The following is a 144,179-nucleotide window of genomic DNA, read 5'->3' on the forward strand; positions in this document are numbered from 1 at the left end:
GAAATGCTCCAATTGAGCTAATTAGCTTGTTGTGAGAATATTGCAATTGTCTGACAAAAGTGAGAAATGTAAATTTCCAATTTCAACCAAACATGCTAGAAATGCTCCAATTGAGCTACTTAGCTTATTGTGAGAATACTACAAACGTCTGACAAAACTGAAAAATGTAAATTTCCAATTTCAACCAAACATGCTAGAAATGCTCCAATTGAGCTAATTAGCTTATTGTGAGAATATTACAAACGTCTGACAACACTGAAAAATGTAAATTTCCAATTTCAACCAAACATGCTAGAAATGCTCCAATTGAGCTAATTAGCTTATTGTGAGAATATTGCAATTGTCTGACAAAAGTGAGAAATGTAAATTTCCAATTTCAACCAAACATGCTAGAAATGCTCCAATTGAGCTAATTAGCTTATTGTGAGAATACTACAAACGTCTGACAAAACTGAAAAATGTAAATTTCCAATTTCAACCAAACATGCTAGAAATGCTCCAATTGAGCTAATTAGCTTGTTGTGAGAATATTGCAATTGTCTGACAAAAGTGAGACATGTAAATTTCCAATTTCAACCAAACATGCTAGAAATGCTCCAATTGAGCTAATTAGCTTATTGTGAGAATACTACAAACGTCTGACAAAACTGAAAAATGTAAATTTCCAATTTCAACCAAACATGCTAGAAATGCTCCAATTGAGCTAATTAGCTTATTGTGAAAATATTACAAACGTCTAACAAAATTGAAAATGTAAATTTCCAATTTCAACCAAACATGCTAGAAATGCTCCAATTGAGCTAATTAGCTTATTGTGAGAATATTGCAATTGTCTCACAAAAGTGAAAAATGTAAATTTCCAATTTAAACCAAACATGCTAGAAATGCTCCAATTGAGCTAATTAGCTTATTGTGAGAATATTACAAACGTCTGACAACACTGAAAAATGTAAATTTCCAATTTCAACCAAACATGCTAGAAATGCTCCAATTGAGCTAATTAGCTTATTGTGAGAATATTGCAATTGTCTGACAAAAGTGAAAAATGTAAATTTCCAATTTCAACCAAACATGCTAGAAATGCTCCAATTGAGCTAATTAGCTTATTGTGAGAATATTGCAATTGTCTCACAAAAGTGAAAAATGTAAATTTCCAATCTAAACCAAACATGCTAGAAATGCTCCAATTGAGCTAATTAGCTTATTGTGAGAATATTACAAACGTCTGACAACACTGAAAAATGTAAATTTCCAATTTCAACCAAACATGCTAGAAATGCTCCAATTGAGCTAATTAGCTTATTGTGAGAATATTGCAATTGTCTGACAAAAGTGAAAAATGTAAATTTCCAATTTCAACCAAACATGCTAGAAATGCTCCAATTGAGCTAATTAGCTTAATGTGAGAATATTACAAACGTCTGACAACACTGAAAAATGTAAATTTCCAATTTCAACCGAAGATGCTAGAAATGCTCCAATTGAGCTAATTAGCTTATTGTGAGAATATTGCAATTGTCTGACAAAACTGAAAAATGTAAATTTCCAATTTCAACCAAACATGCTAGAAATGCTCCAATTGAGCTAATTAGCTTATTGTGAGAATATTGCAATTGTCTCACAAAAGTGAAAAATGTAAATTTCCAATCTAAACCAAACATGCTAGAAATGCTCCAATTGAGCTAATTAGTTTATTGTGAGAATATTACAAACGTCTGACAACACTGAAAAATGTAAATTTCCAATTTCAACCAAACATGCTAGGATTGCTCCAATTGAGCTAATTAGCTTACTGTGAGATTATTGCAATTGTCTGACAAAAGTGAAAAATGTAAACTTCCAATTTCAACCAAACATGCTAGAAATGCTCCAATTGAGCTAATTAGCTTATTGTGAGAATATTACAAACGTCTGACAACACTGAAAAATGTAAATTTCCAACTTCAACCGAAGATGCTAGAAATGCTCCAATTGAGCTAATTAGCTTATTGTGAGAATATTGCAATTGTCTGACAAAAGTGAAAAATGTAAATTTCCAATTTCAACCAAACATGCTAGAAATGCTCAACTTGCGCAAATAAGCCTACTGTAAGATTTTTACAAACGTCTGACAAAACTGAAAAATGTAAATTTCCAATTTCAACCAAACATGCTAGAAATGCTCCAATTGAGCTAATTAGCTTATTGTGAGAATATTACAAACGTCTAACAAAATTGAAAAATGTAAATTTCCAATTTCAACCAAACATGCTAGAAATGCTCCAATTGAGCTAATTAGCTTATTGTGAGAATATTGCAATTGTCTCACAAAAGTGAAAAATGTAAATTTCCAATTTAAACCAAACATGCTAGAAATGCTCCAATTGAGCTAATTAGCTTATTGTGAGAATATTACAAACGTCTGACAACACTGAAAAATGTAAATTTCCAATTTCAACCAAACATGCTAGAAATGCTCCAATTGAGCTAATTAGCTTATTGTGAGAATATTGCAATTGTCTGACAAAAGTGAAAAATATAAATTTCCAATTTCAACCAAACATGCTAGAAATGCTCAAATTGCGCAAATAAGCCTACTGTAAGAATTTTACAAACGTCTGACGAAACTGAAAAATGTAAATTTCCAATTTCAACCAAACATGCTAGAAATGCTCCAATTGAGCTAATTAGCTTATTGTGAGAATATTGCAATTGTCTGACAAAAGTGAAAAATGTAAATTTCCAATTTCAACCAAACATGCTAGAAATGCTCCAATTGAGCTAATTAGCTTATTGTGAGAATATTGCAATTGTCTGACAAAAGTGAAAAATGTAAATTTCCAATCTAAACCAAACATGCTAGAAATGCTCCAATTGAGCTAATTAGCTTATTGTGAGAATATTACAAACGTCTGACAACACTGAAAAATGTAAATTTCTAATTTCAACCAAACATGCTAGAAATGCTCCAATTGAGCTAATTAGCTTGTTGTGAGAATATTGCAATTGTCTGACAAAAGTGAGAAATGTAAATTTCCAATTTCAACCAAACATGCTAGAAATGCTCCAATTGAGCTACTTAGCTTATTGTGAGAATACTACAAACGTCTGACAAAACTGAAAAATGTAAATTTCCAATTTCAACCAAACATGCTAGAAATGCTCCAATTGAGCTAATTAGCTTATTGTGAGAATATTACAAACGTCTGACAACACTGAAAAATGTAAATTTCCAATTTCAACCAAACATGCTAGAAATGCTCCAATTGAGCTAATTAGCTTATTGTGAGAATATTGCAATTGTCTGACAAAAGTGAGAAATGTAAATTTCCAATTTCAACCAAACATGCTAGAAATGCTCCAATTGAGCTAATTAGCTTATTGTGAGAATACTACAAACGTCTGACAAAACTGAAAAATGTAAATTTCCAATTTCAACCAAACATGCTAGAAATGCTCCAATTGAGCTAATTAGCTTGTTGTGAGAATATTGCAATTGTCTGACAAAAGTGAGACATGTAAATTTCCAATTTCAACCAAACATGCTAGAAATGCTCCAATTGAGCTAATTAGCTTATTGTGAGAATACTACAAACGTCTGACAAAACTGAAAAATGTAAATTTCCAATTTCAACCAAACATGCTAGAAATGCTCCAATTGAGCTAATTAGCTTATTGTGAAAATATTACAAACGTCTAACAAAATTGAAAATGTAAATTTCCAATTTCAACCAAACATGCTAGAAATGCTCCAATTGAGCTAATTAGCTTATTGTGAGAATATTGCAATTGTCTCACAAAAGTGAAAAATGTAAATTTCAAATTTAAACCAAACATGCTAGAAATGCTCCAATTGAGCTAATTAGCTTATTGTGAGAATATTACAAACGTCTGACAACACTGAAAAATGTAAATTTCCAATTTCAACCAAACATGCTAGAAATGCTCCAATTGAGCTAATTAGCTTATTGTGAGAATATTGCAATTGTCTGACAAAAGTGAAAAATGTAAATTTCCAATTTCAACCAAACATGCTAGAAATGCTCAAATTGCGCAAATAAGCCTACTGTAAGAATTTTACAAACGTCTGACGAAACTGAAAAATGTAAATTTCCAATTTAAACCAAACATGCTAGAAATGCTCCAATTGAGCTAATTAGCTTATTGTGAGAATATTACAAACGTCTGACAACACTGAAAAATGTAAATTTCCAATTTCAACCAAACATGCTAGAAATGCTCCAATTGAGCTAATTAGCTTATTGTGAGAATATTGCAATTGTCTGACAAAAGTGAAAAATGTAAATTTCCAATTTCAACCAAACATGCTAGAAATGCTCCAATTGAGCTAATTAGCTTATTGTGAGAATATTGCAATTGTCTCACAAAAGTGAAAAATGTAAATTTCCAATCTAAACCAAACATGCTAGAAATGCTCCAATTGAGCTAATTAGCTTGTTGTGAGAATATTGCAATTGTCTGACAACACTGAAAAATGTAAATTTCCAATTTCAACCAAACATGCTAGAAATGCTCCAATTGAGCTAATTAGCTTGTTGTGAGAATATTGCAATTGTCTGACAAAAGTGAGAAATGTAAATTTCCAATTTCAACCAAACATGCTAGAAATGCTCCAATTGAGCTAATTAGCTTATTGTGAGAATACTACAAACGTCTGACAAAACTGAAAAATGTAAATTTCCAATTTCAACCAAACATGCTAGAAATGCTCCAATTGAGCTAATTAGCTTATTGTGAGAATATTACAATTGTCTGACAAAAGTGAGAAATGTAAATTTCCAATTTCAACCAAACATGCTAGAAATGCTCCAATTGAGCTAATTAGCTTATTGTGAGAATGCTACAAACGTCTGACAAAACTGAAAAATGTAAATTTCCAATTTCAACCAAACATGCTAGAAATGCTCCAATTGAGCTAATTAGCTTGTTGTGAGAATATTGCAATTCTCTGACAAAAGTGAGAAATGTAAATTTCCAATTTCAACCAAACATGCTAGAAATGCTCCAATTGAGCTAATTAGCTTATTGTGAGAATACTACAAACGTCTGACAAAACTGAAAAATGTAAATTTCCAATTTCAACCAAACATGCTAGAAATGCTCCAATTGAGCTAATTAGCTTATTGTGAGAATATTACAAACGTCTGACGAAACTGAAAAATGTAAAATTCCAATTTCAACAAAACATGCTAGAAATGCTCCAATTGAGCTAATTAGCTTATTGTGAGAATACTACAAACGTCTGACAAAACTGAAAAATGTAAATTTCCAATTTCAACCAAACATGCTAGAAATGCTCCAATTGAGCTAATTAGCTTATTGTGAGAATATTACAAACGTCTGACGAAACTGAAAAATGTAAATTTCCAATTTCAACCAAACATGCTAGAAATGCTCCAATTGAGCTAATTAGCTTATTGTGAGAATATTACAAACGTCTGACAACACTGAAAAATGTAAATTTCCAATTTCAACCAAACATGCTAGAAATGCTCCAATTGAGCTAATTAGCTTATTGTGAGAATATTACAAACGTCTGACAACACTGAAAAATGTAAATTTCCAATTTCAACCGAAGATGCTAGAAATGCTCCAATTGAGCTAATTAGCTTATTGTGAGAATATTGCAATTGTCTCACAAAAGTGAAAAATGTAAATTTCCAATTTCAACCAAACATGCTAGAAATGCTCCAATTGAGCTAATTAGCTTATTGTGAGAATATTACAAACGTCTGACAACACTGAAAAATGTAAATTTCCAACTTCAACCGAAGATGCTAGAAATGCTCCAATTGAGCTAATTAGCTTATTGTGAGAATATTGCAATTGTCTGACAAAAGTGAAAAATGTAAATTTCCAATTTCAACCAAACATGCTAGAAATGCTAAACTTGCGCAAATAAGCCTACTGTAAGATTTTTACAAACGTCTGACAAAACTGAAAAATGTAAATTTCCAATTTCAACCAAACATGCTAGAAATGCTCCAATTGAGCTAATTAGCTTATTGTGAGAATATTACAAACGTCTAACAAAATTGAAAAATGTAAATTTCCAATTTCAACCAAACATGCTAGAAATGCTCCAATTGAGCTAATTAGCTTATTGTGAGAATATTGCAATTGTCTCACAAAAGTGAAAAATGTAAATTTCCAATTTAAACTAAACATGCTAGAAATGCTCCAATTGAGCTAATTAGCTTATTGTGAGAATATTACAAACGTCTGACAACACTGAAAAATGTAAATTTCCAATTTCAACCAAACATGCTAGAAATGCTCCAATTGAGCTAATTAGCTTATTGTGAGAATATTGCAATTGTCTGACAAAAGTGAAAAATGTAAATTTCCAATTTCAACCAAACATGCTAGAAATGCTCAAATTGCGCAAATAAGCCTACTGTAAGAATTTTACAAACGTCTGACGAAACTGAAAAATGTAAATTTCCAATTTAAACCAAACATGCTAGAAATGCTCCAATTGAGCTAATTAGCTTATTGTGAGAATATTACAAACGTCTGACAACACTGAAAAATGTAAATTTCCAATTTCAACCAAACATGCTAGAAATGCTCCAATTGAGCTAATTAGCTCATTGTGAGAATATTGCAATTGTCTGACAAAAGTGAAAAATGTAAATTTCCAATTTCAACCAAACATGCTAGAAATGCTCCAATTGAGCTAATTAGCTTATTGTGAGAATATTGCAATTGTCTGACAAAAGTGAAAAATGTAAATTTCCAATCTAAACCAAACATGCTAGAAATGCTCCAATTGAGCTAATTAGCTTATTGTGAGAATATTACAAACGTCTGACAACACTGAAAAATGTAAATTTCTAATTTCAACCAAACATGCTAGAAATGCTCCAATTGAGCTAATTAGCTTGTTGTGAGAATATTGCAATTGTCTGACAAAAGTGAGAAATGTAAATTTCCAATTTCAACCAAACATGCTAGAAATGCTCCAATTGAGCTAATTAGCTTATTGTGAGAATACTACAAACGTCTGACAAAACTGAAAAATGTAAATGTCCAATTTCAACCAAACATGCTAGAAATGCTCCAATTGAGCTAATTAGCTTATTGTGAGAATATTACAAACGTCTGACAACACTGAAAAATGTAAATTTCCAAATTCAACCAAACATGCTAGAAATGCTCCAATTGAGCTAATTAGCTTATTGTGAGAATATTGCAATTGTCTGACAAAAGTGAGAAATGTAAATTTCCAATTTCAACCAAACATGCTAGAAATGCTCCAATTGAGCTAATTAGCTTATTGTGAGAATACTACAAACGTCTGACAAAACTGAAAAATGTAAATTTCCAATTTCAACCAAACATGCTAGAAATGCTCCAATTGAGCTAATTAGCTTGTTGTGAGAATATTGCAATTGTCTGACAAAAGTGAGAAATGTAAATTTCCAATTTCAACCAAACATGCTAGAAATGCTCCAATTGAGCTAATTAGCTTATTGTGAGAATACTACAAACGTCTGACAAAACTGAAAAATGTAAATTTCCAATTTCAACCAAACATGCTAGAAATGCTCCAATTGAGCTAATTAGCTTATTGTGAGAATATTACAAACGTCTAACAAAATTGAAAAATGTAAATTTCCAATTTCAACCAAACATGCTAGAAATGCTCCAATTGAGCTAATTAGCTCATTGTGAGAATATTGCAATTGTCTCACAAAAGTGAAAAATGTAAATTTCCAATTTAAACCAAACATGCTAGAAATGCTCCAATTGAGCTAATTAGCTTATTGTGAGAATATTACAAACGTCTGACAACACTGAAAAATGTAAATTTCCAATTTCAACCGAACATGCTAGAAATGCTCCAATTGAGCTAATTAGCTTATTGTGAGAATATTGCAATTGTCTGACAAAAGTGAAAAATGTAAATTTCCAATTTCAACCAAACATGCTAGAAATGCTCAAATTGCGCAAATAAGCCTACTGTAAGAATTTTACAAACGTCTGACGAAACTGAAAAATGTAAATTTCCAATTTAAACCAAACATGCTAGAAATGCTCCAATTGAGCTAATTAGCTTATTGTGAGAATATTACAAACGTCTGACAACACTGAAAAATGTAAATTTCCAATTTCAACCAAACATGCTAGAAATGCTCCAATTGAGCTAATTGGCTTATTGTGAAAATATTGCAATTGTCTGACAAAAGTGAAAAATGTAAATTTCCAATTTCAACCAAACATGCTAGAAATGCTCCAATTGAGCTAATTAGCTTATTGTGAGAATATTTCAATTGTCTCACAAAAGTGAAAAATGTAAATTTCCAATCTAAACCAAACATGCTAGAAATGCTCCAATTGAGCTAATTAGCTTATTGTGAGAATATTACAAACGTCTGACAACACTGAAAAATGTAAATTTCCAATTTCAACCAAACATGCTAGAAATGCTCCAATTGAGCTAATTAGCTTATTGTGAGAATATTGCAATTGTCTGACAAAAGTGAGAAATGTAAATTTCCAATTTCAACCAAACATGCTAGAAATGCTCCAATTGAGCTAATTAGCTTATTGTGAGAATACTACAAACGTCTGACAAAACTGAAAAATGTAAATTTCCAATTTCAACCAAACATGCTAGAAATGCTCCAATTGGGCTAATTAGCTTGTTGTGAGAATATTGCAATTCTCTGACAAAAGTGAGAAATGTAAATTTCCAATTTCAACCAAACATGCTAGAAATGCTCCAATTGAGCTAATTAGCTTATTGTGAGAATACTACAAACGTCTGACAAAACTGAAAAATGTAAATTTCCAATTTCAACCAAACATGCTAGAAATGCTCCAATTGAGCTAATTAGCTTATTGTGAGAATATTACAAACGTCTGACGAAACTGAAAAATGTAAATTTCCAATTTCAACAAAACATGCTAGAAATGCTCCAATTGAGCTAATTAGCTTATTGTGAGAATACTACAAACGTCTGACAAAACTGAAAAATGTAAATTTCCAATTTCAACCAAACATGCTAGAAATGCTCCAATTGAGCTAATTAGCTTATTGTGAGAATATTACAAACGTCTGACGAAACTGAAAAATGTAAATTTCCAATTTCAACGAAACATGCTAGAAATGCTCCAATTGAGCTAATTAGCTTATTGTGAGAATATTGCAATTGTCTGACAAAAGTGAAAAATGTAAATTTCCAATCTAAACCAAACATGCTAGAATTGCTCCAATTGAGCTAATTAGCTTATTGTGAGAATATTACAAACGTCTGACAACACTGAAAAATGTAAATTTCCAAATTCAACCAAACATGCTAGAAATGCTCCAATTGAGCTAATTAGCTTATTGTGAGAATATTGCAATTGTCTGACAAAAGTGAGAAATGTAAATTTCCAATTTCAACCAAACATGCTAGAAATGCTCCAATTGAGCTAATTAGCTTATTGTGAGAATACTACAAACGTCTGACAAAACTGAAAAATGTAAATTTCCAATTTCAACCAAACATGCTAGAAATGCTCCAATTGAGCTAATTAGCTTGTTGTGAGAATATTGCAATTGTCTGACAAAAGTGAGAAATGTAAATTTCCAATTTCAACCAAACATGCTAGAAATGCTCCAATTGAGCTAATTAGCTTATTGTGAGAATACTACAAACGTCTGACAAAACTGAAAAATGTAAATTTCCAATTTCAACCAAACATGCTAGAAATGCTCCAATTGAGCTAATTAGCTTATTGTGAGAATATTACAAACGTCTAACAAAATTGAAAAATGTAAATTTCCAATTTCAACCAAACATGCTAGAAATGCTCCAATTGAGCTAATTAGCTCATTGTGAGAATATTGCAATTGTCTCACAAAAGTGAAAAATGTAAATTTCCAATTTAAACCAAACATGCTAGAAATGCTCCAATTGAGCTAATTAGCTTATTGTGAGAATATTACAAACGTCTGACAACACTGAAAAATGTAAATTTCCAATTTCAACCGAACATGCTAGAAATGCTCCAATTGAGCTAATTAGCTTATTGTGAGAATATTGCAATTGTCTGACAAAAGTGAAAAATGTAAACTTCCAATTTCAACCAAACATGCTAGAAATGCTCAAATTGCGCAAATAAGCCTACTGTAAGAATTTTACAAACGTCTGACGAAACTGAAAAATGTAAATTTCCAATTTAAACCAAACATGCTAGAAATGCTCCAATTGAGCTAATTAGCTTATTGTGAGAATATTACAAACGTCTGACAACACTGAAAAATGTAAATTTCCAATTTCAACCAAACATGCTAGAAATGCTCCAATTGAGCTAATTAGCTTATTGTGAAAATATTGCAATTGTCTGACAAAAGTGAGAAATGTAAATTTCCAATTTCAACCAAACATGCTAGAAATGCTCCAATTGAGCTAATTAGCTTATTGTGAGAATACTACAAACGTCTGACAAAACTGAAAAATGTAAATGTCCAATTTCAACCAAACATGCTAGAAATGCTCCAATTGAGCTAATTAGCTTATTGTGAGAATATTACAAACGTCTGACAACACTGAAAAATGTAAATTTCCAAATTCAACCAAACATGCTAGAAATGCTCCAATTGAGCTAATTAGCTTATTGTGAGAATATTGCAATTGTCTGACAAAAGTGAGAAATGTAAATTTCCAATTTCAACCAAACATGCTAGAAATGCTCCAATTGAGCTAATTAGCTTATTGTGAGAATACTACAAACGTCTGACAAAACTGAAAAATGTAAATTTCCAATTTCAACCAAACATGCTAGAAATGCTCCAATTGAGCTAATTAGCTTGTTGTGAGAATATTGCAATTGTCTGACAAAAGTGAGAAATGTAAATTTCCAATTTCAACCAAACATGCTAGAAATGCTCCAATTGAGCTAATTAGCTTATTGTGAGAATACTACAAACGTCTGACAAAACTGAAAAATGTAAATTTCCAATTTCAACCAAACATGCTAGAAATGCTCCAATTGAGCTAATTAGCTTATTGTGAGAATATTACAAACGTCTAACAAAATTGAAAAATGTAAATTTCCAATTTCAACCAAACATGCTAGAAATGCTCCAATTGAGCTAATTAGCTCATTGTGAGAATATTGCAATTGTCTCACAAAAGTGAAAAATGTAAATTTCCAATTTAAACCAAACATGCTAGAAATGCTCCAATTGAGCTAATTAGCTTATTGTGAGAATATTACAAACGTCTGACAACACTGAAAAATGTAAATTTCCAATTTCAACCGAACATGCTAGAAATGCTCCAATTGAGCTAATTAGCTTATTGTGAGAATATTGCAATTGTCTGACAAAAGTGAAAAATGTAAATTTCCAATTTCAACCAAACATGCTAGAAATGCTCAAATTGCGCAAATAAGCCTACTGTAAGAATTTTACAAACGTCTGACGAAACTGAAAAATGTAAATTTCCAATTTAAACCAAACATGCTAGAAATGCTCCAATTGAGCTAATTAGCTTATTGTGAGAATATTACAAACGTCTGACAACACTGAAAAATGTAAATTTCCAATTTCAACCAAACATGCTAGAAATGCTCCAATTGAGCTAATTGGCTTATTGTGAAAATATTGCAATTGTCTGACAAAAGTGAAAAATGTAAATTTCCAATTTCAACCAAACATGCTAGAAATGCTCCAATTGAGCTAATTAGCTTATTGTGAGAATATTTCAATTGTCTCACAAAAGTGAAAAATGTAAATTTCCAATCTAAACCAAACATGCTAGAAATGCTCCAATTGAGCTAATTAGCTTATTGTGAGAATATTACAAACGTCTGACAACACTGAAAAATGTAAATTTCCAATTTCAACCAAACATGCTAGAAATGCTCCAATTGAGCTAATTAGCTTATTGTGAGAATATTGCAATTGTCTGACAAAAGTGAGAAATGTAAATTTCCAATTTCAACCAAACATGCTAGAAATGCTCCAATTGAGCTAATTAGCTTATTGTGAGAATACTACAAACGTCTGACAAAACTGAAAAATGTAAATTTCCAATTTCAACCAAACATGCTAGAAATGCTCCAATTGGGCTAATTAGCTTGTTGTGAGAATATTGCAATTCTCTGACAAAAGTGAGAAATGTAAATTTCCAATTTCAACCAAACATGCTAGAAATGCTCCAATTGAGCTAATTAGCTTATTGTGAGAATACTACAAACGTCTGACAAAACTGAAAAATGTAAATTTCCAATTTCAACCAAACATGCTAGAAATGCTCCAATTGAGCTAATTAGCTTATTGTGAGAATATTACAAACGTCTGACGAAACTGAAAAATGTAAATTTCCAATTTCAACAAAACATGCTAGAAATGCTCCAATTGAGCTAATTAGCTTATTGTGAGAATACTACAAACGTCTGACAAAACTGAAAAATGTAAATTTCCAATTTCAACCAAACATGCTAGAAATGCTCCAATTGAGCTAATTAGCTTATTGTGAGAATATTACAAACGTCTGACGAAACTGAAAAATGTAAATTTCCAATTTCAACGAAACATGCTAGAAATGCTCTAATTGAGCTAATTAGCTTATTGTGAGAATATTGCAATTGTCTGACAAAAGTGAAAAATGTAAATTTCCAATCTAAACCAAACATGCTAGAAATGCTCCAATTGAGCTAATTAGCTTATTGTGAGAATATTACAAACGTCTGACAACACTGAAAAATGTAAATTTCCAAATTCAACCAAACATGCTAGAAATGCTCCAATTGAGCTAATTAGCTTATTGTGAGAATATTGCAATTGTCTGACAAAAGTGAGAAATGTAAATTTCCAATTTCAACCAAACATGCTAGAAATGCTCCAATTGAGCTAATTAGCTTATTGTGAGAATACTACAAACGTCTGACAAAACTGAAAAATGTAAATTTCCAATTTCAACCAAACATGCTAGAAATGCTCCAATTGAGCTAATTAGCTTGTTGTGAGAATATTGCAATTGTCTGACAAAAGTGAGAAATGTAAATTTCCAATTTCAACCAAACATGCTAGAAATGCTCCAATTGAGCTAATTAGCTTATTGTGAGAATACTACAAACGTCTGACAAAACTGAAAAATGTAAATTTCCAATTTCAACCAAACATGCTAGAAATGCTCCAATTGAGCTAATTAGCTTATTGTGAGAATATTACAAACGTCTAACAAAATTGAAAAATGTAAATTTCCAATTTCAACCAAACATGCTAGAAATGCTCCAATTGAGCTAATTAGCTCATTGTGAGAATATTGCAATTGTCTCACAAAAGTGAAAAATGTAAATTTCCAATTTAAACCAAACATGCTAGAAATGCTCCAATTGAGCTAATTAGCTTATTGTGAGAATATTACAAACGTCTGACAACACTGAAAAATGTAAATTTCCAATTTCAACCGAACATGCTAGAAATGCTCCAATTGAGCTAATTAGCTTATTGTGAGAATATTGCAATTGTCTGACAAAAGTGAAAAATGTAAACTTCCAATTTCAACCAAACATGCTAGAAATGCTCAAATTGCGCAAATAAGCCTACTGTAAGAATTTTACAAACGTCTGACGAAACTGAAAAATGTAAATTTCCAATTTAAACCAAACATGCTAGAAATGCTCCAATTGAGCTAATTAGCTTATTGTGAGAATATTACAAACGTCTGACAACACTGAAAAATGTAAATTTCCAATTTCAACCAAACATGCTAGAAATGCTCCAATTGAGCTAATTAGCTTATTGTGAAAATATTGCAATTGTCTGACAAAAGTGAAAAATGTAAATTTCCAATTTCAACTAAACATGCTAGAAATGCTCCAATTGAGCTAATTAGCTTATTGTGAGAATATTTCAATTGTCTCACAAAAGTGAAAAATGTAAATTTCCAATCTAAACCAAACATGCTAGAAATGCTCCAATTGAGCTAATTAGCTTATTGTGAGAATATTACAAACGTCTGACAACACTGAAAAATGTAAATTTCCAATTTCAACCAAACATGCTAGAAATGCTCCAATTGAGCTAATTAGCTTATTGTGAGAATATTGCAATTGTCTGACAAAAGTGAGAAATGTAAATTTCCAATTTCAACCAAACATGCTAGAAATGCTCCAATTGAGCTAATTAGCTTATTGTGAGAATACTACAAACGTCTGACAAAACTGAAAAATGTAAATTTCCAATTTCAACCAAACATGCTAGAAATGCTCCAATTGGGCTAATTAGCTTGTTGTGAGAATATTGCAATTCTCTGACAAAAGTGAGAAATGTAAATTTCCAATTTCAACCAAACATGCTAGAAATGCTCCAATTGAGCTAATTAGCTTATTGTGAGAATACTACAAACGTCTGACAAAACTGAAAAATGTAAATTTCCAATTTCAACCAAACATGCTAGAAATGCTCCAATTGAGCTAATTAGCTTATTGTGAGAATATTACAAACGTCTGACGAAACTGAAAAATGTAAATTTCCAATTTCAACAAAACATGCTAGAAATGCTCCAATTGAGCTAATTAGCTTATTGTGAGAATACTACAAACGTCTGACAAAACTGAAAAATGTAAATTTCCAATTTCAACCAAACATGCTAGAAATGCTCCAATTGAGCTAATTAGCTTATTGTGAGAATATTACAAACGTCTGACGAAACTGAAAAATGTAAATTTCCAATTTCAACCAAACATGCTAGAAATGCTCCAATTGAGCTAATTAGCTTATTGTGAGAATATTACAAACGTCTGACAACACTGAAAAATGTAAATTTCCAATTTCAACCAAACATGCTAGAAATGCTCCAATTGAGCTAATTAGCTTATTGTGAGAATATTACAAACGTCTGACAACACTGAAAAATGTAAATTTCCAATTTCAACCGAAGATGCTAGAAATGCTCCAATTGAGCTAATTAGCTTATTGTGAGAATATTGCAATTGTCTGACAAAAGTGAAAAATGTAAATTTCCAATTTCAACCAAACATGCTAGAAATGCTCAACTTGCGCAAATAAGCCTACTGTAAGATTTTTACAAACGTCTGACAAAACTGAAAAATGTAAATTTCCAATTTCAACCAAACATGCTAGAAATGCTCCAATTGAGCTAATTAGCTTATTGTGAGAATATTACAAACGTCTAACAAAATTGAAAAATGTAAATTTCCAATTTCAACCAAACATGCTAGAAATGCTCCAATTGAGCTAATTAGCTTATTGTGAGAATATTACAAACGTCTGACAAAACTGAAAAATGTAAATTTCCAATTTCAACCAAACATGCTAGAAATGCTCCAATTGAGCTAATTAGCTTATTGTGAGAATATTGCAATTGTCTCACAAAAGTGAAAAATGTAAATTTCCAATTTCAACCAAACATGCTAGAAATGCTCCAATTGAGCTAATTAGCTTATTGTGAGAATACTACAAACGTCTGACAAAACTGAAAAATGTAAATTTCCAATTTCAACCAAACATGCTAGAAATGCTCCAATTGAGCTAATTAGCTTATTGTGAGAATATTACAAACGTCTGACAAAACTGAAAAATGTAAATTTCCAATTTCAACCAAACATGCTAGAAATGCTCCAATTGAGCTAATTAGCTTATTGTGAGAATATTACAAACGTATGACGAAACTGAAAAATGTAAATTTCCAATTTCAACCAAACATGCTAGAAATGCTCCAATTGAGCTAATTAGCTTATTGTGAGAATATTACAAACGTCTGACAACACTGAAAAATGTAAATTTCCAATTTCAACCAAACATGCTAGAAATGCTCCAATTGAGCTAATTAGCTTATTGTGAGAATATTACAAACGTCTGACAACACTGAAAAATGTAAATTTCCAATTTCAACCGAAGATGCTAGAAATGCTCCAATTGAGCTAATTAGCTTATTGTGAGAATATTGCAATTGTCTCACAAAAGTGAAAAATGTAAATTTCCAATTTCAACCAAACATGCTAGAAATGCTCCAATTGAGCTAATTAGCTTATTGTGAGAATATTACAAACGTCTGACAACACTGAAAAATGTAAATTTCCAATTTCAACCAAACATGCTAGAAATGCTCCAATTGAGCTAATTAGCTTATTGTGAGAATATTGCAATTGTCTGACAAAAGTGAAAAATGTAAATTTCCAATTTCAACCAAACATGCTAGAAATGCTCAAATTGCGCAAATAAGCCTACCGTAAGAATTTTACAAACGTCTGACGAAACTGAAAAATGTAAATTTCCAATTTCAACCAAACATGCTAGAAATGCTCCAATTGAGCTAATTAGCTTATTGTGAGAATATTACAAACGTCTGACAACACTGAAAAATGTAAATTTCCAATTTCAACCAAACATGCTAGAATTGCTCCAATTGAGCTAATTAGCTTACTGTGAGATTATTGCAAGTGTCTGACAAAAGTGAAAAATGTAAATTTCCAATTTCAACCAAACATGCTAGAAATGCTCCAATTGAGCTAATTAGCTTATTGTGAGAATATTGCAATTGTCTCACAAAAGTGAAAAATGTAAATTTCCAATCTAAACCAAACATGCAAGAAATGCTCCAATTGAGCTAATTAGCTTATTGTGAGAATATTACAAACGTCTGACAACACTGAAAAATGTAAATTTCCAATTTCAACCAAACATGCTAGAATTGCTCCAATTGAGCTAATTAGCTTACTGTGAGATTATTGCAATTGTCTGACAAAAGTGAAAAATGTAAATTTCCAATTTCAACCAAACATGCTAGAAATGCTCCAATTGAGCTAATTAGCTTATTGTGAGAATATTACAAACGTCTGACAACACTGAAAAATGTAAATTTCCAATTTCAACCGAAGATGCTAGAAATGCTCCAATTGAGCTAATTAGCTTATTGTGAGAATATTGCAATTGTCTCACAAAAGTGAAAAATGTAAATTTCCAATTTCAACCAAACATGCTAGAAATGCTCAACTTGCGCAAATAAGCCTACTGTAAGATTTTTACAAACGTCTGACAAAACTGAAAAATGTAAATTTCCAATTTCAACCAAACATGCTAGAAATGCTCCAATTGAGCTAATTAGCTTATTGTGAGAATATTGCAATTGTCTCACAAAAGTGAAAAATGTAAATTTCCAATTTCAACCAAACATGCTAGAAATGCTCCAATTGAGCTAATTAGCTTATTGTGAGAATATTGCAATTGTCTGACAAAAGTGAAAAATGTAAATTTCCAATTTCAACCAAACATGCTAGAAATGCTCAAATTGCGCAAATAAGCCTACTGTAAGAATTTTACAAACGTCTGACGAAACTGAAAAATGTAAATTTCCAATTTAAACCAAACATGCTAGAAATGCTCCAATTGAGCTAATTAGCTTATTGTGAGAATATTACAAACGTCTGACAACACTGAAAAATGTAAATTTCCAATTTCAACCAAACATGCTAGAAATGCTCCAATTGAGCTAATTAGCTTATTGTGAGAATATTGCAATTCTCTGACAAAAGTGAGAAATGTAAATTTCCAATTTCAACCAAACATGCTAGAAATGCTCCAATTGAGCTAATTAGCTTATTGTGAGAATATTACAAACGTCTGACGAAACTGAAAAATGTAAATTTCCAATTTCAACCAAACATGCTAGAAATGCTCCAATTGAGCTAATTAGCTTATTGTGAGAATATTACAAACGTCTGACAACACTGAAAAATGTAAATTTCCAATTTCAACCAAACATGCTAGAAATGCTCCAATTGAGCTAATTAGCTTATTGTGAGAATATTACAAACGTCTGACAACACTGAAAAATGTAAATTTCCAATTTCAACCGAAGATGCTAGAAATGCTCCAATTGAGCTAATTAGCTTATTGTGAGAATATTGCAATTGTCTCACAAAAGTGAAAAATGTAAATTTCCAATTTCAACCAAACATGCTAGAAATGCTCAACTTGCGCAAATAAGCCTACTGTAAGATTTTTACAAACATCTGACAAAACTGAAAAATGTAAATTTCCAATTTCAACAAAACATGCTAGAAATGCTCCAATTGAGCTAATTAGCTTATTGTGAGAATATTACAAACGTCTGACAACACTGAAAAATGTAAATTTCCAATTTCAACCAAACATGCTAGAAATGCTCCAATTGAGCTAATTAGCTTATTGTGAGAATATTACAAACGTCTGACAACACTGAAAAATGTAAATTTCCAATTTCAACCAAACATGCTAGAAATGCTCCAATTGAGCTAATTAGCTTATTGTGAGAATATTGCAATTGTCTGACAAAAGTGAAAAATGTAAATTTCCAATTTCAACCAAACATGCTAGAAATGCTCAACTTGCGCAAATAAGCCTACTGTAAGATTTTTACAAACGTCTGACAAAACTGAAAAATGTAAATTTCCAATTTCAACCAAACATGCTAGAAATGCTCCAATTGAGCTAATTAGCTTATTGTGAGAATATTACAAACGTCTAACAAAATTGAAAAATGTAAATTTCCAATTTCAACCAAACATGCTAGAAATGCTCCAATTGAGCTAATTAGCTTATTGTGAGAATATTACAAACGTCTGACAACACTGAAAAATGTAAATTTCCAATTTCAACCAAACATGCTAGAAATGCTCCAATTGAGCTAATTAGCTTATTGTGAGAATATTGCAATTGTCTGACAAAAGTGAAAAATGTAAATTTCCAATTTCAACCAAACATGCTAGAAATGCTCAAATTGCGCAAATAAGCCTACTGTAAGAATTTTAAAAACGTCTGACGAAACTGAAAAATGTAAATTTCCAATTTAAACCAAACATGCTAGAAATGCTCCAATTGAGCTAATTAGCTTATTGTGAGAATATTACAAACGTCTGACAACACTGAAAAATGTAAATTTCCAATTTCAACCAAACATGCTAGAAATGCTCCAATTGAGCTAATTAGCTTATTGTGAGAATATTGCAATTGTCTGACAAAAGTGAAAAATGTAAATTTCCAATTTCAACCAAACATGCTAGAAATGCTCCAATTGAGCTAATTAGCTTATTGTGAGAATATTGCAATTGTCTCACAAAAGTGAAAAATGTAAATTTCCAATCTAAACCAAACATGCTAGAAATGCTCCAATTGAGCTAATTAGCTTATTGTGAGAATATTACAAACGTCTGACAACACTGAAAAATGTAAATTTCCAATTTCAACCAAACATGCTAGAAATGCTCCAATTGAGCTAATTAGCTTGTTGTGAGAATATTGCAATTGTCTGACAAAAGTGAAAAATGTAAATTTCCAATTTCAACCAAACATGCTAGAAATGCTCCAATTGAGCTAATTAGCTTATTGTGAGAATACTACAAACGTCTGACAAAACTGAAAAATGTAAATTTCCAATTTCAACCAAACATGCTAGAAATGCTCCAATTGAGCTAATTAGCTTATTGTGAGAATATTACAAACGTCTGACAACACTGAAAAATGTAAATTTCCAATTTCAACCAAACATGCTAGAAATGCTCCAATTGAGCTAATTAGCTTATTGTGAGAATATTGCAATTGTCTGACAAAAGTGAGAAATGTAAATTTCCAATTTCAACCAAACATGCTAGAAATGCTCCAATTGAGCTAATTAGCTTATTGTGAAAATACTACAAACGTCTGACAAAACTGAAAAATGTAAATTTCCAATTTCAACCAAACATGCTAGAAATGCTCCAATTGAGCTAATTAGCTTGTTGTGAGAATATTGCAATTGTCTGACAAAAGTGAGAAATGTAAATTTCCAATTTCAACCAAACATGCTAGAAATGCTCCAATTGAGCTAATTAGCTTATTGTGAGAATACTACAAACGTCTGACAAAACTGAAAAATGTAAATTTCAAATTTCAACCAAACATGCTAGAAATGCTCCAATTGAGCTAATTAGCTTATTGTGAGAATATTACAAACGTCTAACAAAATTGAAAAATGTAAATTTCCAATTTCAACCAAACATGCTAGAAATGCTCCAATTGAGCTAATTAGCTTAGTGTGCGAATATTGCAATTGTCTGACAAAAGTGAAAAATGTAATTTTCCAATTTCAATTAAACATGCTAGAAATGCTCAAATTGCGCAATTGAGCCTACTGTAAGAATTTTACAAACGTCTGACGAAACTGAAAAATGTAAATTTCCAATTTCAACCAAACATGCTAGAAATGCTCAAATTGCGCAAATAAGCCTACTGTAAGAATTTTACAAACGTCTGACAAAACTGAAAAATGTAAATTTCCAATTTCAACCAAACATGCTAAAAATGCTCCAATTGAGCTAATTAGCTTATTGTGAGAATATTACAAACGTCTGACAACACTGAAAAATGTAAATTTCCAATTTCAACCAAACATGCTAGAAATGCTCCAATTGAGCTAATTAGCTTATTGTGAGAATATTGCAATTGTCTGACAAAAGTGAAAAATGTAAATTTCTAATTTCAACCAAACATGCTAGAAATGCTCAAATTGCGCAAATAAGCCTACTGTAAGAATTTTACAAACGTCTGACAAAACTGAAAAATGTAAATTTCCAATTTCAACCAAACATGCTAGAAATGCTCCAATTGAGCTAATTAGCTTATTGTGTGAATATTGCAATTGTCTGACAAAAGTGAAAAATGTAAGTTTCCAATTTCAACCAAACATGCTAGAAATGCTCAAATTGCGCAAATAAGCCTAATGTAAGAATTTTACAAACGTCTGACAAAACTGAAAAATGTAAATTTCCAATTTCAACCAAACATGCTAGAAATGCTCCAATTGAGCTAATTAGCTTATTGTGAGAATATTGCAATTGTCTGACAGAAGTGAAAAATGTAAATTTGCAATTTTAACCAAACATGCGAGAAATGCTCCAATTTAGCTAATTAGCTTATTGTGAGAATATTACAAACGTCTGACAACGCTGAAAAATGTAAATTTCTAATTTCAACCAAACATGCTAGAAATGCTCCAAATGAGCTAATTAGCTTATTGAGAGAATATTGCAATTGTCTGACAAAAGTGAAAAATGTAAATTTCCAATTTCAACCAAACATGCTAGAAATGCTCCAATTGAGCTAATTAGCTTATTGTGAGAATATTGCAATTGTCTGACAAAAGTGAAAAATGTAAATTTCCAATTTCAACCAAACATGCTAGAATTGCTCCAATTGAGCTAATTAGCTTACTGTGAGATTATTGCAATTGTCTGACAAAAGTGAAAAATGTAAATTTCCAATTTCAACCAAACATGCTAGAAATGCTCCAATTGAGCTAATTAGCTTATTGTGAGAATATTACAAACGTCTGACAACACTGAAAAATGTAAATTTCCAATTTCAACCAAACATGCTAGAAATGCTCCAATTGAGCTAATTAGCTTATTGTGAGAATATTGCAATCGTCTGACAAAAGTGAAAAATGTAAATTTCCAATTTCAACCAAACATGCTAGAAATGCTCAAATTGCGCAAATAAGCCTACTGTAAGAATTTTACAAACGTCTGACGAAAGTGAAAAATGTAAATTTCCAATTTCAACAAAACATGCTAGAAATGCTCCAATTGAGCTAATTAGCTTATTGTGAGAATATTACAAACGTCTGACAACACTGAAAAATGTAAACTTCTAATTTCAACCAAACATGCTAGAAATGCTCCAAATGAGCTAATTAGCTTATTGAGAGAATGTTGCAAATGTCTGACAAAAGTGAAAAATGTAAATTTCCAATTTCAACCAAACATGCTAGAAATGCTCCAATTGAGCTAATTAGCTTGTTGTGAGAATATTGCAATTGTGTGACAAAAGTGAGAAATGTAAATTTCCAATTTCAACCAAACATGCTAGAAATGCTCCAATTGAGCTAATTAACTTATTGTGAGAATACTACAAACGTCTGACAAAACTGAAAAATGTAAATTTCCAATTTCAACCAAACATGCTAGAAATGCTTTAATTGAGCTAATTAGCTTATTGAGAGAATATTGCAATTGTCTGACAAAACTGAAAAATGTAAATTTCCAATTTCAACCAAACATGCTAGAAATGCTCCAATTGAGCTAATTAGCTTATTGTGAGAATATTGCAATTGTCTGACAAAAGTGAAAAATGTAAATTTCCAATTTCAATTAAACATGCTAGAAATGCTCCAATTGAGCTAATTAGCTTATTGTGAGAATATTACAAACGTCTGACAACACTGAAAAATGTAAATTTCCAATTTCAACGAAACATGCTAGAAATGCTCCAATTGAGCTAATTAGCTTATTGTGAGAATATTGCAATTGTCTGACAAAAGTGAAAAATGTAAATTTCCAATTTCAATTAAACATGCTAGAAATGCTCAAATTGAGCTAATTAGCTTATTGTGAGAATATTGCAATTGTCTGACAGAAGTGAAAAATGTAAATTTGCAATTTCAACCAAACATGCTAGAAATGCTCCAATTTAGCTAATTAGCTTATTGTGAGAATATTACAAACGTCTGACAACACTGAAAAATGTAAATTTCTAATTTCAACCAAACATGCTAGAAATGCTCCAAATGAGCTAATTAGCTTATTGAGAGAATATTGCAATTGTCTGACAAAAGTGAAAAATGTAAATTTCCAATTTCAACCAAACATGCTAGAAATGCTCCAATTGAGCTAATTAGCTTATTGTGAGAATATTGCAATTGTCTGACAAAAGTGAAAAATGTAAATTTCCAATTTCAACCAAACATGCTAGAATTGCTCCAATTGAGCTAATTAGCTTACTGTGAGATTATTGCAATTGTCTGACAAAAGTGAAAAATGTAAATTTCCAATTTCAACCAAACATGCTAGAAATGCTCCAATTGAGCTAATTAGCTTATTGTGAGAATATTACAAACGTCTGACAACACTGAAAAATGTAAATTTCCAATTTCAACCGAATATGCTAGAAATGCTCCAATTGAGCTAATTAGCTTATTGTGAGAATATTGCAATTGTCTGACAAAAGTGAAAAATGTAAATTTCCAATTTCAACCAAACATGCTAGAAATGCTCAACTTGCGCAAATAAGCCTACTGTAAGATTTTTACAAACGTCTGACAAAACTGAAAAATGTAAATTTCCAATTTCAACCAAACATGCTAGAAATGCTCCAATTGAGCTAATTAGCTTATTGTGAGAATACTACAAACGTCTGACAAAACTGAAAAATGTAAATTTCCAATTTCAACCAAACATGCTAGAAATGCTCCAATTGAGCTAATTAGCTTGTTGTGAGAATATTGCAATTGTCTGACAAAAGTGAGAAATGTAAATTTCCAATTTCAACCAAACATGCTAGAAATGCTCCAATTGAGCTAATTAGCTTATTGTGAGAATACTACAAACGTCTGACAAAACTGAAAAATGTAAATTTCAAATTTCAACCAAACATGCTAGAAATGCTCCAATTGAGCTAATTAGCTTATTGTGAGAATATTACAAACGTCTAACAAAATTGAAAAATGTAAATTTCCAATTTCAACCAAACATGCTAGAAATGCTCCAATTGAGCTAATTAGCTTAGTGTGCGAATATTGCAATTGTCTGACAAAAGTGAAAAATGTAATTTTCCAATTTCAATTAAACATGCTAGAAATGCTCAAATTGCGCAATTGAGCCTACTGTAAGAATTTTACAAACGTCTGACGAAACTGAAAAATGTAAATTTCCAATTTCAACCAAACATGCTAGAAATGCTCAAATTGCGCAAATAAGCCTACTGTAAGAATTTTACAAACGTCTGACAAAACTGAAAAATGTAAATTTCCAATTTCAACCAAACATGCTAAAAATGCTCCAATTGAGCTAATTAGCTTATTGTGAGAATATTACAAACGTCTGACAACACTGAAAAATGTAAATTTCCAATTTCAACCAAACATGCTAGAAATGCTCCAATTGCGCAAATAAGCCTAATGTAAGAATTTTACAAACGTCTGACAAAACTGAAAAATGTAAATTTCCAATTTCAACCAAACATGCTAGAAATGCTCCAATTGAGCTAATTAGCTTATTGTGAGAATATTGCAATTGTCTGACAAAAGTGAAAAATGTAAATTTCTAATTTCAACCAAACATGCTAGAAATGCTCAAATTGCGCAAATAAGCCTACTGTAAGAATTTTACAAACGTCTGACAAAACTGAAAAATGTAAATTTCCAATTTCAACCAAACATGCTAGAAATGCTCCAATTGAGCTAATTAGCTTATTGTGAGAATATTGCAATTGTCTGACAAAAGTGAAAAATGTAAGTTTCCAATTTCAACCAAACATGCTAGAAATGCTCAAATTGCGCAAATAAGCCTAATGTAAGAATTTTACAAACGTCTGACAAAACTGAAAAATGTAAATTTCCAATTTCAACCAAACATGCTAGAAATGCTCCAATTGAGCTAATTAGCTTATTGTGAGAATATTGCAATTGTCTGACAGAAGTGAAAAATGTAAATTTGCAATTTTAACCAAACATGCTAGAAATGCTCCAATTTAGCTAATTAGCTTATTGTGAGAATATTACAAACGTCTGACAACGCTGAAAAATGTAAATTTCTAATTTCAACCAAACATGCTAGAAATGCTCCAAATGAGCTAATTAGCTTATTGAGAGAATATTGCAATTGTCTGACAAAAGTGAAAAATGTAAATTTCCAATTTCAACCAAACATGCTAGAAATGCTCCAATTGAGCTAATTAGCTTATTGTGAGAATATTGCAATTGTCTGACAAAAGTGAAAAATGTAAATTTCCAATTTCAACCAAACATGCTAGAATTGCTCCAATTGAGCTAATTAGCTTACTGTGAGATTATTGCAATTGTCTGACAAAAGTGAAAAATGTAAATTTCCAATTTCAACCAAACATGCTAGAAATGCTCCAATTGAGCTAATTAGCTTATTGTGAGAATATTACAAACGTCTGACAACACTGAAAAATGTAAATTTCCAATTTCAACCAAACATGCTAGAAATGCTCCAATTGAGCTAATTAGCTTATTGTGAGAATATTGCAATCGTCTGACAAAAGTGAAAAATGTAAATTTCCAATTTCAACCAAACATGCTAGAAATGCTCAAATTGCGCAAATAAGCCTACTGTAAGAATTTTACAAACGTCTGACGAAAGTGAAAAATGTAAATTTCCAATTTCAACAAAACATGCTAGAAATGCTCCAATTGAGCTAATTAGCTTATTGTGAGAATATTACAAACGTCTGACAACACTGAAAAATGTAAACTTCTAATTTCAACCAAACATGCTAGAAATGCTCCAAATGAGCTAATTAGCTTATTGAGAGAATGTTGCAAATGTCTGACAAAAGTGAAAAATGTAAATTTCCAATTTCAACCAAACATGCTAGAAATGCTCCAATTGAGCTAATTAGCTTGTTGTGAGAATATTGCAATTGTGTGACAAAAGTGAGAAATGTAAATTTCCAATTTCAACCAAACATGCTAGAAATGCTCCAATTGAGCTAATTAACTTATTGTGAGAATACTACAAACGTCTGACAAAACTGAAAAATGTAAATTTCCAATTTCAACCAAACATGCTAGAAATGCTTTAATTGAGCTAATTAGCTTATTGAGAGAATATTGCAATTGTCTGACAAAACTGAAAAATGTAAATTTCCAATTTCAACCAAACATGCTAGAAATGCTCCAATTGAGCTAATTAGCTTATTGTGAGAATATTGCAATTGTCTGACAAAAGTGAAAAATGTAAATTTCCAATTTCAATTAAACATGCTAGAAATGCTCCAATTGAGCTAATTAGCTTATTGTGAGAATATTACAAACGTCTGACAACACTGAAAAATGTAAATTTCCAATTTCAACGAAACATGCTAGAAATGCTCCAATTGAGCTAATTAGCTTATTGTGAGAATATTGCAATTGTCTGACAAAAGTGAAAAATGTAAATTTCCAATTTCAATTAAACATGCTAGAAATGCTCAAATTGAGCTAATTAGCTTATTGTGAGAATATTGCAATTGTCTGACAGAAGTGAAAAATGTAAATTTGCAATTTCAACCAAACATGCTAGAAATGCTCCAATTTAGCTAATTAGCTTATTGTGAGAATATTACAAACGTCTGACAACACTGAAAAATGTAAATTTCTAATTTCAACCAAACATGCTAGAAATGCTCCAAATGAGCTAATTAGCTTATTGAGAGAATATTGCAATTGTCTGACAAAAGTGAAAAATGTAAATTTCCAATTTCAACCAAACATGCTAGAAATGCTCCAATTGAGCTAATTAGCTTATTGTGAGAATATTGCAATTGTCTGACAAAAGTGAAAAATGTAAATTTCCAATTTCAACCAAACATGCTAGAATTGCTCCAATTGAGCTAATTAGCTTACTGTGAGATTATTGCAATTGTCTGACAAAAGTGAAAAATGTTAATTTCCAATTTCAACCAAACATGCTAGAAATGCTCCAATTGAGCTAATTAGCTTATTGTGAGAATATTACAAACGTCTGACAACACTGAAAAATGTAAATTTCCAATTTCAACCGAATATGCTAGAAATGCTCCAATTGAGCTAATTAGCTTATTGTGAGAATATTGCAATTGTCTGACAAAAGTGAAAAATGTAAATTTCCAATTTCAACCAAACATGCTAGAAATGCTCAACTTGCGCAAATAAGCCTACTGTAAGATTTTTACAAACGTCTGACAAAACTGAAAAATGTAAATTTCCAATTTCAACCAAACATGCTAGAAATGCTCCAATTGAGCTAATTAGCTTATTGTGAGAATATTACAAACGTCTAACAAAATTGAAAAATGTAAATTTCCAATTTCAATCAAACATGCTAGAAATGCTCCAATTGAGCTAATTAGCTTATTGTGAGAATATTGCAATTGTCTCACAAAAGTGAAAAATGTAAATTTCCAATTTAAACCAAACATGCTAGAAATGCTCCAATTGAGCTAATTAGCTTACTGTGAGAATATTACAAACGTCTGACAACACTGAAAAATGTAAATTTCCAATTTCAACCAAACATGCTAGAAATGCTCCAATTGAGCTAATTAGCTTATTGTGAGAATATTGCAATCGTCTGACAAAAGTGAAAATTGTAAATTTCCAATTTCAACCAAACATGCTAGAAATGCTCAAATTGCGCAAATAAGCCTACTGTAAGAATTTTACAAACGTCTGACGAAAGTGAAAAATGTAAATTTCCAATTTCAACAAAACATGCTAGAAATGCTCCAATTGAGCTAATTAGCTTATTGTGAGAATATTACAAACGTCTGACAACACTGAAAAATGTAAACTTCTAATTTCAACCAAACATGCTAGAAATGCTCCAAATGAGCTAATTAGCTTATTGAGAGAATGTTGCAAATGTCTGACAAAAGTGAAAAATGTAAATTTCCAATTTCAACCAAACATGCTAGAAATGCTCCAATTGAGCTAATTAGCTTGTTGTGAGAATATTGCATTTGTCTGACAAAAGTGAGAAATGTAAATTTCCAATTTCAACCAAACATGCTAGAAATGCTCCAATTGAGTTAATTAACTTATTGTGAGAATACTACAAACGTCTGACAAAACTGAAAAATGTAAATTTCCAATTTCAACCAAACATGCTAGAAATGCTTTAATTGAGCTAATTAGCTTATTGAGAGAATATTGCAATTGTCTGACAAAACTGAAAAATGTAAATTTCCAATTTCAACCAAACATGCTAGAAATGCTCCAATTGAGCTAATTAGCTTATTGTGAGAATATTGCAATTGTCTGACAAAAGTGAAAAATGTAAATTTCCAATTTCAATTAAACATGCTAGAAATGCTCCAATTGAGCTAATTAGCTTATTGTGAGAATATTACAAACGTCTGACAACACTGAAAAATGTAAATTTCCAATTTCAACGAAACATGCTAGAAATGCTCCAATTGAGCTAATTAGCTTATTGTGAGAATATTGCAATTGTCTGACAAAAGTGAAAAATGTAAATTTCCAATTTCAATTAAACATGCTAGAAATGCTCAAATTGCGCAAATAAGCCTACTGTAAGAATTTTACAAACGTCTGACAAAACTGAAAAATGTAAATTTGCAATTTCAACCAAACATGCTAGAAATGCTCCAATTGAGCTAATTAGCTTATTGTGAGAATATTGCAACTGTCTGACAGAAGTGAAAAATGTAAATTTGCAATTTCAACCAAACATGCTAGAAATGCTCAAATTGCGCAAATAAGCCTACTGTAAGAATTTTACAAACGTCTGACAAAACTGAAAAATGTAAATTTCCAATTTCAACCAAACATGCTAGAAATGCTCCAATTGAGCTAATTAGCTTATTGTGAGAATATTGCAATTGTCTGACAAAAGTGAAAAATGTAAGTTTCCAATTTCAACCAAACATGCTAGAAATGCTCAAATTGCGCAAATAAGCCTAATGTAAGAATTTTACAAACGTCTGACAAAACTGAAAAATGTAAATTTCCAATTTCAACCAAACATGCTAGAAATGCTCCAATTGAGCTAATTAGCTTATTGTGAGAATATTGCAATTGTCTGACAGAAGTGAAAAATGTAAATTTGCAATTTCAACCAAACATGCTAGAAATGCTCCAATTTAGCTAATTAGCTTATTGTGAGAATATTACAAACGTCTGACAACACTGAAAAATGTAAATTTCTAATTTCAACCAAACATGCTAGAAATGCTCCAAATGAGCTAATTAGCTTATTGAGAGAATATTGCAATTGTCTGACAAAAGTGAAAAATGTAAATTTCCAATTTCAACCAAACATGCTAGAAATGCTCCAATTGAGCTAATTAGCTTATTGTGAGAATATTGCAATTGTCTGACAAAAGTGAAAAATGTAAATTTCCAATTTCAACCAAACATGCTAGAATTGCTCCAATTGAGCTAATTAGCTTACTGTGAGATTATTGCAATTGTCTGACAAAAGTGAAAAATGTAAATTTCCAATTTCAACCAAACATGCTAGAAATGCTCCAATTGAGCTAATTAGCTTATTGTGAGAATATTACAAACGTCTGACAACACTGAAAAATGTAAATTTCCAATTTCAACCGAAGATGCTAGAAATGCTCCAATTGAGCTAATTAGCTTATTGTGAGAATATTGCAATTGTCTGACAAAAGTGAAAAATGTAAATTTGCAATTTCAACCAAACATGCTAGAAATGCTCAACTTGCGCAAATAAGCCTACTGTAAGATTTTTACAGACGTCTGACAAAACTGAAAAATGTAAATTTCCAATTTCAACCAAACATGCTAGAAATGCTCCAATTGAGCTAATTAGCTTATTGTGAGAATATTACAAACGTCTAACAAAATTGAAAAATGTAAATTTCCAATTTCAATCAAACATGCTAGAAATGCTCCAATTGAGCTAATTAGCTTATTGTGAGAATATTGCAATTGTCTCACAAAAGTGAAAAATGTAAATTTCCAATTTAAACCAAACATGCTAGAAATGCTCCAATTGAGCTAATTAGCTTACTGTGAGAATATTACAAACGTCTGACAACACTGAAAAATGTAAATTTCCAATTTCAACCAAACATGCTAGAAATGCTCCAATTGAGCTAATTAGCTTATTGTGAGAATATTGCAATCGTCTGACAAAAGTGAAAAATGTAAATTTCCAATTTCAACCAAACATGCTAGAAATGCTCAAATTGCGCAAATAAGCCTACTGTAAGAATTTTACAAACGTCTGACGAAAGTGAAAAATGTAAATTTCCAATTTCAACAAAACATGCTAGAAATGCTCCAATTGAGCTAATTAGCTTATTGTGAGAATATTACAAACGTCTGACAACACTGAAAAATGTAAACTTCTAATTTCAACCAAACATGCTAGAAATGCTCCAAATGAGCTAATTAGCTTATTGAGAGAATGTTGCAAATGTCTGACAAAAGTGAAAAATGTAAATTTCCAATTTCAACCAAACATGCTAGAAATGCTCCAATTGAGCTAATTAGCTTGTTGTGAGAATATTGCAATTGTCTGACAAAAGTGAGAAATGTAAATTTCCAATTTCAACCAAACATGCTAGAAATGCTCCAATTGAGCTAATTAACTTATTGTGAGAATACTACAAACGTCTGACAAAACTGAAAAATGTAAATTTCCAATTTCACCCAAACATGCTAGAAATGCTTTAATTGAGCTAATTAGCTTATTGAGAGAATATTGCAATTGTCTGACAAAACTGAAAAATGTAAATTTCCAATTTCAACCAAACATGCTAGAAATGCTCCAATTGAGCTAATTAGCTTATTGTGAGAATATTGCAATTGTCTGACAAAAGTGAAAAATGTAAATTTCCAATTTCAATTAAACATGCTAGAAATGCTCCAATTGAGCTAATTAGCTTATTGTGAGAATATTACAAACGTCTGACAACACTGAAAAATGTAAATTTCCAATTTCAACGAAACATGCTAGAAATGCTCCAATTGAGCTAATTAGCTTATTGTGAGAATATTGCAATTGTCTGACAAAAGTGAAAAATGTAAATTTCCAATTTCAATTAAACATGCTAGAAATGCTCAAATTGCGCAAATAAGCCTACTGTAAGAATTTTACAAACGTCTGACAAAACTGAAAAATGTAAATTTGCAATTTCAACCAAACATGCTAGAAATGCTCCAATTGAGCTAATTAGCTTATTGTGAGAATATTGCAATTGTCTGACAGAAGTGAAAAATGTAAATTTGCAATTTCAACCAAACATGCTAGAAATGCTCCAATTGAGCTAATTAGCTTATTGTGAGAATATTACAAACGTCTGACAAAAGTGAAAAAAGTAAGTTTCCAATTTCAACCAAACATGCTAGAAATGCTCAAATTGCGCAAATAAGCCTACTGTAAGAATTTTACAAACGTCTGACAAAACTGAAAAATGTAAATTTCCAATTTCAACCAAACATGCTAAAAATGCTCCAATTGAGCTAATTAGCTTATTGTGAGAATATTACAAACGTCTGACAACACTGAAAAATGTAAATTTCTAATTTCAACCAAACATGCTAGAAATGCTCCAAATGAGCTAATTAGCTTATTGAGAGAATATTGCAAATGTCTGACAAAAGTGAAAAATGTAAATTTCCAACTTCAACCAAACATGCTAGAAATGCTCCAATTGAGCTAATTAGCTTATTGTGAGAATATTGCAATTGTCTGACAAAAGTGAAAAATGTAAATTTCCAATTTCAACCAAACATGCTAGAAATGCTCAAATTGCGCAAATAAGCCTACTGTAAGAATTTTACAAACGTCTGACGAAACTGAAAAATGTAAATTTCCAATTTCAACAAAACATGGTAGAAATGCTCCAATTGAGCTAATTAGCTTATTGTGAGAATATTACAAACGTCTGACAACACTGAAAAATGTAAATTTCTAATTTCAACCAGACATGCTAGAAATGCTCCAAATGAGCTAATTAGCTTATTGAGAGAATATTGCAAATGTCTGACAAAAGTGAAAAATGTAAATTTCCAATTTCAACCAAACATGCTAGAAATGCTCCAATTGAGCTAATTAGCTTGTTGTGAGAATATTGCAATTGTCTGACAAAAGTGAAAAATTTAAATTTCCAATTTCAACCAAACATGCTAGAAATGCTCCAATTGAGCTAATTAGCTTATTGTGAGAATACTACAAACGTCTGACAAAACTGAAAAATGTAAATTTCCAATTTCAACCAAACATGCTAGAAATGCTCCAATTGAGCTAATTAGCTTATTGAGAGAATATTGCAATTGTCTGATAAAACTGAAAAATGTAAATTTCCAATTTCAACCAAACATGCTAGAAATGCTCCAATTGAGCTAATTAGCTTATTGTGAGAATATTACAAACGTCTAACAAAATTGAATAATGTAAATTTCCAATTTCAACCAAACATGCTAGAAATGCTCCAATTGAGCTAATTAGCTTATTGTGAGAATATTGCAATTGTCTGACAAAAGTGAAAAATGTAAATTTCCAATTTCAATTAAACATGCTAGAAATGCTCCAATTGAGCTAATTAGCTTATTGTGAGAATATTACAAACGTCTGACAACACTGAAAAATGTAAATTTCCATTTTCAACCAAACATGCTAGAAATGCTCCAATTGAGCTAATTAGCTTATTGAGAGAATATTGCAATTGTCTGACAAAAGTGAAAAATGTAAATTTCCCATTTCAATTAAACATGCTAGAAATGCTCAAATTGCGCAAATAAGCCTACTGTAAGAATTTTACAAACGTCTGACAAAACTGAAAAATGTAAATTTCCAATTTCAACCAAACATGCTAGAAATGCTCCAATTGAGCTAATTAGCTTATTGAGAGAATATTGCAATTGTCTGACAGAAGTGAAAAATGTAAATTTGCAATTTCAACCAAACATGCTAGAAATGCTCCAATTTAGCTAATTAGCTTATTGTGAGAATATTACAAACGTCTGACAACACTGAAAAATCTTAATTTCCAATTTCAACCAAACATGCTAGAAATGCTCCAATTGAGCTAATTAGCTTATTGTGAGAATATTGCAATTGTCTGACAAAAGTGAAAAAAGTAAATTTCCAATTTCAACCAAACATGCTAGAAATGCTCAAATTGCGCAAATAAGCCTACTGTAAGAATTTTACAAACGTCTGACAAAACTGAAAAATGTAAATTTCCAATTTCAACCAAACATGCTAGAAATGCTCCAATTGAGCTAATTAGCTTATTGTGAGAATATTACAAACGTCTAACAAAATTGAAAAATGTAAATTTCCAATTTCAACCAAACATGCTAGAAATGCTCCAATTGAGCTAATTAGCTTATTGTGAGAATATTGCAATTGTCTGACAAAAGTGAAAAATGTAAATTTCCAATTTAAACCAAACATGCTAGAAATGCTCCAATTGAGCTAATTAGCTTATTGTGAGAATATTACAAACGTCTGACAACACTGAAAAATGTAAATTTCCAATTTCAACCAAACATGCTAGAAATGCTCCAATTGAGCTAATTAGCTTATTGTGAGAATATTGCAATTGTCTGACAAAAGTGAAAAATGTAAATTTCCAATTTCAACCAAACATGCTAGAAATGCTCAAATTGTGCAAATAAGCCTACTGTAAGAATTTTACAAACGTCTGACGAAACTGAAAAATGTAAATTTCCAATTTCAACCAAACATGCTAGAAATGCTCCAATTGAGCTAATTAGCTTATTGTCAGAATATTACAAACGCCTGACAACACTGAAAAATGTAAATTTCTAATTTCAACCAAACATGCTAGAAATGCTCCAAATGAGCTAATTAGCTTATTGAGAGAATATTGCAAATGTCTGACAAAAGTGAAAAATGTAAATTTCCAATTTCAACCAAACATGCTAGAAATGCTCCAATTGAGCTAATTAGCTTGTTGTGAGAATATTGCAATTGTCTGACAAAAGTGAGAAATGTAAATTTCCAATTTCAACCAAACATGCTAGAAATGTTTCAAATGAGCTAATTAGCTTATTGTGAGAATACTACAAACGTCTGACAAAACTGGAAAATGTAAATTTCCAATTTCAACCAAACATGCTAGAAATGCTCCAATTGAGCTAATTAGCTTATTGAGAGAATATTGCAATTGTCTGACAAAACTGAAAAATGTAAATTTCCAATTTCAACCAAACATGCTAGAAATGCTCCAATTGAGCTAATTAGCTTATTGTGAGAATATTACAAACGTCTAACAAAATTGAAAAATGTAAATTTCCAATTTCAACCAAACATGCTAGAAATGCTCCAATTGAGCTAATTAGCTTATTGTGAGAATATTGCAATTGTCTGACAAAAGTGAAAAATGTAAATTTCCAATTTCAACCAAACATGCTAGAAATGCTCCAATTGAGCTAATTAGCTTATTGTGAGAATATTACAAACGTCTAACAACACTGAAAAATGTAAATTTCTAATTTCAACCAAACATGCTAGAAATGCTCCAAATGAGCTAATTAGCTTATGGAGAGAATATTGCAAATGTCTGACAAAAGTGAAAAATATAAATTTCCAATTTCAACCAAACATGCTAGAAATGCTCCAATTGAGCTAATTAGCTTGTTGTGAGAATATTGCAATTGTCTGACAAAAGTGAGAAATGTAAATTTCCAATTTCAACCAAACATGCTAGAATTGCTCCAATTGAGCTAATTAGCTTATTGAGAGAATATTGCAATTGTCTGACAAAACTGAAAAATGTAAATTTCCAATTTCAACCAAACATGCTAGAAATGCTCCAATTGAGCTAATTAGCTTATTGTGAGAATATTACAAACGTCTAACAAAATTGAAAATGTAAACTTCCAATTTCAACCAAACATGCTAGAAATGCTCCAATTGAGCTAATTAGCTTATTGAGAGAATATTGCAATTGTCTGACAAAACTGAAAAATGTAAATTTCCAATTTCAACCAAACATGCTAGAAATGCTCCAATTGAGCTAATTAGCTTATTGTGAGAATATTGCAATTGTCTGACAAAAGTGATAAATGTAAATTTCCAATTTCAATTAAACATGCTAGAAATGCTCCAATTGAGCTAATTAGCTTATTGTGAGAATATTACAAACGTCTGACAACACTGAAAAATGTAAATTTCCAATTTCAACCAAACATGCTAGAAATGCTCCAATTGAGCTAATTAGCTTATTGAGAGAATATTGCAACTGTCTGACAAAAGTGAAAAATGTAAATTTCCAATTTTAACCAAACATGCTAGAAATGCTCCAATTGAGCTAATTAGCTTATTGTGAGAATATTGCAATTGTCTGACAAAAGTGAAAAATGTAAATTTCCAATTTCAACCAAACATGCTAGAAATGCTCCAATTGAGCTAATTAGCTTATTGTGAGAATATTACAAACGTCTAACAAAATTGAAAAATGTAAATTTCCAATTTCAACCAAACATGCTAGAAATGCTCAAATTGAGCTAATTAGCTTATAGTGAGAATATTGCAATTGTCTGACAGAAGTGAAAAATGTAAATTTGCAATTTCAACCAAACATGCTAGAAATGCTCCAATTTAGCTAATTAGCTTATTGTGAGAATATTACAAACGTCTGACAACACTGAAAAATGTAAATTTCCAATTTCAACCAAACATGCTAGAAATGCTCCAATTGAGCTAATTAGCTTATTGTGATAATATTGCAATTGTCTGACAAAAGTGAAAAATGTAAATTTCCAATTTCAACCAAACATGCTAGAAATGCTCCAATTGAGCTAATTAGCTTGTTGTGAGAATATTGCAATTGTCTGACAAAGGTGAGAAATGTAAATTTCCAATTTCAACCAAACATGCTAGAAATGCTCCAAATGAGCTAATTAGCTTATTGTGAGAATACTACAAACGTCTGACAAAACTGAAAAATGTAAATTTCCAATTTCAACCAAACATGCTAGAAATGCTCCAATTGAGCTAATTAGCTTATTGTGAGAATACTACAAACGTCTGACAACACTGAAAAATGTAAATTTGCAATTTCAACCAAACATGCTAGAAATGCTCCAATTGAGCTAATTAGCTTATTGAGAGAATATTGCAATTGTCTGACAAAACTGAAAAATGTAAATTTCCAATTTCAACCAAACATGCTAGAAATGCTCCAATTGAGCTAATTAGCTTATTGTGAGAATATTGCAATTGTCTCACAAAAGTGAAAAATGTAAATTTCCAATTTCAACCAAACATGCTAGAAATGCTCCAATTGAGCTAATTAGCTTATTGTGAGAATATTGCAATTGTCTGACAAAAGTGAAAAATGTAAATTTCCAATTTCAACCAAACATGCTAGAAATGCTCCAATTGAGCTAATTAGCTTATTGTGAGAATATTACAAACGTCTAACAACACTGAAAAATGTAAATTTCTAATTTCAACCAAACATGCTAGAAATGCTCCAAATGAGCTAATTAGCTTATTGAGAGAATATTGCAATTGTCTGACAAAAGTGAGAAATGTAAATTTCCAATTTCAACCAAACATGCTAGAAATGCTCCAATTGAGCTAATTAGCTTAGTGTGAGAATATTGCAATTGTCTGACAAAAGTGAAAAATGTAAATTTCCCATTTCAATTAAACATGCTAGAAATGCTCAAATTGCGCAAAAAAGCCTACTGTAAGAATTTTACAAACGTCTGACAAAACTGAAAAATGTAAATTTCTAATTTCAACCAAACATGCTAGAAATGCTCCAAATGAGCTAATTAGCTTATTGAGAGAATATTGCAATTGTCTGACAAAAGTGAGAAATGTAAATTTCCAATTTCAACCAAACATGCTAGAAATGCTCCAATTGAGCTAATTAGCTTATTGTGAGAATATTACAAACGTCTAACAACACTGAAAAATGTAAATTTCTAATTTCAACCAAACATGCTAGAAATGCTCCAAATGAGCTAATTAGCTTATTGAGAGAATATTGCAAATGTCTGACAAAAGTGAAAAATATAAATTTCCAATTTCAACCAAACATGCTAGAAATGCTCCAATTGAGCTAATTATCTTGTGTTGAGAATATTGCAATTGTCTGACAAAAGTGAGAAATGTAAATTTCCAATTTCAACCAAACATGCTAGAAATGCTCCAATTGAGCTAATTAGCTTATTGAGAGAATATTGCAATTGTCTGACAAAACTGAAAAATGTAAATTTCCAATTTCAACCAAACATGCTAGAAATGCTCCAATTGAGCTAATTAGCTTATTGTGAGAATATTGCAATTGTCTGACAAAAGTGAAAAATGTAAATTTCCAATTTCAATTAAACATGCTAGAAATGCTCCAATTGAGCTAATTAGCTTATTGTGAGAATATTACAAACGTCTGACAACACTGAAAAATGTAAATTTCCAATTTCAACCAAACATGCTAGAAATGCTCCAATTGAGCTAATTAGCTTATTGAGAGAATATTGCAACTGTCTGACAAAAGTGAAAAATGTAAATTTCCAATTTCAACAAAACATGGTAGAAATGCTCCAATTGAGCTAATTAGCTTATTGTGAGAATATTACAAACGTCTGACAACACTGAAAAATGTAAATTTCTAATTTCAACCAGACATGCTAGAAATGCTCCAAATGAGCTAATTAGCTTATTGAGAGAATATTGCAAATATCTGACAAAAGTGAAAAATGTAAATTTCCAATTTCAACCAAACATGCTAGAAATGCTCCAATTGAGCTAATTAGCTTGTTGTGAGAATATTGCAATTGTCTGACAAAAGTGAAAAATGTAAATTTCCAATTTCAACCAAACATGCTAGAAATGCTCCAATTGAGCTAATTAGCTTATTGTGAGAATACTACAAACGTCTGACAAAACTGAAAAATGTAAATTTCCAATTTCAACCAAACATGCTAGAAATGCTCCAATTGAGCTAATTAGCTTATTGAGAGAATATTGCAATTGTCTGATAAAACTGAAAAATGTAAATTTGCAATTTCAACCAAACATGCTAGAAATGCTCCAATTTAGCTAATTAGCTTATTGTGAGAATATTACAAACGTCTGACAACACTGAAAAATCTTAATTTCCAATTTCAACCAAACATGCTAGAAATGCTCCAATTGAGCTAATTCGCTTATTGTGAGAATATTGCAATTGTCTGACAAAAGTGAAAAAAGTAAATTTCCAATTTCAACCAAACATGCTAGAAATGCTCAAATTGCGCAAATAAGCCTACTGTAAGAATTTTACAAACGTCTGACAAAAGTGAAAAATGTAAATTTCCAATTTCAACCAAACATGCTAAAAATGCTCCAATTGAGCTAATTAGCTTATTGTGAGAATATTACAAACGTCTAACAAAATTGAAAAATGTAAATTTCCAATTTCAACCAAACATGCTAGAAATGCTCCAATTGAGCTAATTAGCTTATTGTGAGAATATTGCAATTGTCTGACAAAAGTGAAAAATGTAAATTTCCAATTTAAACCAAACATGCTAGAAATGCTCCAATTGAGCTAATTAGCTTATTGTGAGAATATTACAAACGTCTGACAACACTGAAAAATGTAAATTTCCAATTTCAACCAAACATGCTAGAAATGCTCCAATTGAGCTAATTAGCTTATTGTGAGAATATTGCAATTGTCTGACAAAAGTGAAAAATGTAAATTTCCAATTTCAACCAAACATGCTAGAAATGCTCAAATTGTGCAAATAAGCCTACTGTAAGAATTTTACAAACGTCTGACGAAACTGAAAAATGTAAATTTCCAATTTCAACCAAACATGCTAGAAATGCTCCAATTGAGCTAATTAGCTTATTGTGAGAATATTACAAACGTCTGACAACACTGAAAAATGTAAATTTCTAATTTCAACCAAACATGCTAGAAATGCTCCAAATGAGCTAATTAGCTTATTGAGAGAATATTGCAAATGTCTGACAAAAGTGAAAAATGTAAATTTCCAATTTCAACCAAACATGCTAGAAATGCTCCAATTGAGCTAATTAGCTTGTTGTGAGAATATTGCAATTGTCTGACAAAAGTGAGAAATGTAAATTTCCAATTTCAACCAAACATGCTAGAAATGCTTCAAATGAGCTAATTAGCTTATTGTGAGAATACTACAAACGTCTGACAAAACTGAAAAATGTAAATTTCCAATTTCAACCAAACATGCTAGAAATGCTCCAATTGAGCTAATTAGCTTATTGAGAGAATATTGCAATTGTCTGACAAAACTGAAAAATGTAAATTTCCAATTTCAACCAAACATGCTAGAAATGCTCCAATTGAGCTAATTAGCTTATTGTGAGAATATTACAAACGTCTAACAAAATTGAAAAATGTAAATTTCCAATTTCAACCAAACATGCTAGAAATGCTCCAATTGAGCTAATTAGCTTATTGTGAGAATACTACAAACGTCTGACAAAACTGAAAAATGTAAATTTCCAATTTCAACCAAACATGCTAGAAATGCTCCAATTGAGCTAATTAGCTTATTGAGAGAATATTGCAATTGTCTGACAAAACTGAAAAATGTAAATTTCCAATTTCAACGAAACATGCTAGAAATGCTCCAATTGAGCTAATTAGCTTATTGTGAGAATATTACAAACGTCTAACAAAATTGAAAAATGTAAATTTCCAATTTCAACCAAACATGCTAGAAATGCTCCAATTGAGCTAATTAGCTTATTGTGAGAATATTGCAATTGTCTGACAAAAGTGAAAAATGTAAATTTCCAATTTCAACCAAACATGCTAGAAATGCTCCAATTGAGCTAATTAGCTTATTGTGAGAATATTACAAACGTCTAACAACACTGAAAAATGTAAATTTCTAATTTCAACCAAACATGCTAGAAATGCTCCAAATGAGCTAATTAGCTTATTGAGAGAATATTGCAAATGTCTGACAAAAGTGAAAAATATAAATTTCCAATTTCAACCAAACATGCTAGAAATGCTCCAATTGAGCTAATTAGCTTGTTGTGAGAATATTGCAATTGTCTGACAAAAGTGAAAAATGTAAATTTCCAATTTCAACCAAACATGCTAGAAATGCTCCAATTGAGCTAATTAGCTTATTGTGAGAATATTACAAACGTCTAACAACACTGAAAAATGTAAATTTCTAATTTCAACCAAACATGCTAGAAATGCTCCAAATGAGCTAATTAGCTTATTGAGAGAATATTGCAAATGTCTGACAAAAGTGAAAAATATAAATTTCCAATTTTAACCAAACATGCTAGAAATGCTCCAATTGAGCTAATTATCTTGTGTTGAGAATATTGCAATTGTCTGACAAAAGTGAGAAATGTAAATTTCCAATTTCAACCAAACATGCTAGAATTGCTCCAATTGAGCTAATTAGCTTATTGAGAGAATATTGCAATTGTCTGACAAAACTGAAAAATGTAAATTTCCAATTTCAACCAAACATGCTAGAAATGCTCCAATTGAGCTAATTAGCTTATTGTGAGAATATTACAAACGTCTAACAAAATTGAAAAATGTAAATTTCCAATTTCAACCAAACATGCTAGAAATGCTCCAATTGAGCTAATTAGCTTATTGAGAGAATATTGCAATTGTCTGACAAAACTGAAAAATGTAAATTTCCAATTTCAACCAAACATGCTAGAAATGCTCCAATTGAGCTAATTAGCTTATTGTGAGAATATTGCAATTGTCTGACAAAAGTGAAAAATGTAAATTTCCAATTTCAATTAAACATGCTAGAAATGCTCCAATTGAGCTAATTAGCTTATTGTGAGAATATTACAAACGTCTGACAACACTGAAAAATGTAAATTTCCAATTTCAACCAAACATGCTAGAAATGCTCCAATTGAGCTAATTAGCTTATTGTGAGAATATTGCAACTGTCTGACAAAAGTGAAAAATGTAAATTTCCAATTTCAACAAAACATGGTAGAAATGCTCCAATTGAGCTAATTAGCTTATTGTGAGAATATTACAAACGTCTGACAACACTGAAAAATGTAAATTTCTAATTTCAACCAGACATGCTAGAAATGCTCCAAATGAGCTAATTAGCTTATTGAGAGAATATTGCAAATGTCTGACAAAAGTGAAAAATGTAAATTTCCAATTTCAACCAAACATGCTAGAAATGCTCCAATTGAGCTAATTAGCTTGTTGTGAGAATATTGCAATTGTCTGACAAAAGTGAAAAATGTAAATTTCCAATTTCAACCAAACATGCTAGAAATGCTCCAATTGAGCTAATTAGCTTATTGTGAGAATACTACAAACGTCTGACAAAACTGAAAAATGTAAATTTCCAATTTCAACCAAACATGCTAGAAATGCTCCAATTGAGCTAATTAGCTTATTGAGAGAATATTGCAATTGTCTGATAAAACTGAAAAATGTAAATTTCCAATTTCAACCAAACATGCTAGAAATGCTCCAATTGAGCTAATTAGCTTATTGTGAGAATATTACAAACGTCTAACAAAATTGAATAATGTAAATTTCCAATTTCAACCAAACATGCTAGAAATGCTCCAATTGAGCTAATTAGCTTATTGTGAGAATATTGCAATTGTCTGACAAAAGTGAAAAATGTAAATTTCCAATTTCAATTAAACATGCTAGAAATGCTCCAATTGAGCTAATTAGCTTATTGTGAGAATATTACAAACGTCTGACAACACTGAAAAATGTAAATTTCCATTTTCAACCAAACATGCTAGAAATGCTCCAATTGAGCTAATTAGCTTATTATGAGAATATTGCAATTGTCTGACAAAAGTGAAAAATGTAAATTTCCCATTTCAATTAAACATGCTAGAAATGCTCAAATTGCGCAAATAAGCCTACTGTAAGAATTTTACAAACGTCTGACAAAACTGAAAAATGTAAATTTCCAATTTCAACCAAACATGCTAGAAATGCTCCAATTGAGCTAATTAGCTTATTGTGATAATATTGCAATTGTCTGACAAAAGTGAAAAATGTAAATTTCCAATTTCAACCAAACATGCTAGAAATGCTTCAATTGAGCTAATTAGCTTGTTGTGAGAATATTGCAATTGTCTGACAAAGGTGAGAAATGTAAATTTCCAATTTCAACCAAACATGCTAGAAATGCTCCAAATGAGCTAATTAGCTTATTGTGAGAATACTACAAACGTCTGACAAAACTGAAAAATGTAAATTTCCAATTTCAACCAAACATGCTAGAAATGCTCCAATTGAGCTAATTAGCTTATTGTGAGAATACTACAAACGTCTGACAACACTGAAAAATGTAAATTTCCAATTTCAACCAAACATGCTAGAAATGCTCCAATTGAGCTAATTAGCTTATTGAGAGAATATTGCAATTGTCTGACAAAACTGAAAAATGTAAATTTCCAATTTCAACCAAACATGCTAGAAATGCTCCAATTGAGCTAATTAGCTTATTGTGAGAATATTGCAATTGTCTCACAAAAGTGAAAAATGTAAATTTCCAATTTCAACCAAACATGCTAGAAATGCTCCAATTGAGCTAATTAGCTTATTGTGAGAATATTGCAATTGTCTGACAAAAGTGAAAAATGTAAATTTCCAATTTCAACCAAACATGCTAGAAATGCTCCAATTGAGCTAATTAGCTTATTGTGAGAATATTACAAACGTCTAACAACACTGAAAAATGTAAATTTCTAATTTCAACCAAACATGCTAGAAATGCTCCAAATGAGCTAATTAGCTTATTGAGAGAATATTGCAATTGTCTGACAAAAGTGAGAAATGTAAATTTCCAATTTCAACCAAACATGCTAGAAATGCTCCAATTGAGCTAATTAGCTTAGTGTGAGAATATTGCAATTGTCTGACAAAAGTGAAAAATGTAAATTTCCCATTTCAATTAAACATGCTAGAAATGCTCAAATTGCGCAAAAAAGCCTACTGTAAGAATTTTACAAACGTCTGACAAAACTGAAAAATGTAAATTTCTAATTTCAACCAAACATGCTAGAAATGCTCCAAATGAGCTAATTAGCTTATTGAGAGAATATTGCAATTGTCTGACAAAAGTGAGAAATGTAAATTTCCAATTTCAACCAAACATGCTAGAAATGCTCCAATTGAGCTAATTAGCTTATTGTGAGAATATTACAAACGTCTAACAACACTGAAAAATGTAAATTTCTAATTTCAACCAAACATGCTAGAAATGCTCCAAATGAGCTAATTAGCTTATTGAGAGAATATTGCAAATGTCTGACAAAAGTGAAAAATATAAATTTCCAATTTCAACCAAACATGCTAGAAATGCTCCAATTGAGCTAATTATCTTGTGTTGAGAATATTGCAATTGTCTGACAAAAGTGAGAAATGTAAATTTCCAATTTCAACCAAACATGCTAGAAATGCTCCAATTGAGCTAATTAGCTTATTGAGAGAATATTGCAATTGTCTGACAAAACTGAAAAATGTAAATTTCCAATTTCAACCAAACATGCTAGAAATGCTCCAATTGAGCTAATTAGCTTATTGTGAGAATATTGCAATTGTCTGACAAAAGTGAAAAATGTAAATTTCCAATTTCAATTAAACATGCTAGAAATGCTCCAATTGAGCTAATTAGCTTATTGTGAGAATATTACAAACGTCTGACAACACTGAAAAATGTAAATTTCCAATTTCAACCAAACATGCTAGAAATGCTCCAATTGAGCTAATTAGCTTATTGAGAGAATATTGCAACTGTCTGACAAAAGTGAAAAATGTAAATTTCCAATTTCAACAAAACATGGTAGAAATGCTCCAATTGAGCTAATTAGCTTATTGTGAGAATATTACAAACGTCTGACAACACTGAAAAATGTAAATTTCTAATTTCAACCAGACATGCTAGAAATGCTCCAAATGAGCTAATTAGCTTATTGAGAGAATATTGCAAATATCTGACAAAAGTGAAAAATGTAAATTTCCAATTTCAACCAAACATGCTAGAAATGCTCCAATTGAGCTAATTAGCTTGTTGTGAGAATATTGCAATTGTCTGACAAAAGTGAAAAATGTAAATTTCCAATTTCAACCAAACATGCTAGAAATGCTCCAATTGAGCTAATTAGCTTATTGTGAGAATACTACAAACGTCTGACAAAACTGAAAAATGTAAATTTCCAATTTCAACCAAACATGCTAGAAATGCTCCAATTGAGCTAATTAGCTTATTGAGAGAATATTGCAATTGTCTGATAAAACTGAAAAATGTAAATTTGCAATTTCAACCAAACATGCTAGAAATGCTCCAATTTAGCTAATTAGCTTATTGTGAGAATATTACAAACGTCTGACAACACTGAAAAATCTTAATTTCCAATTTCAACCAAACATGCTAGAAATGCTCCAATTGAGCTAATTCGCTTATTGTGAGAATATTGCAATTGTCTGACAAAAGTGAAAAAAGTAAATTTCCAATTTCAACCAAACATGCTAGAAATGCTCAAATTGCGCAAATAAGCCTACTGTAAGAATTTTACAAACGTCTGACAAAAGTGAAAAATGTAAATTTCCAATTTCAACCAAACATGCTAAAAATGCTCCAATTGAGCTAATTAGCTTATTGTGAGAATATTACAAACGTCTAACAAAATTGAAAAATGTAAATTTCCAATTTCAACCAAACATGCTAGAAATGCTCCAATTGAGCTAATTAGCTTATTGTGAGAATATTGCAATTGTCTGACAAAAGTGAAAAATGTAAATTTCCAATTTAAACCAAACATGCTAGAAATGCTCCAATTGAGCTAATTAGCTTATTGTGAGAATATTACAAACGTCTGACAACACTGAAAAATGTAAATTTCCAATTTCAACCAAACATGCTAGAAATGCTCCAATTGAGCTAATTAGCTTATTGTGAGAATATTGCAATTGTCTGACAAAAGTGAAAAATGTAAATTTCCAATTTCAACCAAACATGCTAGAAATGCTCAAATTGTGCAAATAAGCCTACTGTAAGAATTTTACAAACGTCTGACGAAACTGAAAAATGTAAATTTCCAATTTCAACCAAACATGCTAGAAATGCTCCAATTGAGCTAATTAGCTTATTGTGAGAATATTACAAACGTCTGACAACACTGAAAAATGTAAATTTCTAATTTCAACCAAACATGCTAGAAATGCTCCAAATGAGCTAATTAGCTTATTGAGAGAATATTGCAAATGTCTGACAAAAGTGAAAAATGTAAATTTCCAATTTCAACCAAACATGCTAGAAATGCTCCAATTGAGCTAATTAGCTTGTTGTGAGAATATTGCAATTGTCTGACAAAAGTGAGAAATGTAAATTTCCAATTTCAACCAAACATGCTAGAAATGCTTCAAATGAGCTAATTAGCTTATTGTGAGAATACTACAAACGTCTGACAAAACTGAAAAATGTAAATTTCCAATTTCAACCAAACATGCTAGAAATGCTCCAATTGAGCTAATTAGCTTATTGAGAGAATATTGCAATTGTCTGACAAAACTGAAAAATGTAAATTTCCAATTTCAACCAAACATGCTAGAAATGCTCCAATTGAGCTAATTAGCTTATTGTGAGAATATTACAAACGTCTAACAAAATTGAAAAATGTAAATTTCCAATTTCAACCAAACATGCTAGAAATGCTCCAATTGAGCTAATTAGCTTATTGTGAGAATACTACAAACGTCTGACAAAACTGAAAAATGTAAATTTCCAATTTCAACCAAACATGCTAGAAATGCTCCAATTGAGCTAATTAGCTTATTGAGAGAATATTGCAATTGTCTGACAAAACTGAAAAATGTAAATTTCCAATTTCAACGAAACATGCTAGAAATGCTCCAATTGAGCTAATTAGCTTATTGTGAGAATATTACAAACGTCTAACAAAATTGAAAAATGTAAATTTCCAATTTCAACCAAACATGCTAGAAATGCTCCAATTGAGCTAATTAGCTTATTGTGAGAATATTGCAATTGTCTGACAAAAGTGAAAAATGTAAATTTCCAATTTCAACCAAACATGCTAGAAATGCTCCAATTGAGCTAATTAGCTTATTGTGAGAATATTACAAACGTCTAACAACACTGAAAAATGTAAATTTCTAATTTCAACCAAACATGCTAGAAATGCTCCAAATGAGCTAATTAGCTTATTGAGAGAATATTGCAAATGTCTGACAAAAGTGAAAAATATAAATTTCCAATTTCAACCAAACATGCTAGAAATGCTCCAATTGAGCTAATTAGCTTGTTGTGAGAATATTGCAATTGTCTGACAAAAGTGAAAAATGTAAATTTCCAATTTCAACCAAACATGCTAGAAATGCTCCAATTGAGCTAATTAGCTTATTGTGAGAATATTACAAACGTCTAACAACACTGAAAAATGTAAATTTCTAATTTCAACCAAACATGCTAGAAATGCTCCAAATGAGCTAATTAGCTTATTGAGAGAATATTGCAAATGTCTGACAAAAGTGAAAAATATAAATTTCCAATTTTAACCAAACATGCTAGAAATGCTCCAATTGAGCTAATTATCTTGTGTTGAGAATATTGCAATTGTCTGACAAAAGTGAGAAATGTAAATTTCCAATTTCAACCAAACATGCTAGAATTGCTCCAATTGAGCTAATTAGCTTATTGAGAGAATATTGCAATTGTCTGACAAAACTGAAAAATGTAAATTTCCAATTTCAACCAAACATGCTAGAAATGCTCCAATTGAGCTAATTAGCTTATTGTGAGAATATTACAAACGTCTAACAAAATTGAAAAATGTAAATTTCCAATTTCAACCAAACATGCTAGAAATGCTCCAATTGAGCTAATTAGCTTATTGAGAGAATATTGCAATTGTCTGACAAAACTGAAAAATGTAAATTTCCAATTTCAACCAAACATGCTAGAAATGCTCCAATTGAGCTAATTAGCTTATTGTGAGAATATTGCAATTGTCTGACAAAAGTGAAAAATGTAAATTTCCAATTTCAATTAAACATGCTAGAAATGCTCCAATTGAGCTAATTAGCTTATTGTGAGAATATTACAAACGTCTGACAACACTGAAAAATGTAAATTTCCAATTTCAACCAAACATGCTAGAAATGCTCCAATTGAGCTAATTAGCTTATTGAGAGAATATTGCAACTGTCTGACAAAAGTGAAAAATGTAAATTTCCAATTTCAACAAAACATGGTAGAAATGCTCCAATTGAGCTAATTAGCTTATTGTGAGAATATTACAAACGTCTGACAACACTGAAAAATGTAAATTTCTAATTTCAACCAGACATGCTAGAAATGCTCCAAATGAGCTAATTAGCTTATTGAGAGAATATTGCAAATGTCTGACAAAAGTGAAAAATGTAAATTTCCAATTTCAACCAAACATGCTAGAAATGCTCCAATTGAGCTAATTAGCTTGTTGTGAGAATATTGCAATTGTCTGACAAAAGTGAAAAATGTAAATTTCCAATTTCAACCAAACATGCTAGAAATGCTCCAATTGAGCTAATTAGCTTATTGTGAGAATACTACAAACGTCTGACAAAACTGAAAAATGTAAATTTCCAATTTCAACCAAACATGCTAGAAATGCTCCAATTGAGCTAATTAGCTTATTGAGAGAATATTGCAATTGTCTGATAAAACTGAAAAATGTAAATTTCCAATTTCAACCAAACATGCTAGAAATGCTCCAATTGAGCTAATTAGCTTATTGTGAGAATATTACAAACGTCTAACAAAATTGAATAATGTAAATTTCCAATTTCAACCAAACATGCTAGAAATGCTCCAATTGAGCTAATTAGCTTATTGTGAGAATATTGCAATTGTCTGACAAAAGTGAAAAATGTAAATTTCCAATTTCAATTAAACATGCTAGAAATGCTCCAATTGAGCTAATTAGCTTATTGTGAGAATATTACAAACGTCTGACAACACTGAAAAATGTAAATTTCCATTTTCAACCAAACATGCTAGAAATGCTCCAATTGAGCTAATTAGCTTATTATGAGAATATTGCAATTGTCTGACAAAAGTGAAAAATGTAAATTTCCCATTTCAATTAAACATGCTAGAAATGCTCAAATTGCGCAAATAAGCCTACTGTAAGAATTTTACAAACGTCTGACAAAACTGAAAAATGTAAATTTCCAATTTCAACCAAACATGCTAGAAATGCTCCAATTGAGCTAATTAGCTTATTGTGAGAATATTGCAATTGTCTGACAGAAGTGAAAAATGTAAATTTGCAATTTCAACCAAACATGCTAGAAATGCTCCAATTTAGCTAATTAGCTTATATTGAGAATATTACAAACGTCTGACAACACTGAAAAATCTTAATTTCCAATTTCAACCAAACATGCTAGAAATGCTCCAATTGAGCTAATTAGCTTATTGTGAGAATATTGCAATTGTCTGACAAAAGTGAAAAAAGTAAATTTCCAATTTCAACCAAACATGCTAGAAATGCTCAAATTGCGCAAATAAGCCTACTGTAAGAATTTTACAAACGTCTGACAAAACTGAAAAAATTTAAATTTCCAATTTCAACCAAACATGCTAGAAATGCTCCAATTTAGCTAATTAGCTTATTGTGAGAATATTACAAACGTCTGACAACACTGAAAAATCTTAATTTCCAATTTCAACCAAACATGCTAGAAATGCTCCAATTGAGCTAATTAGCTTATTGTGAGAATATTGCAATTGTCTGACAAAAGTGAAAAAAGTAAATTTCCAATTTCAACCAAACATGCTAGAAATGCTCAAATTGCGCAAATAAGCCTACTGTAAGAATTTTACAAACGTCTGACAAAACTGAAAAATGTAAATTTCCAATTTCAACCAAACATGCTAGAAATGCTCCAATTGAGCTAATTAGCTTATTGTGAGAATATTACAAACGTCTAACAAAATTGAAAAATGTAAATTTCCAATTTCAACCAAACATGCTAGAAATGCTCCAATTGAGCTAATTAGCTTATTGTGAGAATATTGCAATTGTCTGACAAAAGTGAAAAATGTAAATTTCCAATTTAAACCAAACATGCTAGAAATGCTCCAATTGAGCTAATTAGCTTATTGTGAGAATATTACAAACGTCTGACAACACTGAAAAATGTAAATTTCCAATTTCAACCAAACATGCTAGAAATGCTCCAATTGAGCTAATTAGCTTATTGTGAGAATATTGCAATTGTCTGACAAAAGTGAAAAATGTAAATTTCCAATTTCAACCAAACATGCTAGAAATGCTCAAATTGTGCAAATAAGCCTACTGTAAGAATTTTACAAACGTCTGACGAAACTGAAAAATGTAAATTTCCAATTTCAACCAAACATGCTAGAAATGCTCCAATTGAGCTAATTAGCTTATTGTCAGAATATTACAAACGCCTGACAACACTGAAAAATGTAAATTTCTAATTTCAACCAAACATGCTAGAAATGCTCCAAATGAGCTAATTAGCTTATTGAGAGAATATTGCAAATGTCTGACAAAAGTGAAAAATGTAAATTTCCAATTTCAACCAAACATGCTAGAAATGCTCCAATTGAGCTAATTAGCTTGTTGTGAGAATATTGCAATTGTCTGACAAAAGTGAGAAATGTAAATTTCCAATTTCAACCAAACATGCTAGAAATGTTTCAAATGAGCTAATTAGCTTATTGTGAGAATACTACAAACGTCTGACAAAACTGGAAAATGTAAATTTCCAATTTCAACCAAACATGCTAGAAATGCTCCAATTGAGCTAATTAGCTTATTGAGAGAATATTGCAATTGTCTGACAAAACTGAAAAATGTAAATTTCCAATTTCAACCAAACATGCTAGAAATGCTCCAATTGAGCTAATTAGCTTATTGTGAGAATATTACAAACGTCTAACAAAATTGAAAAATGTAAATTTCCAATTTCAACCAAACATGCTAGAAATGCTCCAATTGAGCTAATTAGCTTATTGTGAGAATATTGCAATTGTCTGACAAAAGTGAAAAATGTAAATTTCCAATTTCAACCAAACATGCTAGAAATGCTCCAATTGAGCTAATTAGCTTATTGTGAGAATATTACAAACGTCTAACAACACTGAAAAATGTAAATTTCTAATTTCAACCAAACATGCTAGAAATGCTCCAAATGAGCTAATTAGCTTATGGAGAGAATATTGCAAATGTCTGACAAAAGTGAAAAATATAAATTTCCAATTTCAACCAAACATGCTAGAAATGCTCCAATTGAGCTAATTAGCTTGTTGTGAGAATATTGCAATTGTCTGACAAAAGTGAGAAATGTAAATTTCCAATTTCAACCAAACATGCTAGAATTGCTCCAATTGAGCTAATTAGCTTATTGAGAGAATATTGCAATTGTCTGACAAAACTGAAAAATGTAAATTTCCAATTTCAACCAAACATGCTAGAAATGCTCCAATTGAGCTAATTAGCTTATTGTGAGAATATTACAAACGTCTAACAAAATTGAAAATGTAAACTTCCAATTTCAACCAAACATGCTAGAAATGCTCCAATTGAGCTAATTAGCTTATTGAGAGAATATTGCAATTGTCTGACAAAACTGAAAAATGTAAATTTCCAATTTCAACCAAACATGCTAGAAATGCTCCAATTGAGCTAATTAGCTTATTGTGAGAATATTGCAATTGTCTGACAAAAGTGATAAATGTAAATTTCCAATTTCAATTAAACATGCTAGAAATGCTCCAATTGAGCTAATTAGCTTATTGTGAGAATATTACAAACGTCTGACAACACTGAAAAATGTAAATTTCCAATTTCAACCAAACATGCTAGAAATGCTCCAATTGAGCTAATTAGCTTATTGAGAGAATATTGCAACTGTCTGACAAAAGTGAAAAATGTAAATTTCCAATTTTAACCAAACATGCTAGAAATGCTCCAATTGAGCTAATTAGCTTATTGTGAGAATATTGCAATTGTCTGACAAAAGTGAAAAATGTAAATTTCCAATTTCAACCAAACATGCTAGAAATGCTCCAATTGAGCTAATTAGCTTATTGTGAGAATATTACAAACGTCTAACAAAATTGAAAAATGTAAATTTCCAATTTCAACCAAACATGCTAGAAATGCTCAAATTGAGCTAATTAGCTTATAGTGAGAATATTGCAATTGTCTGACAGAAGTGAAAAATGTAAATTTGCAATTTCAACCAAACATGCTAGAAATGCTCCAATTGAGCTAATTAGCTTATTGTGAGAATATTACAAACGTCTGACAACACTGAAAAATGTAAATTTCCAATTTCAACCAAACATGCTAGAAATGCTCCAATTGAGCTAATTAGCTTATTGTGATAATATTGCAATTGTCTGACAAAAGTGAAAAATGTAAATTTCCAATTTCAACCAAACATGCTAGAAATGCTCCAATTGAGCTAATTAGCTTGTTGTGAGAATATTGCAATTGTCTGACAAAGGTGAGAAATGTAAATTTCCAATTTCAACCAAACATGCTAGAAATGCTCCAAATGAGCTAATTAGCTTATTGTGAGAATACTACAAACGTCTGACAAAACTGAAAAATGTAAATTTCCAATTTCAACCAAACATGCTAGAAATGCTCCAATTGAGCTAATTAGCTTATTGTGAGAATACTACAAACGTCTGACAACACTGAAAAATGTAAATTTCCAATTTCAACCAAACATGCTAGAAATGCTCCAATTGAGCTAATTAGCTTATTGAGAGAATATTGCAATTGTCTGACAAAACTGAAAAATGTAAATTTCCAATTTCAACCAAACATGCTAGAAATGCTCCAATTGAGCTAATTAGCTTATTGTGAGAATATTGCAATTGTCTCACAAAAGTGAAAAATGTAAATTTCCAATTTCAACCAAACATGCTAGAAATGCTCCAATTGAGCTAATTAGCTTATTGTGAGAATATTGCAATTGTCTGACAAAAGTGAAAAATGTAAATTTCCAATTTCAACCAAACATGCTAGAAATGCTCCAATTGAGCTAATTAGCTTATTGTGAGAATATTACAAACGTCTAACAACACTGAAAAATGTAAATTTCTAATTTCAACCAAACATGCTAGAAATGCTCCAAATGAGCTAATTAGCTTATTGAGAGAATATTGCAATTGTCTGACAAAAGTGAGAAATGTAAATTTCCAATTTCAACCAAACATGCTAGAAATGCTCCAATTGAGCTAATTAGCTTAGTGTGAGAATATTGCAATTGTCTGACAAAAGTGAAAAATGTAAATTTCCCATTTCAATTAAACATGCTAGAAATGCTCAAATTGCGCAAAAAAGCCTACTGTAAGAATTTTACAAACGTCTGACAAAACTGAAAAATGTAAATTTCTAATTTCAACCAAACATGCTAGAAATGCTCCAAATGAGCTAATTAGCTTATTGAGAGAATATTGCAATTGTCTGACAAAAGTGAGAAATGTAAATTTCCAATTTCAACCAAACATGCTAGAAATGCTCCAATTGAGCTAATTAGCTTATTGTGAGAATATTACAAACGTCTAACAACACTGAAAAATGTAAATTTCTAATTTCAACCAAACATGCTAGAAATGCTCCAAATGAGCTAATTAGCTTATTGAGAGAATATTGCAAATGTCTGACAAAAGTGAAAAATATAAATTTCCAATTTCAACCAAACATGCTAGAAATGCTCCAATTGAGCTAATTATCTTGTGTTGAGAATATTGCAATTGTCTGACAAAAGTGAGAAATGTAAATTTCCAATTTCAACCAAACATGCTAGAAATGCTCCAATTGAGCTAATTAGCTTATTGAGAGAATATTGCAATTGTCTGACAAAACTGAAAAATGTAAATTTCCAATTTCAACCAAACATGCTAGAAATGCTCCAATTGAGCTAATTAGCTTATTGTGAGAATATTGCAATTGTCTGACAAAAGTGAAAAATGTAAATTTCCAATTTCAATTAAACATGCTAGAAATGCTCCAATTGAGCTAATTAGCTTATTGTGAGAATATTACAAACGTCTGACAACACTGAAAAATGTAAATTTCCAATTTCAACCAAACATGCTAGAAATGCTCCAATTGAGCTAATTAGCTTATTGAGAGAATATTGCAACTGTCTGACAAAAGTGAAAAATGTAAATTTCCAATTTCAACAAAACATGGTAGAAATGCTCCAATTGAGCTAATTAGCTTATTGTGAGAATATTACAAACGTCTGACAACACTGAAAAATGTAAATTTCTAATTTCAACCAGACATGCTAGAAATGCTCCAAATGAGCTAATTAGCTTATTGAGAGAATATTGCAAATATCTGACAAAAGTGAAAAATGTAAATTTCCAATTTCAACCAAACATGCTAGAAATGCTCCAATTGAGCTAATTAGCTTGTTGTGAGAATATTGCAATTGTCTGACAAAAGTGAAAAATGTAAATTTCCAATTTCAACCAAACATGCTAGAAATGCTCCAATTGAGCTAATTAGCTTATTGTGAGAATACTACAAACGTCTGACAAAACTGAAAAATGTAAATTTCCAATTTCAACCAAACATGCTAGAAATGCTCCAATTGAGCTAATTAGCTTATTGAGAGAATATTGCAATTGTCTGATAAAACTGAAAAATGTAAATTTGCAATTTCAACCAAACATGCTAGAAATGCTCCAATTTAGCTAATTAGCTTATTGTGAGAATATTACAAACGTCTGACAACACTGAAAAATCTTAATTTCCAATTTCAACCAAACATGCTAGAAATGCTCCAATTGAGCTAATTCGCTTATTGTGAGAATATTGCAAATGTCTGACAAAAGTGAAAAAAGTAAATTTCCAATTTCAACCAAACATGCTAGAAATGCTCAAATTGCGCAAATAAGCCTACTGTAAGAATTTTACAAACGTCTGACAAAACTGAAAAATGTAAATTTCCAATTTCAACCAAACATGCTAAAAATGCTCCAATTGAGCTAATTAGCTTATTGTGAGAATATTACAAACGTCTAACAAAATTGAAAAATGTAAATTTCCAATTTCAACCAAACATGCTAGAAATGCTCCAATTGAGCTAATTAGCTTATTGTGAGAATATTGCAATTGTCTGACAAAAGTGAAAAATGTAAATTTCCAATTTAAACCAAACATGCTAGAAATGCTCCAATTGAGCTAATTAGCTTATTGTGAGAATATTACAAACGTCTGACAACACTGAAAAATGTAAATTTCCAATTTCAACCAAACATGCTAGAAATGCTCCAATTGAGCTAATTAGCTTATTGTGAGAATATTGCAATTGTCTGACAAAAGTGAAAAATGTAAATTTCCAATTTCAACCAAACATGCTAGAAATGCTCAAATTGTGCAAATAAGCCTACTGTAAGAATTTTACAAACGTCTGACGAAACTGAAAAATGTAAATTTCCAATTTCAACCAAACATGCTAGAAATGCTCCAATTGAGCTAATTAGCTTATTGTGAGAATATTACAAACGTCTGACAACACTGAAAAATGTAAATTTCTAATTTCAACCAAACATGCTAGAAATGCTCCAAATGAGCTAATTAGCTTATTGAGAGAATATTGCAAATGTCTGACAAAAGTGAAAAATGTAAATTTCCAATTTCAACCAAACATGCTAGAAATGCTCCAATTGAGCTAATTAGCTTGTTGTGAGAATATTGCAATTGTCTGACAAAAGTGAGAAATGTAAATTTCCAATTTCAACCAAACATGCTAGAAATGCTTCAAATGAGCTAATTAGCTTATTGTGAGAATACTACAAACGTCTGACAAAACTGAAAAATGTAAATTTCCAATTTCAACCAAACATGCTAGAAATGCTCCAATTGAGCTAATTAGCTTATTGAGAGAATATTGCAATTGTCTGACAAAACTGAAAAATGTAAATTTCCAATTTCAACCAAACATGCTAGAAATGCTCCAATTGAGCTAATTAGCTTATTGTGAGAATATTACAAACGTCTAACAAAATTGAAAAATGTAAATTTCCAATTTCAACCAAACATGCTAGAAATGCTCCAATTGAGCTAATTAGCTTATTGTGAGAATACTACAAACGTCTGACAAAACTGAAAAATGTAAATTTCCAATTTCAACCAAACATGCTAGAAATGCTCCAATTGAGCTAATTAGCTTATTGAGAGAATATTGCAATTGTCTGACAAAACTGAAAAATGTAAATTTCCAATTTCAACGAAACATGCTAGAAATGCTCCAATTGAGCTAATTAGCTTATTGTGAGAATATTACAAACGTCTAACAAAATTGAAAAATGTAAATTTCCAATTTCAACCAAACATGCTAGAAATGCTCCAATTGAGCTAATTAGCTTATTGTGAGAATATTGCAATTGTCTGACAAAAGTGAAAAATGTAAATTTCCAATTTCAACCAAACATGCTAGAAATGCTCCAATTGAGCTAATTAGCTTATTGTGAGAATATTACAAACGTCTAACAACACTGAAAAATGTAAATTTCTAATTTCAACCAAACATGCTAGAAATGCTCCAAATGAGCTAATTAGCTTATTGAGAGAATATTGCAAATGTCTGACAAAAGTGAAAAATATAAATTTCCAATTTCAACCAAACATGCTAGAAATGCTCCAATTGAGCTAATTAGCTTGTTGTGAGAATATTGCAATTGTCTGACAAAAGTGAAAAATGTAAATTTCCAATTTCAACCAAACATGCTAGAAATGCTCCAATTGAGCTAATTAGCTTATTGTGAGAATATTACAAACGTCTAACAACACTGAAAAATGTAAATTTCTAATTTCAACCAAACATGCTAGAAATGCTCCAAATGAGCTAATTAGCTTATTGAGAGAATATTGCAAATGTCTGACAAAAGTGAAAAATATAAATTTCCAATTTTAACCAAACATGCTAGAAATGCTCCAATTGAGCTAATTATCTTGTGTTGAGAATATTGCAATTGTCTGACAAAAGTGAGAAATGTAAATTTCCAATTTCAACCAAACATGCTAGAATTGCTCCAATTGAGCTAATTAGCTTATTGAGAGAATATTGCAATTGTCTGACAAAACTGAAAAATGTAAATTTCCAATTTCAACCAAACATGCTAGAAATGCTCCAATTGAGCTAATTAGCTTATTGTGAGAATATTACAAACGTCTAACAAAATTGAAAAATGTAAATTTCCAATTTCAACCAAACATGCTAGAAATGCTCCAATTGAGCTAATTAGCTTATTGAGAGAATATTGCAATTGTCTGACAAAACTGAAAAATGTAAATTTCCAATTTCAACCAAACATGCTAGAAATGCTCCAATTGAGCTAATTAGCTTATTGTGAGAATATTGCAATTGTCTGACAAAAGTGAAAAATGTAAATTTCCAATTTCAATTAAACATGCTAGAAATGCTCCAATTGAGCTAATTAGCTTATTGTGAGAATATTACAAACGTCTGACAACACTGAAAAATGTAAATTTCCAATTTCAACCAAACATGCTAGAAATGCTCCAATTGAGCTAATTAGCTTATTGAGAGAATATTGCAACTGTCTGACAAAAGTGAAAAATGTAAATTTCCAATTTCAACAAAACATGCTAGAAATGCTCCAATTGAGCTAATTAGCTTATTGTGAGAATATTACAAACGTCTGACAACACTGAAAAATTTAAATTTCTAATTTCAACCAAACATGCTAGAAATGCTCCAAATGAGCTAATTAGCTTATTGAGAGAATATTGCAAATGTCTGACAAAAGTGAAAAATGTAAATTTCCAATTTCAACCAAACATGCTAGAAATGCTCCAATTGAGCTAATTAGCTTGTTGTGAGAATATTGCAATTGTCTGACAAAAGTGAGAAATGTAAATTTCCAATTTCAACCAAACATGCTAGAAATGCTTCAAATGAGCTAATTAGCTTATTGTGAGAATACTACAAACGTCTGACAAAACTGAAAAATGTAAATTTCCAATTTCAACCAAACATGCTAGAAATGCTCCAATTGAGCTAATTAGCTTGTTGTGAGAATATTGCAATTGTCTGACAAAAGTGAGAAATGTAAATTTCCAATTTCAACCAAACATGCTAGAAATGCTCCAATTGAGCTAATTAGCTTATTGTGAGAATATTGCAATTGTCTGACAAAAGTGAAAAATGTAAATTTCCAATTTCAACCAAACATGCTAGAAATGCTCCAATTGAGCTAATTAGCTTATTGTGAGAATATTACAAACGTCTAACAACACTGAAAAATGTAAATTTCTAATTTCAACCAAACATGCTAGAAATGCTCCAAATGAGCTAATTAGCTTATTGAGAGAATATTGCAAATGTCTGACAAAAGTGAAAAATATAAATTTCCAATTTCAACCAAACATGCTAGAAATGCTCCAATTGAGCTAATTAGCTTGTTGTGAGAATATTGCAATTGTCTGACAAAATAGAGAAATGTAAATTTCCAATTTCAACCAAACATGCTAGAATTGCTCCAATTGAGCTAATTAGCTTATTGAGACAATATTGCAATTGTCTGACAAAACTGAAAAATGTAAATTTCCAATTTCAACCAAACATGCTAGAAATGCTCCAATTGAGCTAATTAGCTTATTGTGAGAATATTACAAACGTCTAACAAAATTGAAAATGTAAACTTCCAATTTCAACCAAACATGCTAGAAATGCTCCAATTGAGCTAATTAGCTTATTGAGAGAATATTGCAATTGTCTGACAAAACTGAAAAATGTAAATTTCCAATTTCAACCAAACATGCTAGAAATGCTCCAATTGAGCTAATTAGCTTATTGAGAGAATATTGCAACTGTCTGACAAAAGTGAAAAATGTAAATTTCCAATTTTAACCAAACATGCTAGAAATGCTCCAATTGAGCTAATTAGCTTATTGTGAGAATATTGCAATTGTCTGACAAAAGTGAAAAATGTAAATTTCCAATTTCAACCAAACATGCTAGAAATGCTCCAATTGAGCTAATTAGCTTATTGTGAGAATATTACAAACGTCTAACAAAATTGAAAAATGTAAATTTCCAATTTCAACCAAACATGCTAGAAATGCTCAAATTGAGCTAATTAGCTTATAGTGAGAATATTGCAATTGTCTGACAGAAGTGAAAAATGTAAATTTGCAATTTCAACCAAACATGCTAGAAATGCTCCAATTTAGCTAATTAGCTTATTGTGAGAATATTACAAACGTCTGACAACACTGAAAAATGTAAATTTCCAATATCAACCAAACATGCTAGAAATGCTCCAATTGAGCTAATTAGCTTATTGTGAGAATATTGCAATTGTCTGACAAAAGTGAAAAATGTAAATTTTCAATTTCAACCAAACATGCTAGAAATGCTCCAATTGAGCTAATTAGCTTGTTGTGAGAATATTGCAATTGTCTGACAAAAGTGAGAAATGTAAATTTCCAATTTCAACCAAACATGCTAGAAATGCTCCAAATGAGCTAATTAGCTTATTGTGAGAATACTACAAACGTCTGACAAAACTGAAAAATGTAAATTTCCAATTTCAACCAAACATGCTAGAAATGCTCCATTTGAGCTAATTAGCTTATTGAGAGAATATTGCAATTGTCTGACAAAACTGAAAAATGTAAATTTCCAATTTCAACCAAACATGCTAGAAATGCTCCAATTGAGCTAATTAGCTTATTGTGAGAATATTACAAACGTCTAACAAAATTGAAAAATGTAAATTTCCAATTTCAACCAAACATGCTAGAAATGCTCCAATTGAGCTAATTAGCTTATTGTGAGAATACTACAAACGTCTGACAAAACTGAAAAATGTAAATTTCCAATTTCAACCAAACATGCTAGAAATGCTCCAATTGAGCTAATTAGCTTATTGAGAGAATATTGCAATTGTCTGACAAAACTGAAAAATGTAAATTTCCAATTTCAACCAAACATGCTAGAAATGCTCCAATTGAGCTAATTAGCTTATTGTGAGAATATTACAAACATCTAACAAAATTGAAAAATGTAAATTTCCAATTTCAACCAAACATGCTAGAAATGCTCCAATTGAGCTAATTAGCTTATTGTGAGAATATTGCAATTGTCTGACAAAAGTGAAAAATGTAAATTTCCAATTTCAACCAAACATGCTAGAAATGCTCCAATTGAGCTAATTAGCTTATTGAGAGAATATTGCAATTGTCTGACAAAACTGAAAAATGTAAATTTCCAATTTCAACCAAACATGCTAGAAATGCTCCAATTGAGCTAATTAGCTTATTGTGAGAATATTGCAATTGTCTGACAAAAGTGATAAATATAAATTTCCAATTTCAATTAAACATGCTAGAAATGCTCCAATTGAGCTAATTAGCTTATTGTGAGAATATTACAAACGTCTGACAACACTGAAAAATGTAAATTTCCAATTTCAACCAAACATGCTAGAAATGCTCCAATTGAGCTAATTAGCTTATTGAGAGAATATTGCAACTGTCTGACAAAAGTGAAAAATGTAAATTTCCAATTTCAACCAAACATGCTAGAAATGCTCCAATTGAGCTAATTAGCTTATTGAGAGAATATTGCAATTGTCTGACAAAACTGAAAAATGTAAATTTCCAATTTCAACCAAACATGCTAGAAATGCTCCAATTGAGCTAATTAGCTTATTGTGAGAATATTGCAATTGTCTGACAAAAGTGATAAATGTAAATTTCCAATTTCAATTAAACATGCTAGAAATGCTCCAATTGAGCTAATTAGCTTATTGTGAGAATATTACAAACGTCTGACAACACTGAAAAATGTAAATTTCCAATTTCAACCAAACATGCTAGAAATGCTCCAATTGAGCTAATTAGCTTATTGAGAGAATATTGCAACTGTCTGACAAAAGTGAAAAATGTAAATTTCCAATTTTAACCAAACATGCTAGAAATGCTCCAATTGAGCTAATTAGCTTAATGTGAGAATATTACAAACGTCTAACAAAATTGAAAAATGTAAATTTCCAATTTCAACCAAACATGCTAGAAATGCTCAAATTGAGCTAATTAGCTTATAGTGAGAATATTGCAATTGTCTGACAGAAGTGAAAAATGTAAATTTGCAATTTCAACCAAACATGCTAGAAATGCTCCAATTTAGCTAATTAGCTTATTGTGAGAATATTACAAACGTCTGACAACACTGAAAAATGTAAATTTCCAGTTTCAACCAAACATGCTAGAAATGCTCCAATTGAGCTAATTAGCTTATTGTGAGAATATTGCAATTGTCTGACAAAAGTGAAAAATGTAAATTTCCAATTTCAACCAAACATGCTAGAAATGCTCCAATTGAGCTAATTAGCTTGTTGTGAGAATATTGCAATTGTCTGACAAAAGTGAGAAATGTAAATTTCCAATTTCAACCAAACATGCTAGAAATGCTCCAAATGAGCTAATTAGCTTATTGTGAGAATATTGCAATTGTCTGACAAAAGTGAAAAATGTAAATTTCCAATTTCAACCAAACATGCTAGAAATGCTCCAATTGAGCTAATTAGCTTATTGTGAGAATATTACAAACGTCTAACAACACTGAAAAATGTAAATTTCTAATTTCAACCAAACATGCTAGAAATGCTCCAAATGAGCTAATTAGCTTATTGAGAGAATATTGCAAATGTCTGACAAAAGTGAAAAATATAAACTTCCAATTTCAACCAAACATGCTAGAAATGCTCCAATTGAGCTAATTATCTTGTGTTGAGAATATTGCAATTGTCTGACAATAGTGAGAAATGTAAATTTCCAATTTCAACCAAACATGCTAGAATTGCTCCAATTGAGCTAATTAGCTTATTGAGAGAATATTGCAATTGTCTGACAAAACTGAAAAATGTAAATTTCCAATTTCAACCAAACATGCTAGAAATGCTCCAATTGAGCTAATTAGCTTATTGTGAGAATATTACAAACGTCTAACAAAATTGAAAAATGTAAATTTCCAATTTCAACCAAACATGCTAGAAATGCTCCAATTGAGCTAATTAGCTTATTGTGAGAATATTGCAATTGTCTGACAAAAGTGAAAAATGTAAATTTCCAATTTCAACCAAACATGCTAGAAATGCTCCAATTGAGCTAATTAGCTTATTGTGAGAATATTACAAACGTCTAACAACACTGAAAAATGTAAATTTCTAATTTCAACCAAACATGCTAGAAATGCTCCAAATGAGCTAATTAGCTTATTGTGAGAATATTGCAATTGTCTGACAAAAGTGAAAAATGTAAATTTCCAATTTCAACCAAACATGCTAGAAATGCTCCAATTGAGCTAATTAGCTTGTTGTGAGAATATTGCAATTGTCTGACAAAAGTGAGAAATGTAAATTTCCAATTTCAACCAAACATGCTAGAATTGCTCCAATTGAGCTAATTAGCTTATTGAGAGAATATTGCAATTGTCTGACAAAACTGAAAAATGTAAATTTCCAATTTCAACCAAACATGCTAGAAATGCTCCAATTGAGCTAATTAGCTTATTGAGAGAATATTGCAATTGTCTGACAAAACAGAAAAATGTAAATTTCCAATTTCAACCAAACATGCTAGAAATGCTCCAATTGAGCTAATTAGCTTATTGTGAGAATATTGCAATTGTCTGACAAAAGTGATAAATGTAAATTTCCAATTTCAATTAAACATGCTAGAAATGCTCCAATTGAGCTAATTAGCTTATTGTGAGAATATTACAAACGTCTGACAACACTGAAAAATGTAAATTTCCAATTTCAACCAAACATGCTAGAAATGCTCCAATTGAGCTAATTAGCTTATTGAGAGAATATTGCAATTGTCTGACAAAACTGAAAAATGTAAATTTCCAATTTCAACCAAACATGCTAGAAATGCTCCAATTGAGCTAATTAGCTTATTGTGAGAATATTGCAATTGTCTGACAAAAGTGATAAATGTAAATTTCCAATTTCAATTAAACATGCTAGAAATGCTCCAATTGAGCTAATTAGCTTATTGTGAGAATATTGCAAATATCTGACAAAAGTGAAAAATGTAAATTTCCAATTTCAACCAAACATGCTAGAAATGCTCCAATTGAGCTAATTAGCTTGTTGTGAGAATATTGCAATTGTCTGACAAAAGTGAAAAATGTAAATTTCCAATTTCAACCAAACATGCTAGAAATGCTCCAATTGAGCTAATTAGCTTATTGTGAGAATACTACAAACGTCTGACAAAACTGAAAAATGTAAATTTCCAATTTCAACCAAACATGCTAGAAATGCTCCAATTGAGCTAATTAGCTTATTGAGAGAATATTGCAATTGTCTGATAAAACTGAAAAATGTAAATTTGCAATTTCAACCAAACATGCTAGAAATGCTCCAATTTAGCTAATTAGCTTATTGTGAGAATATTACAAACGTCTGACAACACTGAAAAATCTTAATTTCCAATTTCAACCAAACATGCTAGAAATGCTCCAATTGAGCTAATTCGCTTATTGTGAGAATATTGCAAATGTCTGACAAAAGTGAAAAAAGTAAATTTCCAATTTCAACCAAACATGCTAGAAATGCTCAAATTGCGCAAATAAGCCTACTGTAAGAATTTTACAAACGTCTGACAAAACTGAAAAATGTAAATTTCCAATTTCAACCAAACATGCTAAAAATGCTCCAATTGAGCTAATTAGCTTATTGTGAGAATATTACAAACGTCTAACAAAATTGAAAAATGTAAATTTCCAATTTCAACCAAACATGCTAGAAATGCTCCAATTGAGCTAATTAGCTTATTGTGAGAATATTGCAATTGTCTGACAAAAGTGAAAAATGTAAATTTCCAATTTAAACCAAACATGCTAGAAATGCTCCAATTGAGCTAATTAGCTTATTGTGAGAATATTACAAACGTCTGACAACACTGAAAAATGTAAATTTCCAATTTCAACCAAACATGCTAGAAATGCTCCAATTGAGCTAATTAGCTTATTGTGAGAATATTGCAATTGTCTGACAAAAGTGAAAAATGTAAATTTCCAATTTCAACCAAACATGCTAGAAATGCTCAAATTGTGCAAATAAGCCTACTGTAAGAATTTTACAAACGTCTGACGAAACTGAAAAATGTAAATTTCCAATTTCAACCAAACATGCTAGAAATGCTCCAATTGAGCTAATTAGCTTATTGTGAGAATATTACAAACGTCTGACAACACTGAAAAATGTAAATTTCTAATTTCAACCAAACATGCTAGAAATGCTCCAAATGAGCTAATTAGCTTATTGAGAGAATATTGCAAATGTCTGACAAAAGTGAAAAATGTAAATTTCCAATTTCAACCAAACATGCTAGAAATGCTCCAATTGAGCTAATTAGCTTGTTGTGAGAATATTGCAATTGTCTGACAAAAGTGAGAAATGTAAATTTCCAATTTCAACCAAACATGCTAGAAATGCTTCAAATGAGCTAATTAGCTTATTGTGAGAATACTACAAACGTCTGACAAAACTGAAAAATGTAAATTTCCAATTTCAACCAAACATGCTAGAAATGCTCCAATTGAGCTAATTAGCTTATTGAGAGAATATTGCAATTGTCTGACAAAACTGAAAAATGTAAATTTCCAATTTCAACCAAACATGCTAGAAATGCTCCAATTGAGCTAATTAGCTTATTGTGAGAATATTACAAACGTCTAACAAAATTGAAAAATGTAAATTTCCAATTTCAACCAAACATGCTAGAAATGCTCCAATTGAGCTAATTAGCTTATTGTGAGAATACTACAAACGTCTGACAAAACTGAAAAATGTAAATTTCCAATTTCAACCAAACATGCTAGAAATGCTCCAATTGAGCTAATTAGCTTATTGAGAGAATATTGCAATTGTCTGACAAAACTGAAAAATGTAAATTTCCAATTTCAACGAAACATGCTAGAAATGCTCCAATTGAGCTAATTAGCTTATTGTGAGAATATTACAAACGTCTAACAAAATTGAAAAATGTAAATTTCCAATTTCAACCAAACATGCTAGAAATGCTCCAATTGAGCTAATTAGCTTATTGTGAGAATATTGCAATTGTCTGACAAAAGTGAAAAATGTAAATTTCCAATTTCAACCAAACATGCTAGAAATGCTCCAATTGAGCTAATTAGCTTATTGTGAGAATATTACAAACGTCTAACAACACTGAAAAATGTAAATTTCTAATTTCAACCAAACATGCTAGAAATGCTCCAAATGAGCTAATTAGCTTATTGAGAGAATATTGCAAATGTCTGACAAAAGTGAAAAATATAAATTTCCAATTTCAACCAAACATGCTAGAAATGCTCCAATTGAGCTAATTAGCTTGTTGTGAGAATATTGCAATTGTCTGACAAAAGTGAAAAATGTAAATTTCCAATTTCAACCAAACATGCTAGAAATGCTCCAATTGAGCTAATTAGCTTATTGTGAGAATATTACAAACGTCTAACAACACTGAAAAATGTAAATTTCTAATTTCAACCAAACATGCTAGAAATGCTCCAAATGAGCTAATTAGCTTATTGAGAGAATATTGCAAATGTCTGACAAAAGTGAAAAATATAAATTTCCAATTTTAACCAAACATGCTAGAAATGCTCCAATTGAGCTAATTATCTTGTGTTGAGAATATTGCAATTGTCTGACAAAAGTGAGAAATGTAAATTTCCAATTTCAACCAAACATGCTAGAATTGCTCCAATTGAGCTAATTAGCTTATTGAGAGAATATTGCAATTGTCTGACAAAACTGAAAAATGTAAATTTCCAATTTCAACCAAACATGCTAGAAATGCTCCAATTGAGCTAATTAGCTTATTGTGAGAATATTACAAACGTCTAACAAAATTGAAAAATGTAAATTTCCAATTTCAACCAAACATGCTAGAAATGCTCCAATTGAGCTAATTAGCTTATTGAGAGAATATTGCAATTGTCTGACAAAACTGAAAAATGTAAATTTCCAATTTCAACCAAACATGCTAGAAATGCTCCAATTGAGCTAATTAGCTTATTGTGAGAATATTGCAATTGTCTGACAAAAGTGAAAAATGTAAATTTCCAATTTCAATTAAACATGCTAGAAATGCTCCAATTGAGCTAATTAGCTTATTGTGAGAATATTACAAACGTCTGACAACACTGAAAAATGTAAATTTCCAATTTCAACCAAACATGCTAGAAATGCTCCAATTGAGCTAATTAGCTTATTGAGAGAATATTGCAACTGTCTGACAAAAGTGAAAAATGTAAATTTCCAATTTCAACAAAACATGGTAGAAATGCTCCAATTGAGCTAATTAGCTTATTGTGAGAATATTACAAACGTCTGACAACACTGAAAAATGTAAATTTCTAATTTCAACCAGACATGCTAGAAATGCTCCAAATGAGCTAATTAGCTTATTGAGAGAATATTGCAAATGTCTGACAAAAGTGAAAAATGTAAATTTCCAATTTCAACCAAACATGCTAGAAATGCTCCAATTGAGCTAATTAGCTTGTTGTGAGAATATTGCAATTGTCTGACAAAAGTGAAAAATGTAAATTTCCAATTTCAACCAAACATGCTAGAAATGCTCCAATTGAGCTAATTAGCTTATTGTGAGAATACTACAAACGTCTGACAAAACTGAAAAATGTAAATTTCCAATTTCAACCAAACATGCTAGAAATGCTCCAATTGAGCTAATTAGCTTATTGAGAGAATATTGCAATTGTCTGATAAAACTGAAAAATGTAAATTTCCAATTTCAACCAAACATGCTAGAAATGCTCCAATTGAGCTAATTAGCTTATTGTGAGAATATTACAAACGTCTAACAAAATTGAATAATGTAAATTTCCAATTTCAACCAAACATGCTAGAAATGCTCCAATTGAGCTAATTAGCTTATTGTGAGAATATTGCAATTGTCTGACAAAAGTGAAAAATGTAAATTTCCAATTTCAATTAAACATGCTAGAAATGCTCCAATTGAGCTAATTAGCTTATTGTGAGAATATTACAAACGTCTGACAACACTGAAAAATGTAAATTTCCATTTTCAACCAAACATGCTAGAAATGCTCCAATTGAGCTAATTAGCTTATTATGAGAATATTGCAATTGTCTGACAAAAGTGAAAAATGTAAATTTCCCATTTCAATTAAACATGCTAGAAATGCTCAAATTGCGCAAATAAGCCTACTGTAAGAATTTTACAAACGTCTGACAAAACTGAAAAATGTAAATTTCCAATTTCAACCAAACATGCTAGAAATGCTCCAATTGAGCTAATTAGCTTATTGTGAGAATATTGCAATTGTCTGACAGAAGTGAAAAATGTAAATTTGCAATTTCAACCAAACATGCTAGAAATGCTCCAATTTAGCTAATTAGCTTATATTGAGAATATTACAAACGTCTGACAACACTGAAAAATCTTAATTTCCAATTTCAACCAAACATGCTAGAAATGCTCCAATTGAGCTAATTAGCTTATTGTGAGAATATTGCAATTGTCTGACAAAAGTGAAAAAAGTAAATTTCCAATTTCAACCAAACATGCTAGAAATGCTCAAATTGCGCAAATAAGCCTACTGTAAGAATTTTACAAACGTCTGACAAAACTGAAAAAATTTAAATTTCCAATTTCAACCAAACATGCTAAAAATGCTCCAATTGAGCTAATTAGCTTATTGTGAGAATATTACAAACGTCTAACAAAATTGAAAAATGTAAATTTCCAATTTCAACCAAACATGCTAGAAATGCTCCAATTGAGCTAATTAGCTTATTGTGAGAATATTGCAATTGTCTGACAAAAGTGAAAAATGTAAATTTCCAATTTAAACCAAACATGCTAGAAATGCTCCAATTGAGCTAATTAGCTTATTGTGAGAATATTACAAACGTCTGACAACACTGAAAAATGTAAATTTCCAATTTCAACCAAACATGCTAGAAATGCTCCAATTGAGCTAATTAGCTTATTGTGAGAATATTGCAATTGTCTGACAAAAGTGAAAAATGTAAATTTCCAATTTCAACCAAACATGCTAGAAATGCTCAAATTGTGCAAATAAGCCTACTGTAAGAATTTTACAAACGTCTGACGAAACTGAAAAATGTAAATTTCCAATTTCAACCAAACATGCTAGAAATGCTCCAATTGAGCTAATTAGCTTATTGTGAGAATATTACAAACGTCTGACAACACTGAAAAATTTAAATTTCTAATTTCAACCAAACATGCTAGAAATGCTCCAAATGAGCTAATTAGCTTATTGAGAGAATATTGCAAATGTCTGACAAAAGTGAAAAATGTAAATTTCCAATTTCAACCAAACATGCTAGAAATGCTCCAATTGAGCTAATTAGCTTGTTGTGAGAATATTGCAATTGTCTGACAAAAGTGAGAAATGTAAATTTCCAATTTCAACCAAACATGCTAGAAATGCTTCAAATGAGCTAATTAGCTTATTGTGAGAATACTACAAACGTCTGACAAAACTGAAAAATGTAAATTTCCAATTTCAACCAAACATGCTAGAAATGCTCCAATTGAGCTAATTAGCTTGTTGTGAGAATATTGCAATTGTCTGACAAAAGTGAGAAATGTAAATTTCCAATTTCAACCAAACATGCTAGAAATGCTCCAATTGAGCTAATTAGCTTATTGTGAGAATATTGCAATTGTCTGACAAAAGTGAAAAATGTAAATTTCCAATTTCAACCAAACATGCTAGAAATGCTCCAATTGAGCTAATTAGCTTATTGTGAGAATATTACAAACGTCTAACAACACTGAAAAATGTAAATTTCTAATTTCAACCAAACATGCTAGAAATGCTCCAAATGAGCTAATTAGCTTATTGAGAGAATATTGCAAATGTCTGACAAAAGTGAAAAATATAAATTTCCAATTTCAACCAAACATGCTAGAAATGCTCCAATTGAGCTAATTAGCTTGTTGTGAGAATATTGCAATTGTCTGACAAAATAGAGAAATGTAAATTTCCAATTTCAACCAAACATGCTAGAATTGCTCCAATTGAGCTAATTAGCTTATTGAGACAATATTGCAATTGTCTGACAAAACTGAAAAATGTAAATTTCCAATTTCAACCAAACATGCTAGAAATGCTCCAATTGAGCTAATTAGCTTATTGTGAGAATATTACAAACGTCTAACAAAATTGAAAATGTAAACTTCCAATTTCAACCAAACATGCTAGAAATGCTCCAATTGAGCTAATTAGCTTATTGAGAGAATATTGCAATTGTCTGACAAAACTGAAAAATGTAAATTTCCAATTTCAACCAAACATGCTAGAAATGCTCCAATTGAGCTAATTAGCTTATTGAGAGAATATTGCAACTGTCTGACAAAAGTGAAAAATGTAAATTTCCAATTTTAACCAAACATGCTAGAAATGCTCCAATTGAGCTAATTAGCTTATTGTGAGAATATTGCAATTGTCTGACAAAAGTGAAAAATGTAAATTTCCAATTTCAACCAAACATGCTAGAAATGCTCCAATTGAGCTAATTAGCTTATTGTGAGAATATTACAAACGTCTAACAAAATTGAAAAATGTAAATTTCCAATTTCAACCAAACATGCTAGAAATGCTCAAATTGAGCTAATTAGCTTATAGTGAGAATATTGCAATTGTCTGACAGAAGTGAAAAATGTAAATTTGCAATTTCAACCAAACATGCTAGAAATGCTCCAATTTAGCTAATTAGCTTATTGTGAGAATATTACAAACGTCTGACAACACTGAAAAATGTAAATTTCCAATATCAACCAAACATGCTAGAAATGCTCCAATTGAGCTAATTAGCTTATTGTGAGAATATTGCAATTGTCTGACAAAAGTGAAAAATGTAAATTTTCAATTTCAACCAAACATGCTAGAAATGCTCCAATTGAGCTAATTAGCTTGTTGTGAGAATATTGCAATTGTCTGACAAAAGTGAGAAATGTAAATTTCCAATTTCAACCAAACATGCTAGAAATGCTCCAAATGAGCTAATTAGCTTATTGTGAGAATACTACAAACGTCTGACAAAACTGAAAAATGTAAATTTCCAATTTCAACCAAACATGCTAGAAATGCTCCATTTGAGCTAATTAGCTTATTGAGAGAATATTGCAATTGTCTGACAAAACTGAAAAATGTAAATTTCCAATTTCAACCAAACATGCTAGAAATGCTCCAATTGAGCTAATTAGCTTATTGTGAGAATATTACAAACGTCTAACAAAATTGAAAAATGTAAATTTCCAATTTCAACCAAACATGCTAGAAATGCTCCAATTGAGCTAATTAGCTTATTGTGAGAATACTACAAACGTCTGACAAAACTGAAAAATGTAAATTTCCAATTTCAACCAAACATGCTAGAAATGCTCCAATTGAGCTAATTAGCTTATTGAGAGAATATTGCAATTGTCTGACAAAACTGAAAAATGTAAATTTCCAATTTCAACCAAACATGCTAGAAATGCTCCAATTGAGCTAATTAGCTTATTGTGAGAATATTACAAACATCTAACAAAATTGAAAAATGTAAATTTCCAATTTCAACCAAACATGCTAGAAATGCTCCAATTGAGCTAATTAGCTTATTGTGAGAATATTGCAATTGTCTGACAAAAGTGAAAAATGTAAATTTCCAATTTCAACCAAACATGCTAGAAATGCTCCAATTGAGCTAATTAGCTTATTGAGAGAATATTGCAATTGTCTGACAAAACTGAAAAATGTAAATTTCCAATTTCAACCAAACATGCTAGAAATGCTCCAATTGAGCTAATTAGCTTATTGTGAGAATATTGCAATTGTCTGACAAAAGTGATAAATATAAATTTCCAATTTCAATTAAACATGCTAGAAATGCTCCAATTGAGCTAATTAGCTTATTGTGAGAATATTACAAACGTCTGACAACACTGAAAAATGTAAATTTCCAATTTCAACCAAACATGCTAGAAATGCTCCAATTGAGCTAATTAGCTTATTGAGAGAATATTGCAACTGTCTGACAAAAGTGAAAAATGTAAATTTCCAATTTCAACCAAACATGCTAGAAATGCTCCAATTGAGCTAATTAGCTTATTGAGAGAATATTGCAATTGTCTGACAAAACTGAAAAATGTAAATTTCCAATTTCAACCAAACATGCTAGAAATGCTCCAATTGAGCTAATTAGCTTATTGTGAGAATATTGCAATTGTCTGACAAAAGTGATAAATGTAAATTTCCAATTTCAATTAAACATGCTAGAAATGCTCCAATTGAGCTAATTAGCTTATTGTGAGAATATTACAAACGTCTGACAACACTGAAAAATGTAAATTTCCAATTTCAACCAAACATGCTAGAAATGCTCCAATTGAGCTAATTAGCTTATTGAGAGAATATTGCAACTGTCTGACAAAAGTGAAAAATGTAAATTTCCAATTTTAACCAAACATGCTAGAAATGCTCCAATTGAGCTAATTAGCTTAATGTGAGAATATTACAAACGTCTAACAAAATTGAAAAATGTAAATTTCCAATTTCAACCAAACATGCTAGAAATGCTCAAATTGAGCTAATTAGCTTATAGTGAGAATATTGCAATTGTCTGACAGAAGTGAAAAATGTAAATTTGCAATTTCAACCAAACATGCTAGAAATGCTCCAATTTAGCTAATTAGCTTATTGTGAGAATATTACAAACGTCTGACAACACTGAAAAATGTAAATTTCCAGTTTCAACCAAACATGCTAGAAATGCTCCAATTGAGCTAATTAGCTTATTGTGAGAATATTGCAATTGTCTGACAAAAGTGAAAAATGTAAATTTCCAATTTCAACCAAACATGCTAGAAATGCTCCAATTGAGCTAATTAGCTTGTTGTGAGAATATTGCAATTGTCTGACAAAAGTGAGAAATGTAAATTTCCAATTTCAACCAAACATGCTAGAAATGCTCCAAATGAGCTAATTAGCTTATTGTGAGAATATTGCAATTGTCTGACAAAAGTGAAAAATGTAAATTTCCAATTTCAACCAAACATGCTAGAAATGCTCCAATTGAGCTAATTAGCTTATTGTGAGAATATTACAAACGTCTAACAACACTGAAAAATGTAAATTTCTAATTTCAACCAAACATGCTAGAAATGCTCCAAATGAGCTAATTAGCTTATTGAGAGAATATTGCAAATGTCTGACAAAAGTGAAAAATATAAACTTCCAATTTCAACCAAACATGCTAGAAATGCTCCAATTGAGCTAATTATCTTGTGTTGAGAATATTGCAATTGTCTGACAATAGTGAGAAATGTAAATTTCCAATTTCAACCAAACATGCTAGAATTGCTCCAATTGAGCTAATTAGCTTATTGAGAGAATATTGCAATTGTCTGACAAAACTGAAAAATGTAAATTTCCAATTTCAACCAAACATGCTAGAAATGCTCCAATTGAGCTAATTAGCTTATTGTGAGAATATTACAAACGTCTAACAAAATTGAAAAATGTAAATTTCCAATTTCAACCAAACATGCTAGAAATGCTCCAATTGAGCTAATTAGCTTATTGTGAGAATATTGCAATTTTCTGACAAAAGTGAAAAATGTAAATTTCCAATTTCAACCAAACATGCTAGAAATGCTCCAATTGAGCTAATTAGCTTATTGTGAGAATATTACAAACGTCTAACAACACTGAAAAATGTAAATTTCTAATTTCAACCAAACATGCTAGAAATGCTCCAAATGAGCTAATTAGCTTATTGTGAGAATATTGCAATTGTCTGACAAAAGTGAAAAATGTAAATTTCCAATTTCAACCAAACATGCTAGAAATGCTCCAATTGAGCTAATTAGCTTGTTGTGAGAATATTGCAATTGTCTGACAAAAGTGAGAAATGTAAATTTCCAATTTCAACCAAACATGCTAGAATTGCTCCAATTGAGCTAATTAGCTTATTGAGAGAATATTGCAATTGTCTGACAAAACTGAAAAATGTAAATTTCCAATTTCAACCAAACATGCTAGAAATGCTCCAATTGAGCTAATTAGCTTATTGAGAGAATATTGCAATTGTCTGACAAAACAGAAAAATGTAAATTTCCAATTTCAACCAAACATGCTAGAAATGCTCCAATTGAGCTAATTAGCTTATTGTGAGAATATTGCAATTGTCTGACAAAAGTGATAAATGTAAATTTCCAATTTCAATTAAACATGCTAGAAATGCTCCAATTGAGCTAATTAGCTTATTGTGAGAATATTACAAACGTCTGACAACACTGAAAAATGTAAATTTCCAATTTCAACCAAACATGCTAGAAATGCTCCAATTGAGCTAATTAGCTTATTGAGAGAATATTGCAATTGTCTGACAAAACTGAAAAATGTAAATTTCCAATTTCAACCAAACATGCTAGAAATGCTCCAATTGAGCTAATTAGCTTATTGTGAGAATATTGCAATTGTCTGACAAAAGTGATAAATGTAAATTTCCAATTTCAATTAAACATGCTAGAAATGCTCCAATTGAGCTAATTAGCTTATTGTGAGAATATTACAAACGTCTGACAACACTGAAAAATGTAAATTTCCAATTTCAACCAAACATGCTAGAAATGCTCCAATTGAGCTAATTAGCTTATTGAGAGAATATTGCAACTGTCTGACAAAAGTGAAAAATGTAAATTTCCAATTTTAACCAAACATGCTAGAAATGCTCCAATTGAGCTAATTAGCTTGTTGTGAGAATATTGCAATTGTCTGACAAAAGTGAGAAATGTAAATTTCCAATTTCAACCAAACATGCTAGAATTGCTCCAATTGAGCTAATTAGCTTATTGAGAGAATATTGCAATTGTCTGACAAAACTGAAAAATGTAAATTTCCAATTTCAACCAAACATGCTAGAAATGCTCCAATTGAGCTAATTAGCTTATTGAGAGAATATTGCAATTGTCTGACAAAACTGAAAAATGTAAATTTCCAATTTCAACCAAACATGCTAGAAATGCTCCAATTGAGCTAATTAGCTTATTGTGAGAATATTGCAATTGTCTGACAAAAGTGAAAAATGTAAATTTCCAATTTCAACCAAACATGCTAGAAATGCTCCAATTGAGCTAATTAGCTTATTGTGAGAATATTACAAACGTCTAACAAAATTGAAAAATGTAAATTTCCAATTTCAACCAAACATGCTAGAAATGCTCCAATTGAGCTAATTAGCTTATTGTGAGAATATTGCAATTGTCTGACAAAAGTGAAAAATGTAAATTTCCAATTTCAACCAAACATGCTAGAAATGCTCCAATTGAGCTAATTAGCTTATTGTGAGAATATTACAAACGTCTAACAACACTGAAAAATGTAAATTTCTAATTTCAACCAAACATGCTAGAAATGCTCCAAATGAGCTAATTAGCTTATGGAGAGAATATTGCAATTGTCTGACAAAACTGAAAAATGTAAATTTCCAATTTCAACCAAACATGCTAGAAATGCTCCAATTGAGCTAATTAGCTTATTGAGAGAATATTGCAATTGTCTGACAAAACTGAAAAATGTAAATTTCCAATTTCAACCAAACATGCTAGAAATGCTCCAATTGAGCTAATTAGCTTATTGTGAGAATATTGCAATTGTCTGACAAAAGTGATAAATGTAAATTTCCAATTTCAATTAAACATGCTAGAAATGCTCCAATTGAGCTAATTAGCTTATTGTGAGAATATTACAAACGTCTGACAACACTGAAAAATGTAAATTTCCAATTTCAACCAAACATGCTAGAAATGCTCCAATTGAGCTAATTAGCTTATTGAGAGAATATTGCAACTGTCTGACAAAAGTGAAAAATGTAAATTTCCAATTTTAACCAAACATGCTAGAAATGCTCCAATTGAGCTAATTAGCTTGTTGTGAGAATATTGCAATTGTCTGACAAAAGTGAGAAATGTAAATTTCCAATTTCAACCAAACATGCTAGAATTGCTCCAATTGAGCTAATTAGCTTATTGAGAGAATATTGCAATTGTCTGACAAAACTGAAAAATGTAAATTTCCAATTTCAACCAAACATGCTAGAAATGCTCCAATTGAGCTAATTAGCTTATTGAGAGAATATTGCAATTGTCTGACAAAACTGAAAAATGTAAATTTCCAATTTCAACCAAACATGCTAGAAATGCTCCAATTGAGCTAATTAGCTTATTGTGAGAATATTGCAATTGTCTGACAAAAGTGATAAATGTAAATTTCCAATTTCAATTAAACATGCTAGAAATGCTCCAATTGAGCTAATTAGCTTATTGTGAGAATATTACAAACGTCTGACAACACTGAAAAATGTAAATTTCCAATTTCAACCAAACATGCTAGAAATGCTCCAATTGAGCTAATTAGCTTATTGAGAGAATATTGCAATTGTCTGACAAAACTGAAAAATGTAAATTTCCAATTTCAACCAAACATGCTAGAAATGCTCCAATTGAGCTAATTAGCTTATTGTGAGAATATTGCAATTGTCTGACAAAAGTGATAAATGTAAATTTCCAATTTCAATTAAACATGCTAGAAATGCTCCAATTGAGCTAATTAGCTTATTGTGAGAATATTACAAACGTCTGACAACACTGAAAAATGTAAATTTCCAATTTCAACCAAACATGCTAGAAATGCTCCAATTGAGCTAATTAGCTTATTGAGAGAATATTGCAATTGTCTGACAAAACTGAAAAATGTAAATTTCCAATTTCAACCAAACATGCTAGAAATGCTCCAATTGAGCTAATTAGCTTATTGTGAGAATATTGCAATTGTCTGACAAAAGTGATAAATGTAAATTTCCAATTTCAATTAAACATGCTAGAAATGCTCCAATTGAGCTAATTAGCTTATTGTGAGAATATTACAAACGTCTGACAACACTGAAAAATGTAAATTTCCAATTTCAACCAAACATGCTAGAAATGCTCCAATTGAGCTAATTAGCTTATTGAGAGAATATTGCAACTGTCTGACAAAAGTGAAAAATGTAAATTTCCAATTTTAACCAAACATGCTAGAAATGCTCCAATTGAGCTAATTAGCTTGTTGTGAGAATATTGCAATTGTCTGACAAAAGTGAGAAATGTAAATTTCCAATTTCAACCAAACATGCTAGAATTGCTCCAATTGAGCTAATTAGCTTATTGAGAGAATATTGCAATTGTCTGACAAAACTGAAAAATGTAAATTTCCAATTTCAACCAAACATGCTAGAAATGCTCCAATTGAGCTAATTAGCTTATTGAGAGAATATTGCAATTGTCTGACAAAACTGAAAAATGTAAATTTCCAATTTCAACCAAACATGCTAGAAATGCTCCAATTGAGCTAATTAGCTTATTGTGAGAATATTGCAATTGTCTGACAAAAGTGAAAAATGTAAATTTCCAATTTCAACCAAACATGCTAGAAATGCTCCAATTGAGCTAATTAGCTTATTGTGAGAATATTACAAACGTCTAACAAAATTGAAAAATGTAAATTTCCAATTTCAACCAAACATGCTAGAAATGCTCCAATTGAGCTAATTAGCTTATTGTGAGAATATTGCAATTGTCTGACAAAAGTGAAAAATGTAAATTTCCAATTTCAACCAAACATGCTAGAAATGCTCCAATTGAGCTAATTAGCTTATTGTGAGAATATTACAAACGTCTAACAACACTGAAAAATGTAAATTTCTAATTTCAACCAAACATGCTAGAAATGCTCCAAATGAGCTAATTAGCTTATGGAGAGAATATTGCAATTGTCTGACAAAACTGAAAAATGTAAATTTCCAATTTCAACCAAACATGCTAGAAATGCTCCAATTGAGCTAATTAGCTTATTGAGAGAATATTGCAATTGTCTGACAAAACTGAAAAATGTAAATTTCCAATTTCAACCAAACATGCTAGAAATGCTCCAATTGAGCTAATTAGCTTATTGTGAGAATATTGCAATTGTCTGACAAAAGTGATAAATGTAAATTTCCAATTTCAATTAAACATGCTAGAAATGCTCCAATTGAGCTAATTAGCTTATTGTGAGAATATTACAAACGTCTGACAACACTGAAAAATGTAAATTTCCAATTTCAACCAAACATGCTAGAAATGCTCCAATTGAGCTAATTAGCTTATTGAGAGAATATTGCAACTGTCTGACAAAAGTGAAAAATGTAAATTTCCAATTTTAACCAAACATGCTAGAAATGCTCCAATTGAGCTAATTAGCTTGTTGTGAGAATATTGCAATTGTCTGACAAAAGTGAGAAATGTAAATTTCCAATTTCAACCAAACATGCTAGAATTGCTCCAATTGAGCTAATTAGCTTATTGAGAGAATATTGCAATTGTCTGACAAAACTGAAAAATGTAAATTTCCAATTTCAACCAAACATGCTAGAAATGCTCCAATTGAGCTAATTAGCTTATTGAGAGAATATTGCAATTGTCTGACAAAACTGAAAAATGTAAATTTCCAATTTCAACCAAACATGCTAGAAATGCTCCAATTGAGCTAATTAGCTTATTGTGAGAATATTGCAATTGTCTGACAAAAGTGATAAATGTAAATTTCCAATTTCAATTAAACATGCTAGAAATGCTCCAATTGAGCTAATTAGCTTATTGTGAGAATATTACAAACGTCTGACAACACTGAAAAATGTAAATTTCCAATTTCAACCAAACATGCTAGAAATGCTCCAATTGAGCTAATTAGCTTATTGAGAGAATATTGCAATTGTCTGACAAAACTGAAAAATGTAAATTTCCAATTTCAACCAAACATGCTAGAAATGCTCCAATTGAGCTAATTAGCTTATTGTGAGAATATTGCAATTGTCTGACAAAAGTGATAAATGTAAATTTCCAATTTCAATTAAACATGCTAGAAATGCTCCAATTGAGCTAATTAGCTTATTGTGAGAATATTACAAACGTCTGACAACACTGAAAAATGTAAATTTCCAATTTCAACCAAACATGCTAGAAATGCTCCAATTGAGCTAATTAGCTTATTGAGAGAATATTGCAACTGTCTGACAAAAGTGAAAAATGTAAATTTCCAATTTTAACCAAACATGCTAGAAATGCTCCAATTGAGCTAATTAGCTTATTGTGAGAATATTACAAACGTCTAACAAAATTGAAAAATGTAAATTTCCAATTTCAACCAAACATGCTAGAAATGCTCAAATTGAGCTAATTAGCTTATAGTGAGAATATTGCAATTGTCTGACAGAAGTGAAAAATGTAAATTTGCAATTTCAACCAAACATGCTAGAAATGCTCCAATTTAGCTAATTAGCTTATTGTGAGAATATTACAAACGTCTGACAACACTGAAAAATGTAAATTTCCAGTTTCAACCAAACATGCTAGAAATGCTCCAATTGAGCTAATTAGCTTATTGTGAGAATATTGCAATTGTCTGACAAAAGTGAAAAATGTAAATTTCCAATTTCAACCAAACATGCTAGAAATGCTCCAATTGAGCTAATTAGCTTGTTGTGAGAATATTGCAATTGTCTGACAAAAGTGAGAAATGTAAATTTCCAATTTCAACCAAACATGCTAGAAATGCTCCGAATGAGCTAATTAGCTTATTGTGAGAATATTGCAATTGTCTGACAAAAGTGAAAAATGTAAATTTCCAATTTCAACCAAACATGCTAGAAATGCTCCAATTGAGCTAATTAGCTTATTGTGAGAATATTACAAACGTCTAACAACACTGAAAAATGTAAATTTCTAATTTCAACCAAACATGCTAGAAATGCTCCAAATGAGCTAATTAGCTTATTGAGAGAATATTGCAAATGTCTGACAAAAGTGAAAAATATAAACTTCCAATTTCAACCAAACATGCTAGAAATGCTCCAATTGAGCTAATTATCTTGTGTTGAGAATATTGCAATTGTCTGACAATAGTGAGAAATGTAAATTTCCAATTTCAACCAAACATGCTAGAATTGCTCCAATTGAGCTAATTAGCTTATTGAGAGAATATTGCAATTGTCTGACAAAACTGAAAAATGTAAATTTCCAATTTCAACCAAACATGCTAGAAATGCTCCAATTGAGCTAATTAGCTTATTGTGAGAATATTACAAACGTCTAACAAAATTGAAAAATGTAAATTTCCAATTTCAACCAAACATGCTAGAAATGCTCCAATTGAGCTAATTAGCTTATTGTGAGAATATTGCAATTGTCTGACAAAAGTGAAAAATGTAAATTTCCAATTTCAACCAAACATGCTAGAAATGCTCCAATTGAGCTAATTAGCTTATTGTGAGAATATTACAAACGTCTAACAACACTGAAAAATGTAAATTTCTAATTTCAACCAAACATGCTAGAAATGCTCCAAATGAGCTAATTAGCTTATTGTGAGAATATTGCAATTGTCTGACAAAAGTGAAAAATGTAAATTTCCAATTTCAACCAAACATGCTAGAAATGCTCCAATTGAGCTAATTAGCTTGTTGTGAGAATATTGCAATTGTCTGACAAAAGTGAGAAATGTAAATTTCCAATTTCAACCAAACATGCTAGAATTGCTCCAATTGAGCTAATTAGCTTATTGAGAGAATATTGCAATTGTCTGACAAAACTGAAAAATGTAAATTTCCAATTTCAACCAAACATGCTAGAAATGCTCCAATTGAGCTAATTAGCTTATTGAGAGAATATTGCAATTGTCTGACAAAACTGAAAAATGTAAATTTCCAATTTCAACCAAACATGCTAGAAATGCTCCAATTGAGCTAATTAGCTTATTGTGAGAATATTGCAATTGTCTGACAAAAGTGATAAATGTAAATTTCCAATTTCAATTAAACATGCTAGAAATGCTCCAATTGAGCTAATTAGCTTATTGTGAGAATATTACAAACGTCTGACAACACTGAAAAATGTAAATTTCCAATTTCAACCAGACATGCTAGAAATGCTCCAAATGAGCTAATTAGCTTATTGAGAGAATATTGCAAATATCTGACAAAAGTGAAAAATGTAAATTTCCAATTTCAACCAAACATGCTAGAAATGCTCCAATTGAGCTAATTCGCTTATTGTGAGAATATTGCAATTGTCTGACAAAAGTGAAAAAAGTAAATTTCCAATTTCAACCAAACATGCTAGAAATGCTCAAATTGCGCAAATAAGCCTACTGTAAGAATTTTACAAACGTCTGACAAAACTGAAAAATGTAAATTTCCAATTTCAACCAAACATGCTAAAAATGCTCCAATTGAGCTAATTAGCTTATTGTGAGAATATTACAAACGTCTAACAAAATTGAAAAATGTAAATTTCCAATTTCAACCAAACATGCTAGAAATGCTCCAATTGAGCTAATTAGCTTATTGTGAGAATATTGCAATTGTCTGACAAAAGTGAAAAATGTAAATTTCCAATTTAAACCAAACATGCTAGAAATGCTCCAATTGAGCTAATTAGCTTATTGTGAGAATATTACAAACGTCTGACAACACTGAAAAATGTAAATTTCCAATTTCAACCAAACATGCTAGAAATGCTCCAATTGAGCTAATTAGCTTATTGTGAGAATATTGCAATTGTCTGACAAAAGTGAAAAATGTAAATTTCCAATTTCAACCAAACATGCTAGAAATGCTCAAATTGTGCAAATAAGCCTACTGTAAGAATTTTACAAACGTCTGACGAAACTGAAAAATGTAAATTTCCAATTTCAACCAAACATGCTAGAAATGCTCCAATTGAGCTAATTAGCTTATTGTGAGAATATTACAAACGTCTGACAACACTGAAAAATGTAAATTTCTAATTTCAACCAAACATGCTAGAAATGCTCCAAATGAGCTAATTAGCTTATTGAGAGAATATTGCAAATGTCTGACAAAAGTGAAAAATGTAAATTTCCAATTTCAACCAAACATGCTAGAAATGCTCCAATTGAGCTAATTAGCTTGTTGTGAGAATATTGCAATTGTCTGACAAAACTGAAAAATGTAAATTTCCAATTTCAACCAAACATGCTAGAAATGCTCCAATTGAGCTAATTAGCTTATTGTGAGAATATTACAAACGTCTAACAAAATTGAAAAATGTAAATTTCCAATTTCAACCAAACATGCTAGAAATGCTCCAATTGAGCTAATTAGCTTATTGTGAGAATACTACAAACGTCTGACAAAACTGAAAAATGTAAATTTCCAATTTCAACCAAACATGCTAGAAATGCTCCAATTGAGCTAATTAGCTTATTGAGAGAATATTGCAATTGTCTGACAAAACTGAAAAATGTAAATTTCCAATTTCAACGAAACATGCTAGAAATGCTCCAATTGAGCTAATTAGCTTATTGTGAGAATATTACAAACGTCTAACAAAATTGAAAAATGCAAATTTCCAATTTCAACCAAACATGCTAGAAATGCTCCAATTGAGCTAATTAGCTTATTGTGAGAATATTGCAATTGTCTGACAAAAGTGAAAAATGTAAATTTCCAATTTCAACCAAACATGCTAGAAATGCTCCAATTGAGCTAATTAGCTTATTGTGAGAATATTACAAACGTCTAACAACACTGAAAAATGTAAATTTCTAATTTCAACCAAACATGCTAGAAATGCTCCAAATGAGCTAATTAGCTTATTGAGAGAATATTGCAAATGTCTGACAAAAGTGAAAAATATAAATTTCCAATTTCAACCAAACATGCTAGAAATGCTCCAATTGAGCTAATTAGCTTGTTGTGAGAATATTGCAATTGTCTGACAAAAGTGAAAAATGTAAATTTCCAATTTCAACCAAACATGCTAGAAATGCTCCAATTGAGCTAATTAGCTTATTGTGAGAATATTACAAACGTCTAACAACACTGAAAAATGTAAATTTCTAATTTCAACCAAACATGCTAGAAATGCTCCAAATGAGCTAATTAGCTTATTGAGAGAATATTGCAAATGTCTGACAAAAGTGAAAAATATAAATTTCCAATTTTAACCAAACATGCTAGAAATGCTCCAATTGAGCTAATTATCTTGTGTTGAGAATATTGCAATTGTCTGACAAAAGTGAGAAATGTAAATTTCCAATTTCAACCAAACATGCTAGAATTGCTCCAATTGAGCTAATTAGCTTATTGAGAGAATATTGCAATTGTCTGACAAAACTGAAAAATGTAAATTTCCAATTTCAACCAAACATGCTAGAAATGCTCCAATTGAGCTAATTAGCTTATTGTGAGAATATTACAAACGTCTAACAAAATTGAAAAATGTAAATTTCCAATTTCAACCAAACATGCTAGAAATGCTCCAATTGAGCTAATTAGCTTATTGAGAGAATATTGCAATTGTCTGACAAAACTGAAAAATGTAAATTTCCAATTTCAACCAAACATGCTAGAAATGCTCCAATTGAGCTAATTAGCTTATTGTGAGAATATTGCAATTGTCTGACAAAAGTGAAAAATGTAAATTTCCAATTTCAATTAAACATGCTAGAAATGCTCCAATTGAGCTAATTAGCTTATTGTGAGAATATTACAAACGTCTGACAACACTGAAAAATGTAAATTTCCAATTTCAACCAAACATGCTAGAAATGCTCCAATTGAGCTAATTAGCTTATTGAGAGAATATTGCAACTGTCTGACAAAAGTGAAAAATGTAAATTTCCAATTTCAACAAAACATGGTAGAAATGCTCCAATTGAGCTAATTAGCTTATTGTGAGAATATTACAAACGTCTGACAACACTGAAAAATGTAAATTTCTAATTTCAACCAGACATGCTAGAAATGCTCCAAATGAGCTAATTAGCTTATTGAGAGAATATTGCAAATGTCTGACAAAAGTGAAAAATGTAAATTTCCAATTTCAACCAAACATGCTAGAAATGCTCCAATTGAGCTAATTAGCTTGTTGTGAGAATATTGCAATTGTCTGACAAAAGTGAAAAATGTAAATTTCCAATTTCAACCAAACATGCTAGAAATGCTCCAATTGAGCTAATTAGCTTATTGTGAGAATACTACAAACGTCTGACAAAACTGAAAAATGTAAATTTCCAATTTCAACCAAACATGCTAGAAATGCTCCAATTGAGCTAATTAGCTTATTGAGAGAATATTGCAATTGTCTGATAAAACTGAAAAATGTAAATTTCCAATTTCAACCAAACATGCTAGAAATGCTCCAATTGAGCTAATTAGCTTATTGTGAGAATATTACAAACGTCTAACAAAATTGAATAATGTAAATTTCCAATTTCAACCAAACATGCTAGAAATGCTCCAATTGAGCTAATTAGCTTATTGTGAGAATATTGCAATTGTCTGACAAAAGTGAAAAATGTAAATTTCCAATTTCAATTAAACATGCTAGAAATGCTCCAATTGAGCTAATTAGCTTATTGTGAGAATATTGCAATTGTCTGACAAAAGTGAAAAAAGTAAATTTCCAATTTCAACCAAACATGCTAGAAATGCTCAAATTGCGCAAATAAGCCTACTGTAAGAATTTTACAAACGTCTGACAAAACTGAAAAAATTTAAATTTCCAATTTCAACCAAACATGCTAAAAATGCTCCAATTGAGCTAATTAGCTTATTGTGAGAATATTACAAACGTCTAACAAAATTGAAAAATGTAAATTTCCAATTTCAACCAAACATGCTAGAAATGCTCCAATTGAGCTAATTAGCTTATTGTGAGAATATTGCAATTGTCTGACAAAAGTGAAAAATGTAAATTTCCAATTTAAACCAAACATGCTAGAAATGCTCCAATTGAGCTAATTAGCTTATTGTGAGAATATTACAAACGTCTGACAACACTGAAAAATGTAAATTTCCAATTTCAACCAAACATGCTAGAAATGCTCCAATTGAGCTAATTAGCTTATTGTGAGAATATTGCAATTGTCTGACAAAAGTGAAAAATGTAAATTTCCAATTTCAACCAAACATGCTAGAAATGCTCAAATTGTGCAAATAAGCCTACTGTAAGAATTTTACAAACGTCTGACGAAACTGAAAAATGTAAATTTCCAATTTCAACCAAACATGCTAGAAATGCTCCAATTGAGCTAATTAGCTTATTGTGAGAATATTACAAACGTCTGACAACACTGAAAAATGTAAATTTCTAATTTCAACCAAACATGCTAGAAATGCTCCAAATGAGCTAATTAGCTTATTGAGAGAATATTGCAAATGTCTGACAAAAGTGAAAAATGTAAATTTCCAATTTCAACCAAACATGCTAGAAATGCTCCAATTGAGCTAATTAGCTTGTTGTGAGAATATTGCAATTGTCTGACAAAAGTGAGAAATGTAAATTTCCAATTTCAACCAAACATGCTAGAAATGCTTCAAATGAGCTAATTAGCTTATTGTGAGAATACTACAAACGTCTGACAAAACTGAAAAATGTAAATTTCCAATTTCAACCAAACATGCTAGAAATGCTCCAATTGAGCTAATTAGCTTGTTGTGAGAATATTGCAATTGTCTGACAAAAGTGAGAAATGTAAATTTCCAATTTCAACCAAACATGCTAGAAATGCTCCAATTGAGCTAATTAGCTTATTGTGAGAATATTGCAATTGTCTGACAAAAGTGAAAAATGTAAATTTCCAATTTCAACCAAACATGCTAGAAATGCTCCAATTGAGCTAATTAGCTTATTGTGAGAATATTACAAACGTCTAACAACACTGAAAAATGTAAATTTCTAATTTCAACCAAACATGCTAGAAATGCTCCAAATGAGCTAATTAGCTTATTGAGAGAATATTGCAAATGTCTGACAAAAGTGAAAAATATAAATTTCCAATTTCAACCAAACATGCTAGAAATGCTCCAATTGAGCTAATTATCTTGTGTTGAGAATATTGCAATTGTCTGACAAAAGTGAGAAATGTAAATTTCCAATTTCAACCAAACATGCTAGAATTGCTCCAATTGAGCTAATTAGCTTATTGAGAGAATATTGCAATTGTCTGACAAAACTGAAAAATGTAAATTTCCAATTTCAACCAAACATGCTAGAAATGCTCCAATTGAGCTAATTAGCTTATTGTGAGAATATTACAAACGTCTAACAAAATTGAAAAATGTAAATTTCCAATTTCAACCAAACATGCTAGAAATGCTCCAATTGAGCTAATTAGCTTATTGAGAGAATATTGCAATTGTCTGACAAAACTGAAAAATGTAAATTTCCAATTTCAACCAAACATGCTAGAAATGCTCCAATTGAGCTAATTAGCTTATTGTGAGAATATTGCAATTGTCTGACAAAAGTGAAAAATGTAAATTTCCAATTTCAATTAAACATGCTAGAAATGCTCCAATTGAGCTAATTAGCTTATTGTGAGAATATTACAAACGTCTGACAACACTGAAAAATGTAAATTTCCAATTTCAACCAAACATGCTAGAAATGCTCCAATTGAGCTAATTAGCTTATTGAGAGAATATTGCAACTGTCTGACAAAAGTGAAAAATGTAAATTTCCAATTTCAACAAAACATGGTAGAAATGCTCCAATTGAGCTAATTAGCTTATTGTGAGAATATTACAAACGTCTGACAACACTGAAAAATGTAAATTTCTAATTTCAACCAGACATGCTAGAAATGCTCCAAATGAGCTAATTAGCTTATTGAGAGAATATTGCAAATGTCTGACAAAAGTGAAAAATGTAAATTTCCAATTTCAACCAAACATGCTAGAAATGCTCCAATTGAGCTAATTAGCTTGTTGTGAGAATATTGCAATTGTCTGACAAAAGTGAAAAATGTAAATTTCCAATTTCAACCAAACATGCTAGAAATGCTCCAATTGAGCTAATTAGCTTATTGTGAGAATACTACAAACGTCTGACAAAACTGAAAAATGTAAATTTCCAATTTCAACCAAACATGCTAGAAATGCTCCAATTGAGCTAATTAGCTTATTGAGAGAATATTGCAATTGTCTGATAAAACTGAAAAATGTAAATTTCCAATTTCAACCAAACATGCTAGAAATGCTCCAATTGAGCTAATTAGCTTATTGTGAGAATATTACAAACGTCTAACAAAATTGAATAATGTAAATTTCCAATTTCAACCAAACATGCTAGAAATGCTCCAATTGAGCTAATTAGCTTATTGTGAGAATATTGCAATTGTCTGACAAAAGTGAAAAATGTAAATTTCCAATTTCAATTAAACATGCTAGAAATGCTCCAATTGAGCTAATTAGCTTATTGTGAGAATATTACAAACGTCTGACAACACTGAAAAATGTAAATTTCCATTTTCAACCAAACATGCTAGAAATGCTCCAATTGAGCTAATTAGCTTATTATGAGAATATTGCAATTGTCTGACAAAAGTGAAAAATGTAAATTTCCCATTTCAATTAAACATGCTAGAAATGCTCAAATTGCGCAAATAAGCCTACTGTAAGAATTTTACAAACGTCTGACAAAACTGAAAAATGTAAATTTCCAATTTCAACCAAACATGCTAGAAATGCTCCAATTGAGCTAATTAGCTTATTGTGAGAATATTGCAATTGTCTGACAGAAGTGAAAAATGTAAATTTGCAATTTCAACCAAACATGCTAGAAATGCTCCAATTTAGCTAATTAGCTTATATTGAGAATATTACAAACGTCTGACAACACTGAAAAATCTTAATTTCCAATTTCAACCAAACATGCTAGAAATGCTCCAATTGAGCTAATTAGCTTATTGTGAGAATATTGCAATTGTCTGACAAAAGTGAAAAAAGTAAATTTCCAATTTCAACCAAACATGCTAGAAATGCTCAAATTGCGCAAATAAGCCTACTGTAAGAATTTTACAAACGTCTGACAAAACTGAAAAAATTTAAATTTCCAATTTCAACCAAACATGCTAAAAATGCTCCAATTGAGCTAATTAGCTTATTGTGAGAATATTACAAACGTCTAACAAAATTGAAAAATGTAAATTTCCAATTTCAACCAAACATGCTAGAAATGCTCCAATTGAGCTAATTAGCTTATTGTGAGAATATTGCAATTGTCTGACAAAAGTGAAAAATGTAAATTTCCAATTTAAACCAAACATGCTAGAAATGCTCCAATTGAGCTAATTAGCTTATTGTGAGAATATTACAAACGTCTGACAACACTGAAAAATGTAAATTTCCAATTTCAACCAAACATGCTAGAAATGCTCCAATTGAGCTAATTAGCTTATTGTGAGAATATTGCAATTGTCTGACAAAAGTGAAAAATGTAAATTTCCAATTTCAACCAAACATGCTAGAAATGCTCAAATTGTGCAAATAAGCCTACTGTAAGAATTTTACAAACGTCTGACGAAACTGAAAAATGTAAATTTCCAATTTCAACCAAACATGCTAGAAATGCTCCAATTGAGCTAATTAGCTTATTGTGAGAATATTACAAACGTCTGACAACACTGAAAAATTTAAATTTCTAATTTCAACCAAACATGCTAGAAATGCTCCAAATGAGCTAATTAGCTTATTGAGAGAATATTGCAAATGTCTGACAAAAGTGAAAAATGTAAATTTCCAATTTCAACCAAACATGCTAGAAATGCTCCAATTGAGCTAATTAGCTTGTTGTGAGAATATTGCAATTGTCTGACAAAAGTGAGAAATGTAAATTTCCAATTTCAACCAAACATGCTAGAAATGCTTCAAATGAGCTAATTAGCTTATTGTGAGAATACTACAAACGTCTGACAAAACTGAAAAATGTAAATTTCCAATTTCAACCAAACATGCTAGAAATGCTCCAATTGAGCTAATTAGCTTGTTGTGAGAATATTGCAATTGTCTGACAAAAGTGAGAAATGTAAATTTCCAATTTCAACCAAACATGCTAGAAATGCTCCAATTGAGCTAATTAGCTTATTGTGAGAATATTGCAATTGTCTGACAAAAGTGAAAAATGTAAATTTCCAATTTCAACCAAACATGCTAGAAATGCTCCAATTGAGCTAATTAGCTTATTGTGAGAATATTACAAACGTCTAACAACACTGAAAAATGTAAATTTCTAATTTCAACCAAACATGCTAGAAATGCTCCAAATGAGCTAATTAGCTTATTGAGAGAATATTGCAAATGTCTGACAAAAGTGAAAAATATAAATTTCCAATTTCAACCAAACATGCTAGAAATGCTCCAATTGAGCTAATTAGCTTGTTGTGAGAATATTGCAATTGTCTGACAAAATAGAGAAATGTAAATTTCCAATTTCAACCAAACATGCTAGAATTGCTCCAATTGAGCTAATTAGCTTATTGAGACAATATTGCAATTGTCTGACAAAACTGAAAAATGTAAATTTCCAATTTCAACCAAACATGCTAGAAATGCTCCAATTGAGCTAATTAGCTTATTGTGAGAATATTACAAACGTCTAACAAAATTGAAAATGTAAACTTCCAATTTCAACCAAACATGCTAGAAATGCTCCAATTGAGCTAATTAGCTTATTGAGAGAATATTGCAATTGTCTGACAAAACTGAAAAATGTAAATTTCCAATTTCAACCAAACATGCTAGAAATGCTCCAATTGAGCTAATTAGCTTATTGAGAGAATATTGCAACTGTCTGACAAAAGTGAAAAATGTAAATTTCCAATTTTAACCAAACATGCTAGAAATGCTCCAATTGAGCTAATTAGCTTATTGTGAGAATATTGCAATTGTCTGACAAAAGTGAAAAATGTAAATTTCCAATTTCAACCAAACATGCTAGAAATGCTCCAATTGAGCTAATTAGCTTATTGTGAGAATATTACAAACGTCTAACAAAATTGAAAAATGTAAATTTCCAATTTCAACCAAACATGCTAGAAATGCTCAAATTGAGCTAATTAGCTTATAGTGAGAATATTGCAATTGTCTGACAGAAGTGAAAAATGTAAATTTGCAATTTCAACCAAACATGCTAGAAATGCTCCAATTTAGCTAATTAGCTTATTGTGAGAATATTACAAACGTCTGACAACACTGAAAAATGTAAATTTCCAATATCAACCAAACATGCTAGAAATGCTCCAATTGAGCTAATTAGCTTATTGTGAGAATATTGCAATTGTCTGACAAAAGTGAAAAATGTAAATTTTCAATTTCAACCAAACATGCTAGAAATGCTCCAATTGAGCTAATTAGCTTGTTGTGAGAATATTGCAATTGTCTGACAAAAGTGAGAAATGTAAATTTCCAATTTCAACCAAACATGCTAGAAATGCTCCAAATGAGCTAATTAGCTTATTGTGAGAATACTACAAACGTCTGACAAAACTGAAAAATGTAAATTTCCAATTTCAACCAAACATGCTAGAAATGCTCCATTTGAGCTAATTAGCTTATTGAGAGAATATTGCAATTGTCTGACAAAACTGAAAAATGTAAATTTCCAATTTCAACCAAACATGCTAGAAATGCTCCAATTGAGCTAATTAGCTTATTGTGAGAATATTACAAACGTCTAACAAAATTGAAAAATGTAAATTTCCAATTTCAACCAAACATGCTAGAAATGCTCCAATTGAGCTAATTAGCTTATTGTGAGAATACTACAAACGTCTGACAAAACTGAAAAATGTAAATTTCCAATTTCAACCAAACATGCTAGAAATGCTCCAATTGAGCTAATTAGCTTATTGAGAGAATATTGCAATTGTCTGACAAAACTGAAAAATGTAAATTTCCAATTTCAACCAAACATGCTAGAAATGCTCCAATTGAGCTAATTAGCTTATTGTGAGAATATTACAAACATCTAACAAAATTGAAAAATGTAAATTTCCAATTTCAACCAAACATGCTAGAAATGCTCCAATTGAGCTAATTAGCTTATTGTGAGAATATTGCAATTGTCTGACAAAAGTGAAAAATGTAAATTTCCAATTTCAACCAAACATGCTAGAAATGCTCCAATTGAGCTAATTAGCTTATTGAGAGAATATTGCAATTGTCTGACAAAACTGAAAAATGTAAATTTCCAATTTCAACCAAACATGCTAGAAATGCTCCAATTGAGCTAATTAGCTTATTGTGAGAATATTGCAATTGTCTGACAAAAGTGATAAATATAAATTTCCAATTTCAATTAAACATGCTAGAAATGCTCCAATTGAGCTAATTAGCTTATTGTGAGAATATTACAAACGTCTGACAACACTGAAAAATGTAAATTTCCAATTTCAACCAAACATGCTAGAAATGCTCCAATTGAGCTAATTAGCTTATTGAGAGAATATTGCAACTGTCTGACAAAAGTGAAAAATGTAAATTTCCAATTTCAACCAAACATGCTAGAAATGCTCCAATTGAGCTAATTAGCTTATTGAGAGAATATTGCAATTGTCTGACAAAACTGAAAAATGTAAATTTCCAATTTCAACCAAACATGCTAGAAATGCTCCAATTGAGCTAATTAGCTTATTGTGAGAATATTGCAATTGTCTGACAAAAGTGATAAATGTAAATTTCCAATTTCAATTAAACATGCTAGAAATGCTCCAATTGAGCTAATTAGCTTATTGTGAGAATATTACAAACGTCTGACAACACTGAAAAATGTAAATTTCCAATTTCAACCAAACATGCTAGAAATGCTCCAATTGAGCTAATTAGCTTATTGAGAGAATATTGCAACTGTCTGACAAAAGTGAAAAATGTAAATTTCCAATTTTAACCAAACATGCTAGAAATGCTCCAATTGAGCTAATTAGCTTAATGTGAGAATATTACAAACGTCTAACAAAATTGAAAAATGTAAATTTCCAATTTCAACCAAACATGCTAGAAATGCTCAAATTGAGCTAATTAGCTTATAGTGAGAATATTGCAATTGTCTGACAGAAGTGAAAAATGTAAATTTGCAATTTCAACCAAACATGCTAGAAATGCTCCAATTTAGCTAATTAGCTTATTGTGAGAATATTACAAACGTCTGACAACACTGAAAAATGTAAATTTCCAGTTTCAACCAAACATGCTAGAAATGCTCCAATTGAGCTAATTAGCTTATTGTGAGAATATTGCAATTGTCTGACAAAAGTGAAAAATGTAAATTTCCAATTTCAACCAAACATGCTAGAAATGCTCCAATTGAGCTAATTAGCTTGTTGTGAGAATATTGCAATTGTCTGACAAAAGTGAGAAATGTAAATTTCCAATTTCAACCAAACATGCTAGAAATGCTCCAAATGAGCTAATTAGCTTATTGTGAGAATATTGCAATTGTCTGACAAAAGTGAAAAATGTAAATTTCCAATTTCAACCAAACATGCTAGAAATGCTCCAATTGAGCTAATTAGCTTATTGTGAGAATATTACAAACGTCTAACAACACTGAAAAATGTAAATTTCTAATTTCAACCAAACATGCTAGAAATGCTCCAAATGAGCTAATTAGCTTATTGAGAGAATATTGCAAATGTCTGACAAAAGTGAAAAATATAAACTTCCAATTTCAACCAAACATGCTAGAAATGCTCCAATTGAGCTAATTATCTTGTGTTGAGAATATTGCAATTGTCTGACAATAGTGAGAAATGTAAATTTCCAATTTCAACCAAACATGCTAGAATTGCTCCAATTGAGCTAATTAGCTTATTGAGAGAATATTGCAATTGTCTGACAAAACTGAAAAATGTAAATTTCCAATTTCAACCAAACATGCTAGAAATGCTCCAATTGAGCTAATTAGCTTATTGTGAGAATATTACAAACGTCTAACAAAATTGAAAAATGTAAATTTCCAATTTCAACCAAACATGCTAGAAATGCTCCAATTGAGCTAATTAGCTTATTGTGAGAATATTGCAATTTTCTGACAAAAGTGAAAAATGTAAATTTCCAATTTCAACCAAACATGCTAGAAATGCTCCAATTGAGCTAATTAGCTTATTGTGAGAATATTACAAACGTCTAACAACACTGAAAAATGTAAATTTCTAATTTCAACCAAACATGCTAGAAATGCTCCAAATGAGCTAATTAGCTTATTGTGAGAATATTGCAATTGTCTGACAAAAGTGAAAAATGTAAATTTCCAATTTCAACCAAACATGCTAGAAATGCTCCAATTGAGCTAATTAGCTTGTTGTGAGAATATTGCAATTGTCTGACAAAAGTGAGAAATGTAAATTTCCAATTTCAACCAAACATGCTAGAATTGCTCCAATTGAGCTAATTAGCTTATTGAGAGAATATTGCAATTGTCTGACAAAACTGAAAAATGTAAATTTCCAATTTCAACCAAACATGCTAGAAATGCTCCAATTGAGCTAATTAGCTTATTGAGAGAATATTGCAATTGTCTGACAAAACAGAAAAATGTAAATTTCCAATTTCAACCAAACATGCTAGAAATGCTCCAATTGAGCTAATTAGCTTATTGTGAGAATATTGCAATTGTCTGACAAAAGTGATAAATGTAAATTTCCAATTTCAATTAAACATGCTAGAAATGCTCCAATTGAGCTAATTAGCTTATTGTGAGAATATTACAAACGTCTGACAACACTGAAAAATGTAAATTTCCAATTTCAACCAAACATGCTAGAAATGCTCCAATTGAGCTAATTAGCTTATTGAGAGAATATTGCAATTGTCTGACAAAACTGAAAAATGTAAATTTCCAATTTCAACCAAACATGCTAGAAATGCTCCAATTGAGCTAATTAGCTTATTGTGAGAATATTGCAATTGTCTGACAAAAGTGATAAATGTAAATTTCCAATTTCAATTAAACATGCTAGAAATGCTCCAATTGAGCTAATTAGCTTATTGTGAGAATATTACAAACGTCTGACAACACTGAAAAATGTAAATTTCCAATTTCAACCAAACATGCTAGAAATGCTCCAATTGAGCTAATTAGCTTATTGAGAGAATATTGCAACTGTCTGACAAAAGTGAAAAATGTAAATTTCCAATTTTAACCAAACATGCTAGAAATGCTCCAATTGAGCTAATTAGCTTGTTGTGAGAATATTGCAATTGTCTGACAAAAGTGAGAAATGTAAATTTCCAATTTCAACCAAACATGCTAGAATTGCTCCAATTGAGCTAATTAGCTTATTGAGAGAATATTGCAATTGTCTGACAAAACTGAAAAATGTAAATTTCCAATTTCAACCAAACATGCTAGAAATGCTCCAATTGAGCTAATTAGCTTATTGAGAGAATATTGCAATTGTCTGACAAAACTGAAAAATGTAAATTTCCAATTTCAACCAAACATGCTAGAAATGCTCCAATTGAGCTAATTAGCTTATTGTGAGAATATTGCAATTGTCTGACAAAAGTGAAAAATGTAAATTTCCAATTTCAACCAAACATGCTAGAAATGCTCCAATTGAGCTAATTAGCTTATTGTGAGAATATTACAAACGTCTAACAAAATTGAAAAATGTAAATTTCCAATTTCAACCAAACATGCTAGAAATGCTCCAATTGAGCTAATTAGCTTATTGTGAGAATATTGCAATTGTCTGACAAAAGTGAAAAATGTAAATTTCCAATTTCAACCAAACATGCTAGAAATGCTCCAATTGAGCTAATTAGCTTATTGTGAGAATATTACAAACGTCTAACAACACTGAAAAATGTAAATTTCTAATTTCAACCAAACATGCTAGAAATGCTCCAAATGAGCTAATTAGCTTATGGAGAGAATATTGCAATTGTCTGACAAAACTGAAAAATGTAAATTTCCAATTTCAACCAAACATGCTAGAAATGCTCCAATTGAGCTAATTAGCTTATTGAGAGAATATTGCAATTGTCTGACAAAACTGAAAAATGTAAATTTCCAATTTCAACCAAACATGCTAGAAATGCTCCAATTGAGCTAATTAGCTTATTGTGAGAATATTGCAATTGTCTGACAAAAGTGATAAATGTAAATTTCCAATTTCAATTAAACATGCTAGAAATGCTCCAATTGAGCTAATTAGCTTATTGTGAGAATATTACAAACGTCTGACAACACTGAAAAATGTAAATTTCCAATTTCAACCAAACATGCTAGAAATGCTCCAATTGAGCTAATTAGCTTATTGAGAGAATATTGCAACTGTCTGACAAAAGTGAAAAATGTAAATTTCCAATTTTAACCAAACATGCTAGAAATGCTCCAATTGAGCTAATTAGCTTGTTGTGAGAATATTGCAATTGTCTGACAAAAGTGAGAAATGTAAATTTCCAATTTCAACCAAACATGCTAGAATTGCTCCAATTGAGCTAATTAGCTTATTGAGAGAATATTGCAATTGTCTGACAAAACTGAAAAATGTAAATTTCCAATTTCAACCAAACATGCTAGAAATGCTCCAATTGAGCTAATTAGCTTATTGAGAGAATATTGCAATTGTCTGACAAAACTGAAAAATGTAAATTTCCAATTTCAACCAAACATGCTAGAAATGCTCCAATTGAGCTAATTAGCTTATTGTGAGAATATTGCAATTGTCTGACAAAAGTGATAAATGTAAATTTCCAATTTCAATTAAACATGCTAGAAATGCTCCAATTGAGCTAATTAGCTTATTGTGAGAATATTACAAACGTCTGACAACACTGAAAAATGTAAATTTCCAATTTCAACCAAACATGCTAGAAATGCTCCAATTGAGCTAATTAGCTTATTGAGAGAATATTGCAATTGTCTGACAAAACTGAAAAATGTAAATTTCCAATTTCAACCAAACATGCTAGAAATGCTCCAATTGAGCTAATTAGCTTATTGTGAGAATATTGCAATTGTCTGACAAAAGTGATAAATGTAAATTTCCAATTTCAATTAAACATGCTAGAAATGCTCCAATTGAGCTAATTAGCTTATTGTGAGAATATTACAAACGTCTGACAACACTGAAAAATGTAAATTTCCAATTTCAACCAAACATGCTAGAAATGCTCCAATTGAGCTAATTAGCTTATTGAGAGAATATTGCAATTGTCTGACAAAACTGAAAAATGTAAATTTCCAATTTCAACCAAACATGCTAGAAATGCTCCAATTGAGCTAATTAGCTTATTGTGAGAATATTGCAATTGTCTGACAAAAGTGATAAATGTAAATTTCCAATTTCAATTAAACATGCTAGAAATGCTCCAATTGAGCTAATTAGCTTATTGTGAGAATATTACAAACGTCTGACAACACTGAAAAATGTAAATTTCCAATTTCAACCAAACATGCTAGAAATGCTCCAATTGAGCTAATTAGCTTATTGAGAGAATATTGCAACTGTCTGACAAAAGTGAAAAATGTAAATTTCCAATTTTAACCAAACATGCTAGAAATGCTCCAATTGAGCTAATTAGCTTGTTGTGAGAATATTGCAATTGTCTGACAAAAGTGAGAAATGTAAATTTCCAATTTCAACCAAACATGCTAGAATTGCTCCAATTGAGCTAATTAGCTTATTGAGAGAATATTGCAATTGTCTGACAAAACTGAAAAATGTAAATTTCCAATTTCAACCAAACATGCTAGAAATGCTCCAATTGAGCTAATTAGCTTATTGAGAGAATATTGCAATTGTCTGACAAAACTGAAAAATGTAAATTTCCAATTTCAACCAAACATGCTAGAAATGCTCCAATTGAGCTAATTAGCTTATTGTGAGAATATTGCAATTGTCTGACAAAAGTGAAAAATGTAAATTTCCAATTTCAACCAAACATGCTAGAAATGCTCCAATTGAGCTAATTAGCTTATTGTGAGAATATTACAAACGTCTAACAAAATTGAAAAATGTAAATTTCCAATTTCAACCAAACATGCTAGAAATGCTCCAATTGAGCTAATTAGCTTATTGTGAGAATATTGCAATTGTCTGACAAAAGTGAAAAATGTAAATTTCCAATTTCAACCAAACATGCTAGAAATGCTCCAATTGAGCTAATTAGCTTATTGTGAGAATATTACAAACGTCTAACAACACTGAAAAATGTAAATTTCTAATTTCAACCAAACATGCTAGAAATGCTCCAAATGAGCTAATTAGCTTATGGAGAGAATATTGCAATTGTCTGACAAAACTGAAAAATGTAAATTTCCAATTTCAACCAAACATGCTAGAAATGCTCCAATTGAGCTAATTAGCTTATTGAGAGAATATTGCAATTGTCTGACAAAACTGAAAAATGTAAATTTCCAATTTCAACCAAACATGCTAGAAATGCTCCAATTGAGCTAATTAGCTTATTGTGAGAATATTGCAATTGTCTGACAAAAGTGATAAATGTAAATTTCCAATTTCAATTAAACATGCTAGAAATGCTCCAATTGAGCTAATTAGCTTATTGTGAGAATATTACAAACGTCTGACAACACTGAAAAATGTAAATTTCCAATTTCAACCAAACATGCTAGAAATGCTCCAATTGAGCTAATTAGCTTATTGAGAGAATATTGCAACTGTCTGACAAAAGTGAAAAATGTAAATTTCCAATTTTAACCAAACATGCTAGAAATGCTCCAATTGAGCTAATTAGCTTGTTGTGAGAATATTGCAATTGTCTGACAAAAGTGAGAAATGTAAATTTCCAATTTCAACCAAACATGCTAGAATTGCTCCAATTGAGCTAATTAGCTTATTGAGAGAATATTGCAATTGTCTGACAAAACTGAAAAATGTAAATTTCCAATTTCAACCAAACATGCTAGAAATGCTCCAATTGAGCTAATTAGCTTATTGAGAGAATATTGCAATTGTCTGACAAAACTGAAAAATGTAAATTTCCAATTTCAACCAAACATGCTAGAAATGCTCCAATTGAGCTAATTAGCTTATTGTGAGAATATTGCAATTGTCTGACAAAAGTGATAAATGTAAATTTCCAATTTCAATTAAACATGCTAGAAATGCTCCAATTGAGCTAATTAGCTTATTGTGAGAATATTACAAACGTCTGACAACACTGAAAAATGTAAATTTCCAATTTCAACCAAACATGCTAGAAATGCTCCAATTGAGCTAATTAGCTTATTGAGAGAATATTGCAATTGTCTGACAAAACTGAAAAATGTAAATTTCCAATTTCAACCAAACATGCTAGAAATGCTCCAATTGAGCTAATTAGCTTATTGTGAGAATATTGCAATTGTCTGACAAAAGTGATAAATGTAAATTTCCAATTTCAATTAAACATGCTAGAAATGCTCCAATTGAGCTAATTAGCTTATTGTGAGAATATTACAAACGTCTGACAACACTGAAAAATGTAAATTTCCAATTTCAACCAAACATGCTAGAAATGCTCCAATTGAGCTAATTAGCTTATTGAGAGAATATTGCAACTGTCTGACAAAAGTGAAAAATGTAAATTTCCAATTTTAACCAAACATGCTAGAAATGCTCCAATTGAGCTAATTAGCTTATTGTGAGAATATTACAAACGTCTAACAAAATTGAAAAATGTAAATTTCCAATTTCAACCAAACATGCTAGAAATGCTCAAATTGAGCTAATTAGCTTATAGTGAGAATATTGCAATTGTCTGACAGAAGTGAAAAATGTAAATTTGCAATTTCAACCAAACATGCTAGAAATGCTCCAATTTAGCTAATTAGCTTATTGTGAGAATATTACAAACGTCTGACAACACTGAAAAATGTAAATTTCCAGTTTCAACCAAACATGCTAGAAATGCTCCAATTGAGCTAATTAGCTTATTGTGAGAATATTGCAATTGTCTGACAAAAGTGAAAAATGTAAATTTCCAATTTCAACCAAACATGCTAGAAATGCTCCAATTGAGCTAATTAGCTTGTTGTGAGAATATTGCAATTGTCTGACAAAAGTGAGAAATGTAAATTTCCAATTTCAACCAAACATGCTAGAAATGCTCCGAATGAGCTAATTAGCTTATTGTGAGAATATTGCAATTGTCTGACAAAAGTGAAAAATGTAAATTTCCAATTTCAACCAAACATGCTAGAAATGCTCCAATTGAGCTAATTAGCTTATTGTGAGAATATTACAAACGTCTAACAACACTGAAAAATGTAAATTTCTAATTTCAACCAAACATGCTAGAAATGCTCCAAATGAGCTAATTAGCTTATTGAGAGAATATTGCAAATGTCTGACAAAAGTGAAAAATATAAACTTCCAATTTCAACCAAACATGCTAGAAATGCTCCAATTGAGCTAATTATCTTGTGTTGAGAATATTGCAATTGTCTGACAATAGTGAGAAATGTAAATTTCCAATTTCAACCAAACATGCTAGAATTGCTCCAATTGAGCTAATTAGCTTATTGAGAGAATATTGCAATTGTCTGACAAAACTGAAAAATGTAAATTTCCAATTTCAACCAAACATGCTAGAAATGCTCCAATTGAGCTAATTAGCTTATTGTGAGAATATTACAAACGTCTAACAAAATTGAAAAATGTAAATTTCCAATTTCAACCAAACATGCTAGAAATGCTCCAATTGAGCTAATTAGCTTATTGTGAGAATATTGCAATTGTCTGACAAAAGTGAAAAATGTAAATTTCCAATTTCAACCAAACATGCTAGAAATGCTCCAATTGAGCTAATTAGCTTATTGTGAGAATATTACAAACGTCTAACAACACTGAAAAATGTAAATTTCTAATTTCAACCAAACATGCTAGAAATGCTCCAAATGAGCTAATTAGCTTATTGTGAGAATATTGCAATTGTCTGACAAAAGTGAAAAATGTAAATTTCCAATTTCAACCAAACATGCTAGAAATGCTCCAATTGAGCTAATTAGCTTGTTGTGAGAATATTGCAATTGTCTGACAAAAGTGAGAAATGTAAATTTCCAATTTCAACCAAACATGCTAGAATTGCTCCAATTGAGCTAATTAGCTTATTGAGAGAATATTGCAATTGTCTGACAAAACTGAAAAATGTAAATTTCCAATTTCAACCAAACATGCTAGAAATGCTCCAATTGAGCTAATTAGCTTATTGAGAGAATATTGCAATTGTCTGACAAAACTGAAAAATGTAAATTTCCAATTTCAACCAAACATGCTAGAAATGCTCCAATTGAGCTAATTAGCTTATTGTGAGAATATTGCAATTGTCTGACAAAAGTGATAAATGTAAATTTCCAATTTCAATTAAACATGCTAGAAATGCTCCAATTGAGCTAATTAGCTTATTGTGAGAATATTACAAACGTCTGACAACACTGAAAAATGTAAATTTCCAATTTCAACCAGACATGCTAGAAATGCTCCAAATGAGCTAATTAGCTTATTGAGAGAATATTGCAAATATCTGACAAAAGTGAAAAATGTAAATTTCCAATTTCAACCAAACATGCTAGAAATGCTCCAATTGAGCTAATTCGCTTATTGTGAGAATATTGCAATTGTCTGACAAAAGTGAAAAAAGTAAATTTCCAATTTCAACCAAACATGCTAGAAATGCTCAAATTGCGCAAATAAGCCTACTGTAAGAATTTTACAAACGTCTGACAAAACTGAAAAATGTAAATTTCCAATTTCAACCAAACATGCTAAAAATGCTCCAATTGAGCTAATTAGCTTATTGTGAGAATATTACAAACGTCTAACAAAATTGAAAAATGTAAATTTCCAATTTCAACCAAACATGCTAGAAATGCTCCAATTGAGCTAATTAGCTTATTGTGAGAATATTGCAATTGTCTGACAAAAGTGAAAAATGTAAATTTCCAATTTAAACCAAACATGCTAGAAATGCTCCAATTGAGCTAATTAGCTTATTGTGAGAATATTACAAACGTCTGACAACACTGAAAAATGTAAATTTCCAATTTCAACCAAACATGCTAGAAATGCTCCAATTGAGCTAATTAGCTTATTGTGAGAATATTGCAATTGTCTGACAAAAGTGAAAAATGTAAATTTCCAATTTCAACCAAACATGCTAGAAATGCTCAAATTGTGCAAATAAGCCTACTGTAAGAATTTTACAAACGTCTGACGAAACTGAAAAATGTAAATTTCCAATTTCAACCAAACATGCTAGAAATGCTCCAATTGAGCTAATTAGCTTATTGTGAGAATATTACAAACGTCTGACAACACTGAAAAATGTAAATTTCTAATTTCAACCAAACATGCTAGAAATGCTCCAAATGAGCTAATTAGCTTATTGAGAGAATATTGCAAATGTCTGACAAAAGTGAAAAATGTAAATTTCCAATTTCAACCAAACATGCTAGAAATGCTCCAATTGAGCTAATTAGCTTGTTGTGAGAATATTGCAATTGTCTGACAAAAGTGAGAAATGTAAATTTCCAATTTCAACCAAACATGCTAGAAATGCTTCAAATGAGCTAATTAGCTTATTGTGAGAATACTACAAACGTCTGACAAAACTGAAAAATGTAAAATTCCAATTTCAACCAAACATGCTAGAAATGCTCCAATTGAGCTAATTAGCTTATTGAGAGAATATTGCAATTGTCTGACAAAACTGAAAAATGTAAATTTCCAATTTCAACCAAACATGCTAGAAATGCTCCAATTGAGCTAATTAGCTTATTGTGAGAATATTACAAACGTCTAACAAAATTGAAAAATGTAAATTTCCAATTTCAACCAAACATGCTAGAAATGCTCCAATTGAGCTAATTAGCTTATTGTGAGAATACTACAAACGTCTGACAAAACTGAAAAATGTAAATTTCCAATTTCAACCAAACATGCTAGAAATGCTCCAATTGAGCTAATTAGCTTATTGAGAGAATATTGCAATTGTCTGACAAAACTGAAAAATGTAAATTTCCAATTTCAACGAAACATGCTAGAAATGCTCCAATTGAGCTAATTAGCTTATTGTGAGAATATTACAAACGTCTAACAAAATTGAAAAATGCAAATTTCCAATTTCAACCAAACATGCTAGAAATGCTCCAATTGAGCTAATTAGCTTATTGTGAGAATATTGCAATTGTCTGACAAAAGTGAAAAATGTAAATTTCCAATTTCAACCAAACATGCTAGAAATGCTCCAATTGAGCTAATTAGCTTATTGTGAGAATATTACAAACGTCTAACAACACTGAAAAATGTAAATTTCTAATTTCAACCAAACATGCTAGAAATGCTCCAAATGAGCTAATTAGCTTATTGAGAGAATATTGCAAATGTCTGACAAAAGTGAAAAATATAAATTTCCAATTTCAACCAAACATGCTAGAAATGCTCCAATTGAGCTAATTAGCTTGTTGTGAGAATATTGCAATTGTCTGACAAAAGTGAAAAATGTAAATTTCCAATTTCAACCAAACATGCTAGAAATGCTCCAATTGAGCTAATTAGCTTATTGTGAGAATATTACAAACGTCTAACAACACTGAAAAATGTAAATTTCTAATTTCAACCAAACATGCTAGAAATGCTCCAAATGAGCTAATTAGCTTATTGAGAGAATATTGCAAATGTCTGACAAAAGTGAAAAATATAAATTTCCAATTTTAACCAAACATGCTAGAAATGCTCCAATTGAGCTAATTATCTTGTGTTGAGAATATTGCAATTGTCTGACAAAAGTGAGAAATGTAAATTTCCAATTTCAACCAAACATGCTAGAATTGCTCCAATTGAGCTAATTAGCTTATTGAGAGAATATTGCAATTGTCTGACAAAACTGAAAAATGTAAATTTCCAATTTCAACCAAACATGCTAGAAATGCTCCAATTGAGCTAATTAGCTTATTGTGAGAATATTACAAACGTCTAACAAAATTGAAAAATGTAAATTTCCAATTTCAACCAAACATGCTAGAAATGCTCCAATTGAGCTAATTAGCTTATTGAGAGAATATTGCAATTGTCTGACAAAACTGAAAAATGTAAATTTCCAATTTCAACCAAACATGCTAGAAATGCTCCAATTGAGCTAATTAGCTTATTGTGAGAATATTGCAATTGTCTGACAAAAGTGAAAAATGTAAATTTCCAATTTCAATTAAACATGCTAGAAATGCTCCAATTGAGCTAATTAGCTTATTGTGAGAATATTACAAACGTCTGACAACACTGAAAAATGTAAATTTCCAATTTCAACCAAACATGCTAGAAATGCTCCAATTGAGCTAATTAGCTTATTGAGAGAATATTGCAACTGTCTGACAAAAGTGAAAAATGTAAATTTCCAATTTCAACAAAACATGGTAGAAATGCTCCAATTGAGCTAATTAGCTTATTGTGAGAATATTACAAACGTCTGACAACACTGAAAAATGTAAATTTCTAATTTCAACCAGACATGCTAGAAATGCTCCAAATGAGCTAATTAGCTTATTGAGAGAATATTGCAAATGTCTGACAAAAGTGAAAAATGTAAATTTCCAATTTCAACCAAACATGCTAGAAATGCTCCAATTGAGCTAATTAGCTTGTTGTGAGAATATTGCAATTGTCTGACAAAAGTGAAAAATGTAAATTTCCAATTTCAACCAAACATGCTAGAAATGCTCCAATTGAGCTAATTAGCTTATTGTGAGAATACTACAAACGTCTGACAAAACTGAAAAATGTAAATTTCCAATTTCAACCAAACATGCTAGAAATGCTCCAATTGAGCTAATTAGCTTATTGAGAGAATATTGCAATTGTCTGATAAAACTGAAAAATGTAAATTTCCAATTTCAACCAAACATGCTAGAAATGCTCCAATTGAGCTAATTAGCTTATTGTGAGAATATTACAAACGTCTAACAAAATTGAATAATGTAAATTTCCAATTTCAACCAAACATGCTAGAAATGCTCCAATTGAGCTAATTAGCTTATTGTGAGAATATTGCAATTGTCTGACAAAAGTGAAAAATGTAAATTTCCAATTTCAATTAAACATGCTAGAAATGCTCCAATTGAGCTAATTAGCTTATTGTGAGAATATTGCAATTGTCTGACAAAAGTGAAAAATGTAAATTTCCCATTTCAATTAAACATGCTAGAAATGCTCAAATTGCGCAAATAAGCCTACTGTAAGAATTTTACAAACGTCTGACAAAACTGAAAAATGTAAATTTCCAATTTCAACCAAACATGCTAGAAATGCTCCAATTGAGCTAATTAGCTTATTGTGAGAATATTGCAATTGTCTGACAGAAGTGAAAAATGTAAATTTGCAATTTCAACCAAACATGCTAGAAATGCTCCAATTTAGCTAATTAGCTTATATTGAGAATATTACAAACGTCTGACAACACTGAAAAATCTTAATTTCCAATTTCAACCAAACATGCTAGAAATGCTCCAATTGAGCTAATTAGCTTATTGTGAGAATATTGCAATTGTCTGACAAAAGTGAAAAAAGTAAATTTCCAATTTCAACCAAACATGCTAGAAATGCTCAAATTGCGCAAATAAGCCTACTGTAAGAATTTTACAAACGTCTGACAAAACTGAAAAAATTTAAATTTCCAATTTCAACCAAACATGCTAAAAATGCTCCAATTGAGCTAATTAGCTTATTGTGAGAATATTACAAACGTCTAACAAAATTGAAAAATGTAAATTTCCAATTTCAACCAAACATGCTAGAAATGCTCCAATTGAGCTAATTAGCTTATTGTGAGAATATTGCAATTGTCTGACAAAAGTGAAAAATGTAAATTTCCAATTTAAACCAAACATGCTAGAAATGCTCCAATTGAGCTAATTAGCTTATTGTGAGAATATTACAAACGTCTGACAACACTGAAAAATGTAAATTTCCAATTTCAACCAAACATGCTAGAAATGCTCCAATTGAGCTAATTAGCTTATTGTGAGAATATTGCAATTGTCTGACAAAAGTGAAAAATGTAAATTTCCAATTTCAACCAAACATGCTAGAAATGCTCAAATTGTGCAAATAAGCCTACTGTAAGAATTTTACAAACGTCTGACGAAACTGAAAAATGTAAATTTCCAATTTCAACCAAACATGCTAGAAATGCTCCAATTGAGCTAATTAGCTTATTGTGAGAATATTACAAACGTCTGACAACACTGAAAAATGTAAATTTCTAATTTCAACCAAACATGCTAGAAATGCTCCAAATGAGCTAATTAGCTTATTGAGAGAATATTGCAAATGTCTGACAAAAGTGAAAAATGTAAATTTCCAATTTCAACCAAACATGCTAGAAATGCTCCAATTGAGCTAATTAGCTTGTTGTGAGAATATTGCAATTGTCTGACAAAAGTGAGAAATGTAAATTTCCAATTTCAACCAAACATGCTAGAAATGCTTCAAATGAGCTAATTAGCTTATTGTGAGAATACTACAAACGTCTGACAAAACTGAAAAATGTAAATTTCCAATTTCAACCAAACATGCTAGAAATGCTCCAATTGAGCTAATTAGCTTGTTGTGAGAATATTGCAATTGTCTGACAAAAGTGAGAAATGTAAATTTCCAATTTCAACCAAACATGCTAGAAATGCTCCAATTGAGCTAATTAGCTTATTGTGAGAATATTGCAATTGTCTGACAAAAGTGAAAAATGTAAATTTCCAATTTCAACCAAACATGCTAGAAATGCTCCAATTGAGCTAATTAGCTTATTGTGAGAATATTACAAACGTCTAACAACACTGAAAAATGTAAATTTCTAATTTCAACCAAACATGCTAGAAATGCTCCAAATGAGCTAATTAGCTTATTGAGAGAATATTGCAAATGTCTGACAAAAGTGAAAAATATAAATTTCCAATTTCAACCAAACATGCTAGAAATGCTCCAATTGAGCTAATTAGCTTGTTGTGAGAATATTGCAATTGTCTGACAAAATAGAGAAATGTAAATTTCCAATTTCAACCAAACATGCTAGAATTGCTCCAATTGAGCTAATTAGCTTATTGAGACAATATTGCAATTGTCTGACAAAACTGAAAAATGTAAATTTCCAATTTCAACCAAACATGCTAGAAATGCTCCAATTGAGCTAATTAGCTTATTGTGAGAATATTACAAACGTCTAACAAAATTGAAAATGTAAACTTCCAATTTCAACCAAACATGCTAGAAATGCTCCAATTGAGCTAATTAGCTTATTGAGAGAATATTGCAATTGTCTGACAAAACTGAAAAATGTAAATTTCCAATTTCAACCAAACATGCTAGAAATGCTCCAATTGAGCTAATTAGCTTATTGAGAGAATATTGCAACTGTTTGACAAAAGTGAAAAATGTAAATTTCCAATTTTAACCAAACATGCTAGAAATGCTCCAATTGAGCTAATTAGCTTATTGTGAGAATATTGCAATTGTCTGACAAAAGTGAAAAATGTAAATTTCCAATTTCAACCAAACATGCTAGAAATGCTCCAATTGAGCTAATTAGCTTATTGTGAGAATATTACAAACGTCTAACAAAATTGAAAAATGTAAATTTCCAATTTCAACCAAACATGCTAGAAATGCTCAAATTGAGCTAATTAGCTTATAGTGAGAATATTGCAATTGTCTGACAGAAGTGAAAAATGTAAATTTGCAATTTCAACCAAACATGCTAGAAATGCTCCAATTTAGCTAATTAGCTTATTGTGAGAATATTACAAACGTCTGACAACACTGAAAAATGTAAATTTCCAATATCAACCAAACATGCTAGAAATGCTCCAATTGAGCTAATTAGCTTATTGTGAGAATATTGCAATTGTCTGACAAAAGTGAAAAATGTAAATTTTCAATTTCAACCAAACATGCTAGAAATGCTCCAATTGAGCTAATTAGCTTGTTGTGAGAATATTGCAATTGTCTGACAAAAGTGAGAAATGTAAATTTCCAATTTCAACCAAACATGCTAGAAATGCTCCAAATGAGCTAATTAGCTTATTGTGAGAATACTACAAACGTCTGACAAAACTGAAAAATGTAAATTTCCAATTTCAACCAAACATGCTAGAAATGCTCCATTTGAGCTAATTAGCTTATTGAGAGAATATTGCAATTGTCTGACAAAACTGAAAAATGTAAATTTCCAATTTCAACCAAACATGCTAGAAATGCTCCAATTGAGCTAATTAGCTTATTGTGAGAATATTACAAACGTCTAACAAAATTGAAAAATGTAAATTTCCAATTTCAACCAAACATGCTAGAAATGCTCCAATTGAGCTAATTAGCTTATTGTGAGAATACTACAAACGTCTGACAAAACTGAAAAATGTAAATTTCCAATTTCAACCAAACATGCTAGAAATGCTCCAATTGAGCTAATTAGCTTATTGAGAGAATATTGCAATTGTCTGACAAAACTGAAAAATGTAAATTTCCAATTTCAACCAAACATGCTAGAAATGCTCCAATTGAGCTAATTAGCTTATTGTGAGAATATTACAAACATCTAACAAAATTGAAAAATGTAAATTTCCAATTTCAACCAAACATGCTAGAAATGCTCCAATTGAGCTAATTAGCTTATTGTGAGAATATTGCAATTGTCTGACAAAAGTGAAAAATGTAAATTTCCAATTTCAACCAAACATGCTAGAAATGCTCCAATTGAGCTAATTAGCTTATTGAGAGAATATTGCAATTGTCTGACAAAACTGAAAAATGTAAATTTCCAATTTCAACCAAACATGCTAGAAATGCTCCAATTGAGCTAATTAGCTTATTGTGAGAATATTGCAATTGTCTGACAAAAGTGATAAATATAAATTTCCAATTTCAATTAAACATGCTAGAAATGCTCCAATTGAGCTAATTAGCTTATTGTGAGAATATTACAAACGTCTGACAACACTGAAAAATGTAAATTTCCAATTTCAACCAAACATGCTAGAAATGCTCCAATTGAGCTAATTAGCTTATTGAGAGAATATTGCAACTGTCTGACAAAAGTGAAAAATGTAAATTTCCAATTTCAACCAAACATGCTAGAAATGCTCCAATTGAGCTAATTAGCTTATTGAGAGAATATTGCAATTGTCTGACAAAACTGAAAAATGTAAATTTCCAATTTCAACCAAACATGCTAGAAATGCTCCAATTGAGCTAATTAGCTTATTGTGAGAATATTGCAATTGTCTGACAAAAGTGATAAATGTAAATTTCCAATTTCAATTAAACATGCTAGAAATGCTCCAATTGAGCTAATTAGCTTATTGTGAGAATATTACAAACGTCTGACAACACTGAAAAATGTAAATTTCCAATTTCAACCAAACATGCTAGAAATGCTCCAATTGAGCTAATTAGCTTATTGAGAGAATATTGCAACTGTCTGACAAAAGTGAAAAATGTAAATTTCCAATTTTAACCAAACATGCTAGAAATGCTCCAATTGAGCTAATTAGCTTATTGTGAGAATATTACAAACGTCTAACAAAATTGAAAAATGTAAATTTCCAATTTCAACCAAACATGCTAGAAATGCTCAAATTGAGCTAATTAGCTTATAGTGAGAATATTGCAATTGTCTGACAGAAGTGAAAAATGTAAATTTGCAATTTCAACCAAACATGCTAGAAATGCTCCAATTTAGCTAATTAGCTTATTGTGAGAATATTACAAACGTCTGACAACACTGAAAAATGTAAATTTCCAGTTTCAACCAAACATGCTAGAAATGCTCCAATTGAGCTAATTAGCTTATTGTGAGAATATTGCAATTGTCTGACAAAAGTGAAAAATGTAAATTTCCAATTTCAACCAAACATGCTAGAAATGCTCCAATTGAGCTAATTAGCTTGTTGTGAGAATATTGCAATTGTCTGACAAAAGTGAGAAATGTAAATTTCCAATTTCAACCAAACATGCTAGAAATGCTCCAAATGAGCTAATTAGCTTATTGTGAGAATATTGCAATTGTCTGACAAAAGTTAAAAATGTAAATTTCCAATTTCAACCAAACATGCTAGAAATGCTCCAATTGAGCTAATTAGCTTATTGTGAGAATATTACAAACGTCTAACAACACTGAAAAATGTAAATTTCTAATTTCAACCAAACATGCTAGAAATGCTCCAAATGAGCTAATTAGCTTATTGAGAGAATATTGCAAATGTCTGACAAAAGTGAAAAATATAAACTTCCAATTTCAACCAAACATGCTAGAAATGCTCCAATTGAGCTAATTATCTTGTGTTGAGAATATTGCAATTGTCTGACAATAGTGAGAAATGTAAATTTCCAATTTCAACCAAACATGCTAGAATTGCTCCAATTGAGCTAATTAGCTTATTGAGAGAATATTGCAATTGTCTGACAAAACTGAAAAATGTAAATTTCCAATTTCAACCAAACATGCTAGAAATGCTCCAATTGAGCTAATTAGCTTATTGTGAGAATATTACAAACGTCTAACAAAATTGAAAAATGTAAATTTCCAATTTCAACCAAACATGCTAGAAATGCTCCAATTGAGCTAATTAGCTTATTGTGAGAATATTGCAATTGTCTGACAAAAGTGAAAAATGTAAATTTCCAATTTCAACCAAACATGCTAGAAATGCTCCAATTGAGCTAATTAGCTTATTGTGAGAATATTACAAACGTCTAACAACACTGAAAAATGTAAATTTCTAATTTCAACCAAACATGCTAGAAATGCTCCAAATGAGCTAATTAGCTTATTGTGAGAATATTGCAATTGTCTGACAAAAGTGAAAAATGTAAATTTCCAATTTCAACCAAACATGCTAGAAATGCTCCAATTGAGCTAATTAGCTTGTTGTGAGAATATTGCAATTGTCTGACAAAAGTGAGAAATGTAAATTTCCAATTTCAACCAAACATGCTAGAATTGCTCCAATTGAGCTAATTAGCTTATTGAGAGAATATTGCAATTGTCTGACAAAACTGAAAAATGTAAATTTCCAATTTCAACCAAACATGCTAGAAATGCTCCAATTGAGCTAATTAGCTTATTGAGAGAATATTGCAATTGTCTGACAAAACTGAAAAATGTAAATTTCCAATTTCAACCAAACATGCTAGAAATGCTCCAATTGAGCTAATTAGCTTATTGTGAGAATATTGCAATTGTCTGACAAAAGTGATAAATGTAAATTTCCAATTTCAATTAAACATGCTAGAAATGCTCCAATTGAGCTAATTAGCTTATTGTGAGAATATTACAAACGTCTGACAACACTGAAAAATGTAAATTTCCAATTTCAACCAAACATGCTAGAAATGCTCCAATTGAGCTAATTAGCTTATTGAGAGAATATTGCAACTGTCTGACAAAAGTGAAAAATGTAAATTTCCAATTTTAACCAAACATGCTAGAAATGCTCCAATTGAGCTAATTAGCTTATTGTGAGAATATTGCAATTGTCTGACAAAAGTGAAAAATGTAAATTTCCAATTTCAACCAAACATGCTAGAAATGCTCCAATTGAGCTAATTAGCTTATTGTGAGAATATTGCAATTGTCTGACAAAAGTGATAAATGTAAATTTCCAATTTCAATTAAACATGCTAGAAATGCTCCAATTGAGCTAATTAGCTTATTGTGAGAATATTACAAACGTCTGACAACACTGAAAAATGTAAATTTCCAATTTCAACCAAACATGCTAGAAATGCTCCAATTGAGCTAATTAGCTTATTGAGAGAATATTGCAACTGTCTGACAAAAGTGAAAAATGTAAATTTCCAATTTTAACCAAACATGCTAGAAATGCTCCAATTGAGCTAATTAGCTTATTGTGAGAATATTGCAATTGTCTGACAAAAGTGAAAAATGTAAATTTCCAATTTCAACGAAACATGCTAGAAATGCTCCAATTGAGCTAATTAGCTTATTGTGAGAATATTACAAACGTCTGACAAAAGTGAAAAATGTAAATTTCCAATTTAAACCAAACATGCTAGAAATGCTCCAATTGAGCTAATTAGCTTATTGTGAGAATATTACAAACGTCTAACAACACTGAAAAATGTAAATTTCTAATTTCAACCAAACATGCTAGAAATGCTCCAAATGAGCTAATTAGCTTATTGAGAGAATATTGCAAATGTCTGACAAAAGTGAAAAATATAAATTTCCAATTTCAACCAAACATGCTAGAAATGCTCCAATTGAGCTAATTAGCTTGTTGTGAGAATATTGCAATTGTCTGACAAAAGTGAGAAATGTAAATTTCCAATTTCAACCAAACATGCTAGAATTGCTCCAATTGAGCTAATTAGCTTATTGAGAGAATATTGCAATTGTCTGACAAAACTGAAAAATGTAAATTTCCAATTTCAACCAAACATGCTAGAAATGCTCCAATTGAGCTAATTAGCTTATTGTGAGAATATTACAAACATCTAACAAAATTGAAAAATGTAAATTTCCAATTTCAACCAAACATGCTAGAAATGCTCCAATTGAGCTAATTAGCTTATTGTGAGAATATTGCAATTGTCTGACAAAAGTGAAAAATGTAAATTTCCAATTTCAACCAAACATGCTAGAAATGCTCCAATTGAGCTAATTAGCTTATTGAGAGAATATTGCAATTGTCTGACAAAACTGAAAAATGTAAATTTCCAATTTCAACCAAACATGCTAGAAATGCTCCAATTGAGCTAATTAGCTTATTGTGAGAATATTGCAATTGTCTGACAAAAGTGATAAATATAAATTTCCAATTTCAATTAAACATGCTAGAAATGCTCCAATTGAGCTAATTAGCTTATTGTGAGAATATTACAAACGTCTGACAACACTGAAAAATGTAAATTTCCAATTTCAACCAAACATGCTAGAAATGCTCCAATTGAGCTAATTAGCTTATTGAGAGAATATTGCAACTGTCTGACAAAAGTGAAAAATGTAAATTTCCAATTTCAACCAAACATGCTAGAAATGCTCCAATTGAGCTAATTAGCTTATTGAGAGAATATTGCAATTGTCTGACAAAACTGAAAAATGTAAATTTCCAATTTCAACCAAACATGCTAGAAATGCTCCAATTGAGCTAATTAGCTTATTGTGAGAATATTGCAATTGTCTGACAAAAGTGATAAATGTAAATTTCCAATTTCAATTAAACATGCTAGAAATGCTCCAATTGAGCTAATTAGCTTATTGTGAGAATATTACAAACGTCTGACAACACTGAAAAATGTAAATTTCCAATTTCAACCAAACATGCTAGAAATGCTCCAATTGAGCTAATTAGCTTATTGAGAGAATATTGCAACTGTCTGACAAAAGTGAAAAATGTAAATTTCCAATTTTAACCAAACATGCTAGAAATGCTCCAATTGAGCTAATTAGCTTATTGTGAGAATATTACAAACGTCTAACAAAATTGAAAAATGTAAATTTCCAATTTCAACCAAACATGCTAGAAATGCTCAAATTGAGCTAATTAGCTTATAGTGAGAATATTGCAATTGTCTGACAGAAGTGAAAAATGTAAATTTGCAATTTCAACCAAACATGCTAGAAATGCTCCAATTTAGCTAATTAGCTTATTGTGAGAATATTACAAACGTCTGACAACACTGAAAAATGTAAATTTCCAGTTTCAACCAAACATGCTAGAAATGCTCCAATTGAGCTAATTAGCTTATTGTGAGAATATTGCAATTGTCTGACAAAAGTGAAAAATGTAAATTTCCAATTTCAACCAAACATGCTAGAAATGCTCCAATTGAGCTAATTAGCTTGTTGTGAGAATATTGCAATTGTCTGACAAAAGTGAGAAATGTAAATTTCCAATTTCAACCAAACATGCTAGAAATGCTCCAAATGAGCTAATTAGCTTATTGTGAGAATATTGCAATTGTCTGACAAAAGTGAAAAATGTAAATTTCCAATTTCAACCAAACATGCTAGAAATGCTCCAATTGAGCTAATTAGCTTATTGTGAGAATATTACAAACGTCTAACAACACTGAAAAATGTAAATTTCTAATTTCAACCAAACATGCTAGAAATGCTCCAAATGAGCTAATTAGCTTATTGAGAGAATATTGCAAATGTCTGACAAAAGTGAAAAATATAAACTTCCAATTTCAACCAAACATGCTAGAAATGCTCCAATTGAGCTAATTATCTTGTGTTGAGAATATTGCAATTGTCTGACAATAGTGAGAAATGTAAATTTCCAATTTCAACCAAACATGCTAGAATTGCTCCAATTGAGCTAATTAGCTTATTGAGAGAATATTGCAATTGTCTGACAAAACTGAAAAATGTAAATTTCCAATTTCAACCAAACATGCTAGAAATGCTCCAATTGAGCTAATTAGCTTATTGTGAGAATATTACAAACGTCTAACAAAATTGAAAAATGTAAATTTCCAATTTCAACCAAACATGCTAGAAATGCTCCAATTGAGCTAATTAGCTTATTGTGAGAATATTGCAATTGTCTGACAAAAGTGAAAAATGTAAATTTCCAATTTCAACCAAACATGCTAGAAATGCTCCAATTGAGCTAATTAGCTTATTGTGAGAATATTACAAACGTCTAACAACACTGAAAAATGTAAATTTCTAATTTCAACCAAACATGCTAGAAATGCTCCAAATGAGCTAATTAGCTTATTGTGAGAATATTGCAATTGTCTGACAAAAGTGAAAAATGTAAATTTCCAATTTCAACCAAACATGCTAGAAATGCTCCAATTGAGCTAATTAGCTTGTTGTGAGAATATTGCAATTGTCTGACAAAAGTGAGAAATGTAAATTTCCAATTTCAACCAAACATGCTAGAATTGCTCCAATTGAGCTAATTAGCTTATTGAGAGAATATTGCAATTGTCTGACAAAACTGAAAAATGTAAATTTCCAATTTCAACCAAACATGCTAGAAATGCTCCAATTGAGCTAATTAGCTTATTGAGAGAATATTGCAATTGTCTGACAAAACTGAAAAATGTAAATTTCCAATTTCAACCAAACATGCTAGAAATGCTCCAATTGAGCTAATTAGCTTATTGTGAGAATATTGCAATTGTCTGACAAAAGTGATAAATGTAAATTTCCAATTTCAATTAAACATGCTAGAAATGCTCCAATTGAGCTAATTAGCTTATTGTGAGAATATTACAAACGTCTGACAACACTGAAAAATGTAAATTTCCAATTTCAACCAAACATGCTAGAAATGCTCCAATTGAGCTAATTAGCTTATTGAGAGAATATTGCAACTGTCTGACAAAAGTGAAAAATGTAAATTTCCAATTTTAACCAAACATGCTAGAAATGCTCCAATTGAGCTAATTAGCTTATTGTGAGAATATTGCAATTGTCTGACAAAAGTGAAAAATGTAAATTTCCAATTTCAACCAAACATGCTAGAAATGCTCCAATTGAGCTAATTAGCTTATTGTGAGAATATTGCAATTGTCTGACAAAAGTGATAAATGTAAATTTCCAATTTCAATTAAACATGCTAGAAATGCTCCAATTGAGCTAATTAGCTTATTGTGAGAATATTACAAACGTCTGACAACACTGAAAAATGTAAATTTCCAATTTCAACCAAACATGCTAGAAATGCTCCAATTGAGCTAATTAGCTTATTGAGAGAATATTGCAACTGTCTGACAAAAGTGAAAAATGTAAATTTCCAATTTTAACCAAACATGCTAGAAATGCTCCAATTGAGCTAATTAGCTTATTGTGAGAATATTGCAATTGTCTGACAAAAGTGAAAAATGTAAATTTCCAATTTCAACGAAACATGCTAGAAATGCTCCAATTGAGCTAATTAGCTTATTGTGAGAATATTACAAACGTCTGACAAAAGTGAAAAATGTAAATTTCCAATTTAAACCAAACATGCTAGAAATGCTCCAATTGAGCTAATTAGCTTATTGTGAGAATATTACAAACGTCTAACAACACTGAAAAATGTAAATTTCTAATTTCAACCAAACATGCTAGAAATGCTCCAAATGAGCTAATTAGCTTATTGAGAGAATATTGCAAATGTCTGACAAAAGTGAAAAATATAAATTTCCAATTTCAACCAAACATGCTAGAAATGCTCCAATTGAGCTAATTAGCTTGTTGTGAGAATATTGCAATTGTCTGACAAAAGTGAGAAATGTAAATTTCCAATTTCAACCAAACATGCTAGAATTGCTCCAATTGAGCTAATTAGCTTATTGAGAGAATATTGCAATTGTCTGACAAAACTGAAAAATGTAAATTTCCAATTTCAACCAAACATGCTAGAAATGCTCCAATTGAGCTAATTAGCTTATTGTGAGAATATTACAAACGTCTAACAAAATTGAAAATGTAAACTTCCAATTTCAACCAAACATGCTAGAAATGCTCCAATTGAGCTAATTAGCTTATTGAGAGAATATTGCAATTGTCTGACAAAACTGAAAAATGTAAATTTCCAATTTCAACCAAACATGCTAGAAATGCTCCAATTGAGCTAATTAGCTTATTGTGAGAATATTGCAATTGTCTGACAAAAGTGATAAATGTAAATTTCCAATTTCAATTAAACATGCTAGAAATGCTCCAATTGAGCTAATTAGCTTATTGTGAGAATATTACAAACGTCTGACAACACTGAAAAATGTAAATTTCCAATTTCAACCAAACATGCTAGAAATGCTCCAATTGAGCTAATTAGCTTATTGAGAGAATATTGCAACTGTCTGACAAAAGTGAAAAATGTAAATTTCCAATTTTAACCAAACATGCTAGAAATGCTCCAATTGAGCTAATTAGCTTATTGTGAGAATATTGCAATTGTCTGACAAAAGTGAAAAATGTAAATTTCCAATTTCAACCAAACATGCTAGAAATGCTCCAATTGAGCTAATTAGCTTATTGTGAGAATATTACAAACGTCTAACAAAATTGAAAAATGTAAATTTCCAATTTCAACCAAACATGCTAGAAATGCTCAAATTGAGCTAATTAGCTTATAGTGAGAATATTGCAATTGTCTGACAGAAGTGAAAAATGTAAATTTGCAATTTCAACCAAACATGCTAGAAATGCTCCAATTTAGCTAATTAGCTTATTGTGAGAATATTACAAACGTCTGACAACACTGAAAAATGTAAATTTCCAATTTCAACCAAACATGCTAGAAATGCTCCAATTGAGCTAATTAGCTTATTGTGAGAATATTGCAATTGTCTGACAAAAGTGAAAAATGTAAATTTCCAATTTCAACCAAACATGCTAGAAATGCTCCAATTGAGCTAATTAGCTTATTGAGAGAATATTGCAATTGTCTGACAAAACTGAAAAATGTAAATTTCCAATTTCAACCAAACATGCTAGAAATGCTCCAATTGAGCTAATTAGCTTATTGTGAGAATATTGCAATTGTCTGACAAAAGTGATAAATGTAAATTTCCAATTTCAATTAAACATGCTAGAAATGCTCCAATTGAGCTAATTAGCTTATTGTGAGAATATTACAAACGTCTGACAACACTGAAAAATGTAAATTTCCAATTTCAACCAAACATGCTAGAAATGCTCCAATTGAGCTAATTAGCTTATTGAGAGAATATTGCAACTGTCTGACAAAAGTGAAAAATGTAAATTTCCAATTTCAACCAAACATGCTAGAAATGCTCCAATTGAGCTAATTAGCTTATTGAGAGAATATTGCAATTGTCTGACAAAACTGAAAAATGTAAATTTCCAATTTCAACCAAACATGCTAGAAATGCTCCAATTGAGCTAATTAGCTTATTGTGAGAATATTGCAATTGTCTGACAAAAGTGATAAATGTAAATTTCCAATTTCAATTAAACATGCTAGAAATGCTCCAATTGAGCTAATTAGCTTATTGTGAGAATATTACAAACGTCTGACAACACTGAAAAATGTAAATTTCCAATTTCAACCAAACATGCTAGAAATGCTCCAATTGAGCTAATTAGCTTATTGAGAGAATATTGCAACTGTCTGACAAAAGTGAAAAATGTAAATTTCCAATTTTAACCAAACATGCTAGAAATGCTCCAATTGAGCTAATTAGCTTATTGTGAGAATATTACAAACGTCTAACAAAATTGAAAAATGTAAATTTCCAATTTCAACCAAACATGCTAGAAATGCTCAAATTGAGCTAATTAGCTTATAGTGAGAATATTGCAATTGTCTGACAGAAGTGAAAAATGTAAATTTGCAATTTCAACCAAACATGCTAGAAATGCTCCAATTTAGCTAATTAGCTTATTGTGAGAATATTACAAACGTCTGACAACACTGAAAAATGTAAATTTCCAGTTTCAACCAAACATGCTAGAAATGCTCCAATTGAGCTAATTAGCTTATTGTGAGAATATTGCAATTGTCTGACAAAAGTGAAAAATGTAAATTTCCAATTTCAACCAAACATGCTAGAAATGCTCCAATTGAGCTAATTAGCTTGTTGTGAGAATATTGCAATTGTCTGACAAAAGTGAGAAATGTAAATTTCCAATTTCAACCAAACATGCTAGAAATGCTCCAAATGAGCTAATTAGCTTATTGTGAGAATATTGCAATTGTCTGACAAAAGTGAAAAATGTAAATTTCCAATTTCAACCAAACATGCTAGAAATGCTCCAATTGAGCTAATTAGCTTATTGTGAGAATATTACAAACGTCTAACAACACTGAAAAATGTAAATTTCTAATTTCAACCAAACATGCTAGAAATGCTCCAAATGAGCTAATTAGCTTATTGAGAGAATATTGCAAATGTCTGACAAAAGTGAAAAATATAAACTTCCAATTTCAACCAAACATGCTAGAAATGCTCCAATTGAGCTAATTATCTTGTGTTGAGAATATTGCAATTGTCTGACAATAGTGAGAAATGTAAATTTCCAATTTCAACCAAACATGCTAGAATTGCTCCAATTGAGCTAATTAGCTTATTGAGAGAATATTGCAATTGTCTGACAAAACTGAAAAATGTAAATTTCCAATTTCAACCAAACATGCTAGAAATGCTCCAATTGAGCTAATTAGCTTATTGTGAGAATATTACAAACGTCTAACAAAATTGAAAAATGTAAATTTCCAATTTCAACCAAACATGCTAGAAATGCTCCAATTGAGCTAATTAGCTTATTGTGAGAATATTGCAATTGTCTGACAAAAGTGAAAAATGTAAATTTCCAATTTCAACCAAACATGCTAGAAATGCTCCAATTGAGCTAATTAGCTTATTGTGAGAATATTACAAACGTCTAACAACACTGAAAAATGTAAATTTCTAATTTCAACCAAACATGCTAGAAATGCTCCAAATGAGCTAATTAGCTTATTGTGAGAATATTGCAATTGTCTGACAAAAGTGAAAAATGTAAATTTCCAATTTCAACCAAACATGCTAGAAATGCTCCAATTGAGCTAATTAGCTTGTTGTGAGAATATTGCAATTGTCTGACAAAAGTGAGAAATGTAAATTTCCAATTTCAACCAAACATGCTAGAATTGCTCCAATTGAGCTAATTAGCTTATTGAGAGAATATTGCAATTGTCTGACAAAACTGAAAAATGTAAATTTCCAATTTCAACCAAACATGCTAGAAATGCTCCAATTGAGCTAATTAGCTTATTGAGAGAATATTGCAATTGTCTGACAAAACTGAAAAATGTAAATTTCCAATTTCAACCAAACATGCTAGAAATGCTCCAATTGAGCTAATTAGCTTATTGTGAGAATATTGCAATTGTCTGACAAAAGTGATAAATGTAAATCTCCAATTTCAATTAAACATGCTAGAAATGCTCCAATTGAGCTAATTAGCTTATTGTGAGAATATTACAAACGTCTGACAACACTGAAAAATGTAAATTTCCAATTTAAACCAAACATGCTAGAAATGCTCCAATTGAGCTAATTAGCTTATTGAGAGAATATTGCAACTGTCTGACAAAAGTGAAAAATGTAAATTTCCAATTTTAACCAAACATGCTAGAAATGCTCCAATTGAGCTAATTAGCTTATTGTGAGAATATTGCAATTGTCTGACAAAAGTGAAAAATGTAAATTTCCAATTTCAACCAAACATGCTAGAAATGCTCCAATTGAGCTAATTAGCTTATTGTGAGAATATTGCAATTGTCTGACAAAAGTGATAAATGTAAATTTCCAATTTCAATTAAACATGCTAGAAATGCTCCAATTGAGCTAATTAGCTTATTGTGAGAATATTACAAACGTCTGACAACACTGAAAAATGTAAATTTCCAATTTCAACCAAACATGCTAGAAATGCTCCAATTGAGCTAATTAGCTTATTGAGAGAATATTGCAACTGTCTGACAAAAGTGAAAAATGTAAATTTCCAATTTTAACCAAACATGCTAGAAATGCTCCAATTGAGCTAATTAGCTTATTGTGAGAATATTGCAATTGTCTGACAAAAGTGAAAAATGTAAATTTCCAATTTCAACGAAACATGCTAGAAATGCTCCAATTGAGCTAATTAGCTTTTTGTGAGAATATTACAAACGTCTGACAAAAGTGAAAAATGTAAATTTCCAATTTAAACCAAACATGCTAGAAATGCTCCAATTGAGCTAATTAGCTTATTGTGAGAATATTACAAACGTCTAACAACACTGAAAAATGTAAATTTCTAATTTCAACCAAACATGCTAGAAATGCTCCAAATGAGCTAATTAGCTTATTGAGAGAATATTGCAAATGTCTGACAAAAGTGAAAAATATAAATTTCCAATTTCAACCAAACATGCTAGAAATGCTCCAATTGAGCTAATTAGCTTGTTGTGAGAATATTGCAATTGTCTGACAAAAGTGAGAAATGTAAATTTCCAATTTCAACCAAACATGCTAGAAATGCTCCAATTGAGCTAATTAGCTTATTGTGAGAATATTACAAACGTCTAACAAAATTGAAAATGTAAACTTCCAATTTCAACCAAACATGCTAGAAATGCTCCAATTGAGCTAATTAGCTTATTGAGAGAATATTGCAATTGTCTGACAAAACTGAAAAATGTAAATTTCCAATTTCAACCAAACATGCTAGAAATGCTCCAATTGAGCTAATTAGCTTATTGTGAGAATATTGCAATTGTCTGACAAAAGTGATAAATGTAAATTTCCAATTTCAATTAAACATGCTAGAAATGCTCCAATTGAGCTAATTAGCTTATTGTGAGAATATTACAAACGTCTGACAACACTGAAAAATGTAAATTTCCAATTTCAACCAAACATGCTAGAAATGCTCCAATTGAGCTAATTAGCTTATTGAGAGAATATTGCAACTGTCTGACAAAAGTGAAAAATGTAAATTTCCAATTTTAACCAAACATGCTAGAAATGCTCCAATTGAGCTAATTAGCTTATTGTGAGAATATTGCAATTGTCTGACAAAAGTGAAAAATGTAAATTTCCAATTTCAACCAAACATGCTAGAAATGCTCCAATTGAGCTAATTAGCTTATTGTGAGAATATTACAAACGTCTAACAAAATTGAAAAATGTAAATTTCCAATTTCAACCAAACATGCTAGAAATGCTCAAATTGAGCTAATTAGCTTATAGTGAGAATATTGCAATTGTCTGACAGAAGTGAAAAATGTAAATTTGCAATTTCAACCAAACATGCTAGAAATGCTCCAATTTAGCTAATTAGCTTATTGTGAGAATATTACAAACGTCTGACAACACTGAAAAATGTAAATTTCCAATTTCAACCAAACATGCTAGAAATGCTCCAATTGAGCTAATTAGCTTATTGTGAGAATATTGCAATTGTCTGACAAAAGTGAAAAATGTAAATTTCCAATTTCAACCAAACATGCTAGAAATGCTCCAATTGAGCTAATTAGCTTATTGAGAGAATATTGCAATTGTCTGACAAAACTGAAAAATGTAAATTTCCAATTTCAACCAAACATGCTAGAAATGCTCCAATTGAGCTAATTAGCTTATTGTGAGAATATTGCAATTGTCTGACAAAAGTGATAAATGTAAATTTCCAATTTCAATTAAACATGCTAGAAATGCTCCAATTGAGCTAATTAGCTTATTGTGAGAATATTACAAACGTCTGACAACACTGAAAAATGTAAATTTCCAATTTCAACCAAACATGCTAGAAATGCTCCAATTGAGCTAATTAGCTTATTGAGAGAATATTGCAACTGTCTGACAAAAGTGAAAAATGTAAATTTCCAATTTTAACCAAACATGCTAGAAATGCTCCAATTGAGCTAATTAGCTTATTGTGAGAATATTGCAATTGTCTGACAAAAGTGAAAAATGTAAATTTCCAATTTCAACCAAACATGCTAGAAATGCTCCAATTGAGCTAATTAGCTTATTGTGAGAATATTGCAATTGTCTGACAAAAGTGATAAATGTAAATTTCCAATTTCAATTAAACATGCTAGAAATGCTCCAATTGAGCTAATTAGCTTATTGTGAGAATATTACAAACGTCTGACAACACTGAAAAATGTAAATTTCCAATTTCAACCAAACATGCTAGAAATGCTCCAATTGAGCTAATTAGCTTATAGAGAGAATATTGCAACTGTCTGACAAAAGTGAAAAATGTAAATTTCCAATTTTAACCAAACATGCTAGAAATGCTCCAATTGAGCTAATTAGCTTATTGTGAGAATATTGCAATTGTCTGACAAAAGTGAAAAATGTAAATTTCCAATTTCAACGAAACATGCTAGAAATGCTCCAATTGAGCTAATTAGCTTATTGTGAGAATATTACAAACGTCAAACAAAATTGAAAAATGTAAATTTCCAATTTCAACCAAACATGCTAGAAATGCTCCAATTGAGCTAATTAGCTTATTGTGAGAATATTGCAATTGTCTGACAAAAGTGAAAAATGTAAATTTCCAATTTAAACCAAACATGCTAGAAATGCTCCAATTGAGCTAATTAGCTTATTGTGAGAATATTACAAACGTCTAACAACACTGAAAAATGTAAATTTCTAATTTCAACCAAACATGCTAGAAATGCTCCAAATGAGCTAATTAGCTTATTGAGAGAATATTGCAAATGTCTGACAAAAGTGAAAAATATAAATTTCCAATTTCAACCAAACATGCTAGAAATGCTCCAATTGAGCTAATTAGCTTGTTGTGAGAATATTGCAATTGTCTGACAAAAGTGAGAAATGTAAATTTCCAATTTCAACCAAACATGCTAGAATTGCTCCAATTGAGCTAATTAGCTTATTGAGAGAATATTGCAATTGTCTGACAAAACTGAAAAATGTAAATTTCCAATTTCAACCAAACATGCTAGAAATGCTCCAATTGAGCTAATTAGCTTATTGTGAGAATATTACAAACGTCTAACAAAATTGAAAATGTAAACTTCCAATTTCAACCAAACATGCTAGAAATGCTCCAATTGAGCTAATTAGCTTATTGAGAGAATATTGCAATTGTCTGACAAAACTGAAAAATGTAAATTTCCAATTTCAACCAAACATGCTAGAAATGCTCCAATTGAGCTAATTAGCTTATTGTGAGAATATTGCAATTGTCTGACAAAAGTGATAAATGTAAATTTCCAATTTCAATTAAACATGCTAGAAATGCTCCAATTGAGCTAATTAGCTTATTGTGAGAATATTACAAACGTCTGACAACACTGAAAAATGTAAATTTCCAATTTCAACCAAACATGCTAGAAATGCTCCAATTGAGCTAATTAGCTTATTGAGAGAATATTGCAACTGTCTGACAAAAGTGAAAAATGTAAATTTCCAATTTTAACCAAACATGCTAGAAATGCTCCAATTGAGCTAATTAGCTTATTGTGAGAATATTGCAATTGTCTGACAAAAGTGAAAAATGTAAATTTCCAATTTCAACCAAACATGCTAGAAATGCTCCAATTGAGCTAATTAGCTTATTGTGAGAATATTACAAACGTCTAACAAAATTGAAAAATGTAAATTTCCAATTTCAACCAAACATGCTAGAAATGCTCAAATTGAGCTAATTAGCTTATAGTGAGAATATTGCAATTGTCTGACAGAAGTGAAAAATGTAAATTTGCAATTTCAACCAAACATGCTAGAAATGCTCCAATTTAGCTAATTAGCTTATTGTGAGAATATTACAAACGTCTGACAACACTGAAAAATGTAAATTTCCAATTTCAACCAAACATGCTAGAAATGCTCCAATTGAGCTAATTAGCTTATTGTGAGAATATTGCAATTGTCTGACAAAAGTGAAAAATGTAAATTTCCAATTTCAACCAAACATGCTAGAAATGCTCCAATTGAGCTAATTAGCTTGTTGTGAGAATATTGCAATTGTCTGACAAAAGTGAGAAATGTAAATTTCCAATTTCAACCAAACATGCTAGAAATGCTCCAAATGAGCTAATTAGCTTATTGTGAGAATACTACAAACGTCTGACAAAACTGAAAAATGTAAATTTCCAATTTCAACCAAACATGCTAGAAATGCTCCAATTGAGCTAATTAGCTTATTGAGAGAATATTGCAATTGTCTGACAAAACTGAAAAATGTAAATTTCCAATTTCAACCAAACATGCTAGAAATGCTCCAATTGAGCTAATTAGCTTATTGTGAGAATATTACAAACGTCTAACAAAATTGAAAAATGTAAATTTCCAATTTCAACCAAACATGCTAGAAATGCTCCAATTGAGCTAATTAGCTTATTGTGAGAATACTACAAACGTCTGACAAAACTGAAAAATGTAAATTTCCAATTTCAACCAAACATGCTAGAAATGCTCCAATTGAGCTAATTAGCTTATTGAGAGAATATTGCAATTGTCTGACAAAACTGAAAAATGTAAATTTCCAATTTCAACCAAACATGCTAGAAATGCTCCAATTGAGCTAATTAGCTTATTGTGAGAATATTACAAACGTCTAACAAAATTGAAAAATGTAAATTTCCAATTTCAACCAAACATGCTAGAAATGCTCCAATTGAGCTAATTAGCTTATTGTGAGAATATTGCAATTGTCTGACAAAAGTGAAAAATGTAAATTTCCAATTTCAACCAAACATGCTAGAAATGCTCCAATTGAGCTAATTAGCTTATTGTGAGAATATTACAAACGTCTAACAACACTGAAAAATGTAAATTTCTAATTTCAACCAAACATGCTAGAAATGCTCCAAATGAGCTAATTAGCTTATTGAGAGAATATTGCAAATGTCTGACAAAAGTGAAAAATATAAATTTCCAATTTCAACCAAACATGCTAGAAATGCTCCAATTGAGCTAATTATCTTGTGTTGAGAATATTGCAATTGTCTGACAAAAGTGAGAAATGTAAATTTCCAATTTCAACCAAACATGCTAGAATTGCTCCAATTGAGCTAATTAGCTTATTGAGAGAATATTGCAATTGTCTGACAAAACTGAAAAATGTAAATTTCCAATTTCAACCAAACATGCTAGAAATGCTCCAATTGAGCTAATTAGCTTATTGAGAGAATATTGCAATTGTCTGACAAAACTGAAAAATGTAAATTTCCAATTTCAACCAAACATGCTAGAAATGCTCCAATTGAGCTAATTAGCTTATTGTGAGAATATTGCAATTGTCTGACAAAAGTGAAAAATGTAAATTTCCAATTTCAATTAAACATGCTAGAAATGCTCCAATTGAGCTAATTAGCTTATTGTGAGAATATTACAAACGTCTGACAACACTGAAAAATGTAAATTTCCAATTTCAACCAAACATGCTAGAAATGCTCCAATTAAGCTAATTAGCTTATTGAGAGAATATTGCAACTGTCTGACAAAAGTGAAAAATGTAAATTTCCAATTTCAACCAAACATGCTAGAAATGCTCAAATTGAGCTAATTAGCTTATAGTGAGAATATTGCAATTGTCTGACAGAAGTGAAAAATGTAAATTTGCAATTTCAACCAAACATGCTAGAAATGCTCCAATTTAGCTAATTAGCTTATTGTGAGAATATTACAAACGTCTGACAACACTGAAAAATGTAAATTTCCAATTTCAACCAAACATGCTAGAAAAGCTCCAATTGAGCTAATTAGCTTATTGTGAGAATATTGCAATTGTCTGACAAAAGTGAAAAATGTAAATTTCCAATTTCAACCAAACATGCTAGAAATGCTCAAATTGCGCAAATAAGCCTACTGTAAGAATTTTACAAACGTCTGACAAAACTGAAAAATGTAAATTTCCAATTTCAACCAAACATGCTAGAAATGCTCCAATTGAGCTAATTAGCTTATTGAGAGAATATTGCAATTGTCTGACAAAACTGAAAAATGTAAATTTCCAATTTCAACCAAACATGCTAGAAATGCTCCAATTGAGCTAATTAGCTTATTGTGAGAATATTACAAACGTCTAACAAAATTGAAAATGTAAACTTCCAATTTCAACCAAACATGCTAGAAATGCTCCAATTGAGCTAATTAGCTTATTGAGAGAATATTGCAATTGTCTGACAAAACTGAAAAATGTAAATTTCCAATTTCAACCAAACATGCTAGAAATGCTCCAATTGAGCTAATTAGCTTATTGTGAGAATATTGCAATTGTCTGACAAAAGTGATAAATGTAAATTTCCAATTTCAATTAATCATGCTAGAAATGCTCCAATTGAGCTAATTAGCTTATTGTGAGAATATTACAAACGTCTGACAACACTGAAAAATGTAAATTTCCAATTTCAACCAAACATGCTAGAAATGCTCCAATTGAGCTAATTAGCTTATTGAGAGAATATTGCAACTGTCTGACAAAAGTGAAAAATGTAAATTTCCAATTTTAACCAAACATGCTAGAAATGCTCCAATTGAGCTAATTAGCTTATTGTGAGAATATTGCAATTGTCTGACAAAAGTGAAAAATGTAAATTTCCAATTTCAACCAAACATGCTAGAAATGCTCCAATTGAGCTAATTAGCTTATTGTGAGAATATTACAAACGTCTAACAAAATTGAAAAATGTAAATTTCCAATTTCAACCAAACATGCTAGAAATGCTCAAATTGAGCTAATTAGCTTATAGTGAGAATATTGCAATTGTCTGACAGAAGTGAAAAATGTAAATTTCCAATTTCAACCAAACATGCTAGAAATGCTCCAATTTAGCTAATTAGCTTATTGTGAGAATATTACAAACGTCTGACAACACTGAAAAATGTAAATTTCCAATTTCAACCAAACATGCTAGAAATGCTCCAATTGAGCTAATTAGCTTATTGTGAGAATATTGCAATTGTCTGACAAAAGTGAAAAATGTAAATTTCCAATTTCAACCAAACATGCTAGAAATGCTCCAATTGAGCTAATTAGCTTGTTGTGAGAATATTGCAATTGTCTGACAAAAGTGAGAAATGTAAATTTCCAATTTCAACCAAACATGCTAGAAATGCTCCAAATGAGCTAATTAGCTTATTGTGAGAATACTACAAACGTCTGACAAAACTGAAAAATGTAAATTTCCAATTTCAACCAAACATGCTAGAAATGCTCCAATTGAGCTAATTAGCTTATTGAGAGAATATTGCAATTGTCTGACAAAACTGAAAAATGTAAATTTCCAATTTCAACCAAACATGCTAGAAATGCTCCAATTGAGCTAATTAGCTTATTGTGAGAATATTACAAACGTCTAACAAAATTGAAAAATGTAAATTTCCAATTTCAACCAAACATGCTAGAAATGCTCCAATTGAGCTAATTAGCTTATTGTGAGAATACTACAAACGTCTGACAAAACTGAAAAATGTAAATTTCCAATTTCAACCAAACATGCTAGAAATGCTCCAATTGAGCTAATTAGCTTATTGAGAGAATATTGCAATTGTCTGACAAAACTGAAAAATGTAAATTTCCAATTTCAACCAAACATGCTAGAAATGCTCCAATTGAGCTAATTAGCTTATTGTGAGAATATTACAAACGTCTAACAAAATTGAAAAATGTAAATTTCCAATTTCAACCAAACATGCTAGAAATGCTCCAATTGAGCTAATTAGCTTATTGTGAGAATATTGCAATTGTCTGACAAAAGTGAAAAATGTAAATTTCCAATTTCAACCAAACATGCTAGAAATGCTCCAATTGAGCTAATTAGCTTATTGTGAGAATATTACAAACGTCTAACAACACTGAAAAATGTAAATTTCTAATTTCAACCAAACATGCTAGAAATGCTCCAAATGAGCTAATTAGCTTATTGAGAGAATATTGCAAATGTCTGACAAAAGTGAAAAATATAAATTTCCAATTTCAACCAAACATGCTAGAAATGCTCCAATTGAGCTAATTATCTTGTGTTGAGAATATTGCAATTGTCTGACAAAAGTGAGAAATGTAAATTTCCAATTTCAACCAAACATGCTAGAATTGCTCCAATTGAGCTAATTAGCTTATTGAGAGAATATTGCAATTGTCTGACAAAACTGAAAAATGTAAATTTCCAATTTCAACCAAACATGCTAGAAATGCTCCAATTGAGCTAATTAGCTTATTGTGAGAATATTACAAACGTCTAACAAAATTGAAAAATGTAAATTTCCAATTTCAACCAAACATGCTAGAAATGCTCCAATTGAGCTAATTAGCTTATTGAGAGAATATTGCAATTGTCTGACAAAACTGAAAAATGTAAATTTCCAATTTCAACCAAACATGCTAGAAATGCTCCAATTGAGCTAATTAGCTTATTGTGAGAATATTGCAATTGTCTGACAAAAGTGAAAAATGTAAATTTCCAATTTCAATTAAACATGCTAGAAATGCTCCAATTGAGCTAATTAGCTTATTGTGAGAATATTACAAACGTCTAACAACACTGAAAAATGTAAATTTCTAATTTCAACCAAACATGCTAGAAATGCTCCAAATGAGCTAATTAGCTTATTGAGAGAATATTGCAAATGTCTGACAAAAGTGAAAAATATAAATTTCCAATTTCAACCAAACATGCTAGAAATGCTCCAATTGAGCTAATTATCTTGTGTTGAGAATATTGCAATTGTCTGACAAAAGTGAGAAATGTAAATTTCCAATTTCAACCAAACATGCTAGAATTGCTCCAATTGAGCTAATTAGCTTATTGAGAGAATATTGCAATTGTCTGACAAAACTGAAAAATGTAAATTTCCAATTTCAACCAAACATGCTAGAAATGCTCCAATTGAGCTAATTAGCTTATTGTGAGAATATTACAAACGTCTAACAAAATTGAAAAATGTAAATTTCCAATTTCAACCAAACATGCTAGAAATGCTCCAATTGAGCTAATTAGCTTATTGAGAGAATATTGCAATTGTCTGACAAAACTGAAAAATGTAAATTTCCAATTTCAACCAAACATGCTAGAAATGCTCCAATTGAGCTAATTAGCTTATTGTGAGAATATTGCAATTGTCTGACAAAAGTGAAAAATGTAAATTTCCAATTTCAATTAAACATGCTAGAAATGCTCCAATTGAGCTAATTAGCTTATTGTGAGAATATTACAAACGTCTGACAACACTGAAAAATGTAAATTTCCAATTTCAACCAAACATGCTAGAAATGCTCCAATTGAGCTAATTAGCTTATTGAGAGAATATTGCAACTGTCTGACAAAAGTGAAAAATGTAAATTTCCAATTTCAACCAAACATGCTAGAAATGCTCAAATTGAGCTAATTAGCTTATAGTGAGAATATTGCAATTGTCTGACAGAAGTGAAAAATGTAAATTTGCAATTTCAACCAAACATGCTAGAAATGCTCCAATTTAGCTAATTAGCTTATTGTGAGAATATTACAAACGTCTGACAACACTGAAAAATGTAAATTTCCAATTTCAACCAAACATGCTAGAAAAGCTCCAATTGAGCTAATTAGCTTATTGTGAGAATATTGCAATTGTCTGACAAAAGTGAAAAATGTAAATTTCCAATTTCAACCAAACATGCTAGAAATGCTCAAATTGCGCAAATAAGCCTACTGTAAGAATTTTACAAACGTCTGACAAAAGTGAAAAATGTAAATTTCCAATTTCAACCAAACATGCTAGAAATGCTCCAATTGAGCTAATTAGCTTATTGTGAGAATACTACAAACGTCTGACAAAACTGAAAAATGTAAATTTCCAATTTCAACCAAACATGCTAGAAATGCTCCAATTGAGCTAATTAGCTTATGGTGAGAATACTACAAACGTCTGACAAAACTGAAAAATGTAAATTTCCAATTTAAACCAAACATGCTAGAAATGCTCCAATTGAGCTAATTAGCTTATTGAGAGAATATTGCAATTGTCTGACAAAACTGAAAAATGTAAATTTCCAATTTCAACCAAACATGCTAGAAATGCTCCAATTGAGCTAATTAGCTTATTGTGAGAATATTACAAACGTCTAACAAAATTGAAAAATGTAAATTTCCAATTTCAACCAAACATGCTAGAAATGCTCCAATTGAGCTAATTAGCTTATTGTGAGAATACTACAAACGTCTGACAAAACTGAAAAATGTAAATTTCCAATTTCAACCAAACATGCTAGAAATGCTCCAATTGAGCTAATTAGCTTATTGAGAGAATATTGCAATTGTCTGACAAAACTGAAAAATGTAAATTTCCAATTTCAACCAAACATGCTAGAAATGCTCCAATTGAGCTAATTAGCTTATTGTGAGAATATTACAAACGTCTAACAAAAGTGAAAAATGTAAATTTCCAATTTCAACCAAACATGCTAGAAATGCTCAAATTGAGCTAATTAGCTTATAGTGAGAATATTGCAATTGTCTGACAGAAGTGAAAAATGTAAATTTGCAATTTCAACCAAACATGCTAGAAATGCTCCAATTTAGCTAATTAACTTATTGTGAGAATATTACAAACGTCTGACAACACTGAAAAATGTAAATTTCCAATTTCAACCAAACATGCTAGAAAAGCTCCAATTGAGCTAATTAGCTTATTGTGAGAATATTGCAATTGTCTGACAAAAGTGAAAAATGTAAATTTCCAATTTCAACCAAACATGCTAGAAATGCTCCAATTGAGCTAATTAGCTTATTGTGAGAATATTACAAACGTCTAACAACACTGAAAAATGTAAATTTCTAATTTCAACCAAACATGCTAGAAATGCTCCAAATGAGCTAATTAGCTTATTGAGAGAATATTGCAAATGTCTGACAAAAGTGAAAAATATAAATTTCCAATTTCAACCAAACATGCTAGAAATGCTCCAATTGAAATAATTAGCTTGTTGTGAGAATATTGCAATTGTCTGACAAAAGTGAGAAATGTAAATTTCCAATTTCAACCAAACATGCTAGAATTGCTCCAATTGAGCTAATTAGCTTATTGAGAGAATATTGCAATTGTCTGACAAAACTGAAAAATGTAAATTTCCAATTTCAACCAAACATGCTAGAAATGCTCCAATTGAGCTAATTAGCTTATTGTGAGAATATTACAAACGTCTAACAAATATGAAAATGTAAACTTCCAATTTCGACCAAACATGCTAGAAATGCTCCAATTGAGCTAATTAGCTTATTGAGAGAATATTGCAATTGTCTGACAAAACTGAAAAATGTAAATTTCCAATTTCAACCAAACATGCTAGAAATGCTCCAATTGAGCTAATTAGCTTATTGTGAGAATATTGCAATTGTCTGACAAAAGTGAAAAATGTAAATTTCCAATTTCAATTAAACATGCTAGAAATGCTCCAATTGAGCTAATTAGCTTATTGTGAGAATATTACAAACGTCTGACAACACTGAAAAATGTAAATTTCCAATTTCAACCAAACATGCTAGAAATGCTCCAATTGAGCTAATTAGCTTATTGAGAGAATATTGCAACTGTCTGACAAAAGTGAAAAATGTAAATTTCCAATTTTAACCAAACATGCTAGAAATGCTCCAATTGAGCTAATTAGCTTATTGTGAGAATATTGCAATTGTCTGACAAAAGTGAAAAATGTAAATTTCCAATTTCAACCAAACATGCTAGAAATGCTCCAATTGAGCTAATTAGCTTATTGTGAGAATATTACAAACGTCTAACAAAATTGAAAAATGTAAATTTCCAATTTCAACCAAACATGCTAGAAATGCTCAAATTGAGCTAATTAGCTTATAGTGAGAATATTGCAATTGTCTGACAGAAGTGAAAAATGTAAATTTGCAATTTCAACAAAACATGCTAGAAATGCTCCAATTTAGCTAATTAGCTTATTGTGAGAATATTACAAACGTCTGACAACACTGAAAAATGTAAATTTCCAATTTCAACCAAACATGCTAGAAATGCTCCAATTGAGCTAATTAGCTTATTGAGAGAATATTGCAATTGTCTGACAAAACTGAAAAATGTAAATTTCCAATTTCAACCAAACATGCTAGAAATGCTCCAATTGAGCTAATTAGCTTATTGTGAGAATATTACAAACGTCTAACAAAATTGAAAAATGTAAATTTCCAATTTCAACCAAACATGCTAGAAATGCTCCAATTGAGCTAATTAGCTTATTGTGAGAATACTACAAACGTCTGACAAAACTGAAAAATGTAAATTTCCAATTTCAACCAAACATGCTAGAAATGCTCCAATTGAGCTAATTAGCTTATTGAGAGAATATTGCAATTGTCTGACAAAACTGAAAAATGTAAATTTCCAATTTCAACCAAACATGCTAGAAATGCTCCAATTGAGCTAATTAGCTTATTGTGAGAATATTACAAACGTCTAACAAAATTGAAAAATGTAAATTTCCAATTTCAACCAAACATGCTAGAAATGCTCCAATTGAGCTAATTAGCTTACTGTGAGAATATTGCAATTGTCTGACAAAAGTGAAAAATGTAAATTTCCAATTTCAACCAAACATGCTAGAAATGCTCCAATTGAGCTAATTAGCTTATTGTGAGAATATTACAAACGTCTAACAACACTGAAAAATGTAAATTTCTAATTTCAACCAAACATGCTAGAAATGCTCCAAATGAGCTAATTAGCTTATTGAGAGAATATTGCAAATGTCTGACAAAAGTGAAAAATATAAATTTCCAATTTCAACCAAACATGCTAGAAATGCTCCAATTGAGCTAATTATCTTGTGTTGAGAATATTGCAATTGTCTGACAAAAGTGAGAAATGTAAGTTTCCAATTTCAACCAAACATGCTAGAAATGCTCCAATTGAGCTAATTAGCTTATTGAGAGAATATTGCAATTGTCTGACAAAACTGAAAAATGTAAATTTCCAATTTCAACCAAACATGCTAGAAATGCTCCAATTGAGCTAATTAGCTTATTGTGAGAATATTACAAACGTCTAACAAAATTGAAAAATGTAAATTTCCAATTTCAACCAAACATGCTAGAAATGCTCCAATTGAGCTAATTAGCTTATTGTGAGAATACTACAAACGTCTGACAAAACTGAAAAATGTAAATTTCCAATTTCAACCAAACATGCTAGAAATGCTCCAATTGAGCTAATTAGCTTATTGAGAGAATATTGCAATTGTCTGACAAAACTGAAAAATGTAAATTTCCAATTTCAACCAAACATGCTAGAAATGCTCCAATTGAGCTAATTAGCTTATTGTGAGAATATTACAAACGCCTAACAAAAGTGAAAAATGTAAATTTCCAATTTCAACCAAACATGCTAGAAATGCTCAAATTGAGCTAATTAGCTTATAGTGAGAATATTGCAATTGTCTGACAGAAGTGAAAAATGTAAATTTGCAATTTCAACCAAACATGCTAGAAATGCTCCAATTTAGCTAATTAACTTATTGTGAGAATATTACAAACGTCTGACAACACTGAAAAATGTAAATTTCCAATTTCAACCAAACATGCTAGAAAAGCTCCAATTGAGCTAATTAGCTTATTGTGAGAATATTGCAATTGTCTGACAAAAGTGAAAAATGTAAATTTCCAATTTCAACCAAACATGCTAGAAATGCTCCAATTGAGCTAATTAGCTCATTGTGAGAATATTACAAACGTCTAACAACACTGAAAAATGTAAATTTCTAATTTCAACCAAACATGCTAGAAATGCTCCAAATGAGCTAATTAGCTTATTGAGAGAATATTGCAAATGTCTGACAAAAGTGAAAATTATAAATTTCCAATTTCAACCAAACATGCTAGAAATGCTCCAATTGAGCTAATTAGCTTGTTGTGAGAATATTGCAATTGTTTGACAAAAGTGAGAAATGTAAATTTCCAATTTCAACCAAACATGCTAGAATTGCTCCAATTGAGCTAATTAGCTTATTGAGAGAATATTGCAATTGTCTGACAAAACTGAAAAATGTAAATTTCCAATTTCAACCAAACATGCTAGAAATGCTCCAATTGAGCTAATTAGCTTATTGTGAGAATATTACAAACGTCTAACAAAATTGAAAATGTAAACTTCCAATTTCGACCAAACATGCTAGAAATGCTCCAATTGAGCTAATTAGCTTATTGAGAGAATATTGCAATTGTCTGACAAAACTGAAAAATGTAAATTTCCAATTTCAACCAAACATGCTAGAAATGCTCCAATTGAGCTAATTAGCTTATTGTGAGAATATTGCAATTGTCTGACAAAAGTGAAAAATGTAAATTTCCAATTTCAATTAAACATGCTAGAAATGCTCCAATTGAGCTAATTAGCTTATTGTGAGAATATTACAAACGTCTGACAACACTGAAAAATGTAAATTTCCAATTTCAACCAAACATGCTAGAAATGCTCCAATTGAGCTAATTAGCTTATTGAGAGAATATTGCAACTGTCTGACAAAAGTGAAAAATGTAAATTTCCAATTTTAACCAAACATGCTAGAAATGCTCCAATTGAGCTAATTAGCTTATTGTGAGAATATTGCAATTGTCTGACAAAAGTGAAAAATGTAAATTTCCAATTTCAACCAAACATGCTAGAAATGCTCCAATTGAGCTAATTAGCTTATTGTGAGAATATTAAAAACGTCTAACAAAATTGAAAAATGTAAATTTCCAATTTCAACCAAACATGCTAGAAATGCTCAAATTGAGCTAATTAGCTTATAGTGAGAATATTGCAATTGTCTGACAGAAGTGAAAAATGTAAATTTGCAATTTCAACAAAACATGCTAGAAATGCTCCAATTTAGCTAATTAGCTTATTGTGAGAATATTACAAACGTCTGACAACACTGAAAAATGTAAATTTCCAATTTCAACCAAACATGCTAGAAATGCTCCAATTGAGCTAATTAGCTTATTGTGAGAATATTGCAATTGTCTGACAAAAGTGAAAAATGTAAATTTCCAATTTCAACCAAACATGCTAGAAATGCTCCAATTGCGCTAATTAGCTTGTTGTGAGAATATTGCAATTGTCTGACAAAAGTGAGAAATGTAAATTTCCAATTTCAACCAAACATGCTAGAAATGCTCCAATTGAGCTAATTAGCTTATTGAGAGAATATTGCAATTGTCTGACAAAACTGAAAAATGTAAATTTCCAATTTCAACCAAACATGCTAGAAATGCTCCAATTGAGCTAATTAGCTTATTGAGAGAATATTGCAATTGTCTGACAAAACTGAAAAATGTAAATTTCCAATTTCAACCAAACATGCTAGAAATGCTCCAATTGAGCTAATTAGCTTATTGTGAGAATATTACAAACGTCTAACAAAAGTGAAAAATGTAAATTTCCAATTTCAACCAAACATGCTAGAAATGCTCAAATTGAGCTAATTAGCTTATAGTGAGAATATTGCAATTGTCTGACAGAAGTGAAAAATGTAAATTTGCAATTTCAACCAAACATGCTAGAAATGCTCCAATTTAGCTAATTAACTTATTGTGAGAATATTACAAACGTCTGACAACACTGAAAAATGTAAATTTCCAATTTCAACCAAACATGCTAGAAAAGCTCCAATTGAGCTAATTAGCTTATTGTGAGAATATTGCAATTGTCTGACAAAAGTGAAAAATGTAAATTTCCAATTTCAACCAAACATGCTAGAAATGCTCCAATTGAGCTAATTAGCTTATTGTGAGAATATTACAAACGTCTAACAACACTGAAAAATGTAAATTTCTAATTTCAACCAAACATGCTAGAAATGCTCCAAATGAGCTAATTAGCTTATTGAGAGAATATTGCAAATGTCTGACAAAAGTGAAAAATATAAATTTCCAATTTCAACCAAACATGCTAGAAATGCTCCAATTGAAATAATTAGCTTGTTGTGAGAATATTGCAATTGTCTGACAAAAGTGAGAAATGTAAATTTCCAATTTCAACCAAACATGCTAGAATTGCTCCAATTGAGCTAATTAGCTTATTGAGAGAATATTGCAATTGTCTGACAAAACTGAAAAATGTAAATTTCCAATTTCAACCAAACATGCTAGAAATGCTCCAATTGAGCTAATTAGCTTATTGTGAGAATATTACAAACGTCTAACAAATATGAAAATATAAACTTCCAATTTCGACCAAACATGCTAGAAATGCTCCAATTGAGCTAATTAGCTTATTGAGAGAATATTGCAATTGTCTGACAAAACTGAAAAATGTAAATTTCCAATTTCAACCAAACATGCTAGAAATGCTCCAATTGAGCTAATTAGCTTATTGTGAGAATATTGCAATTGTCTGACAAAAGTGAAAAATGTAAATTTCCAATTTCAATTAAACATGCTAGAAATGCTCCAATTGAGCTAATTAGCTTATTGTGAGAATATTACAAACGTCTGACAACACTGAAAAATGTAAATTTCCAATTTCAACCAAACATGCTAGAAATGCTCCAATTGAGCTAATTAGCTTATTGAGAGAATATTGCAACTGTCTGACAAAAGTGAAAAATGTAAATTTCCATTTTTAACCAAACATGCTAGAAATGCTCCAATTGAGCTAATTAGCTTATTGTGAGAATATTGCAATTGTCTGACAAAAGTGAAAAATGTAAATTTCCAATTTCAACCAAACATGCTAGAAATGCTCCAATTGAGCTAATTAGCTTATTGTGAGAATATTACAAACGTCTAACAAAATTGAAAAATGTAAATTTCCAATTTCAACCAAACATGCTAGAAATGCTCCAATTGAGCTAATTAGCTTATTGTGAGAATATTGCAATTGTCTGACAAAAGTGAAAAATGTTAATTTCCAATTTCAACCAAACATGCTAGAAATGCTCCAATTGAGCTAATTAGCTTGTTGTGAGAATATTGCAATTGTCTGACAAAAGTGAGAAATGTAAATTTCCAATTTCAACCAAACATGCTAGAAATGCTCCAAATGAGCTAATTAGCTTATTGTGAGAATACTACAAACGTCTGACAAAACTGAAAAATGTAAATTTCCAATTTCAACCAAACATGCTAGAAATGCTCCAATTGAGCTAATTAGCTTATTGAGAGAATATTGCAATTGTCTGACAAAACTGAAAAATGTAAATTTCCAATTTCAACCAAACATGCTAGAAATGCTCCAATTGAGCTAATTAGCTTATTGTGAGAATATTACAAACGTCTAACAAAATTGAAAAATGTAAATTTCCAATTTCAACCAAACATGCTAGAAATGCTCCAATTGAGCTAATTAGCTTATTGTGAGAATACTACAAACGTCTGACAAAACTGAAAAATGTAAATTTCCAATTTCAACCAAACATGCTAGAAATGCTCCAATTGAGCTAATTAGCTTATTGAGAGAATATTGCAATTGTCTGACAAAACTGAAAAATGTAAATTTCCAATTTCAACCAAACATGCTAGAAATGCTCCAATTGAGCTAATTAGCTTATTGTGAGAATATTACAAACGTCTAACAAAATTGAAAAATGTAAATTTCCAATTTCAACCAAACATGCTAGAAATGCTCCAATTGAGCTAATTAGCTTATTGTGAGAATATTACAAACGTCTAACAAAATTGAAAAATGTAAATTTCCAATTTCAACCAAACATGCTAGAAATGCTCCAAATGAGCTAATTAGCTTATTGAGAGAATATTGCAAATGTCTGACAAAAGTGAAAAATATAAATTTCCAATTTCAACCAAACATGCTAGAAATGCTCCAATTGAGCTAATTAGCTTATTGTGAGAATATTACAAACGTCTAACAAAATTGAAAAATGTAAAATTCCAATTTCAACCAAACATGCTAGAAATGCTCCAATTGAGCTAATTAGCTTATTGTGAGAATACTACAAACGTCTGACAAAACTGAAAAATGTAAATTTCCAATTTCAACCAAACATGCTAGAAATGCTCCAATTGAGCTAATTAGCTTATTGAGAGAATATTGCAATTGTCTGACAAAACTGAAAAATGTAAATTTCCAATTTCAACCAAACATGCTAGAAATGCTCCAATTGAGCTAATTAGCTTATTGTGAGAATATTACAAACGTCTAACAAAAGTGAAAAATGTAAATTTCCAATTTCAACCAAACATGCTAGAAATGCTCAAATTGAGCTAATTAGCTTATAGTGAGAATATTGCAATTGTCTGACAGAAGTGAAAAATGTAAATTTGCAATTTCAACCAAACATGCTAGAAATGCTCCAATTTAGCTAATTAACTTATTGTGAGAATATTACAAACGTCTGACAACACTGAAAAATGTAAATTTCCAATTTCAACCAAACATGCTAGAAAAGCTCCAATTGAGCTAATTAGCTTATTGTGAGAATATTGCAATTGTCTGACAAAAGGGAAAAATGTAAATTTCCAATTTCAACCAAACATGCTAGAAATGCTCCAATTGAGCTAATTAGCTTATTGTGAGAATATTGCAATTGTCTGACAAAAGTGAAAAATGTAAATTTCCAATTTCAATTAAACATGCTAGAAATGCTCCAATTGAGCTAATTAGCTTATTGTGAGAATATTACAAACGTCTGACAACACTGAAAAATGTAAATTTCCAATTTCAACCAAACATGCTAGAAATGCTCCAATTGAGCTAATTAGCTTATTGAGAGAATATTGCAACTGTCTGACAAAAGTGAAAAATGTAAATTTCCAATTTTAACCAAACATGCTAGAAATGCTCCAATTGAGCTAATTAGCTTATTGTGAGAATACTACAAACGTCTGACAAAACTGAAAAATGTAAATTTCCAATTTCAACCAAACATGCTAGAAATGCTCCAATTGAGCTAATTAGCTTATTGAGAGAATATTGCAATTGTCTGACAAAACTGAAAAAATGTAAATTTCCAATTTCAACCAAACATGCTAGAAATGCTCCAATTGAGCTAATTAGCTTATTGTGAGAATATTACAAACGTCTAACAAAAGTGAAAAATGTAAATTTCCAATTTCAACCAAACATGCTAGAAATGCTCAAATTGAGCTAATTAGCTTATAGTGAGAATATTGCAATTGTCTGACAGAACTGAAAAATGTAAATTTGCAATTTCAACCAAACATGCTAGAAATGCTCCAATTTAGCTAATTAACTTATTGTGAGAATATTACAAACGTCTGACAACACTGAAAAATGTAAATTTCCAATTTCAACCAAACATGCTAGAAAAGCTCCAATTGAGCTAATTAGCTTATTGTGAGAATATTGCAATTGTCTGACAAAAGGGAAAAATGTAAATTTCCAATTTCAACCAAACATGCTAGAAATGCTCCAATTGAGCTAATTAGCTTATTGTGAGAATATTACAAACGTCTAACAACACTGAAAAATGTAAATTTCTAATTTCAACCAAACATGCTAGAAATGCTCCAAATGAGCTAATTAGCTTATAGAGAGAATATTGCAAATGTCTGACAAAAGTGAAAAATATAAATTTCCAATTTCAACCAAACATGCTAGAAATGCTCCAATTGAGCTAATTAGCTTGTTGTGAGAATATTGCAATTGCCTGACAAAAGTGAGAAATGTAAATTTCCAATTTCAACCAAACATGCTAGAATTGCTCCAATTGAGCTAATTAGCTTATTGAGAGAATATTGCAATTGTCTGACAAAACTGAAAAATGTAAATTTCCAATTTCAACCAAACATGCTAGAAATGCTCCAATTGAGCTAATTAGCTTATTGTGAGAATATTACAAACGTCTAACAAAATTGAAAATGTAAACTTCCAATTTCGACCAAACATGCTAGAAATGCTCCAATTGAGCTAATTAGCTTATTGAGAGAATATTGCAATTGTCTGACAAAACTGAAAAATGTAAATTTCCAATTTCAACCAAACATGCTAGAAATGCTCCAATTGAGCTAATTAGCTTATTGTGAGAATATTGCAATTGTCTGACAAAAGTGAAAAATGTAAATTTCCAATTTCAATTAAACATGCTAGAAATGCTCCAATTGAGCTAATTAGCTTATTGTGAGAATATTACAAACGTCTGACAACACTGAAAAATGTAAATTTCCAATTTCAACCAAACATGCTAGAAATGCTCCAATTGAGCTAATTAGCTTATTGAGAGAATATTGCAACTGTCTGACAAAAGTGAAAAATGTAAATTTCCAATTTTAACCAAACATGCTAGAAATGCTCCAATTGAGCTAATTAGCTTATTGTGAGAATATTGCAATTGTCTGACAAAAGTGAAAAATGTAAATTTCCAATTTCAACCAAACATGCTAGAAATGCTCCAATTGAGCTAATTAGCTTATTGTGAGAATATTACAAACGTCTAACAAAATTGAAAAATGTAAATTTCCAGTTTCAACCAAACATGCTAGAAATGCTCAAATTGAGCTAATTAGCTTATTGTGAGAATATTGCAATTGTCTGACAGAAGTGAAAAATGTAAATTTGCAATTTCAACAAAACATGCTAGAAATGCTCCAATTTAGCTAATTAGCTTATTGTGAGAATATTACAAACGTCTGACAACACTGAAAAATGTAAATTTCCAATTTCAACCAAACATGCTAGAAATGCTCCAATTGAGCTAATTAGCTTATTGTGAGAATATTGCAATTGTCTGACAAAAGTGAAAAATGTAAATTTCCAATTTCAACCAAACATGCTAGAAATGCTCCAATTGAGCTAATTAGCTTGTTGTGAGAATATTGCAATTGTCTGACAAAAGTGAGAAATGTAAATTTCCAATTTCAACCAAACATGCTAGAAATGCTCCAAATGAGCTAATTAGCTTATTGTGAGAATACTACAAACGTCTGACAAAACTGAAAAATGTAAAATTCCAATTTCAACCAAACATGCTAGAAATGCTCCAATTGAGCTAATTAGCTTATTGAGAGAATATTGCAATTGTCTGACAAAACTGAAAAATGTAAATTTCCAATTTCAACCAAACATGCTAGAAATGCTCCAATTGAGCTAATTAGCTTATTGTGAGAATATTACAAACGTCTAACAAAATTGAAAAATGTAAATTTCCAATTTCAACCAAACATGCTAGAAATGCTCCAATTGAGCTAATTAGCTTATTGTGAGAATATTGCAATTGTCTGACAAAAGTGAAAAATGTAAATTTCCAATTTCAACCAAACATGCTAGAAATGCTCCAATTGAGCTAATTAGCTTATTGTGAGAATATTACAAACGTCTAACAACACTGAAAAATGTAAATTTCTAATTTCAACCAAACATGATAGAAATGCTCCAAATGAGCTAATTAGCTTATTGAGAGAATATTGCAAATGTCTGACAAAAGTGAAAAATATAAATTTCCAATTTCAACCAAACATGCTAGAAATGCTCCAATTGAGCTAATTATCTTGTGTTGAGAATATTGCAATTGTCTGACAAAAGTGAGAAATGTAAGTTTCCAATTTCAACCAAACATGCTAGAATTGCTCCAATTGAGCTAATTAGCTTATTGAGAGAATATTGCAATTGTCTGACAAAACTGAAAAATGTAAATTTCCAATTTCAACCAAACATGCTAGAAATGCTCCAATTGAGCTAATTAGCTTATTGTGAGAATATTACAAACGTCTAACAAAATTGAAAAATGTAAATTTCCAATTTCAACCAAACATGCTAGAAATGCTCCAATTGAGCTAATTAGCTTATTGAGAGAATATTGCAATTGTCTGACAAAACTGAAAAATGTAAATTTCCAATTTCAACCAAACATGCGAGAAATGCTCCAATTGAGCTAATTAGCTTATTGTGAGAATATTGCAATTGTCTGACAAAAGTGAAAAATGTAAATTTCCAATTTCAATTAAACATGCTAGAAATGCTCCAATTGAGCTAATTAGCTTATTGTGAGAATATTACAAACGTCTGACAACACTGAAAAATGTAAATTTCCAATTTCAACCAAACATGCTAGAAATGCTCCAATTGAGCTAATTAGCTTATTGTGAGAATATTACAAACGTCTAACAAAATTGAAAAATGTAAATTTCCAATTTCAACCAAACATGCTAGAAATGCTCAAATTGAGCTAATTAGCTTATTGTGAGAATATTGCAATTGTCTGACAGAAGTGAAAAATGTAAATTTGCAATTTCAACAAAACATGCTAGAAATGCTCCAATTTAGCTAATTAGCTTATTGTGAGAATATTACAAACGTCTGACAACACTGAAAAATGTAAATTTCCAATTTCAACCAAACATGCTAGAAATGCTCCAATTGAGCTAATTAGCTTATTGTGAGAATATTGCAATTGTCTGACAAAAGTGAAAAATGTAAATTTCCAATTTCAACCAAACATGCTAGAAATGCTCCAATTGAGCTAATTAGCTTGTTGTGAGAATATTGCAATTGTCTGACAAAAGTGAGAAATGTAAATTTCCAATTTCAACCAAACATGCTAGAAATGCTCCAAATGAGCTAATTAGCTTATTGTGAGAATACTACAAACGTCTGACAAAACTGAAAAATGTAAATTTCCAATTTCAACCAAACATGCTAGAAATGCTCAAATTGAGCTAATTAGCTTATAGTGAGAATATTGCAATTGTCTGACAGAAGTGAAAAATGTAAATTTGCAATTTCAACCAAACATGCTAGAAATGCTCCAATTTAGCTAATTAGCTTATTGTGAGAATATTACAAACGTCTGACAACACTGAAAAATGTAAATTTCCAATTTCAACCAAACATGCTAGAAAAGCTCCAATTGAGCTAATTAGCTTATTGTGAGAATATTGCAATTGTCTGACAAAAGTGAAAAATGTAAATTTCCAATTTCAACCAAACATGCTAGAAATGCTCAAATTGCGCAAATAAGCCTACTGTAAGAATTTTACAAACGTCTGACAAAACTGAAAAATGTAAATTTCCAATTTCAACCAAACATGCTAGAAATGCTCCAATTGAGCTAATTAGCTTATTGTGAGAATACTACAAACGTCTGACAAAACTGAAAAATGTAAATTTCCAATTTAAACCAAACATGCTAGAAATGCTCCAATTGAGCTAATTAGCTTATTGAGAGAATATTGCAATTGTCTGACAAAACTGAAAAATGTAAATTTCCAATTTCAACCAAACATGCTAGAAATGCTCCAATTGAGCTAATTAGCTTATTGTGAGAATATTACAAACGTCTAACAAAATTGAAAAATGTAAATTTCCAATTTCAACCAAACATGCTAGAAATGCTCCAATTGAGCTAATTAGCTTATTGTGAGAATACTACAAACGTCTGACAAAACTGAAAAATGTAAATTTCCAATTTCAACCAAACATGCTAGAAATGCTCCAATTGAGCTAATTAGCTTATTGAGAGAATATTGCAATTGTCTGACAAAACTGAAAAATGTAAATTTCCAATTTCAACCAAACATGCTAGAAATGCTCCAATTGAGCTAATTAGCTTATTGTGAGAATATTACAAACGTCTAACAAAAGTGAAAAATGTAAATTTCCAATTTCGACCAAACATGCTAGAAATGCTCAAATTGAGCTAATTAGCTTATAGTGAGAATATTGCAATTGTCTGACAGAAGTGAAAAATGTAAATTTGCAATTTCAACCAAACATGCTAGAAATGCTCCAATTTAGCTAATTAACTTATTGTGAGAATATTACAAACGTCTGACAACACTGAAAAATGTAAATTTCCAATTTCAACCAAACATGCTAGAAAAGCTCCAATTGAGCTAATTAGCTTATTGTGAGAATATTGCAATTGTCTGACAAAAGTGAAAAATGTAAATTTCCAATTTCAACCAAACATGCTAGAAATGCTCAAATTGCGCAAATAAGCCTACTGTAAGAATTTTACAAACGTCTGAAGAAACTGAAAAATGTAAATTTCCAATTTCAACCAAACATGCTAGAAATGCTCCAATTGAGCTAATTAGCTTATTGTGCGAATATTACAAACGTCTGACAAAAGTGAAAAATGTAAATTTCCAATTTCAACCAAACATGCTAGAAATGCTCAAATTGCGCAAAAAAGTCTATGTAAGAATTTTACAAACGTCTGACAAAAGTGAAAAATGTAAATTTCCAATTTCAACCAAACATGCTAGAAATGCTCCAATTTAGCTAATTAGCTTATTGTGAGAATATTACAAACGTCTGACAACACTGAAAAATGTAAATTTCCAATTTCAACCAAACATGCTAGAAAAGCTCCAATTGAGCTACTTAGCTTATTGTGAGAATATTGCAATTGTCTGACAAAAGTGAAAAATGTAAATTTCCAATTTCAACCAAACATGCTAGAAAAGCTCCAATTGAGCTAATTAGCTTATTGTGAGAATATTGCAATTGTCTGACAAAAGTGAAAAATGTAAATTTCCAATTTCAACCAAACATGCTAGAAATGCTCAAATTGCGCAAATAAGCCTACTGTAAGAATTTTACAAACGTCTGACGAAACTGAAAAATGTAAATTTCCAATTTCAACCAAACATGCTAGAAATGCTCCAATTGAGCTAATTAGCTTATTGTGCGAATATTACAAACGTCTGACAAAAGTGAAAAATGTAAATTTCCAATTTCAACCAAACATGCTAGAAATGCTCAAATTGCGCAAAAAAGCCTACTGTAAGAATTTTACAAACGTCTGACAAAACTGAAAAATGTAAATTTCCAATTTCAACCAAACATGCTAGAAATGCTCCAATTTAGCTAATTAGCTTATTGTGAGAATATTACAAACGTCTGACAACACTGAAAAATGTTAATTTCCAATTTCAACCAAACATGCTAGAAAAGCTCCAATTGAGCTACTTAGCTTATTGTGAGAATATTGCAATTGTCTGACAAAAGTGAAAAATGTAAATTTCCAATTTCAACCAAACATGCTAGAAATGCTCAAATTGCGCAAATAAGCCTACTGTAAGAATTTTACAAACGTCTGACAAAACTGAAAAATGTAAATTTCCAATTTCAACCAAACATGCTAGAAATGCTCCAATTGAGCTAATTAGCTTATTGTGAGAATACTACAAACGTCTGACAAAACTGAAAAATGTAAATTTCCAATTTCAACCAAACATGCTAGAAATGCTCCAATTGAGCTAATTAGCTTATTGTGAGAATACTACAAACGTCTGACAAAACTGAAAAATGTAAATTTCCAATTTAAACCAAACATGCTAGAAATGCTCCAATTGAGCTAATTAGCTTATTGAGAGAATATTGCAATTGTCTGACAAAACTGAAAAATGTAAATTTCCAATTTCAACCAAACATGCTAGAAATGCTCCAATTGAGCTAAATAGCTTATTGTGAGAATATTACAAACGTCTAACAAAATTGAAAAATGTAAATTTCCAATTTCAACCAAACATGCTAGAAATGCTCCAATTGAGCTAATTAGCTTATTGTGAGAATACTACAAACGTCTGACAAAACTGAAAAATGTAAATTTCCAATTTCAACCAAACATGCTAGAAATGCTCCAATTGAGCTAATTAGCTTATTGAGAGAATATTGCAATTGTCTGACAAAAGTGAAAAATGTAAATTTCCAATTTCAACCAAACATGCTAGAAATGCTCCAATTGAGCTAATTAGCTTATTGTGAGAATATTACAAACGTCTAACAAAAGTGAAAAATGTAAATTTCCAATTTCAACCAAACATGCTAGAAATGCTCAAATTGAGCTAATTAGCTTATAGTGAGAATATTGCAATTGTCTGACAGAAGTGAAAAATGTAAATTTGCAATTTCAACCAAACATGCTAGAAATGCTCCAATTGAGCTAATTAGCTTATTGTGAGAATATTACAAACGTCTAACAAAAGTGAAAAATGTAAATTTCCAATTTCAACCAAACATGCTAGAAATGCTCAAATTGAGCTAATTAGCTTATAGTGAGAATATTGCAATTGTCTGACAGAAGTGAAAAATGTAAATTTGCAATTTCAACCAAACATGCTAGAAATGCTCCAATTTAGCTAATTAACTTATTGTGAGAATATTACAAACGTCTGACAACACTGAAAAATGTAAATTTCCAATTTCAACCAAACATGCTAGAAAAGCTCCAATTGAGCTAATTAGCTTATTGTGAGAATATTGCAATTGTCTGACAAAAGTGAAAAATGTAAATTTCCAATTTCAACCAAACATGCTAGAAATGCTCAAATTGCGCAAATAAGCCTACTGTAAGAATTTTACAAACGTCTGACGAAACTGAAAAATGTAAATTTCCAATTTCAACCAAACATGCTAGAAATGCTCCAATTGAGCTAATTAGCTTATTGTGCGAATATTACAAACGTCTGACAAAAGTGAAAAATGTAAATTTCCAATTTCAACCAAACATGCTAGAAATGCTCAAATTGCGCAAAAAAGCCTACTGTAAGAATTTTACAAACGTCTGACAAAACTGAAAAATGTAAATTTCCAATTTCAACCAAACATGCTAGAAATGCTCCAATTTAGCTAATTAGCTTATTGTGAGAATATTACAAACGTCTGACAACACTGAAAAATGTAAATTTCCAATTTCAACCAAACATGCTAGAAAAGCTCCAATTGAGCTACTTAGCTTATTGTGAGAATATTGCAATTGTCTGACAAAAGTGAAAAATGTAAATTTCCAATTTCAACCAAACATGCTAGAAAAGCTCCAATTGAGCTAATTAGCTTATTGTGAGAATATTGCAATTGTCTGACAAAAGTGAAAAATGTAAATTTCCAATTTCAACCAAACATGCTAGAAATGCTCAAATTGCGCAAATAAGCCTACTGTAAGAATTTTACAAACGTCTGACGAAACTGAAAAATGTAAATTTCCAATTTCAACCAAACATGCTAGAAATGCTCCAATTGAGCTAATTAGCTTATTGTGCGAATATTACAAACGTCTGACAAAAGTGAAAAATGTAAATTTCCAATTTCAACCAAACATGCTAGAAATGCTCAAATTGCGCAAAAAAGCCTACTGTAAGAATTTTACAAACGTCTGACAAAACTGAAAAATGTAAATTTCCAATTTCAACCAAACATGCTAGAAATGCTCCAATTTAGCTAATTAGCTTATTGTGAGAATATTACAAACGTCTGACAACACTGAAAAATGTAAATTTCCAATTTCAACCAAACATGCTAGAAAAGCTCCAATTGAGCTACTTAGCTTATTGTGAGAATATTGCAATTGTCTGACAAAAGTGAAAAATGTAAATTTCCAATTTCAACCAAACATGCTAGAAATGCTCAAATTGCGCAAATAAGCCTACTG

The sequence above is a fragment of the Watersipora subatra genome, chromosome 11, assembly GCF_963576615.1.
Source record: "Watersipora subatra chromosome 11, tzWatSuba1.1, whole genome shotgun sequence".
NCBI lineage: Eukaryota > Metazoa > Bryozoa > Gymnolaemata > Cheilostomatida > Watersiporidae > Watersipora > Watersipora subatra.